The sequence below is a fragment of the Bubalus kerabau genome, chromosome 15 (assembly GCF_029407905.1).
Source record: "Bubalus kerabau isolate K-KA32 ecotype Philippines breed swamp buffalo chromosome 15, PCC_UOA_SB_1v2, whole genome shotgun sequence".
NCBI lineage: Eukaryota > Metazoa > Chordata > Mammalia > Artiodactyla > Bovidae > Bubalus > Bubalus kerabau.
This window is the reverse complement of record NC_073638.1, coordinates 80948761-81092939: the sequence shown is the minus strand read 5'-3', so window position 1 is coordinate 81092939 and position 144179 is coordinate 80948761. Positions and strand designations below refer to the sequence as shown.

At 37.2% G+C, this 144179-nt stretch overlaps 8 protein-coding genes and 6 pseudogenes across 8 annotated transcripts in view; 1 reads left to right on the top strand and 13 right to left on the bottom strand.

The window, feature by feature from the left end:
* LOC129627932 (olfactory receptor 8K1) overlaps positions 1 to 1991 on the bottom strand; it is a 2228-nt gene extending 237 nt beyond the window's left edge. Inside the window, exon 1 of the mRNA XM_055547370.1 lies at positions 1 to 1991. This exon is cut by the window's left edge and continues 237 nt beyond it. Within this exon, the coding sequence (XP_055403345.1) occupies positions 1 to 723 (723 nt within the window). The 5' untranslated portion in view covers positions 724 to 1991.
* A 3292-nt stretch (positions 1992 to 5283) lies between these two features.
* On the bottom strand, positions 5284 to 6225 carry LOC129628526 (olfactory receptor 8K5-like). Its single transcript, XM_055547967.1, has one exon. It carries the CDS (start codon positions 6223 to 6225, stop codon positions 5284 to 5286), a length of 942 nt encoding a protein of 313 aa, XP_055403942.1.
* A 21549-nt stretch (positions 6226 to 27774) lies between these two features.
* Positions 27775 to 28711, top strand: LOC129628828 (olfactory receptor 1052-like). The gene is given in 2 exon segments (XM_055548382.1): positions 27775 to 28296; positions 28299 to 28711. Coding segments are annotated over 2 exon segments (921 nt in total). The 5' UTR covers positions 27775 to 27788.
* A 9729-nt stretch (positions 28712 to 38440) lies between these two features.
* LOC129627931 (olfactory receptor 8K3-like) lies at positions 38441 to 42221 on the bottom strand (annotated as a pseudogene).
* Positions 42222 to 43539: 1318 nt separating this feature from the next.
* LOC129628520 (olfactory receptor 8K3-like) lies at positions 43540 to 44472 on the bottom strand (annotated as a pseudogene).
* Positions 44473 to 53601: 9129 nt separating this feature from the next.
* On the bottom strand, positions 53602 to 54579 carry LOC129628519 (olfactory receptor 8K3-like). Its single transcript, XM_055547957.1, has one exon. It carries the CDS (start codon positions 54541 to 54543, stop codon positions 53602 to 53604), a length of 942 nt encoding a protein of 313 aa, XP_055403932.1. The 5' UTR covers positions 54544 to 54579.
* Positions 54580 to 68283: 13704 nt separating this feature from the next.
* On the bottom strand, positions 68284 to 69225 carry LOC129628518 (olfactory receptor 8K3-like). The gene has a single exon (XM_055547956.1). It carries the CDS (start codon positions 69223 to 69225, stop codon positions 68284 to 68286), a length of 942 nt encoding a protein of 313 aa, XP_055403931.1.
* A 12540-nt stretch (positions 69226 to 81765) lies between these two features.
* LOC129627930 (olfactory receptor 8K3-like) lies at positions 81766 to 82728 on the bottom strand (annotated as a pseudogene).
* A 7991-nt stretch (positions 82729 to 90719) lies between these two features.
* LOC129628516 (olfactory receptor 8K3-like) lies at positions 90720 to 91671 on the bottom strand (annotated as a pseudogene).
* A 9043-nt stretch (positions 91672 to 100714) lies between these two features.
* LOC129627996 (olfactory receptor 8K3-like) lies at positions 100715 to 101556 on the bottom strand (annotated as a pseudogene).
* Positions 101557 to 105378: 3822 nt separating this feature from the next.
* LOC129628515 (olfactory receptor 8K3-like) lies at positions 105379 to 106326 on the bottom strand. Its single transcript, XM_055547955.1, has one exon. It carries the CDS (start codon positions 106318 to 106320, stop codon positions 105379 to 105381), a length of 942 nt encoding a protein of 313 aa, XP_055403930.1. The 5' UTR covers positions 106321 to 106326.
* Positions 106327 to 114485: 8159 nt separating this feature from the next.
* Positions 114486 to 119808, bottom strand: LOC129627929 (olfactory receptor 8K3-like; annotated as a pseudogene).
* A 3891-nt stretch (positions 119809 to 123699) lies between these two features.
* LOC129628514 (olfactory receptor 8K3-like) lies at positions 123700 to 124650 on the bottom strand. Its single transcript, XM_055547953.1, has one exon. The coding sequence runs from the start codon at positions 124648 to 124650 to the stop codon at positions 123700 to 123702; it is 951 nt and encodes a 316-aa protein (XP_055403928.1).
* A 13929-nt stretch (positions 124651 to 138579) lies between these two features.
* On the bottom strand, positions 138580 to 139527 carry LOC129628513 (olfactory receptor 8J2-like). The gene has a single exon (XM_055547952.1). The coding sequence runs from the start codon at positions 139525 to 139527 to the stop codon at positions 138580 to 138582; it is 948 nt and encodes a 315-aa protein (XP_055403927.1).
* Positions 139528 to 144179: the final 4652 nt, after the last annotated feature.

The window sequence follows — 144179 nt, the reverse complement described above, 5'->3', positions numbered from 1 at the left end:
GTACCTCCCCTTGCTTGAGTTCATTCTGAGAATGGCCACAAGAATGAACAAGTAGGATACAAGGACAATCAAGAGGGAACAGAGCAAATTGCAGCCTGAAAAGATTAAGATGATCAATTCTAACTCATGTGTGTCAGAACAGAGCAGAGATATCAGAGGGACAGAGTCACAGTAAAAATAACTGATGACATTAGAGCCACAGAAGGACAATTTAAATAACTTAATGGTGAAAAATAGTGACACGAAGGTGCTGTAGAGGTAGGGAGTAAGTACCAACCCCCAACACACTTTCTGTGCCATGATGACCACGTAGAGAAGAGGTTTGCAGATGGCTAGATAGCGGTCATAGGCCATTGCTGATAGAATGAAGAGTTCAGTGATAATGAAAGTCTCGAAGAATGCCAGTTGGGTGGCACACCAATTGTAGGAAATCGTATTTTTGTGCACCACAAAGTTGACCATCATTTTTGGGCCAATGACAGTGGAGTAACCAAGATCAGTAATTGACAAATGTCTAAGGAAAAAGTACATGGGAGTATGTAGCTTGGAGTCCAAATGGGTCAGGATAACCATACCCAGATTTCCTGTCACTGTGACCAAGTAGATGACCAGGAAGATTCCAAAGAGAGGCGCCTGCAGCTCAGGACTGTCTGTGATCCCCATAAGAACAAACTCAGTCACCTTGTGCATGGCAGTATGATTGTGTTTCTCCATGGGGTCCATCCTGGTTACCTGGGTATAAAATCAATACTTTGTATTTGCAATGCTATCATCTAGGAGAATTTAATACATGATATGTGAGTCATTTTCTTTGTCTAAAATTATAAATACAGATTCATCTTCCCATCAGGTCGAGACTACACCTACCTATATTCACATTGCAATGTAAGTGCATAATGATCAGCTTTTTAAATTGTTATGTAAGTTCTGATATTAACCTTTTCATTGCTGAGACAATAGATTCGAAAGATATATATCTCAAATAAACATATTTCTAGCTAAACCCTTAGATAAATAGCTGGGTTGTCCTATGAAATTTCCCTTTTAGAAAGCCCTGAATGATATAAGTAACTGCCAGCTTGATTGACCCTAGTTTTCCCTTTCTGAATTTTATAATTCCTGCTCTTATGCTTTAAATTAACCAATAAAAATTTAATGTAGGCACGCCATCCTTGATCACAACAAAGGCAGAACCACGCTGATCTCTCTTACTCTCATTCTTTCTCTCTTTCTCTCCTTAACCTCTCTGTGTGGCCTTGGTGTGCCACGTACCCCCCAGAATGTAACAAGGCTTGTTTTTCAAAGTTACCTGACACGTGTTGCTGGATGCATCTTGCAATCGTAAAAGAATCCCAAGTGCTCTTCCAGCCACAGCACTGGCTCTGGGCAGGGACATGTCTGTGCAGCTCACCACCAATAATAGGGCCCACTTGAGAGCCCACAGGCAGTGCTCACTGATAGAGTCACTATCAACAGGCTGAGACCAGCACAAAGCACATTCATGGAAACTCTGGGAAATTTTGCTTTAAAGGGACAAGACATTTTGAAATGATTGCTTTGATACAGCTTCTATGGCCTACTTGTTTTCACATGGTCTTTTAAATATATCAAAAGATCTGTCTATTACATTTGAACTTTTAAAAAATGTTCAGATAAATTTTAAAACAAACATCTACACTCAGACAATAAAGCTTATATTATTGACAATCATCTTATCTGTTCAAAGTTGCAAGGAATAATAAAAAGATTCTCTGTTGGTAGACTGATGAATGATGTAGTGAGTAGAAAACCTGATAATTAAACATAAATTTCAATGTTTGTCATTTACTATAAGCTCAGCTTGTTTATCCAATACAAAATCCAATGCTATAATGTCTTAATTTTCAAATTTTGCTATTAATATCTTAATCTTCATTTGCCATATTGATTGTATCTGACAACTGAATCACTTCTAATGGTCTTCCAATCACATATCCCTCTTCTGAAAAATAAAGGGTTGATCATTCTGATTATTTATGAATCTGGTTATTTATGGAGATCCATGTAAATAGATCCACTGGAAAGAAGAATGTAAGTGAATACCAAGCAGTGATATGGAGCTTATAATTTGCCAGGGACTTTGCATGTATTAATTCACATGACCCACACAATAACTCTAGAAAATAAATAGCACAGTTGTCCCTGGTACTTGTGGGGAATTGGTTCCAGCATCCACTGAAGATAACAAAATCTACAGATGCTAAAGTCTCAGAGTCCACCTTCCTTATCCACTGGGGATACTCTATCTGTATATTTGGCCAACCATCACTGGTAAACATAGTGGTGTAGTTGCTGAGGAAAAAAAAAAATCTGCATATAAGTGGACCCATATAGTCCAAAACGTGTTGTTCAAGGGTCAACTATATGAGCATAATCCATTTACATGTCAAGAATAAAATAGCTTAATCAAGATAGCCCAGACAATAACTGGCAGAGTTAGGATTCAAATAAAATTAACTTTCTTCAGAATATATTCTCACAAACATGGCAGTCTTCTGTTCTATCATGGTCATCCTGAGCACACAGGCAATGAAAAATGGAGAAAGGGAGGCACCCAGTAATCAAGGATAGAGAAAGATCCTTGTTAAAATAGATAGGAGAGCTTTAAGTTCATTTGGAAAGCTAAGAGTCTAAATGCATTGCATCAGAGTCCATACAAAAGGTCTGTCGCACACGTTAATCTTTTTGATCAGGAAAGTATACTGAAAGGAAGAAACAGTTTCACAGAGCATAATGCCTTCAAGATCTTTGGTGATGATTGAGTTTGAGCTGTATGCCCTGAGAAACTTGCAGACCAGTGTTTCCTACTTACCTTACTGGAGAAGATGCATCGACTTCCTACTGTTCAGTCCTCCTTGTCTATTGCAGAATGGTTTCAAGTGTTTTTCTATCCCTTTGAGACTCATTTTGTTAAAATTTTGATCTGATTCAAAGATTAAAAAAAAAAATTGAACATAATTACCTTAGGGAGAGTGCCTTGGATATGTTAGTTATTCTCCAAATGTCTCATTAGGAAAAGTTAAAAGTATTTCATTCCCTGGTGTAATTGAACAAACTATGCAATATCACTAAACATTGGAAAACATAAATATACTTTTGTCAGCATCTCAGTTACACAATTTAATGCACATATTAGATATGTTACACATGCACCCAGTGTATGAGTAAATTAAAAATGACTTTGTAGAAAAAGATTATGCAATATTTGATAACATAGCATTCGTTAACCAAGAATGTTTTTGAAGGATGTAAAATTGCAGGTTGACACAAAACAATGTCTTATGACATATTGTTTCTGCATAAAGATTAGTGATGACTCTTTTATTTATCTGTTCATCTATATCTTTCATTTCTATGTTATTAATGCTTTTATCTTCAGTTTTCAGAAACTTGACATGACATACTTTGGTGTAATTTCCTTTCTGTTTATCCTGCTTAGAATTATTTTAGCTCTTTATATCTTAGGATTATCTTTTTTAATGTTTGGAAAAAACTCTGGCCAACATTTCTCTCATCGATTTTTCAATCATATGTAATCTCTTCTTTCCACTTTCCTACCCTTAACTATACAGTATTTGGGTTGCTGTTGTTCTACAGATCACTGAAGCTCTTTTTGCGGTGTTTATTCAGTGTTTGGCTTTGCTCTTTGAGTGCCGTCACTGAGATGTGCTTAAGTGTAGCCATCATCTCTTTTTCAGAACACAATATGCTGTTACGCTCATTCAATAAATATTTTGTTCCTAAGTTTAGTGTTCTTATTAAATGATCTGGTATATGGAACATATTTATAATATGTTTTAAAGTCCTTGCCTGTTAATTATATCTTCACTGACATTTCAGGATCTGTTTTAATTATCTCCTGGGTGGGGGTCACATGTTCCTGCTTTCACATTTGTCTAGTATTTGTGACTAGATGCTAAATACTGTGAAGAAATACAGAATAATGAGTGCTGCAAGTTCCTGTTGTCTTCCTAAAAGAATGTTTTAAACAAGGATCAACTAGCTCCTTTCAAGACTTGTTTTCAAGCTATGTGAGTCTAAAGTAGCTTTTATTATACCTCTGAGATCTCTACTGGATGCTCAGGTGTGGAACGAGGATTCCGCTTTCTGGCTTTTTGGAACACTGATGTCTTCCTGTTCTGTGTGATCTCGGATTGTTTCGCTCACAATCCAGGAAATCTTGTAATGTAATTACCTTAAATGAAAATGGATTAAATTTCCCAAAGGTTGAGATGAGTAGAATGATTTTTTTTTTAATCATGATGCAAATGTCTGCTGTATGTAAGAGACTCAACTTGATCTACACACAGTTGTTTATGTTCAGAAAATACAATGCAAAATGATTGAAAGGACACCTTCCTAGAAAACAAACAAAAAGCTTTGCAGAAACAGCCACAGAGTTTACTAGGTAGAGTTTAATAAGAGCTTCCTTTGGGATAGATTCAGGGTTCTGTGAAATCATTAAAGGAAACATTGAATCAACAAGGAATGTGGGGAAGAGAGTGAGATTTCATTGAGATTTAAAGTATGAAAATTAACTGGAGTGAATACAAAGGAAACAATCTATTTCTCTGTGTATTTTAATGAGCTTTTGCTTTGGAGCCAAAAAGAATGATACATATTTTTTAGAAACATCAAGTGACATATGCCTTAATCATAGTTTATTAAAATACTATTTCTTTTATTTATTATTATTATTATTATTTTTTACTTTACAATATTGTATTGGTTTTGCCATACATCAACATGCATCTGCCACGGGTGTACACATATTCCCCATCCTGAACCCCCCTTCCACCTCTCTCCCCATACCATCCCTCTGGGTCATCCCAGTGCACCAGCCCCAAACTTCCGCATCCTGCCTCGAACCTGGACTGGCGATTCGTTTCTTATATGATATTGTACATGTTTTAATGCCATTCTCCCATATCATCCCACCCTCCCTCCCCCACAGAGTCCAAAAGACTGTTCTATACATCTGTGTCTCTTTTGCTGTCTCGCATACAGGGTTGTCGTTACCATCTTTCTAAATTCCATATATATGCGTTAGTATACTGTATTGGTGTTTTTCTTTTTGGCTTACTTCACTCTGTATAATAGGCTCCAGTTTATCCACCTCATTAGAACTGATTCAAATGTATTCTTTTTAATTGCTGAGTAATACCCCATTGTGTATATGTACCACAGCTTTCTTATCCATTCATCTGCTGATGGAAATACTATTTCTTATTTCATTATTGGATGTTAGATACAAAGTTTGCAGTTATTCTTTAAGACCATTTGGAAGGCACTTTTTACTTCTTTGTTCCTTAAGCTGTAGATGAAGGGGTTAAGCATGGGAATCACTAAAGTATAAAACACAGAGGCCATTTTATCTGTATCAAAGGAGTGAGTGGAGTTGGGCTGCATATACACAAATAGTAGAGACCCATAGAACACTACCACCACCATCAGATGAGAACCACATGTGGAGAAAGCTTTTTTCCTGCTCTCTGCAGAATGCATTTGAAATATTGCTGTCAGGATCAGTATGTAGGACATTAGGATGACCAGGAGGGAAGAGATCAAATTAAATGCTGAAAACAGTATGATCAACAATTCTATTCCTTGTGCGTTTGAGCAGAGCATAAGTAACAAGGGAACATCATCACAGTAGAAATGACTGATGACATTAGAGCCACAAAAAGTCAATGTAAAAATCTTAATAGTAAACATGAGTGCCTGAAAGGTACTGTAGAGGTATGGAATGCCTACCAGCATATGACAAAGTCTCTGGGACATGATAACATTGTACAGCAGAGGGTTGCAGATAGCCAAGTAGCGGTCATAGGCCATGGCTGACAAAATAAAAAATTCACTGATAATGAACATAAGGAAGAAAGCCAACTGTGTGGCACATGCATAATAGGAAATGGTATTTTGATCCACAACAAAATTCACCAGCATCTTGGGACAAATGACAGTAGAATTACCAAGATCAATGAAAGCCAGGTGTTTGATAAAAAAGTACATAGGTGTGTGCAGCCGGGAATCCACTTGAGTTAAGATGATCATGCCCAGATTTCCCACCACTGTGATTGTGTAGATGATGAGGAAGGCTCCGAAAAGGGGAGCCTGAAGCTCAGGCTGCTTTGTGACCCCCATCAGAATGAATTCAGTCAGTGATGATCGATTCTGTGGGTCCATTTAGTCCAGTCAGCTTTTCTGGAAAGAAATAGGTTAATTTTCCCATGATGTCATTTAATTAAGTATAATATTTTTAGAGAGAATAGATATTTTACGTCATGACAAGGGATAGAAAAGTAATTTCCATATCTTATTTTGAAACTAAAATAAAGGACAGAATCTTCTACTTTCCAAAAAGTGGAAATCCTGGGAAATTACATGCACGGTTACTACAGATTAAATAGAGTCAGTGATGTTTGGAAAATATCCATTGATTTAAATTACCATATAGGTATTAATGCAGAAATATAGACTTTATTTCATCTATACAAGGATATCACATTTTTCTTTAATACACTTCCACTTTCATCTGAGAATTCTTTTGGACTTCTCAAATTGCACAATATAGTATATTATTATACTATATATATATATATATATATATAAAACATTATCTAGTATAATGTTTCACGGTTAAGTGCTGCCTTCTGCATTTCATAAAATTTACATAGGCTTCCCTGGTGGCTCAATTGGTAAAGAATCTGCCAGCAATGCAGAAGACCCAGGTTCGATCCCTGGGTGGAGAAGATGCTCTGGAGGAGAAAATGACAACCTACTCCAGTATTCTAGCCTGGAAAATCCCATGGACAGAGGAGCCTGGTAGGCTACAGTCCATGGGGTCACAAAGAGTCAAATACTTAGCGAATAAATCACCAATCAGTAAAAACAATTAGAACTTCTCTTAGCTTAATCCATCTGGATTCCCTTTCTTTCAGTTTCTCCGTCAACAAAATCTGGAACTCTGTTAGCATGACTTTCAATTGGAGGAGTAATTCGAGTTCAAAAATCTCAATCAGAGAAAATATAGGATAGAATTATTAAAAGTAATAAAATGCTCAACTTTTGCCTGAGAAATCCAAATGGGCCAAGGCAGAAACTCATATCAGGTGAAACTTGTGGAATCTGTCAATGAAAAAATTTATCAGTTGATCTAAGAATTAAGTAGAAGATCTTATTTGAACCAAACTAAGGATTATAACCCAGAAACAGCCTCTCAGAAAGTTCTGGAATTGTTCTATCTTTTAAAGGTCAAAGCACAGTCAAGTAATTTTCTGAGACGAAGAGCTGTTCATTGAATGATGTATTTTTGACAGTGTAAACAAACCAGATCTACATGTACAGTTAGTGATGGGTCAGGGGTCATCATGGTGAGCCTCTTACAAGAAGGAAGGTTATTTCCTAAGGATTTATCTTGCTGATGCTAGGAGAATGTGTCTCTTTGTTTTTCAGTAGACATTTCTGCTGATGGGAAGTTTGGTTGAGGCATAATAGAGATACACAGTGCACAGTAGAGGGGAGAGAGGATGTCAAAGGAAGAGAAACAAAAATTTTGTACACATTTCTCTGACTTGCCTTAGAATGTGCATTTTTACCTCATCAGAGCTATCAGAGAGGAAAGGATTCTCTTCTACCACCTTCCTAAGTTCTTTTGGCTGTCATCAGACAGATTTGCAGGAAGAAATCAAATAAAAGTTGTAGGACATGTATACATGGAAGCAACTCAGGAAAACTGAGTAGCTCGTTAAAATGGCTAAAGTCTTTACCTTAAATACTGTCTTCAGCTAGAGACAAAGGAGGATGTTGAGGGTAGTTGTTTGGGACTTCAAAGGAGCAGGAGAGAATTCGCATGGAGATGGAAAAACAAATGCTTGATAAACTGATGTCTGCTGGATCTGGTAGAGAGAGTGGTACAGAGTGGACTTAGATCTCTAGACTTTGCCTGCATTTGCCTGACTACACCTAGCCGACTTTCTCTGCAGATATCAACAAGCCCTTTATCTAGTATTTTTTAGACAATCAGGGGGAAGATCAAAAATTCTTCTGGAGTCTTCTGGATCTTGATTGTTTTCAGCTGGAAATAATCCGCATGCCAAAGAGACATTTTGGGGGGCTGGGGGGTCAAATATTGCTCCCCTACAAAGCCAACCAGAAGGTTAGCTGGAGTCTGAGGCCACTTAGTTGGCACTTTGTAGTTTTAGTACTGATTTAGCCAGTTTGATTCAAAGACTAGGGATGCAATACTGGAGATTGCTGAGCCATTTCTACCCCTTTCTCCTAGATGATTTCGTCTGCAGAGTCCCCACTGAATCCCATTCTGCTTTCAGGCTCCTTCTCATTTTACAGATAAGAACCCAGTGTTTCAGCCTGTACTCTCAAGGTTTTCCTGCAGAATGGGAGACACACTGAGTTCAGTTCAGTTGCTCAGTCCTGTCCGACTCTGTGATCCCATGGACTGCAGCTCACCAGGCATCCCTGTCCATTCCAACTCCTGGAGTTTACTCAAACTCATGTCCATTGAGTTGGTGATGCCATCCAATCATCTAATCCTCTATCAACCCCTTCTCCTCCTGCCCTCAATCTTTCCCAGCATCAGGGTCTTTTCAAATGAGTTAGCTCTTCACATCAGGTGGCCAAAGTCTTGGAGTTTCAGCTTCAACATCAGTCCTTCCAATGAACACTTAAGACTGGTCTGCTTTAGGATGGACTGGTTGGATCTCCTTGCAGTCCAAGGGACTCTCAAGAGTCTTCTCCAACATCACATTTCAAAAGCATCAGTTCTTCGGTGCTCAGCTTTCTTTATAGTCCAACTCTCACATCCATACATGACTACTGGAAAAACGATAGCCTTGACTAAATGGACCTTTGTTGGCAAAGTAATATTTCTGATTTTTAATATGCTGTCTAGGTTGGTCATAACTGAGTTAAGACAATCCAAAATTTCAGTACCCTTTGAAGTCTTCAGTGTTTGCCAAGAATTATTTTAGTGTTTACTGAGTTGATCTCCATTTTCAGTGTTAGTGATTACCTCCTTCTGAAGATGTCTTGATTCTTTTACCCTGATCATTCTAGTATGAGAATTTACCCCATTAAAATACTTTGAAGTGTACAATGCAGTATTAACTGTGTACACAATAGTGTACAGCGTATTTTTATCCTATTTGTCTTGAAAAATTGTAATTTTATACCTGTTGATTAAAAGTTCCCCATATGATCCAACAATCTTACTTCTACTATTTATAGAAATAGCTGCTGCTAGAATCTTAAAGAGGTATTGATATCCTGCCCATTCTTCTATTTCCGGAAAGAATATCTCCAGTCATTTTGATGCAGAATTTTATGCACTTCCATTTAGGGAATTAAGGCATTAAAAATCCAAAAATTATGCAAAAGAATGACTGATTTTTCAATCTTCAGACATAATGATAGCAGTTAGGAGTTATCTGAGGGTCAGGGCTTTCTCGTTAACTCTTAAATCATTCTATTTATTTGCCAGTCTATTTTTTTCAGTTTGTAAAGCCTTTCCTGAAAACAAACAAGCAAACAAAAAATACAAATCAAGTAGTAAGCAACCAGTAGGGGAAAAAAGCAGACAACTAAAAAATGTAAAAGTTCAAATATAAGGACTTGATTAGTCACTTAGTTGTGTCCAACTTTTTGCGAGCCCAAGGACTATAGGCTGCCAGGCTCCTTTGTCTGTGGAATTCTCCAGGAAAGAATACTGGAGTGGGTAGCCATTCCCTTCTCTAGAGGATCTTCCCAACTCTGAGATCAAACCCTCCTGCATTGTAGGCAGATTCTTTAGCATATGAGCCACCAGGAAAGTGCCATAAAGACATATCATTATATTAAAATTGTTTTCACTTAAAATATTGCAAATTTTAAAAATATATATTATAATATATAATACATAATTTAATGTATTCTTTTTAAATATTGCATTGTATATGTTTATATGAATAATAATGATCAAGTAGTACAAAAGACATCTACTAAAAATTCTTTTATCTAAAATTCAGAGGTAACTGGGTATCCTATATCTTATCTAGATGAATCTTAATCTTAATAGATTCTAATAGATGAGATCAGTGATGATTTTTTCAGATATTTCTAACTTTTTCATCCCATGAAATATCCAAATGCACTTTCACATTTCAGAAATCAAGTGGATATATTACTTCTAGTCAATTCATAGGATCTAATACTCTAAAAATTTCATACTACTCCAGATAAAAGGAGAGATAATAATGTTTTTGTCATGTAAAGAATTAGTGCTCAGTGACCATTAAGAGTCATTAGAGTCCATGGTCAGAGGCCAGAAAACTTAGGAAATGACCAACACCCAGGTGATAATCAAAACCGACAACTTATATTCACTCACCTCTAATGAAGAATTGGATTTTCTTCTCCAAAATTACTTTTTGTTTGGGTAAGGAGAATATATACCTTTTCTCTTCCTCTGTGATGATCCCAGAGGAAGTATAATTTATTCAGATGATTACACCTAAATCATCTGAACATTTATTAAAAACTGCCTGTGATGACTGCTAATTATTCAGAATGTTCTGCATATTCCCAATAGAAAGAAAAAAAAAAGTGTAAGGGATGATTCAAGGAAAGAAACCAAACAGCATAAATGATCTGTGCAGTTCACGGAGAGCTCTGTAAAAATACGTATCCTCTCACACAGAGTCAATGATTGAAGTAGCAATGAAAAATTCTTCAATCAGCTTTATTCCAGTAAAACTGGAACAATTACAAAACCCATGATAAATTTTAAATGGCATTATCATCATCACATACTTTTTTTTTTCTTTAAATGTGTTACTCAAGTAAAAATATGTAGTGAACACTGGGTTAAAAATATATCATTTAATCTATGTGAGATAGGTATTATTTCCATATTCAGAGGACATCAAATTTAGAAGAACCAGATAATTTGACCAAAGCCATATAATTATAACTAGATGATTTGAAATTAAACTCTCATCTTTAAATGGATAATATATTCTTGTCTTGTCCTTCCATATGGCCAACCATAACAATCACTAAGATGCAGTATCTTACTGTGATGATCGTCTCAACCACAGTGTTGCCTGAGCTGAGATTCAACCATGCTTGGATAATGTTCAGTACAACCTCGTCAAGAATAAAATCTAACATAAAATATTATAGTCCCTCTCATAACATTCTACCTGTGCCATCTTCCTCTATGACTTCTGTACATACAATAATTGAGGGAAATTCATATACAGTTAAAGACGGATCTAAATTGTACAAATGGATAAGTTCTAAAAACTGTTTTATTTGTTTCTAATACCTAAATCAATACATAGAACACTTTCAGTGCCACAGAAATTTTTCTGATGCTTTATATCCTTTATCTAGACCATTTCCATTGTAGAAAGGTTCCTCTCCCCTTTACACCTCAAATAAAATCCTCCCACCTCCAGCAACCACTGCTCTGGTTTGTACCCATAATCTCATTTTCCCTGTTCCTGAGTTTCATGTAAGTAGAGTAATGCAATACATACTGTTTATATGGTATCTTTCACTTCATATAATGATTTTGAAATTTATCTATGCTGTGATTGTTATAGCTACATTATATTCCAATACATGCACGTGCCACCATTCTTTAGTCATTGATGAATATCAGTGTTTTGGGTTATTATAAAAAGCTTAGTATAAACATTTCCATTTAAATATGTTTGCAGAGGATGAGTTAATTTCTCATGGTTAGATCTAAGGGTGAAATTACTGGATCACAGGATAAATGAATGTTTAAACTTATAAGAAATTTGAAGCCTTCCAAGCTTATTGTAGCCTTTTACATTACCAACAAGTATCCATGAGAGTCCCATTTTCTGAGTATCTGTGCCAATATTTCATGTAGAAGTTTTAAAATTTTGAAATAGAAATTAGTGAAAATTATTTCATTGTTATTTTTTTTTTGCTTGAAGACTAATAATAATAAACACTTTTCTGTATAACATGTGAGTCTTTCATACACTTCCTTTTGAAGCATCTACCCTTTGGTTCATTTTAATTTGGTTGTTTTTCTTTCTGATCAATATATTTTTTTGAACTTGTATATCTGTGCTAGATAAAACTACTTATTCAGATTTCCTTTATACATTTCACTGTTTTATTAGTTATTTGGCCCAGGGTCCTGCAGTGATACAAAGAAGAATTGTGCTGCCACTAGGGAGGGCAGAAAACCCTCTCCCACCTTTGCTCCTGTGTGCTCACTGGCTTCAGCCCTATCGGACTCTCTGCGATCCCATGGACTGTAGTGGCCAGGCTCCTCTGTTCATGGGATTCTCCAGGCAAGAATACTGGAGGATATTGCCATAACCCCCTCCAGGGGATCTTCCCAAGCCCCTGAAATTCCTGTGTCTTCTGCCTTCCAGGTGAGATTCTTTACCACTGAGCTACCAGGGAAGCCACTCAAATATAAAAGAGATTTGGGAATGAAGTGGGAAGGGGAGACTGAAAAGTTAAAGCCACCTCTCAAACTATACAGAACTATCTAAAGACTGAAAAGGGAGAAAAAGAACAAAGAATCAATTTCTGCTGCCCTTTCAAGGCTTGTTCTAATTTTCTTGCACATTTGTGTGTCAAGAAATTTTTTATTGTATCTTGGATGTTGTAATATCCTGCTATGTCTGAATATTGTTGTCCTTATCTTAAGAGAGTTTATTTTATTTGTTCTTTTTTCTTTTAGCCGAAAACTGACATGTTTTGGTTCAAACTCTGTCTCATGGGTTGTAATACAAATATTACTTCATATTTTTAACTCTGTCTAGCATATGGAGCCTGCACCATACTTTCATGGTTCAGGATCAGTGAACTGGACAATGTTTTACACAGGGTATTAATCTCCCCTTCCCTGGCTTTCTCCTTCCTAGAATTCATCTCTCTCTCTCATTTGTTCCCTTTGACTATGTTTGTCCCAATTCTGTCTCTTTTGTTGTTCAGCTCAGAAAGACTGTGGGCTATTTACAGGGTATTCATTTGTTGCAAGATCAAGCCCTTCTGAAAAGAGAATTTGTAAAATGAGAACATCACTTGTTCCATTAATAAATTTCTAATGCCTTTCATAATTTGCTTAATTTTCTGTCTGCAGTACTTTCAAGGTTGGCTATTTCTTTTTTTCTCAAAGTTTTTAACTGTGATGTGATATTTTACCAAATTTTACCTGGTGATTGCCAGAAGCAGATAAGGAAAATGTGTATTTCTTTAAATTTCTACTTTATGTTTTTATCTGATATAAAATTATTGTTTGATATTTTTCCAGTGTTGTTAAATGTTTGTTCATTTTCTTTTAGTGTGCATTATTTTTCACAAAGTAGGTGTTTTATTATTCTTTTTTCTATATATAATGTGTTTTTCTTACGCCTGTCAAGTGTCTAACTTTTTAGTGATTTCTATTTATCTCTTGGTACTTAAATGCAGAGAGTTCTATTGTTTTGTGTCTTTTTCACTAAGTTATTTCTTCAATGTCTAATCTGCTTTTAACACATACACAGTAAAATGCTCATTCTTGATTACTGAATCCTAGTGACTCAATTTTGTTTTCTATTATAACTCTTAGTTCTAATTTTCATATTTATATTTGCCTTTGAATTCTTAAAATATTTGCTACTGCTTTTAAAGTCCTTGTTTACCTATTCTGGGGCTTCCCTGGTGGCTCGGATGGTAAAGAATCTCCCTGCAATGCAGGAGACACGTGATCCCTGGGTTGGGAAGGTCTCCTGAAGAAGGAAATGGCCACCCACTCCAGTATTCCTGCCTGGAAAATTCCATGGACAGAGGAGCCTGGCGGGCTACAGCCTATGGGGTTGCAAAGAGTTGGGCACGACTGAGGGACTAACTCTTTCACCACTTATTCTCTCATCTCTGTTATTCCTGGATCTAGAAATGATGACATTTTTCTCATGGTTGTGGATAAACTTTTCTCTTCAACTTGCAGATATTTCTTTGGATGCTGGACATTGAGAGCATTTTTCAGTTGAGTCCATAGTTTTATTTTTTTTATTTTTTTATTTTTTTAAATTCTGTCTTCAAAATGTTTGGATTTGTTTTGCCAGTCAGCTTATTTGCTTGCTCACCTGCTTAATCCTTTTGAGAGTTGATGTTGAGTTCTGTTAGATGGATTAAAGTGGATTATTTCCTTTGGGGCAAGTTCTCTCTTCAGCTGTCTTTATTGAAAGCCCTAGATGTTCAATGACATTCTTCAATAAGATTTGACAAATTTGAATGTATCCCAACCCCATGAGAACTGGTAGTTTTCAAGGTACAAATTCCTTGCAGTTCCTTTTTTTCCTAGTAGCTGTTCTAGACTTTCTCTTTAGCCACTAAATCGTGTCCAACTCTTGTGACCCCCATGGACTGTAGCCCAGCAGGCTCCTCTGCCCATCGGATTCTCCAGGCAAGAATACTGGAGTGGGTTGATATTTCCTTCTTCAGGGGATCTTCCCTACCTAGGAATTGAATCCGGGTCTCCTGCATTGTAGGCCAATTCTTTACCAACTGCGCTATGAGGGAAGCCCATTCTTGGCTTGGCTTTATACAATCTCAATAGCTGCAATTTAGAAACCATCAGAAATGTCACAGGCCAACTTCATGCTGATGTGAAATCATTTTGCTTAGGTGTCTCCACTCCAGTGCTCAGCCCTGCATATTCCAGGCACTGTAGCCCTTCCTGACCTGACTCAGTGTCTTCCTCTCTACATGACTATCATGTTCTTCATGTGCCCCACCATCATTCCATGTCAGGGGCCAGTAATCATGATCCTTCTGTCATGGGCCACCAGTTGTCCAATATCTGAAAACTTTTGTTACATGTCTGTCTCGAATTTTCCAGTTATTTTTACCAACAGTTATTAAAATCCAATATTCTTGTTACAAAGATTGATAAAAGCCCTCAGGAAATGCATGCTACCAATTTTCCTATTTGTCTAATTTGAGCATTCTCTCATTTCTCCCCATGGTGATTACCCATTTTTTGATTTAAATGATTGATTTTAAACTCAATGTTCTATTTTAATTATAGATTTATATATAATCTAACTGTCTTTGGGAGTATATTTATTCTCCGATCTTTCTAAAATTGAAGATTGAATCATTTTTGATAACCTCTTTATCTCTGTTTGTAAATGATGCATAGAATATGTTGTTCTTCAGTAAATATTAGTTTGATGAATGTAAGCCTTGAATTTTCACCAGAGTTCTAGAAGGATCCTTTTGAACTCAGTTTCCAAGTTAAACTGAAAATAGAGATCGGCAATCTAACCACCAGAAATTCACTTTTTTTAAAAATTTAAATTTATTTATTTTAATTGGAGGCTAATTACTTTATGATATTGTATTGGTTTAGCCATACATCAACATGAGTCTGCCATGGGTGGCTGGTGCACTGGGATGACCCAGAAGGATGGTACGGGGAGGGAGGTGTTAGCGGGGGTCAGGATAGGGAACACGTGTACACCCGTGGCAGAAATTCACTTTTTGATTCTCTCTCTGTGTATGATGCTTTTAAAGAATCTTTAAAATTAACTGTGTTTTCAGTTTCCTTATCTTGCATATCTGCATAACAAGCCTAGTGACACCTGACCATTTATCATTTAGTAAATCTCTGTTCTGTGGAGCAAATTATTTTCAATTATTTTTCTTTTAAAATTTTACTGAATTCAAGAATCCTCCAAGCTTGATGGGTTTAAAAATTCTTTATAGTGTTTTAGTTAATTACACACTTTAGGGACTTTTATGAATCAGGGTAAAATGTAAAGTCCCTTAAGAACTGTGTTTCCCAAGGTTTCATTTGTTAACTTTGTAATATTTAAGCTGTAGTAGAACTCATTAGAAGCTGATGTAAAAAGTGCCTGTATATATATATTTAGTTGTACCTTCTATTCAAATTTGTTCTTTTAGAGCAAAAATAAAAAATGTTAAAAATTTTTTACTTTATTACTCTATTTATTGTGTATTAATGATGACTTGCCTTCAGTTGTTTTACTTGGAGATATTATCTTCATCATATACTTTTAATTATTGTTTTTAATAAAGTTAAAAAAAAACATGGAAAACAACATGAAGTTTCTAAAGCTGAAATTTTAAAATATTTTCTTTTGGTAAGTTGAATTTATTTTACAATAAGTGACTTCTTTCTTTTGTTTTTAAAATTTTTCCCATATTTTAATAGATCACTTAAAAGACTATTTTAAATCTGATAGAATTATAAGTGTTAAGAATATTAGAGGAGGAGGAGCTAAGATGGTGGAGGAGTAGGACGGGGAGAACACTTTCTCCCTCACAAATTCATCAAAAGAACATTTAAATGCAGAGTAAATTCCACAAAACAACTGAATGCCAGCAGAGGACATCAGGCATCCAGAAAAGCAACCCAAGTCTTCGAAAGGAGGAAGGAAAAAATATAAAAGACAAAAAAAGAAACAAAAGAGGGAGGGACGGAGTTCCATCCCGGGAAGGGAGTCTTAAAAAGAGAGGTTTCCAAACACCAGGAAACCTTCTCACTGCCGAATCTGTGCCGAGCCTTGGAAGCACAGAGGGCAACATAACAGGGAGGAAAAATAAACAAACAATTAAAACCTGCAGATTGCAAGCCCTAAGGTAACTCCCCCAGCGGAGAAGCAGCGCAGACGCCTGCACATGCCATTAGCAAGCAGGGGTTGGGCAGGGAGGCGTGGCGTGTGCTGCATCTCTTAGAGTAAGGATCTGGCCTGAATACCCCGAGCGCTATCTGAGCGAAATAATTTGGGCTAGCAAACCAGACTGTGGGATATCTACCACGTGAAAAGCCAGCCCTAACCTAAGACACCACCAGGCCCGCGCATGGAACAAAGGACTGAACAGAGATAGCTGGCTGCAGACCATCCCCGTCCAGTGACAGGCAGCCAGAGCCAGAAGGGGGCAATCGCAGCCCCAGAGAGACATTATCTATAAAACTTTAAGTAGGCTTCTTTGCTAACTAAGACTTCTTGGGGCTCTGGAATGGTCAACATCTGCCTGGAAGGTGCTCCGGTTGTACACCCAGATAACCGAGTGGTGGGGAGGTGATAAGTCGCAGCAATCGCGCTCGCCAAACACCTCATCACCTGAGCTGCTCGGACCTGGGAAGGGCCCAAAATGCTGGCCCAACCGAGTCTGCACCTCTGGGGACTACCTGAGTGCCTTAACCTGAACAGCTTAGACCTGGGAGGTGCAAGCAGCCCAGGGCCGGCCACGGATGGTTCCCGGTGGAGCAACCTAGAGCCTGAGCAGTGTGTGCAGGGAGGCTACACGCTCCGTGAGTGGGTGCAGGCCCAGTGTGGCTGAGGCACTGCGAGCACATGCCAGTGTTTTTGTTTGCAGCATCCCTCCCTCCCTCCCCACAGCACGGCTGAACAAGTGAGCCTAAAAAAAAAAATAGTGTCCACCACCGTACCCTTTCTGTCAGGGTGGAAACCAGACACTGAAGAGACCAGCAAACAGAAGAAGCTATAACAGACGGAACCTCCTTGGAAGCTACAGGCAATAGATTAAAACCCTGTGGTTAATACCAACTACATAGGAAGGGGCCTATAGATCTTGAGAAATATAAGTCAGACCAAGGAACTAGCCGAAAATGAACTGACTCCACAATACTCACAACAAAACCAGAGAAAGTCCTAGATATATTTTTACTATTTTTGTGATCATTTTTTCTTTATTTTTTTTTAAATTTTTTAAAAACTTTTTAAGTCCTCTATTATTCCTTTAATTTTCACTTTTATAACCTATTACTTTGCAAAAAAAAAGACCCTATTTTTTTTAAAGCAAACTTCATATATATATTTTTTATAATTTTTGTGACCTTGTTTTCTTTTTTTTCTTTTCTTCTTCTTTTCTTTAACATTGTATTTTTGAAATTCCAATCTCTACTCTAGATTTTTAATTTTAGCTTTTTGGTATTTGTTATCAATTTTGTACCTATATTTTTCTTTATAATTTTTGTGACTTTTTTTCCTCTTTCTCTTTCTTTCTCTTCTTCTTTTATATAACATTGTATATCTAAAATTCCAAACTCTATGCTAGATATTTTAATTTATGCTTTATGGTATTTGGTAACAATTTTGTACCTATATTTTCTTTATAATTTCTGCGACTTTGTTTTTGTTTGTTTTTTCTTTCTTTTCCTTCTTCTCTTCTTTAACATTGTAATTTTGAAACTCCAAACTCTACTCTAGATTTTAAATTTTTGCTTTTATGTATTTGTTATCAATTTTGTACCTTTAAGAACCCAATCTTCAGTACCCATTTTTCACTAGGGAGTGAGATTACTGGCTTGACTGCTGTCTCTCCCTTTGGACTCTCCTTTTTCTCCACTGGGTCGCCTGTGTCTCCTCCCTAACCCCTCTCTACTCTACTCAACTCTGTGAATTTCTGTGTGTTCCAGACGGTGGAGAACACTTAGGGAACTGATTACTGGCTGGATATGTCTCCCTCCTTTTCATTCCCCCCTTTTATCCTCCTGGCCACCTCTGTCTCCTTCCTCCTTCTTCTCTTCTCTGTATAACTCTGTGAACATCTCTGAGTGGCCCAGTTGTGGAGTGCACATAAGGAAGTGAATACTGGCTAACCCACTCTCTCCTCTATTGATTCCACCTCATCCCATTCGGGTCACCTCCAATTCCCTCCTCCCTTTTCTCTTCTTCATGTAACGCTGTGAACCTCTCTGGGTGGCCCTCACGGTGGAGACACTTTTCATCTTTAACGTAGATGTTTTATCAGTGGTGCTGTATAGAAGGAGAAGTTTTGAAACTACTGTAAAAATAAGATCGATAACTGGAAGCAGGAGGCTTAAGTCCAAACCCTGACTCCAGGGAACTCCTGACTCCAGGGATCATTAATTGACAGGAGCTCATTAAATGCCTCCATACCTACACTGAAACCAAGCACTACACAAGGGCCAACAAATTCCAGGGCAAGACATACCAAGCAAATTCTCCAGCAACACAGGAACACAGCCCTGAGCTCCAAGCTACAGGCTGCCCAAAGCCACCTCAAAACCATAGACATCTCATAACTCATTACTGGACACTTCATTGCACTCCAGGGAGAAGAAATCCAGATCCACCCGCCAGAACACCGACACAAGCTTCCCTAACCAGGAAACCTTGACAAGCCACCTGTACAAACCCACACAGAGTGAGGAAACGCCACAATAAAGAGAACTCCACAAACTGCCAGAATACAGAAAGAATACCCCAAACTCAGCAATTTAAACAAGATGAAGAGACAGAGGAATACCCAGCAGATAAAGGAACAGGATAAATGCCCACCAAACCAAACCAAAGAGGAAGAGATAGGGAATCTACCTGATAAAGAATTCCGAATAATGATAGTGAAATTGATCCAAAATCTTGAAATCAAAATGGAATCACAGATTAATAGCCTGGAGACAAGAATTGAGAAGATCTAAGAACGGTTTAACAAGGACCTAAAAGAAATAAAAAAGAGTCAATATATAATGAATAATGCAATAAATGAAATAAAAAACACTCTGGAGGCAACAAATAGTAGAATAACAGAGGCAGAAGATAGGATTAGTGAATTAGAAGATAGAATGGTAGAAATAAATGAATCAGAGAGGAAAAAAGAAAAACGAATTAAAAGAAATAAGGACAATCTCAGAGACCTCCAGGACAATATTAAATGCTACAACATTCGAATCATAGGGGTCCCAGAAGAAGAAGACAAAAAGAAAGACCATGAGAAAATACTTGAGGAGATAATAGTTGAAAACTTCCCTAAAATGGGAAAGGAAATAATCACTCAAGTCCAAGAAACCCAGAGAGTCCTAAACAGGATAAACCCAAGGCGAAACACCCCAAGACACATATTAATCAAATTAACAAAGATCAAACACAAAGAACAAATATTAAAAGCAGCAAGGGAAACACAACAAATAACACACAAGGGAATTCCCGTAAGGATAACAGCTGATCTTTCAATAGAAACTCTTCAAGCTAGGAGGAAATGGCAAGACATACTTAATATGATGAAAGAAAATAACCTACAGCCCAGATTATTGTACCCAGCAAAGATCTCATTCAAGTACGAAGGAGAAACCAAAAGCTTTACAGACAAGCAAAAGCTGAGAGAATTCAGCACCATCAAACCAGCTCTCCAACAAATACTAAAGGATATTCTCTAGACAGGAAACACAAAAACGGTGTATAAATTCGAACCCAAAGCAATAAAGTAAATGGCAATGGGATCATACTTATCAATAATTACCTTAAACGTAAATGGGTTGAATACCCAACCAAAAGACAAAGACTGGCTGAATGGATACAAAAACAAGACCCCTACATATGCTGTCTACAAGAGATCCACCTCAAAACAGGGGACACATACAGACTGAAAGTGAAGGGCTAGAAAAAGTTTTTCCATGCAAATAGGGATCAAAAGAAAGCAGGAGTAGCAATACTCATATCAGATAAAATAGACTTTAAAACAAAGGCTGTGAAAAGAGACAAAGACGGTCACTACATAATGATCAAAGGATCAATCCAAGAAGAAGATATAACAATTATAAATTTATATTCACCCAACACGGGAGCACCACAATATGTAAGACAAATGCTAACAAGTATGAAAGGAGAAATGAACAATAACACAATAATAGTGGGAGACTTTAATACCCCACTCCCACCCAAGGATACATCAACGAAACAGAAAATTAACAAGGAAACACAAACTTTAATTGATACAATAGACCAGTTAGACCTAATTGATATCTATAGGACATTTCTTCCCAAAACAATGAATTTCACTTTTTTCTCAAGCACACATGGAACCTTCTCCAAGATAGATCACATCCTGGGCCATAAAGCTAGCCTTGGTAAATTCAAAAAAATAGAAATCATTCCAAGCAGCTTTTCTGACCACAATGCAGTAAGATTAGATTTCAATTACAGGAGAAAAACTATTAAAAATTCCAACATATGGAGGCTGAACAACACGCTGCTGAATAACCAACAAATCACAGAAGAAATCAAAAAAGAAATCAAAATTTGCATAGAAACAAATGAAAATGAAAACACAACAACCCAAAACCTGTGGGACACTGTAAAAGCAGACCTAAGGGGAAAGTTCATAGCAATACAGCCTTACCTCAAGAAACAAGAAAAAAGTCAAATAAATAACCTAACTCTACACCTAAAGCAACTAGAAAAGGAAGAAATGAAGAACACCAGGGTTAGTAGAAGGAAAGAAATCTTAAAACTTAGAGCAGAAATAAATGCAAAAGAAACAAAAGAGACCATAGCAAAAATCAACAAAACCAAAAGCTGGTTCTTTGAAAGGATAAATAAAATTGACAAACCATTAGCCAGACTCATCAAGAAACAAAGGGAGAAAAATCAAATCAATAAAATTAGAAATGAAAATGGAGAGATCACAACAGAAAACACAGAAATACAAAGGATCATAAGAGACTACTATCAACAATTATAAGCCAATAAAATGGACAATGTGGAAGAAATGGACAAATTCTTAGAAAAGTACAACTTTCCAAAGCTGGACCAGGACGAAATAGAAAATCTTAACAGACCCATCACAAGCATGGAAATTTAAACTGTAATCAAAAATCTTCCAGCAAACAAAAGCCCAGGTCCAGACGGCTTCACAGCTGAATTCTACCAAAAATTTAGAGAAGAGCTAACACCTATCCTGCTCAAACTCTTCCAAAAATTGCAGAGGAAGGTAAACTTCCAAACTCATTCTATGAGGCCACCATCACCCTAATACCAAAACCTGACAAAGATCCCACAACAAAGAAAACTACAGGCCAATATCACTGATGAACATAGATGCAAAAATCCTTAACAAAATTCTAGCAATCAAATCCAACTACACATTAAAAAAATCATACACCATGACCATGTTGGCTTTATCATGGGGATGTAAGGAGTCTTCAATATCCACAAATCAATCAATGTAATACACCACATTAACAAATTGAAAAATAAAAACCATGTGATTATCTCAATAGATGCAGAGAAAGCCTTTGAAAACATTCAACATCCATTTATGATAAAAACTCTCCAGAAAGCAGGAATAGAAGGAACATACCTCAACATAATAAAAGCTATATATGACAAACCCACAGCAAACATTATCCTCAATGGTGAAAAATTGAAAGCATTTCCTCTAAAGTCAGGAACAAGACAAGGGTGCCCACTTTCACCATTACTATTCAACATAGTTTTGGAAGTTTTGGCCACAGCAATCAGAGCAGAAAAAGAAATAAAAGGAATCCAAATTGGAAAAGAAGAAGTAAAACTCTCACTGCTTGCAGATGACATGATCCTCTACATAAAAAACCCTAAAGACTCCACCAGAAAATTACTAGAACTAATCAATGAATATAGTAAAGTTGCAGGATATAAAATCAACACACAGAAATCCCTTGCATTCCTATACATTAATAATGAGAAAATAGAAAGAGAAATTAAGGAAACAATTCCATTCACCATTGCAACGGAAAGAATAAAATACTTAGGAATATAGCTACCTAAAGAAACTAAAGACCTATATATAGAAAACTATAAAACACTGGTGAAAGAAATCAAAGAGGACACTAATAGATGGAGAAATATACCATGTTCATGGATTGGAAGAATCGATATAGTGAAAATGAGTATACTACCCAAAGCAATTTATAGATTAATTGCAATCCCTATCAAGCTACCAACGGTATTCTTCACAGAGCAAGAACAAATAATTTCACAATTTGTATGGAAATACAAAAAACCTCGAATAGTCAAAGCTATCTTGAGAAAGAAGAAGGGAACCAGAGGAATCAACCTACCTGACCTCAGGCTCTACTACAAAGCCAGTCATCAAGACAGTATGGTACTGGCACAAAGACAGAAATATAGATCAATGGAACAAAATAGAAAGCCTAGAGATAAATCCACGCACATATAGACACCTTATCTTTGACAAAGGAGGCAAGAATATACAATGGATTAAAGACAATCTCTTTAACAAATGGTGCTGGGAACTCTGGTCAACCACTTGTAAAAGAATGAAACTAGAGCACTTTAACACCATACACAAAAATAAACTCAAATTGGATTAAAGATCTTAACGTAAGACCAGAAACTATAAAACTCCTAGAGGAGAACACAGGCAAAACACTCTCCAACATACATCACAGCAGGATCCTCTATGATCCACCTCCCAGAATATTGGAAATAAAAGCAAAAATAAACAAATGGGACCTAATTAATCTTAAAAGCTTCTGCACAACAAAGGAAACTCTAAGCAAGGTGAAAAGACAACCTTCAGAATGGGAGAAAATAATAGCAAATGAAGCAACTGACAAACAACTAATCTCAAAAATATAGAAGCAATTCCTACAGCTCAATTTCAGAAAAATAAATGACCCAATCAAAAAATGGGCCAAAGAACTAAATAGACATTTCTCCAAAGAAGACATACAGATGGCCAACAAACACATGAAAAGATGCTCAACATCACTCATTATCAGAGAAATGCAAATCAAAACCACTATGAGGTACCATTTCACCCCGGTCAGAATGGCTGCGATCTGAAAGTTTACAAGCAATAAATGCTGGAGAGGGTGTGGAGAAAAGGGAACCCTCTTACACTGTTGGTGGTTATGCAAACTAGTACAACCACTATGGAGAACAGTGTGGAGATTCCTTAAAAAACTGGAAATAGAACTGCCTTATGATCCAGCAATCCCACTGCTGGGCATACACACTGAGGAAACCAGAATTGAAAGAGACACGTGTACCCCAATGTTCATCACAGCACTGTTTATAATAGCCAGGACATGGAAGCAACCTAGATGTCCATCAGCAGATGAATGGATAAGAAAGCTGTGGTATATATATATATATATATATATATATATATATATATATATATAATGGAGTATTACTCAGCCATTAAAAAGAATACATTTGAATCCGTTCTAATGAGGTGGATGAAACTGGAGCCCATTATACAGAGTGAAGTAAGCCAGAAAGAAAAACACCAATACAGTATACTAATGCATATATATGGAATTTGAAAGATGGTAACAATAACCCTGTATACGATACAGCAAAAGAGACACTGATGTATAGAACAGTCTTTTGGACTCTGGAAGAGGGAGAGGGTGGGATGATTTGGGAGAATGGCATTGAAATATGTATAATATCATATATGGAACGAGTCGCCAGTCCAGGTTCAATGCATGATACTGGATGCTTGGGGCTGGTGCACTGGGACGACCCAGAGGGATGGTATGGGGAGGGAGGAGGGAGGAGGGTTCAGGATGGGTAACACAAGTATACCTGTGGCAGATTCATTTCGATGTTTGGCAAAACCAATACAATATTGTAAAGTTTAAAAATAAAATAATATTAAAAAAAAGAAAAAAGAATATTAGAGGTCATTTAAATCAACTTCACTCTATCCACTACACCTGTATCATCTAGTTTTATTCACAATATTGTCTTACGTTTTACAGGGATAGGCATGCCTGATGAGTAATATAATTTAATTTCTAAAATCCATTTGGAAATCCTTTTTAATTATGCTTACAATGCAAACTATCTGTAAAGTATCTTTCCTTGAGACAATGCTATTTAATTGATACTTTAGAAAGATGAGTTAGAGAGTTAGATGAGAGCTCTAATCAATACAAGTCTTTTTGCAGTGATTGAAATGTTCTGTAATTAGCACTCTTCAATATAGTGGCTATATCGTTATATATGACTATAGAGCACTTGAGACTACATCGGACTGTAGAATTTTACCTATTTTTATTATGTTTAATTTCTATTTAAACATTCACATAAAGTTACTAACTACTGAATTAGATAGCTCAGATGTGATGAACTACTGTTACGTTTTGTTTTGAAATGTCTAGATTTAACATTACAGTTTGAAGAGCTCATGCATTTTGGCAAATGTTTTGATAGTTTCTGAGTAATGTATTAGCAATTGTGAAAACTTCTAGGCTACAAATTTATGAAAGAAAATATTAAAACATCCATTTCTATTTCATTGTATTTTTAAACAGAATGAACTAAAGATTTCAAATTTGGGAAGTGTTAATAGATTTACTGTTGCACCTTTTTTCATGATTTATACTCATCTGCATGCCCATTAAATTTGTTCACGTTGCAATTCTCTGTCAATATATTGCTTATCTACTTATCTCCCCACCTTCCTATTTATCTATCTTATAATTTGCGCATTTATTATTAACTCAAGGCAAAACCTAGCATTTTTCCCATAGTATCTCTTATTTTCAGTAATCATGTGATGTAGGTGTGATTATACTAGTATGGAAGAAGATAAATGACTTTCCCAAAGTCAATAAATCAATAAATGTTAGCAACATATTTTAATTGTAGGTTGGGCTGATGCCAACTATTTCGCTTTTGTGGCAGTTGAAATATTTATTAAAAGAAATTAATAAAATTGACATAGATAAACCAAATTTTATCATTGTGTTTATTTCTTTATATCTAAAAATATATGGAAAGCCCTATCCTCTTATGGATGTATTGATTCTTTTTTTTTTATTTTTTTGGATTTGATTTTATCTTTTTTTTAAAATTTTATTTTATTTTTAAACTTTACAAAATTGTATTGGTTTTGCCAAATATCGAAATGAATCCACCACAGGTATATATGTGTTCCCCATCCTGAACCCTCCTCCCTCCTCCCTCCTCATACCATCCCTCTGGGTAGTCCCAGTGCACTAGCCCCAAGCATCCAGTATTGTGCATCGAACCTGGACTGGCAACTCGTTTCATACATGATATTTTACATGTTTCAATGCCATTCTCCCAAATCTTCCCACCCTCTCCCTCTCCCACAGAGTCCATAAGACTGTTCTATACATCAGTGTCTCTTTTGCTGTCTCGTACACAGGGTTATTGTTACCATCTTTCTAAATTCCATATATTATATAAGCATAGTGGGGCTTCCCAGGTCGTATGGTGGTAAATAATCTGCCCATCAATGTAGAAGGCAAAAGAAACACAGGTTCCATCCCTGAATCCATAAGAGTCCTTGGAGGAGGAAATGACAACTCCCTCCAGTATTCTTGTCTGGAAAATGCCATGGACAGAGGAACCTGGTGGGCTACAGTCCATGGGGTTGAAAAGTGTCAGAAATGACAGAGCACTCACGTAGCATAGAAGCCTGGTAAAATAGACTAAAAAGCCTAAGTAACCAAACTACCTAAAGAATAGAAAATGGATTTAGAAAACCATAGTGGTCCCTGGTGGCTCAAACTGTGAAGAATCTGCCTGCAATGCAGGAGACCCGGATTCAATCCCTGGTCAAGAAGAAAATGGGGTACCCCCTCCAGTATTCCTGCTTGGAGAATTCCAAGGACAGGAGACTGGCAGAATACATTCCCTGGGCTTGCAAAGAGTCAGGCTTGACTGAATGACTTTCATTTCAAAGTGCTGTTTTACTAATATATATATTAGTGTTATATATATATATAATTAATCATATATATATATATATATATACATATATATATATATATATAGAGAGAGAGAGAGAGAAAGAGAGACCCAGATTCAATCCCTGGGTTGAGAAGAGAATGGCTACCCACTCCAATATTCTTGCTTGGAGAAAGCCAAAGACAGAGGAGACTGGTGGGCAACAGTCTCTGAGCTCGCAAAGAGTTGGCTACAACTGAAAGACTAAGCACAGCACAGCATACACATATACAAATATAAATATATACATCTGCCTACAATGTGGGAGACTCAGGTTCGATCCCTGAATTGGGAAGATCCTCTGGAGAAGAAAATGGCAACCCACTCCAGTACTTTTGCCTGGAAAAATCCCATGGACGGAAGAACATGGTAGGCTACAGTCCATGGGGTTGCAAAGAGTCAGACACAACTGAGCCACACTTAAATTTTATATATAGAATTATATAAAGGCTACAAACAACATTCCAGAACAACAAATGATTGTGTTATTCCACATTTTATCTTTTCTATGTGTGTGTGTGTGTGTGTGTGTGTGTGTATATATGTTTATATGTGAATGTTTATAATAAATAGTTAAATATTATGTACAGAAATTTATATAAAAACAGATGTAGCTAAAAAGCCCCATGTAATATATAGCATCTTTTAACTGCTCCATTTAGACAAGACCTTATTTTCTATGTTCTGAATCTCACCCTTGTGTGATTTCACTGAGGGTCTCTTTCTGTGATGCTTATAAGGAAGCGTCATAAGAGGCCAGAGATTTATGCACCTTAAAGAGCATCATGGCATCTTTGGAGGTCAGGACTCCATCTCACAGCTTTGCTTTTATCTGGCTATATCATAGTGCTTTTATAGATTAGCAAGAATTAAGTTTAATTTTGTGAATTCCTTATATTTTCCATCAGTATCCCTCAAGCCAGTACCACTTTCTCATAGAGGCAGGCACTTGGAGACAGAATTAGGTTTTTGAGAACCAAAATGAATTTTCACATATTTGCTTATGGAGTAGAATTATAACTAGCACTAAATGAAAAAAATAAATAAAAAAAAACATCTAATCAAGCTTGGTTTGGCAAAATAATTTATTTTTCCACAGACAGAAGCCTATACATATTTCTCTGAGTCTTTATTATTAAACACCAGATTCTCCTGTGTACATTCTAATCCCCACATCTGTTCTACTTACAGATTTCAAGATTAAGGAATTAAATGGCTACAAAGAATTTTACGGTTGTTACTGAATTTATTCTTTTGGGACTGACAGACAATGCTGAACTGAAAGGTGTTCTTTTTGTGTTGTTCCTGGTGATTTATGCTGTTACTTTGGTGGGGAATCTGGGCATGATCTTCCTAATCCAAACCACCCCCAAGCTCCACACGCCCATGTACTTTTTCCTCAGCTGCCTTTCATCTGTGGATGCCTGTTATTCATCTGTTATTGCACCAAAATTGCTGATCAGCTTCCTAGTTGTGAGGCAAACCATCTCCTTCTCTGCCTGCATAGTGCAGCATTTGTTTTTTGGGGTGTTCATCACCACAGAAGGCTTCTTGCTGTCCACGATGGCTTATGACCGTTATGTGGCCATTGTCAACCCTTTGCTTTACGCTGCAGCCATGTCTAAGAGGAAGTCTGTAGGACTGGTCACTGGATCACTCATTGGTGGAATGATTAACTCACTGACCCACACCATAAGCTTTGGAAGATTGTCTTTCTGCAGGTCCAAGTCATCAGTCACTTCTTCTGTGATGTCCCCCCACTGCTGAAGTTGTCATGTTCTGATACCTCCATGAATGAGCTGTTGCTCCTAACCTTCTCTGGAGTCATTGCCATGGCCACCTTGATTGTGATCATTTCCTACACTTACATTGCTGTTGCTATCCTGAGGATCCGCTCAGCAGCAGGCAGAGAGAAACCCTTCTCCACCTGTGCCTCTCACCTGACCGCTGTGACCATATTCTACAGCACCTTGAGTTTTAATTACATTCAGCCAAGTTCCCAGTATTCTGTAGAACAAGAGACGGTGGTTTCAGTGTTCTATACACTAGTGATTCCCATGTTAAACCCATTGATTTACAGTCTGAGAAACAAAGAGGTAAAGGGTGCTGTGAGAAGGGCCATAGGAATAAAATAAATTAATAAATAAAATAAAAAAATAAATAAATAAAAAATAAATAAAATAAAAATTCTTTTCTTACCAACATCCACATGAATTCAATGAATTCTAGAGCTTCTAAGTACAGGACAAATTGTTTCATTCTATGCAGTCCTTTTCACATGAGAAACTGAGACTAGAAATCAGAAGTGATTTTATGCATAAGTCAATTTTTAAAAAGCCAAACTAAAAACTCAGGTTATTAATATCTGTACTAATCACTTTTAAAAAAATGATTTTAATAAATTTATTTTATCAATTCATAGAATTACATACATCTTCTCTGAAATTTGGAAAACAAAGTTTGTGAATGTGTGTATACTATTGGAAATATAAAGAATTAAATATTTTTATAAAATACTTAAATGTATTGACTCAGAAAATTAAAATAATTTTATACATGGCATTTTCTTTTCCTCTTAAAGCTTGTATTAAAATTTTAAATATTGGTAAATGCCTATATTAGCAAAAAAGGACACTATGATTCCAAATGAGATTTTCTAACTAGTAGTGATTTTCTTACTTTTCTTTGGATTCTTGGACATCCATGACATCAACAAAAACGTTGGGTTGTTGGAAAATGACACTATTGTAATTTTCAGTTTGCAGTAATGTTCTCTTCCTAAAAAAAGACCTAGTATAAAGATAGATACATATTTGGAATTTGAGAGTAGATATAATTCAGCACACTTTCAGCACCCTTCCCATTCAATTCTGATTTTTAGAACCTATGTCATAGTCTTTAAAGATTAAAAAAAAAAAAAGAAGAAGAAGAAAAAAAGAAAAAACTCTAGCAGTCTTTAAATCACATGATGGGTGGTACTGCTGGATGAGAGTTTCTATTCTGCAATGATGGTTTACTTGATTATGTAACTTCAAAACTCCCCATCATTTTATTTTTTTTTTAAATTTTATTTTATTTTTAAACTTTACATAACTGTATTAGTTTTGCCAAATATCAAAATGAATCCGCCACAGGTATACATGTGTTCCCCATCATTTTAGAAATGATTATCTGTTACCAAAGTTCCTGTGAATAATATTTCAATAAATTTTGAAAATAAAAATTAGTTATATTATGGACAGTTTTCTGTATTTTTAGAGTCTTTATTAACTACTGATATCAGAAAGATACAGATTGGGATTTTTAAAACAAATGAGAAAGTGTCTAAAATAGTTAAACAAGCTTACATTCACTAGTTCATACTTGGCAATGAAGACATAGTCAATATGCTAGCAAGGATGATAGGATTTAAAGCAGGAAAAGCAAATTTTACCTTTCCTATGAAAAATAATTACAAAATAATGTAAAAGTGGTTGTCTTTGCCCATACATTTTGCAGGGGGCATGCCATCCTTCCAATATCAGGGTCTTTTAAAATGAGTCAGCTCTTCACATCTGGATTGATTTTCTTTAGGAATCATTGGTTTGATCTCCTTGCTATCCAAGGAACTCTCAACAGTCTTCTCCAGCACCACAATTCAAAAGGGTCAGTTATTCAGCACCCAGCCTTCTTTATGGTCCAACTCTCACATCTGTACATGATTACTGGAAAAGCTATAACTTTGACTATATGGACCTTTGTTGGCAAAGTTATGTCTCTGCTTTTTCATATGCTGCCTAGGTTTGTCATAGATTTTCTTTGAAGGGTCAAGTGTCTTTTAATTTGGTGGCTCCAGTCCCATACCACAGTGATTTTGGAGCCCAAGAAAAACAAATCTGCCACTGTTTCTACTTTTTTCCAAATCTGTTTGCCATGGAGTGATGTGATCGGACCCCAACTTCTTGTTAGTTGCATCTATCAGAAATATACTCTTCCATCAAGGTTTGTCTTGTCTTTATTTCCTCTTCTGACAACAAGTGAAAGTTGCACAATCACTCAGTCGTGCCCGACTCTTTGCGATCCCATGGACTATATAGTCCATGGAATTCTCCAGACTAGAATACTGGAGTGGGTAGCCTTTCCCTTCTCCAGGGGATCTTCCTGACCCAGGAATGGAACCAGGGTCTCTTGCACTGCAGGAGGATTTTTTACTAACTGAGCTATGAGGGAAGCCCACTTTGACAACAAAAACATGTAAAATTTCAGTGTAAGATAAATTTATATATATTTTTTTCTTTACAGTTAGTATTGTCTACCCTGAGTCTAATGAGATATATTATCATCTAAAAAGATTATGTTTTCCCTTGCTTTTATATACAAATACACAAATATTCAGCACTATTTATCAAAAAGAGCAGCTATTTTCTGTTTTGTATCAATTCTTCCTAATTTAGGGATTCATATATATGTGGAAAACAATTCTCATTCAGTGTTACTCCAGAATTCTATTGACCTATTCCTGTGCCAATATTACAGTTTATCAAACACTCTAGCCACTGTGTCTTAGTATCTGTGTGAACTGGAACATGTCCCTTGGTCTTCTTTTTCAGAAGGATTTAGCTACTCTCGACTGACTCTTTATACTTTTCATATAAGTTTGATAATCAATACATATTGATGGAATTCTATTTCTAATGCACAGATACAACTGAAATATAATTAACTTTGTCTTTCATAGGTTTAGTCTACGTCTCTAAACCATTTACAGTATCAAAAATGCTTCATGGAAATAACCTTACACAGTTTTGAATTTATTTTAATTTCATATTTTTCATATTAGTGTTGGTCAACACATTCTTTACAATTTTTCACTTTCCCATCAGAGATTCCCAATCTGGATAAATTGACCCAGTAATATATTTCGGATTAGGCAAATACTCCCTGGGGAGGGGGGCACGGGGGAATGACTGGAGTTTCTCACTTGTTTTGAAAAAAATCTCCAGTAGAAACTAGAGTTTATATAAAAATAAGTATTTTTACAGTCACTGAAGCCTTAAATTAGGATTCTAAAAATTATGTAACATTAAAGTTTGTTAGTTGGACCATTGCCCCATAGCAATTTAGCATTTTCTACCTTTCTACTGTAGAGATACTAACTTATCTTTACCCATACAGAAGCAGATATTTCATTTAAAGAGATGTTTATAGGTTCCAGCTTGTTTGAGGAGTTATTGCAAAGGATATGATTGTGTGTTGATGGTGAGCTGGACCCAGATAGTGGATGTTCCTCACCACCCCTCATCCTGGGAATATATGTTCTGCCCAGCATTCCTATAACAGGCATTGTTTAGGGACACTGCCCTGAGAGAGGAAGGTGCTGTTGAGATAATCTGGACTGAATATATGACTGAATCCAGTTAAGGGCTCTCCATAAATTTGAAGATTCTGGCAGGCAGGGGTGGCGATTTACAAAAAATTTGGTCTCCCAAGACAAGCTCATTTGTTAATTTCCCTTGTTTATTAAACCTGCCACCTTCAATCTGGAGTGGTCAGGCTCTTTCTGCTGCCTCCATTTGCCCTCCATGTATGGGGGCTAGTTTGCAACTCAAGACAATTATCTGTCGACATTTCCTATCTTGTCTTTACATTCCTTTAATATATAGCTCATATTTATGTTAATATTCACATATAAAATTTCAATGTATTTTTCTAGTTACTCTAGTATTTTTATTGGCAAATAGATGGGGAAACAGTGGCTGACTTTATTTGAGGGGGGGCTCGAAAATCACTGCAGATGGTGATTGCAGCCATGAAATTAAAAGATGCTTGCTCTTTGGAAGGAAAGTTATGACCAACCTAGACAGCATATTAAAAATCAGAGACATTATTTTGCCAACGAAGGTCCATCTAGTCAAAGCTATGGTTTTTCCAGTAGTCATGTATGGATATGAGAGTTGGACTATAAAGAAAGCTGAGCACGGAAGAATTGATGCTTTTGAACTATGGTGTTGGAGAAGACCCTTGAGAGTCCCTTGGACTGTAAGGAGATCCGTCCAGTCCATCCTAAAGGATATCAGTCCTGAATATTCACTGGAAGGACTGATGCTGAAGCTGAAACTCCACTACTTTGGCCACCTATGCGAAGAGCTGACTCATTTGAAAAGACCCTGATGCTGGGAAAGATTGAAGGCAGGAGGAGAAGCGGATGACAGAGGATGAGATGGTTGAATGGCATCGCTGACTCAATGGACATGAGTTTGGGTAAACTCCAGGAGTTGGTGATGGACAGGGAGGCCTGGTGTCCTTCGGTCCATGGGGTCACCAACAGTTGGACATGACTGAGTAACTGAACTGAACTGGAACTGAACTGATTGATATATTTTCAAATACTTGGTTATTATTGTGTTCAGGTCATGCCTATGGAACTTATAGCTGATATAGTTTGGTATAGATTATATTAAATTCTTTAGAAAGTATTGCTTTTGCAAGCAATGGGAGTTATTTGAATATTTCGGATGTTGTCATTTATTGGTTTCATGTTTCAATAAAATTCTCCCTGTTATCTATTTTCTTTCTGTATTTTGATGAACAGAAGTTCAAATTTATTACCTTCAATCAAGTCAACTTAATCAATGGTTTTCATCAATCAATTTTTATTGTTCTGATAAAGATGCTACATAACAAACTACCCAAAAGTTTAGTGTGTTGAAATAACAGCCCCTTTATTTTGCTCTCAGTTTGTGTCTCAGAAATTTGAAGATGTTCTTTCTCATTTTGATTTGCAATTGGATGGTGAATATACATTAAACAGGACTTCTCTGTGATATTCCTGGAAGACTACCTCTGTTAGGGATCCCTCAGTGCTACCAACTCAGTCTGCTGTATGTTAATTTCTAGCTTGAAGGAGCCTAACTTGTGCAGACAGCAAAATCCAAACTTTAACCCATGTGAGGAAAGGCTGTGACAGTTGATTCCACATGAGGATTTTTTCCTAACCAGATATCCAACCATGATAGATAAGGTTATTTATGATTTTTGTGGATAAGCAATTTTATTTAATTAACACTGATAATGAAAATGTCAGTTTTTAAAGGTAATGGATTTATATATAGATTTTAATGGGATCTTATGCTGCTCTTATTCTCAAAGGCTTTGCATTTTTTAATATAAATTTATTTTAATTGGAGGTTAATTACTTTACAATATTGTATTGGTTTTGCCTTACATCAACATGAATCTGCCACGGTATACACGTGTTCCCTATCCTGAACCTCCCTCACTCCTCCCTCCCCGTTCCATCCCTATGGGTTGTCCCAGTGCATTTTTAAACTTCGTCTCAATTATGAAGTTAAAAAGCTTTGTAAATGCCCATAGGAGAGCCATGATGTCAGCACCTATATTTACTTCTGATTTACTTCTTTTTCTTCCTTTTGAGCCTGATCATTTCATTCATTTTTTGTAACCTGCAAATGTTATAGAATATTTTACATCTATGTTTAGCATTTCAATGTGTTATCTTTTAAAATAATTTTGAGGAGCATGGAGTTATAACTTGTCTTCCGTTTGTTAGTAATGGATAGCCAACCATGTTTGCTTACCTGTTTGATTCTGATAATCCCTGGCTATTTGTCCCTAACACAATGTCCAGCTTGACTTTTTCATTCAAGAAATATTTGTGAAATAAATGAGATTATTGAAGCTAAAGATCACTCCAGATAGGAGTAACACATGTTCATTCTACCTGTGATAGCAAATGCAGAATTGGGTTCTAAACAGAATTGTATAGATATAGGTGGTAAGATGTCACTTCCTAAGAAGTTTCTAGACACAATAGCCTTGTGAAGCCAATTTTACTTATGCAATTTTTCCTTGCAAAGGGTAGGTTCAGTCCATATTATATCTTAATGAAATTCTTTCCATGTTATGCAAGTTATTTATAATCAATAATTCTACTATTTTTTAACCTTTGGCTTTGTCCCTTTCCACCCTTTGTAACATTTTTTTTTATATTGCACATCTTAAAAACAACAACAACAACAACAACAAAAATAAACAGTTCCACTGAGGTACCCTGAGAAGATCCCTTGAGAAACTAGGATGCAATTCAAAGTGTAATTGTGTTGTTCTTGTAGCTTTAGTATAATCAACATTTCCACTACAGGAAGCTGACCTCACTAAAACAAAAACCTCCATATGTATATATGTGTACCTGCCCTTTCTTTCCAATTTGTTCTCTTTGAGGAGAGAATTAAAGACATAAAACCGTTGTTTCTTTTTTCCAATATGTTTGCTTTGTATTGTTTTATTTGGGCATTTTTTAACCTGGAAAGATCTTCAGTTATTTATCATTAAAGAATTGATCAATCTGACTCTCAGAAAAAAACATTAACTGATTTCATGTCCAATAAGACAGTAAGAAACCATGAAAATATACATATGAGTATTCTACATAAACTGATATCCTAAACTTTTCTATCTTAGGTAAGTTAAATTAGTGTCTTTCTATTTATTCTTTTCAGATTTAGCCTACATTATACAGAACCATAGAACTCTTTCATGAAACATGAAACATGTTTCATGAAAGAGTTCTATTGTTATAGCCAAATACTCCAGGAAACAAACTCACTCAGAAGGACAGTGTGGATAGGGGAATGCAGTTTATTACACCGGCGGGTCTGAGGCAGAGTTTCCTTTTTAGCCCGGGACCCCAACCAACTTTTGTGAAAACCTTATATACCTTAATTGTACCACTCAAGCTCACATCACCAAATTCCTTAAACCTAGCCTGGGAAGTATTAAAGGGCGATGCAATCAGGTTACAGCCAGGATTCATAATCAGAAGGGTCAGCTGGTTTTACATTGAAGCCTACACCAATAGGTGCCATAAAGATGACAAAGGTGATTGACTACATAGGGGATTATTACATTCTTTTTGGCAATGGGAAATATTGGTATGGAATCTGGTGGTTATCAGTTCGGCCATAGGTATGTTATCCCCATAGCTACCGGGCACGTAGTCCAAAGCTTACTGAAAGTGGAAGATGGAGATTCTTTCTTTGTCAAGAAAAACCATAGCCTTGACTAGACGGACCTTTGCTGGCAAAGTAATGTCTCTGGTTTTCAATATGCTATCTAGGTTGGTCATAACTTTCCTTCCAAGGAGTAAGTGTCTTTTAATTTCATGGCTGCAGTCACCATCTGCAGTGATTTTGGAGCCCAAAAAAATAAAGTCTGACACTGTTTCCACTGTTTCCCCATCTATTTCCCGTGAAGTGATGGGACCGGATGCCATGATCTTCGTTTTCTGAATGTTGAGCTTTAAGCCAACTTTTTCACTCTCCTCTTTCACTTTCATCAAGAGGCTTTTAGTTCCTCTTCACTTTCTGCCATAAGGGTGGTGTCATCTGCATATCTGAGATTATTGATATTTCTCCCAGCAAACTTGATTCCAGTTTGTGCTTCTTCCAGCCCAGCGTTTCTCATAATGTACTCTGCATATAAGTTAAATAAGCAGGGTGACAATATACAGCCTTGATGTACTCCTTTTCCTATTTGGAACCAGTCTGTTGTTTCATGTCCAGTTCTAACTATTGCCTCCTGACCTGCATATAAGTTTCTAAAGAGGCAGGTCAGGTGGTCTGGCATTCCCATCTCTTGAAGAATATTCCACAGTTTATTGGGATCCACACAGTCAAAGGCTTTGGCATAGTCAATAAAGCAGAAATAGATGTTTTTCTGGAACTCTCTTGCTTTTTCCATGATCCAGCAGATGTTGGCAATTTGATCTCTGGTTCCTCTGCCTTTTCTAAAACCAGCTTGAACATCTAGAAGTTCATGGTTCATGTATTGCTGAAGCCTGGCTTGGAGAATTTTGAGCATTACTTTACTAGCCTGTGAGATGAGTGCAATTATGTGGTAGTTTGAGCATTCTTTGGCATTGCCCATCTTTGGGATTGGAATGAAAACTGACATTTTCCAGTCCTGTGGTCACTGCTGAGTTTCCCAAATTTGCTGGCATATTGAGTGCAGCACTTTCACAGCATCATCTTTCAGGATTTGAAATAATTCAACTGGAATTCCATCACCTCCACTAGCTTTGCTCATAGTGATGCTTTCTAAGGCCCACTTGACTTCACATTCCAAAATGTCTGGCTCTAGGTGAGTGATCACATCATCGTGAGTATCTTGGCCATGAAGATCTTATTTGTACAGTTCTTTTGTGTATTCTTGCCACCTCTTCTTAATATCTTCTGCTTCCATTAGGTCCATACCATTTCTGTCCTTTATCGAGCCCATCTTTGCATGAAATGTTCCCTTGGTATCTCTAATTTTCTTGAAGAGATCTCTAGTATTTCCCATTCTGTTGTTTTCCTCTATTTCTTTGCACTGATCACTGAGGAAGGCTTTCTTATCTCTTCTTGATATTCTTTGGAAGTCTGCATTCAGATGCTTATATCTTTCCTTTTCTCCTTTGCTTTTCGCTTCTCTTCTTTTCACAGCTATTTGTAAGGCCTCCCCAGACAGCCATTTTGCTTTTTTGCATTTCTTTTCCATGGGGATGGTCTTAATCCCTGTCTCCTGTACAATGTAAAGAACCTCTGTCCATAGTTCATCAGGTACTCTACCTATCAGATCTAGTCCCTTAAATCTATTTCTCACTTCCACTGTATAATCATAAGGGATTTGATTTACGTCATACCTGAATGGTCTAGTGGTTTTCCCTACTTTCAAGTATAGAATATTGTTAAAGACAATATAAAAATGTATCTGGTACAGAGAATACTTTGGCCACCTGATGCAAAGAACTGGTCCTTTGGAAAAGATCCTCCTGCTGTGAAAGATTGAAGGCAGGAGGAGAAGGGGACAGCAGAGCATGAGGTTGGTGGATGGCATCACTGGTGTGATGGACATGAGTCTGAGCAATCTCCCGGAGTTGGTGATGGACAGGGAGGCCTGATGTGCTGCAGCCCATGGGATACCAAAGTGTCAGACATGACTGAGTGTTTGAACTTGAATTTACAGAGAAACGGTGTGACTTAGATAAATAAGATGTTGTGAGTTACTAAATTGCTAATTGTGCTGAGTCTAAAGACTTTCTAGGGCTCATATATAAAAGCAACTTCACTGATGAGAACAGAGCAGGATCCTAAAATCTTCCACATTATAAAGGAGCATCTGTACCAATTTTAGATCACTGATGAATCCAAATCATTGTATTACAATGAGCCTCCTAGAAACCACCATAAGTTTAATTTTAATACATGCCTTATAAAAGTATAGTGAATAAAAAAGCAGAAGTATGCACTTACATAAACCACCTGTACATGTACAAACACATGTAGACACTAGGAAATTTATTCTAATAGTTGGGAATAACAATAATCCTTTGAATACTTTTATATATGCTATTCTTCCTCACTCGACTCTCTTTACTTGTCCTTACAGTGTCCTAACTCATTCTAAGGCATGGTGCTATTTACTTAATTATACTTGTAATTCATCGCTTCCCCTCAGGAAAGGCAGATATTTTTCCCCCTTTGGGTGCTAATGTATGTATAGCACATAGAAGTATGACTAGCACTGTGGCTCAGAGGTTAAAGTGTCTGCCCACAATGCGGGAGGCATGGGTTCGATCCCTGGGTGGGGAAGATCCCCTGGAGAAGGAAATGGCAACCGACTTCAGTATTCTTGCCTGGAGAATCCCATGGATGGAGGAGCCTGGTGGGCTATAATCCACAGAGTCGCAAAGAGTCAGACATGACTGAGTGACTTCACTTTCACTTTAGAAGCCATTTTTTAAATATGTGTTGACCATTTCCATACTTTTTATTCCTTTTAGAGACACACAGAGAACAGTTTGAAGACCATCACCTAAATTATAGGATTCATATTGTACAGAAGCCTTGAGAGAAAATTGCATAGTCTTTTCTACATATTTGGAGGGCATGTTTTACATCTTTTTTCCGCAAACTATAGATCAAGGGATTTAACATAGGGATAATGAGTGTGGTGATTGCAGCCATGAAATTAAAAGACGCTTACTCCTTGAAAGGAAAGTTATGACCAACCTAGATAGCATATTAAAAAGCAGAGACACTGTTTTTCCAACAAAGGTCTGTCTAGTCAAAGCTATGGTTTTTCCAGTCGTCATGTATGGAAGTGAGAGTTGGACTGTGAAGAAAGCTGAGCGCCTAAGAATTGATGCTTTTGAACTGTGGTGTTGGAGAAGACTCTTGAGACTCCCTTGGACTGCAAGGAGATCCAGCCAATCCATTCTAAAGGAGATCAGTCCTGTGTATTCTTTGGAAGGACTGATGCTAAAGCTGAAACTCCACTACTTTGGCCATCTCTTGCAAAAAGTTGACTCACTGGAAAAGATTCTGATGCTGAGAGGGATTGGGGCCAGGAGGAGAAGGTGACGACAGAGGTGAGATGACTGGATGGCATCACTGATTCAATGGACATGAGTCTGAGTGAACTCCAGGAGTTGGTGATGGACAGGGAGGACTGGCATGCTGCAATTCATGGGGTCACAAAGAGTCGGACATGACTAAGCAACTGAACTGAACTGAATGAGGGTGTAAAATATAGATGCCATTTTATCTGTGTTACATGAATGGTTAGACTCTGGCTGCACATACATGAATATTAAAGCCCCATAGAACACTGTGACCACCTCCAGGTGAGACCCACAGTTAGAAAAAGCCTTGTGCCTGCCTTTATCAGAGCTCATCCTGAGAGTGGATGCAAGAATAAGAAGGTAAGACACAAGAACTATCAGAAAGAATGAAATCAAATAAAAACCAGCTGTAATTAGAATAATTATTTCTACTTCATGTGTATTTGAGCAGAGCAAAGATAGCAAAGGGAAACTGTCACTGTAGAAATGTCTGATAACATTATAATCACAGAATGGTAAACTAAATGTCTTTACAGTGATTAGAAGATATACAAATGCACTATAGAGGTACGGAATTGTCCAACACCCGACATAGCCTTGGTGACATGATAGCTTGGTAGAGCGGGGGTTACATGTGGCCACATAACAGTCATAGTACATTGCTGACAGAATAAAATGTTCACTACTAATGAACACAAGAAAGAAAGCTAGCTGTATAGCACAGAATAATAAGAGATTGTATTTTGATCCAAAACAAAATTTTCTAGCATTTGAGGTCCTATAGTTGTAGAGCAACCAAGGTCAGTAAAAGCCAAATGTCCAGGGAAAAAAGTACATGGGGTTTGTAGCCTGAAGTCTGTCTTGGTAAGGATGATCATGCCCAAGAACTGGACATGAAAAAACAGACTGGTTCCAAATTGGGAAAGGAGTATATCACCGTGCTTGTTTAACTTATATGCAGAGTACAACATGCAAAATGCCTGGCTGGAAGAAGTACAAGCTGGAATCAAGATTGCCAGGACACATATTGATAACCTCAGATATGGAGATGACACCACCCTTATGGGAGAAAGTTTAGAGGAACTAAAGAGACTCATGATGAAAATGAAAGAGGAGAGTGAAAAAGCTTACGTAAAACTCAACATTCAGAAAACTAAAATCATGGCATCCAGTCCCATCACTCATGGCAAATAAATGGGGAAACAATGGAAACAGTGAGAGACTTTATTTTCTTGGGCTCCAAAATCACTGCAGATGATGACTGCAGCCAAGAAATTAAAAGATGTTTGCTTCTTGGAAGAAAAGCTATAACTAACCTAGACAGAATATTAAAAAACAAAGACATTACTTTGCCAACAATGTACATCTAGTTATAGCTATGGTTTTTCCAGTAGTCATGTATGGATGTGGGAGTTGGACTATAAAGAAACCTGAGCACTGAAGAATCGTGGTGTTGGAAAAGACTCTTGAAAGTCCCTTGGACTGCAAGGACATCAAACCAGCCAATCCTAAAGGAAATCAATCTTGAATATTCATTTGAAGGACTGATACTGAAGCTAAAATTTCAATATTTTGGCCACTTGATGTGAAGAACTGACTCATTGAAAAAGACTGTAATGCTGGAAAAGATTGAAGGCAGGAGGAGAAGGAGATGACAGAAAATGAAATGGTTGGATGGCATCATTGACTCGATGGACATGAGTTTGAGTAAGCTCCAGGAGTTGGTGATGGACAGGGAAGCCTGGCGTGCTGCAGTCCATGGGATCACAAGGAGTTGGACATGACTGAGTGACTAAACTGAACTGAACTGAACAATCCCTAGGTTCATTCATGTTCCTGCAAATGGCTTTGATCTTTTTAATGACTGAGTAATATTCCATTGTCTATATGTGCTATATCTTCTTTATTCATTCCTCTGTTGTTGGACATTTATGTTGCTTCCATGTCTTGACTACTGTAAACAGTGCTGCAATGACATTTGGTTGTGTATATATTTTGAATCATATTTTTATCTAGATATATGCCCAGGAGTGGGATTCCACGGTCATATGGTAGCTCTGTTTTTATCTTTTATGTAACCTCCATACTGTCCTCCATAGTTTCTGCACCAATTTATATTCCCACCAATATTTTAAGAGGGTTCCTTTCTCTTCACACCCTTCCAAAATTTACTGTTTGTGGATATTTTGAGGATAGCCATTCTGGCTAATGTGAGGTAATATTTCATTGAAGTTTTGATTTGCATTTTTCTAATAATCAGAAACACTGAACATATTTTCATGTGTCTCTTGACCATCTGTATGCCTTATTTTGAGAAATAACTATGTCTTCTGATCATTTTTTTATTGTATTATCTAGATTATGTTTTGATGTCATACAAACTTTTCACTAGCTCTTGGTCTTGGATATAGATTTTCCCTTATTGCTTTATCTGAATGTTTTATGGTTTAGCATTTTAAACTTAATTTTTTTTTCAGTTTGAGTGCATTTTTATATGGTTCGGGTCAGCATTATTTGATAATTTGTTTATTTTTGCCTCGGTACTCCCAATAACATCAGCACATGTTTTTAAAAGCTATCATCCATTTTCTGGATATACCATCTTTTTTTAATCCACATATGTTAAAGGAGATCTTGGCTGTTTTGTGTCATGTTGTTTAAAAATTGTGTTCCAGTGAAGATTTTTTATTAAAGCTTCATGGGATAAACAAATAATTTTACTGCAAGATACTGAACAAAGCATATACTGTAGACTAATAACCTCAGTAAAGTTGCAGAATTATTAATTACAGTAAAAGGTAGCACATGGGAAAATGTAGAAGTCAATTTACAAAGCAAGATAACTGCATCCCTGCCGTGTATCAGGCCTTAGAAATATGGTATAGTGCCAACAATGAGATTGTTCCCTTTGCTTCCCACAAGTAGAATAATGAATTGTGCAGTTAAATAGTGAAAGTCAATTAAAACTTACTGCATAAACAGTGTTGATAAAAATTGGAAGCATCAACCCAAGGAAAGAAAGCCAACACAATTAATTCATCAGTGCTTCTCTTACTCTAGAATGCAAAAAGTAGAACATTACTTTTAAACATGGATAAATATTTTTTTTCAAAAACACAGAATTATTTTAGTATCCCTTCAATCAAACTACCAGTTGTGAAGAAAGAATTACCACTTGAGAGAACAAGAAGTACCGATCTGGAAGCTACTGAGGGATCCCAAAGTTTATCTTGATTTAAACGTCCTCTGATTTCAACAAAATGCATGAATTGAGACAAAATAAGGCTTCAGTTGGACTTATGAACTGCTGAATTGCAACATCAGTTCAGTTCAGTTCAGTTCAGTCACTCAGTCATGTCCGACTCTTTGTGACCCCATGAACCGCAGCATGCCAGGCCTCCCTGTCCATCACCAACTCCCGGAATTCACCCAAATCCATGTTCATCGAGTCAGTGATGCCATCCAGCCATCTCATCCTCTGCCATCCCCTTCTCCTCCTGCCCTCAATCTTTCCCAGCATCCGGGTCTTTTCAAATGAGTCAGCTCTTCGCATCAGGTGACCAAAGTAGTGGAGTTTCAGCTTCAACATCAGTCATTCCAATGAACACCCAGGACTGATCTCCTTCAGAATGGACTGGTTGGATCTCCTTGCAGTCCAATGGACTCTCAAGAGTCTTCTCCAACACCACAGTTCAAAAGCGCTCAGCTTTCTTTATAGTCCAACTCTCACATCCATATATGACCATTGGAAACACCATAGCCTTGACTAGATGGACCTTTGTTAGCAAAGTAATGTCTCTGCTTTTGAATATGCTATCTAGGTTGGTCATAACTTTCCTTCCAAGGAGTAAGCATCTTTTAATTTAATGGCTTCAATCACCATTTGCAGTGATTTTGGAGCCCAGAAAAATAAAGTCTGCCACTGTTTCCACTGTTTCCCCATCTATTTGCCATGAAGTGATGGAACTGGATGCCATGATCTTAGTTTTCTGAATGTTGAGCTTTAAGCCAACTTTTTCACTCTCCTCTTTCACTTTTATCAAGAGGCTCTTTAGTTCTTCTTCACTTTCTGCCATATTTTCAGTTAATAGGTGAATAGATTCTTATAAGGAATTAGAGGAATTGATGATAAAAAATGTGGGATCTCAATGTAAAAAATAAGGGTATTTGAGAAAACAAATGTGATTGTTGACTTCAAATACACAGATGAAACATACTGCAGAAAAGTGTGAAGGCAAAAACAAAAGAAAATAAAGAACTCACTGACACACAACATGCTGTAATTTTATTCTAAAAGATGAAAAAACATTCGGAAACTTGGACAGTCATTTATTTGTCTATATCCACCTAACACATTCTCCTAACATTTACTTAATTTATGTCCAAAATTGATCTTTTGTGCTTAAGGCAATTTTTTTTTTTACTATTTTGTTCATTAATCTATTTGCAACAATAGGAATTGCCTGGTATATATAATATAATCTATAAATAATTATTGAACATATTTATACTCACTACTTAATTTGGAGGCACATAGAACAAAATTCAGAGTCCATAACCAGTTTATAGAAATTGTATTGCATGTTAATATAAAAAGTTGCATGATTTTTTCCACACCCTATGTAGTGCACATTTTACATCTTTATTCCTCAAGCTATACATTAATGGATTCAACATAGGGATAACGAGAGTATAAAATATGGAAGCCACTTTATCAGTGTCAAAGGAATGGCTGGACTCTGGTTGCACATAAATAATAAAGTCCCATAGAATACTATGACCACAGTCAAGTGGGATCCACAGGTAGAGAAAGCCTTGTGCCTGCCTTAAGCAGAGCTCATCCTGAGAATGGATGTGAGAAGGAGAAAGTAAGACACAAGAACTATCAGAAGAGAGAAAATCAAATCAAACCCAGCTAAAATCAGAATAATCATTTCTACTTCATGTGTATTTGAGCAGAGCAAAGGTAACAAAGGAAGACTATCACAGTAGAAATGACTGATGACTCTGTAGCCACAGAAAGATAAATAATTTTACGGTGACGAGAAGAGACACAAACGTGCTCTAGACATAGGGGTTCACTACTAGCACCCAGCACACTCTTTGTGACATGATGACTGGGTAGAGAAGAGGGTTACAGATGGCCACATAGTGGTCATGAGACATTGCTGACAGAATAAAAATTTCACTAACAATAAACACAAGAAAGAAAGCTAGCTGCATAGCACAAGAGTAATAGGAGATTATATTTTGATCCTCAACAAAATTTACTAACATTTTGGGTTCCACAGTTGTTAAATAACCAAGATCTGTAAAAGCAAGGTGTTTAAGAAAGAAGTACATGGGTGTCTGTAGCTTGGAGTCCATCTGGGTGAGTATGATCATGCCCAAGTTGCCCACCACTGAGATCACGTAGATGATGAGAAAGAGCCCAAACAATGGAGCCTGCAGCTCAGGGTGTTCAGTAATTCCCATAAGGATGAATTCATTTAGCACTGTTCCATTGTGTGTTTCCATTCAGGTTTATTAAAGAGCCTGTTCTGGGTAGAAACATCAACATAGTCAATAGCTTCTATGTATCATCATCTGGAAGAGTTTCACTATGCAAAGCTAGTATAAACAGATTAAACTTTCCAGTATAGGATATTTGAAAATAAACTAATTTCGTGGCTGAGATTAGTAAAGAATCTGCCTGCAGTTCAGGAGATCTGGGTTCAGTCCCTGAATCAGGAAAATCCCCTGGAGAAGGGAATAGCAACTCACTCCAGTATTCTGGCCCAGAGAATCCCAAGGACAGAGGAGCCTGGCAGGCTACAGTCCATGACCCCATGCAAAGAGTCAAACATGACTGAGCAACTAACACTTTCATTTTCCTACATATAATAAAATATATAAATAGTGATAGAGACAGAGATAGTTGCTGTTTCTCAACTGGAAATTATTTTACTAACCAAAGGACATTTGTCAAAATTGAGAAGACATGTTAATTGTTACAAATGAAATGTGGAAGCTATTGGCATATGATAGTTGGAGGTCAGTGATGTCTCTAAACATCCTATAAAGCACCATATCTGTCTAAAATCTCAATAATACTAAGGTTGAAAAACCAGGATGTTATAGATAGATAGATGATAGATAAATAGACAGATACATATATACATACATAAATATAGATACAGACAAGAAATACAATAGATACAGACATAGATATGACAAGAAAAAAGTTAAGACTTAAATTTGAGAGCTATATATATAAACTATTATTGTGCGGTTCTTGTAAACTTTCTGTATTTTCTATCTAGTTATTTATATAATTGCTATTACATAGTGACATGTATAAATTAAATTTAATAATATGACAATACATATGCAAATTATATAATAAATTATGATGCAATTAAATATGATCCATAATAAAATTTTAAAACCAGAATTCAGAAAATGTGTAGAACTTGCTACTCCAACAGAGAGTTCTATATAGTTCTATGCACAGTTGATACAGGCTGAAACAGTTAACACACTTGACACATATTAGACAGCTGTATAAGTAAGAAAACTGTAACAGATTGCAGTGAGACTTACCTGTATTTCTGTGAAGAAACATATAATAAGTAGATAGATAGATAGATAGATGATAGATAGAATTTCTGTTCTAAATTTCCTTATGGTATATAAAAAGGGCTAGTTTGGGCAAATAATTCAACTTATCTGGAAGTTTATTTTCTTATACAAAGCCAATATGGTTACAGGATTGTCGAGTAGGAAAATGAGGACTAAATAATTAAATGTCTTTATGTTACCTGGAAATCAAATACATATTGGTTTAAATATATAAATTTATATATTTAAATATACATTTAAATATATAAATGTATATAATATATATACATTAAATATATAATATATATTATATATAATATATATACATATATAATATATATTATATTATATTAATTATATATATAATATTAATATTCTATATATTTATTTTTTATATATATATAAATAGATAGATAGATCAGCCCTGGGATTTCTTTGGAAGGAATGATGCTGAAGCTGAAACTCCAGTACTTTGGCCACCTCATGCGAAGAGTTGACTCATTGGAAAAGACTCTGATGCTGGGAGGGATTGGGGCAGGAGGAGAAGGGGATGACAGAGGATGAGATGGCTGGATGGCATCACTGACTCAATGGACATGAATCTGAGTGAACTCCGGGAGTTTGTGATGAACAGGGAGACCTTGCGTGCTGTGATTCAAGGGGTCGCAAAGTCGGACACGACTGAGCGACTGAACTGAACTGACTGATATATAATGAAATCAATATCTTAGCTCAAAGAGATCTTCTTTATGTATGTAAGTTCATCTGCACTGTGACATACCTTCTTTGTCAAGGCAATATGATTAACAGGTGAGGATTATATAATGTACAATGGAATACATGCAATTTACTCCAAGCCTTGCCCCCTCTGCAGAAATAATACTGGGCCATCAGAGTGCTTGGATTTTTTTATCTTCTAAATTTCTTAGTTATTTTAGCAAAATGTGAATAAAACTTTATTTTGATCCATATTTCCTTAAAATATTAGTCTGACCCAAGGGGCGTTTTCACTATAATGGACTTCTACTAACTTGTAAGAATTCAAATGTACTTTATTATGCAAGAACCCAGGGTTATATGAGGAAATTTGAGCAAATTGGAAGAAAGAGAAGTAATTAGCATTGTTTTCATATCTTGAATATCATAATAACTTGCTTTGAATAAAGGGATGCTAAACTTTAAAAGGGGACTTCCCTTGTAACTCAGGATTACAGAATTTGCCTGCCAATGCAGGTGACATGAGTTCAATCCCTGGGTCAGAAAGATCCCATGGAAAGGAAATGGCAACACATTCCAGTATTTTTGCCATGGAAAAGCCCATGGACAGAGAAGCCTGGCAGGCTAAAGTCCATGGGGTAACAGTCACCTGGAACTTAGCAATTGAGCACAACGGGCCACAGTATGATAAAAAAATGTTCAAAGTTCCTGTGTTAAGTAATAATGTACTAGAGTGATGGGATGATATACACTATAGAATAGCTATACATGGATCCTTGCATATTATTTTAAATTTTACATCTTAAGCCAAAGAAATTCCTTCAAACTATAATACAAAACATAGTTATTTTTATATAATCAAATAAAAATATATCTGAAGGTCCCTAATAATACACACATCAAGAATACACCAGTGTAAGAAGTGGATGGCAGATTAACATAGATAATTATGAAATTTAAAATATTGTGAGCCTGATTGTTTCTTTAAAGAAATAGAAATGATACAGGTTACAATAAAAATTACAGTGACAGTAATCGCTAAAGGATCTCTATAAGAAAAGGAATAAAAGCACGATTTTATAACATTGCATGTGAAAATGATTACATGAAATCTGCATTTAATTCACTAAAAATACTGCTTACAATTTTATGACCGCCTAATCACCAGTCTTGCCTTGATGTATATACTTTTCTTATATCAGAAATATTGAAATGTGCATCACTAGATAATAAATTTAGAGAAATATCTTCAATATATTTAATAAGAAGTAGTATGAAACTTGTTTTTGTTTCTTTGCTATGTTTTGCAATTATGAAAGTGAGAACATACAAACTTAGCGAATTTCAATTTTCCTGTAAATATAAGAAAAGATAGTGTTTTCGTTTCTCTCTCATGCTTTAGCATTCTACAAAAACCAAATAGTTTTCTCAGAATTTAACATCTTTGTTGAATATCAGTTGTTATTTTTTTAAAGCTGTACCTCATGAGATAATTATATATTTTTGGTCAGATCTCACTTGACATCAAAGAACATGTTGATCATTGTACCATTACCATAAAACTGGCCACTTAGAAGTCTCTTAATATGCAAATAATGTTTTCTACATCTCAGTGTGAGGTGGGAATTCCATTTTGCCTCATCAAGGGATCTGGAAAGAATTATACTTTTACATTTATTTAAATAATCATTAAATATTAAATGATGTTCAGTGGAGGTCACAAAAAAACACGTGGAGCTCTAAATAACTAAGAATACTGAAGGAGTTAAAAAAGAAAGACAATACCCCCAGCTTCTGAATTTTCCCAGTTTCTAAAAATTCACATCTCTTTTGTTATGTGTCATTTGCTCTCTACTTTGCCCTCCATTAGAGATATCGTTGTTTATATAAAATAAATATCATGGTGATGTTTCAAAGATGCTTTTCGGCATTTTGTCTGTCATCCTATGGAGTAATATTCAGCAAATTAATATGAAGAGACAAGAAGAGAGGTCCTATTCCTGCTCAGGAATTATGGAGTAGTAGAAAACAAACAAAACAATATCAAAAGTGGTGTCATTTTGCTTGGGCTTTGTCATTGAGCTAAACTGGAACTTTGAATATGTCACTGAAACATTGTTGATATTGAAAATGAGGCAAAACATGCAATATCCTGTCATTTTACCTGTACTGAAGCATCTCTCATGACTCTCACCTGTATTTCTGACATGGCTAAGTGAGAAGAATTTATGGATTTCTTTCACTTTTTGAGATTTTCCCTGAGGAGATGCCAAGCAATTTGTTGATTATCCCTAGAGTATTGAAAGCAAAACAACATGTCTAGAGATTGTCTTTTAATTGCCTGTGGCATTTTTCTTTTCTTTCTTACTTCCTGACTTCCTTCCACGCACACCCCTTCTTTCTTTGCATATATATACATACATTTATATATATTTTTAACTCTTGGTTAACTTTCCTTTTGTAGCACACAAGACTCTTGATTAAATCTTGCATCGATAGGGCATGCCCACCAAGAGTCAGTATTTCTACAGGTTCTCCTCAAATGTGTGACTGTGGAGAAATTTTCAGCATTATTTTATTACAGTATTTAATATATTTAGGAAATTAAAATAATGTGTTATGCTGATATGAGGTTTCACCCCCTTGCTTTGTTGCCCATGTGATTGTTTTTACTTATCTCTCAGAGGCAGAAATTAGTTACTTACTGTTACTTCTTATTTCTGGAGAAGGAAGTGGCAACCCACTCCAATATTCTTGCCTGGAGAATCCCATGGACAGAGGAACCTGCTTGTCTACAGTCAATGGGGTTGCAAAGGGTTAGACATGACTGAGCGACTAAGCACAACACAGCACTTCTTATTTCATCGTGAGTTTCTATCACATGGCTGTTTACAACTTCTGCTCTTTTTTTCTTTTTCTTCACTGCATAAATTACCATTTTAGTTATTCCAGTCTGTTACCCCATTCCAATAAGCACCTGTGTCATCACATACTCCCTGTGCCTTTTTAACCACACCTCTTTCCTCCTCTGCTACCATTCCCAACCCTTGGTCATCACTAATCTTTTCTATTACTACACTTTTTCATATAGAAAATAGTGATTGGAATTTTCTCTCAACATAAATCTCTTGAGATTCTTTGACACTTTTGTGTGTATAGATCATCTGTTCCCTATGTTGTTGAGTAATATTCCGTGATATTGATGATAATTTGTTTAAATATTCACTTATTGAAAGACTTGTGGGTTCTTTCCACTTTTCTACTATGATAAATACAGCTACCATGAGCATTCACTTAAAAGTGATTGCATTTTTGGTGATGAAAGTTTTCCTCTACTCTTCTAGGCTTTTGACCTCAAATGGATGGACATTTCTGCTGTTTATGGGCTTTGATCACCACACAAAAATCAATCAATCAATCAATAGCTCAAGTGGAAGAAAAACATCTTCTTTACACAGTGGCTCTTGCCTGGATTAATAATTAGATTGACATAAGGTTAACAAGACCAAATCATATATATTTTATTTAGTAATTGTACATGTAGTTGGGAGTCATCACCAGACTAATTAAGATCCAAGAAATGGGTAGGCTTAATTGCTTATATGGGCTCTGCAGGTGGCCTAGTGGTAAAGAATCTGCCTGCCAATGCAGCAGACAGAAGAGAACAGGGTTCGATTCCTGGGTTGGAAAGATCCCATGGAGTAGCAAATGGCAACTCACTGCAGTATTCTTTCCTGGAGAATTCCATGGATAGAGGAGCCTGGTGGGCTAGTCTATGGGGTCACAAAGAGTCAGACACAACTGAGCAACTGATCATACAAATGTTTATATGCTAGGCTAAACCAAAAGCAGCAATTGTAGGCAAGTCACTAAGTATATCTGGGAAGACTAAAGACAAAGGAACTTACTTCTGAATATTCATTAAAAGGACTGATGTTGAAGTTGAAGCTCCAATATTTTGGCCACCTGATACAAAGAGCTGACTCACTGGAAAAGATCTAATGCTGGGAAAGATTAAGGACAGGAGGAGAAGAGGGTGACAGAGGATGCGATGGTTGGATGGCATCACTGACTCAATGGACATGAACTTGAACAAATTCCAAGAGATAGTGACGGACAGGGAAGCTTGACGAGCTGCAGTTCATGGGTCACAAAGAGTCAGACATGACTTAGTGACTGAAGAACAACATTTAAAATGGAAAAAAATATATATTAGCAAACTTTGTAAATCTCTACATATTTTGTTCTTTTTCTGGTTCATCTTTGGAGGGACTACACAATGTACAGCAAGATTTATTTTAGAAATAGGATATTGGGATTATATATAGCCACAGTTTATTTTTTTCAAATCCAGATATTAGATTCTTCTACTTTTTTCTGTTATAAAAATCACACATATCCACTGAATATAATTTAGAAAAGTACATATCCAAAAATATTAATTTAAACATTTTCATGTTCTCAGAAGCTATCAATATATAATCATCATTTTACTGTATCTTTGTCCAACATACGTTTTCCAAAAATCAAAATTTTTCTGCATTTATATTTGGAATGTTTATATTCAGTACATATTTTTCTTAGTAATTTTAAAAAATCAGCTATATAAATTCCTTACATTTTACCTCACTTGAAAGAGTACCTATAATTATTTTTTATTCCAATAAATTATTTTAATTTGAATTTGACTGTCTACATAAAGAATTTAATCTGTGATGGTAAAAAAAAAAAGTGTTTAAAGTATGATGCATATAAACTTTCACGAGCATTAAAAATACTAAATATAACCAAAGAAAGTGGAAATTTAGAAGGGTTAGGAGAGTTCACAAGACATAATATTTATATAGTGGTACTTATCTTACTACACTTTCACTAGAAACATACCATAGAACAAATCATGGAGTTACCTTCTCTTGCTTCTTATAAGAAGAATTATCAAATTGATCTTAATAAAAATATATCATAAGCCCTTATGAGCCAATATTGAGGAAAGTCACCCCGTGAAAGAGACAGCAAGCCTAATACAGTATAGAATAGATCACTTATGTAAAGATGCACAAATATTAAACAAGAAATATTCTTGATGTTCACAGAGGTCAGGAAATGTAACAACCTCATGAAACAAAGGTCCATATAGTCAAAGCTATAGATTTTCCAGTGGTCATACAGATGTAGGAGTTGTACCATAGGAAGGATGAGCGCTGAAGAATTGATGCTTTCATATTGTAGTGCTGGGGAAGACTCTTGAGAGTCCCTTGGACTGCAAGGAGACCAAATCAGTCAATCCTAAAGGAAATCAACCCTGAATATTCATTGGAAGGACTGATGCTGAAGCTGAAGCTCCATTACTTTGGCCCCCTAATGGGAAGAGTAATCTCATTGGAAAAGATCCTGATGCTGGGAAAGATTGAGGGCAAGAGGAGAAAGGGGTGGTGGAGAATGAGGTGGTTAGTTAACATCAATGACTCAAAGGATATGAGTCTGCTCAAACTCAGGGGGATGGCAAAGGACAGGGAAGCTTGAAATGCAGCAGTCCATTGGATCTCAAACTGAACAACAACATTAAACAAAAAGAAACAGGAATAAAAATCTCCAAAAATTATAAATACACAATTGAAAGTGTCCATGGGAGACCTCAAGAGATTTATTTTTTCTGCATCACTGAGATATAATTGACTTGCAGCATTGTGTAAGTTTGTGGTGTACAAGATGTTATTTGATACTCTTACGCACTGCAGCATGATTACAACTTAGCATGAGGTAATACCTCCATCAGTAGAAGGAGGAGGGAGTGGCAGAGGATAAGATGATTAGATAGCATCACTGACTCAATGGACATGAATTTGAACAAACTCTGGGACTCTCTGGTGGCTCAGTGGTAAAGAATCTGCCTGCCAATGCAGGAGATGCAGGTTTGATCCCTGGGTCAGGAATATCTCCTGGAGAAGGAAGTGGCAACCCACTTCAGTATTCTTGCCTGGGAAATCCCATGGAGTGGAGCCTGGCTGTAGTCCATGGGGTCACAAATAGTCAGACATGACTTACCAACTAAACAATAAAGATGGGATATAGTGGCAGACAGAGAAGCCTAGAGTGCTGTCATTTATGGGGTTGCAAAGACTTAAACATGACCTAGTGATTGAACACCACCACCAACAATACCTCCATCATATTACCTTTCCTTTTGTGATGAAAGCATTTAAATATTGCTCTCTTAGCCTTCAGATATACAGTAAAGATTGCTAACTACAATCAAGGAAATTGATCTTAATTGGAATGTCCAGTGGTACAGAAAATGAACTGATTGAAATAAAATATTGTGCTGATTTTGTAGGTTACTGAATTGCAAAGTGTGCTGAGTTAATAGGCTTTCTAGGGCTCATGTATGAAAGTAACTTCACTGATAACAGAGCAGGACACTAACCTCCTCCATGCGGTATGGAAACAGCTGGGAAAGTTCAGATAATTGCTGAGGTCAAATCATTATGCTACATTGAGCCTCCTTGAAACCACAACATGTTTAATTTTTGTGTTGTGTTCTCAGTCATGTCCAATACTTTGTGACCCCATGGAGTGTAGCCCACCAGGCTCCTCTGTCCATGGAATTTTCAAGCAAGAATACTGGAGTGGGTTGCCATGTCTTTTTCCAGGAAAGTTTAATTTTTCATATGCCTTAGAAGTGTATGGAGGCTCAAACAGATAGATGTTCTTACACAAAAACATATGCACATGCCCAAACACACACATAGCCATGGGGAAGTTTATTCTAGTAGTTGAGAAAAGCAATAAAGATTTAAACTCACTTTTTATATCTACTATTCTTCCTTTCTCATTGGAAAAGACCCTGATGCTGGGAAAGATTGAGGGCAGGAGGAGAAGGGGATGAAAGAGGATGAGATGGTTGGATGACATCACTGACTCAATAGACATGGGTTTGGGTGGACTCCAGAAGTTGGTGATGGACAGAGAGGCCTGGCGTGCTGTGGTTTATGGGGTTGCAGAGTTGGACGACTGAGCGGCTGAACTGATTCTTCCTTTCTCACACACAGCATACCCACTCTCCTTACCTGCGTGAGTACTCTGTAGTTTCCTAACCGGTCCTCCTGTGTAATGGCAGTTACTTATCACATTTTGACTGATCGCTCACGCAAGGAAGGCAGACGCTCTCCGGACTTTGTGCGCTAGTGTAGGTGCAGCGCATAAACGTGCTGCTGGCGCAGAAGAGCCAATCCCTAAAAGTGTATTGAACGCATTTGTGTTCACTAGTCCATTTGAAGACACACAGAGAAATGTTTGAAGCCCAGAATCTAAGTCATAGGTACGTAGGCTTTAAGAGGAAATGTTACAAAGCTTATTCCACACATTTTGTAGTGCATATTTTACATCTTTGTTCCTCAAACTGTAGATCAAGGGATTTAACATGGGGATAACAAGGGTGTAAAATATAGATGCTGTTTTATCAGTGTCAAAGGAGTGTCTGGACTCTGGTTGAGCATACATAAATATCAAAGCCCCAAAGAACACTGTGACCACCGTCAGGTGGGATCCACAGGTAGAAAAAGCCTTGTGCCTGCCTTCAGCAGAGTTCATCCTGAGAATGGCTACAAGGATGAGCAAATAAGACGTAAGAATTATCGGAAGGGAGAGGATCACATTAACACCTGCGAAGATCAGAATGATCAGCTCAATTTCTTGCGTATTTGAATGGACCAAAGATATCAAGGGGAGACAGTCACAGTAGAAATGTTTGATGACATTGTAGCCACAGAAGGATAAATTAAAAATCTTTACAGTGATTGTAAGAGACACGAATGTGCTATAGATGTAGGGGATTGCCACCAGTATCCAACACACCCTTTGTGACATGATGACTGTGTAAAGCAGGGGTTGACAGATGGCCACATAGCGGTCATAGGACATTGCCGCCAGAATTAAAAGTTCACTTATAATGAACATGATGAAGAAAGCCAGCTGTGTGGCACACATATAATAGGAGATTGAATTTTGGCTCACAATAAAATTTGCCAACATTTTGGGTCCTACAGCTGTTGAATAGCCAAGATCAGTAAGAGCCAGGTGTCTGAGAAGGAAGTACATGGGTGTCTGTAGCCTGGAGTCCACCTTAGTGAGGATGACCATGCCCAAGTTGCCCACCGCTGAGGTCACATAGATGATGAGGAAGAGCCCAAACAATGGAGCCTGCAGCTCAGGGCGGTCTGTGATTCCCATGAGGATGAATTCATTTGGCACAGTTAGATTTTGTGTTTTCATGCAGCTTTATCAGGATATGTATTCTGTGTGGAGACATCAAGCATAGTAAGCGGATTTCATGTATTATCACCTGGCATATTTTTCATATGTGAAGCTTGCATAAGTAAAATATATCCTAACTTCCCAAAACAGGATATATTTTAAAATCCCATATCCTATGTATAATAATATGCATAAATAAAGATAGAAACAGAGTCTGGGATATTCATTAGTTCTCAAATAGGAGTTATTTTACTAAGCAAATAACAGCTGTCAACATCTGAAAGACATATTTGTTATTGCAGCTGGAAGGTGAGTGGTACTTGCATATAATTGTCCATGGTCAGTTATGTTCCTAAACATCTCATAACACCCCTTATCAGTCCAAAATCTCAGTAGTGCTAAAGCTGAAAAACAAGAGTGGTATAGATGGTATATCTAGACATAAATACAGAGGTAGATAAATATCCTCTGTCCATGGGATTCTCCAGACAAGAATACGGAAGTGGATTGCCATGCCTTATCCAGGGATTCTTCCTGATCCAGGGATTGAACCTGTGTCTCTTATGTCTCCTGCCTTGGCAGGCAGATTCTTTACCACTAGGGCCACCTGAGAAGCCCCATATAAATATATGGATACACATATAGGTGTGGATACCTATCAGATCAGATCAGTCTCTCAGTCGTGTCCGACTCTTTGCAACCCCATGAATCGCAGCACGCCAGGCCTCCCTGTCCATCACCAACTCCCGGAGTTCACTGAGACTCACGTCCATCGAGTCAGTGATGCCATCCAACCTATAGATACATAGATAAAGATACAGAAATGTATGCATAGAAGTACATTAGAAATGAAATAAAAATTAAAAGTGTGTTTCATATATAAATTTATACATATATAAACTTATATGATACATATTTAAAGTTTTCTACTAGTCATTTATATAATTGCAATCACATTGCGATATTTATAAATTATATTTGATAATATCACTTAATCATATCACTTAATACATATTAAAATTATATTATTCAATTGTATGAGAATTATGATAAAAATGTGAAGCCATAAATTCCAAAAATGTACAGAACACACTGGAGACTACTAGGCTCCTCCATTCATGGGATTTTCCAGGCAAGTGTATTGGAGTGTGTTGCCATTTCCTTCTCCAGTATATAGATATAATCTCTGCTATATTTTCTTTTATGTTATATACAAATGATTACTTTGGGCAAATAATTTATCTGAAAATCTTTATTTTCTTATGCAAAACCAATATTTCTTTACAGGGTGGTTGGGAGAGAAAAATGATTAAAGGATTCAATGTGTTTAGGCTTACCTGGAATTCAGGTAAAAAAAAATATATATATATTACATGGTGACAATAACTTAGCTCAAAGAGAGTTTCTTTATGTATTTGTGCATCAGTTCTTCTGCACTGTGACATTATCTTATTTGTCAGGGCTATGATATAATGATCAATAGGTTAGGATTAGGTCGAGTAGAATGGAGCATATTTAAGTTAGTCCAAGCCCTTCACTATTCCCCTCTGCAGGACTAAAATTGGACCTCTAAAGTCCATAAAGTGGATTCTTTATGCTCTAGTTTTATTTACTATGTTAGCAAAAATAAAAGTTCATTATGATGCAAATTTTCCTAAAATATAATCTTTCCCTAGGAGCATTTTCACTACAGTTGGCATATATTAATTTGTATGTACCGATTCAAATATACTTTGTCATGCATGAGCCCAGGAGAATGCGAGGAGATCTAAACAAACTGAAAGAAAGAGTAGTCATTGGCATTTTTTTTCCACATAATGAAGATTCATTAAAAACTCCTTTTGGAAAAGAAGATGCTGTGCTTTAAAAAAAAAAAATGGGTAAGGTTACTGTGTCACACAATGCTATGCTGTTGTTTAGTCACTAATTCCTTTCTGACTCTTTGTGACCCCATGGACTGTATTCTGCCAGGATCCTCTGTCCATGGGAATTCCCAGACAAGATTAGTGGAGTGGGTTTGCCATTTCCTGACCCAGGGATAGGTCCTGCATTGACAGGTGGATTCTTTACCACTGAGCCACCAGGGAAGCCCCACACAATACTGTAGATGTGAATAAAAGAATATACATGAATTAGGGCTGTTATTTAACTTTTTTGTATTTTAAGGCCACAAAACTCCACCAAATGATAATGTAATACAAAACACAAATCAACATTTTATAAAATCAAATAAAAGTGTATCTGAATATAATAATAATATACGTAGTACGAATGTACCAGAATAAGAGGTGGGCTTCCCTGGTGGCTCAGACGATAAAGAATCTGTCTGCAATGCAGGAGACCTGAATTTGATCTCTGGGTTGGGAAGATACCTTGGAAAATGGAATGGCTACCCACTCCAGCCTTCTTTCCTGGAGAATTTCATGGACAGAAGAGCCAGCGGTCTCAAAGAGTCAGGTATATCTAAGCAACTAACTCACAAGAGTAAGAGGTAAATGGCAGATCAAGGTAAAAAGATTATTAGGTGCAAAATATTGTCAGCATAAACACCTCCTTTAAAAAATATCAATAACATTGGCTACAATAAATTTTCAATGACTGCAGTCTCTGAGTGCTCTGTAAGAAAATTAATTTTTTAATTTACATATTATTTCACTATTTTAAAATTTATAACATTAAATATAAAAGTATTTACATGAAATTAGCATTTTGCTCACTTAAAATATTGTTTACAATTTTAAGACCTCCTGATAGTCTACCTGGACTTGATGCAAACAATTTTCTAATATTAGAAACATGAAATGTATATCAATCAACAGTTATTGTGGATAAATATCTTCAGTAAATGTAATAAGAAGTAGTATAAATCTTGTTTTCTTGTCTTTGTTTTGCAATTATGAAAAGCCAAAAAAAAAAAAAAATCAGACTTTGTAAATTCCAAGTTTCCTGTAAAGGTCAGAAATGATAGAAACGTTTTTGGTTGTTTTGTCACAGCTTTATCATTCTATGGATAGACCCAAATAGCTATCTCAGAGTTTAAAATTTTTTAAAAATTCTGATTGTCAGTTTTTTAAAGCTGTGCCCTGTGAGATAATTTTACCTAATTTGTGGTCAGATTCCCTTGAAATTGAAGGACACGCTGAAAATTGCACTGTAAAACTAGGTACTTAAAAGCCTGCTAATAACCAAATAACACTTTCTACATCCCATTGTAAGGTGGAAATGCTCTTCTGTCTCATCAAGAGATCCAGAAATAATCATATTTATATACTGATGTACATAATCATTAAATATTAAATTATATTGAAACAGTTACAAAAAAAATACCCAGAGCACTAAATGACTAAGAATTTAGAAGAACATCACAATAAGAGACTGAATACACGAGGCTTCTAATTTTGCCAGTTTCTAAATATTCATGTGTTTTTGGCAGTGGTGGTGTTTCAGTTGCTAAAGCATGTCTGACTCTTGTAACCCCTGGACTGTAGCCCACCAGGCTTATCTGTCCAAGGGGTTTCTCTGGCAAAAATGCTGCCGTGGGTTGCCATTTCTTTCTCCAGGGGGTCTCCCTGACCCAGGGAAGGAACCAGGGCTATTGCAGGCAGATTCTTTACCAGGTGGGCCATCACAGAAGCCCTCATGCATCTTTGGTTTTGCTTTATTTACTCTTAGTTTTGCCTTTCACTAGAGATATCATTATTTATACAAATGGGTATCACAATGATGTTTCAGAAATGCTTTTCAGGGTTTAGTCTGTAAATATGTGAATATTTTCAAAAAATTAATATGAAAAGACAAGAGGAGTCCTATTCCTGAGAGAACTGAACCAGAAATGGTCTCATTTCGCTCAGGCGCTGCCAGTGAATTAATGTGAGACTTTGAACCTGTCACTGAAATGCTGTCAGCATATTGGAAACAAGACATCACATGAAATACTCCATCATTTTACCTGTAATGAAGTCTCTGTCATGACTCCCTCATGTGGCTCTTACATGGCTAAGTGGAACAATTTATGGATCTCTTTCACCTTTGGATACTCTCCCTGAGGAGATGTCAAAGAATGTGCTGATCATCCCTAAAGTCCTAAGACTACAACAAAATATCTGGAGATTGTCTTTCCAATTTTCTAGGGCAATTATTTCTTTCCTTTTTTTTTTTTTTTTATTCTTGGCTAACTTTCCTTTTGTAGTATGCAAGTCTTTTAATTAAACCTATCACTAGGGCAGGCCCATTAAGTCTGCAAGTCCACAGTGGTCTTCTCAAATGAATGATGGTATAGAAATGTTTAAACATTGTCCTATTTAATTATTGAAAAATAGGGAATTAAAGATGGGCTTCTTAGGTGGCTCAGTGGTAAAGAATCTGCTTACCTGGTAGGAGAAGCAAGTTCTATTCCTGGGTCAGAAAGAGCCCCCGGAGAAGAAAATGATAACCCAATCCAGAATTCTTGCCTGGAAAATCTCATGGACACAGGAACCTGGTGGGCTACAATCCATGGGGTCTCAAAAAGTTGGACACAGCTGAGGGACTGAGCACATATGCATGCTATGAAGTCTTCACCAGGCCTAGATCCTAGATACGGATTTTCCCCTATTGTTTTATCTGAATATTTTATTTGTGGCTGTTGTTTAGTTGCTAAGTCATGTCTGACTCTATTGTGAACCCATGGACTGTAACCTGCCAGTCTCCTTTGTCCATGGAATTCTCCGGGCAAGAATATTGAGTGGATTGCCATTTCCTTCTCCAGGGAATCTTCCCAACCTGGAGTCTCCTGCAGTACAGGCAGTTTCTTTACCACTGAGCCACCAGGGAAGCCCTAAATGTTTCATAGTTTAGCATTTTTACAGTTAAGTTGTTATTCATTTTGAGTTAATTATTGTATTAGGTCAACATTATTTATTTGCTTGCTTATTTTTTCCTCTATATCCCTAATTAGCTCAGCACGATGATTTTAAAAGGCTACACCCCTTATTTTGAATTACTTTTGCAACTTTATGAAAAATTGGTTGAACTATTTATAAAAATCTATTTCTGTGTTGTCAATTCTGTTCCATTAATTTATATGTTTGTGTTTCTACCAATATCAAAATCTTGATTTTATGGTTATATAATTAACCCTAACATTAAGGAGTGTTTTTTCCTAGTTATACTAAATTTTAAAATGTGTTTTCATCTATGTTCTGTCCTTAACCTTTCAATAAAATTCAGTATAAAATCACCTCTGCACTAAATCTTGCTGAGATTTTATTTAGGTTTGCATTAAATCTATGGATCAATTTTGGAAGAATTTTATCTTATGTATTCTGATCTGAGCTAAATATATCTACTAAATTATTGAAATCTCCTTTGATTTTTAAAATTTGGATTTGTACTTTTCAGCATACAGATCCTGTGCAGGCTTTGTTAGTTTTTATGTACATTTTCATTAGATATGAAGTGACTGTAAATGGTCTTGTTTTATTAATACCTATATATAGAGATAAATATATTTATATAATTTTTGTTAATCACATATCTTGTCTCCTTTGTGAACTCATGTTTTCCTGATTGTTTTATTTTCCTCAGTTTTGTGGAAATTTTTTTTATTAGCATATCTTTTGCAAATAGGGATGTTTTCATTTCTTTCTTCCAAATTTCTATGAATTTTATTAGTTTTTTTTTTCCTTACACTTGGACACTACTGAAGCAATTAACAGTTTCACCTTCACTTTTCTGTAAATATAAAATTTTTATATTTACTTTTATGTAAATATAAATTTTCTGGAATATAAAAGCAATAATTTCAATGAGCCCAGATGCTTGCACATTTCTATTCATAGAAAGATGTGAATTCATTAATTTGAGATGTCTTCTTTTCTTTAATTTAACAATAATCTGGTAATCTGATGATTTTCCAACTACTCATGTTTTGGTTTAAGTGTCTAGGATAGGATTTTTTAGAACATTGACTCTAAGTTTGAATGTCATCCAATGAGGTATGTGATTCGTTTTAACCTTCACTGCTTTACCTTAGCAATCAATTTTGTACTGAAAGCTCATTGCAGGTCAAATGCAATATTGAGGTAATACCTAAAGGCAAAGTTGGAGTATTCAAACTCATGTTTTAAAAATATATATCCAATTTAGCCCATAAGTGATTACACTCATTGAGTACTTAAGAATCATACTTTGCTTATTCATCCATTTGTTTGTTTAGTTACTAAGTGGTTTCCCACTCTTTGCAACCTCATGGACTGTAGTCTGCCAGGCTCCTCTCGCCATGAGATTTTTCAGGCAAGAATACTGGAGTGGGTTGCCATTTTCTTCTCCAGGGGATCTTCTGGACCCAGAGATCAAACTCAGGTCTCCTGCATTGGCAAGAGGCTTCTTTACCACTGAGGCCCCTGGGAAGGCCCAAGCCTTTTTATTAACTCAAAACTATTAATAATAGGCCTTTGTATGTCATTATCTATAGACTTCCCTGGTGACTCAGTGGTAAAGAACCTACCTGCTAATGCAAAAGACGCAGGTTCAAACCCTGGGTCAGGAAGATCTCCTGGAGAAAGAAATGGCAACCCACTCCAGTATTCTTGCCTGGGAAATCCCATTAACAGAAGGAGCCTGGCAGGCCTATAGTCCATGGGGTCAGGAAAGAGTTGGACACACTTAGTGGCTAAACAATGATGACATGACTTGTCTATGGAAGCAAGAGACATTATCAAAGAAGGGCAAAAATATGCAGCTTCCTTCCCCACGGTCCAGAGTTCCTTCCAAAGATAGCCTAAGAAAGTAAAGTCCTTTGTGTGCCTCCAGCCACAGAACTACAAAACTGTGACAAGTAGGCAATACTGTGACTGGATTTTTCCAGAACTGGATATTTTTCAGCAATGAAGATAAAAGTGACAAAGTTCCCTTATGGACTGGAACTCGTTCTTAAGACTAACTCCACTGAGAACTGGTATGGCTGGACAAGGGAATGCTGCCTGTCACTTCATGACTCTGGCCCCAGCCAGCTGGCCTGATGCAAGCCTGACAACCAGCATCTTCAGTCAGCAGAAACCGAAGGGAACATCCCCCTGGTTACAAGGTCTCAGGACATAAACAAGATGAAAGGAGAAGTTGAGAGGTCTATCCTTTCTCCTCAAAATGGCTTTTTTCTTTTCTTTTTTTTTTCTCTTTTGCTTGTGGAACATTTATTGTTCATATACACATGAGTCTATTTCTGATCTATCAATATCTTTTCATTGATATATATTACCAATTTTTATATCAGGAGCATAATTAAAAAATAATAATAATTGTAGCTTTGGAATAAGACTGGATATCATTATTCCATGTCTTAATGTTCATAATACAAGTTTATTCCTCTTTTTAAAGTTCAGCTATTCTAGATTTTTGCTTCATATAGTTTGATTTTAGCTCCTTTATGTATTTTGGTTTTAGCTTCTCAATTCCTAGCAAAAAAGAATTTCTGCTTAAATTTTAATTGTGTTTGATTTGAGAAATTGTGGTATTTACCTAATATTGAAGGCATAATTCCATATTCTAAGGCCAAATTTGCATCAGAGGGCATCAGAGGGCAGAAACACTGAAACCATACTCACAGAAAACTAGTCAATCTAATCACACTAGGGCCACAGCTTTGTCTAACTCAATGAAACTAAGCCATGCCCATGGGGCAACCCAAGATGGGTGGGTCATGGTGGAGAGGTCTGACAGAATGTGGTCCACTGGAGAAGGGAATGGCAAACCACTTCAGTATTCTTGCCTTGAGAACCCCATGAACAGTATGAAAAGGCAAAATGATAGGATACTGAAAGAGGAACTCCCCAGGTCAGTAGGTGCCCAATATGCTACTGGAGATCAGTGGAGAAATAACTCCAGAAAGAATGAAGGAATGGAGCCAAAGCAAAAAGAATACCCAGCTGTGGATGTGCCTGGTGATAGAAGCAAGGTCCGATGCTGTAAAGAGCAATATTGCATATGAACCTGGAATGTCAGGTCCATGAATCAAGGCAAATTGGAAGTGGTCAAACAAGAGATGGCAAGAGTGAACATCGACATTCTAGGAATCAGGGAATTGAAATGGACTGGAATGGGTGAATTGAACTCAGATGACCATTATATCTACTACTGTGGGCAGGAATCCCTCAGAAGAAATGGAGTAGTCATCATGGTCAACAAGAGTTTGAAATGCAGTACTTGGATGCAATCTCAAAAAATGAAAGAATGATCTCTGTTCGTTTCCAAGGCAAATCATTCAATATCACAGTAATCCAAGTCTATGACCCAACCAGTAATGCTGAAAAAGCTGAAGTTGAATGCTTCTATGAAGACCTACAAGACCTTTTAGAACTAACACCCAAAAAAGATGTCCTTTTCATTATAGGGGACTGGAATGCAAAAGTAAGAAGTCAAGAAACACCTGGAGTAACAGGCAAATTTGGCCTTGGAATACGGAATGAAGCAGGGCAAAGATGAAAAGAGTTTTGCCAAGAAAATGCACTGGTCATAGCAAACACCCTCTTCCAACAACACAAGAGAAGACTCTACACATGGATATCACCAGATGGTCAACACCGAAATCAGATTGATTATATTCTTTGCAGCCAAAGATGGAGAAGCTCTATACAGTCAAAAAAACAAGACCAGGATCTGACTGTGGTGCAGATCATGAACTCCTATTGCCAAATTCAGGCTGAAATTGAAGAAAGTAGGGAAAACCACTAGACCATTCAGGTATGACCTAAATCAAATCCCTTATGATTATACAGTGGAAGTGAGAAATAGATTTAAAGGCCTAGATCTGATAGATAGAGTGCCTGATGAACTATGGATTGAGGTTCGTGACATTGTACAGGAGACAGGGATCAAGACCATCCCCATGGAAAAGAAATGCAGAAAAGCAAAATGGCTGTCTGGGGAGGCCTTACAAATAGCTGTGAAAAGAAGAGAAGAGAAAAGAAAAGAAACGATATAAGCATGTGAATGCAGAGTTCCAAAGAATAGCAAGAAGAGATAAGAAAACGTTCCTCAGAGATCAATGCAAAGAAATAGAGGAAAACAGCAGAATGGGAAAGACTAGAGATCTCTTCAAGAAAATTAGAGATACCAAGGGAACATTTCATGCAAAGATGGGCTTGATAAAGGACAGAAATGGTATGGACCTAACAGAAGCAGAAGAGATGGCAAGAATACACAGAAGAACTGTACAAAAAAGATCTTCATGACGAAGATAATCACCATGGTGTGATCACTGACCTAGAGCCAGATATCCTGGAATGTGAAGTCAAGTGGGCCTTAGAAAGCATCACTACGAACAAAGCTAGTGGAGGTGATGGAATTCCAGTTGAGCTATTTCAAATCCTGAAAGATGATGCTGTGAAAGTGCTGCACTCAATATGCCAGCAAATCTGGAAAACTCAGCAGTGGCCACAGGACTGGAAAATGTCAGTTTTCATTCCAATCCCAAAGAAAGGCAATGCCAAAGAATGCTCAAACTACCGCACAATTGCACTCATCTCACATGCTAGTAAAATAATGCTCAAAATTCTCCAAGCCAGGCATCAGCAATACATGAACCATGAACTTCCAGATTTTCAAGCTGGTTTTAGAAAAGGCAGAGGAACCAGAGATCAAATTGCCAACATCCGTTGGATCATCAAAAAATTAAGAGAGTTCCAGAAAAACATCTATTTCTGCTTTATTGACTATACCAAAGCCTTTGACTGTGTGGATTACAATAAACTGTGGAAAATTCTGAAAGAGATGGGAACACTAGACCACCTGACCTGCCTCTTGAGAAATTTGTATGCAGGTCAGGAAGCCACAGTTAGAACTGGACATGGAACAACAGACTGGTTCCAAATAGGAAAATGAGTATGTCAAGGCTGCATATTGTCACCCTGCTTATTTAACTTCTATGCAGAGTACATCATGAGAAACGCTGGACTGGAAGAAGCACAAGCTGGAATCAAGATTGACAGGAGAAATATCAGTAACCTCAGATATGCAGATGAGAGCACCCTTATGGAAGAAAGTGAAGAGGAACTAAAAAGCCCCTGGATGAAAATGACAATGGAGAGTGAAAAAGTTGGCTTAAAGCTCAACATTCAGAAAACAAAGATCATGGCATATGGTCCCATCACTTCATGGGAAATAGATGGGGAAACAGTGGGAACAGTGTCAGACTTTTGGGGGGCAGCTCCAAAATCATTGCAGATGGTGCCTGCAGCCATGAAATTAAAAGACGTTTACTCTTGGATGAAAAGTTATGACCAACCTAGATAGCATATTCAAAATCAGAAACATTACTTTGCCAAACAAAGTCCATCTAGTCAAGGCTATGTTTTTTTCCTGTGGTCATTTATGGATGTGAGAGTTGGACTGTGAAGAAGGCTGAGTGCCGAAGAATTGATGCTTTTGAACTGTGGTGTTGGAGAAGACTCTTGAGAGTCCCCTGGACTGCAAGGAGATCCAACCAGTCCATTCTGAAGGAGATCGGCCCTGGGATTTCTTTGGAAGGAATGATGCTAAAGCTGAAACTCCAGTACTTTGGGCACCTCTTGTGAAGAGTTGACTCATTGGAAAAGACTCTGATGCTGGGCGGGATTGGGGCAGGAGGAGAAGGGGACAACAGAGGATGAGAAGGCTGGATGGCATCACTGACTCTGGACGTGAGTCTGAGTGAACTCCAGGAGTTGGTGATGGACAGGGAGGCCTGGTGCTGCAGTTCATGGGGTCACAAAGAGTCGGACACGACTGAGCAACTGAACTGCACTGATTGACCTAATATTGAATAAATCAGTAAATAAATATGGTAAGATCTCATTTGTTTATGTCGCCATTAATATTTTTCAGGAATATTTTCTACATTTTACCATACAGGCTTTCATATTTTGTATATATCTTTAAGGATTTCATAATTATGATGAATTTATAACAGGTGTTTAACAATTTAACAAAGCTATGATCTTTCCAGTAGTCATGTATGGATGTGAGAGTTGGACCATAAAGAAGGCAGAAAGCCTAAGAATTGATGCCTTTGCATTGTGGTGTTAGAAAAGACTCTTTAGAGTCCCTTGGACTGTAAGAAGATCAAATCAGGCAATCCTAAAGAAAATCAACCCTGAATATTCATTGGAAGGACTGATGCTGAATATGAAGCTCCAAAACTCTGGCCAGCTGATGTGAAGAGTCGACTCATTGGAAAAGACCCTGATGCTGGGAAAAATTGAAGGCAGAAGGAGAAGAGGGTGACAGAGAATAAGATGATTGGATGGAATCATCAATACAATGGGCATGAACTTGGCAAACTCCAGGAGTTGATGAGGGATAGAACGGCCTGGCATCCTGCAGTCCATAGGGTCGCAAAGAGTCAGACGTGATTTGTCGACTGAACAATAACAACAACATTTAAAAATTTCATTTCTAATATTTCATTTGTAGTATATACAAATAAAAATTATTGTGTGTACTGATCTTTCCTTGACCATCCTAAATTCACCTTTTAATGCAATGCTTTTTTTTTTTTTATAGCTTATACTTCTACCTGTACAATCTCATCATATACTAATAAATACAATTTAAATTCCTTCTTTCCAATCTGGACTGTTTATTTTTTTTTCTTTGCCATATTGAATGCCACCTCCATTAAAATGTCTATATCATGGGAAGGAAGAGTCCTACTTGCCTTTTTCTTGAATTAGTAAAAATGTTTTTGAGTTTTTAAGGATGGTGAACAAAGAACAGTGCAGTCTCTCTATGATGTAAATAAAATATCATAAATGTTAAAAATACAAAATTAAACAAAAAAGTGATAATTTTGAAGAGGATGAAAATGAAAATGAAGTCGTTCAGTTGTGTCCAACTCTTTGCGACCCCATGGACTGTAACCCACCAGACTCTTCAGTCCATGGAATTTTCCAGGCAAGGGTACTGGAGTGGGTTGCTATTTCCTTCTCCAGGAGATCTTCCCGACCCAGGGATTGAACCTGGGTCTCCCGTGTTGCAGGCAGACGCTTTACTGTCTGAACCACCAGTGAAGATATTTGTATGCATATCATATATAAACAAATTGCTACACATCTTATTACATTTTTCCTAGAAATATTGACCAAATCATGGAATTTTGTCTTTTGTTTGCTACAAAGAGATGATCAAACCATGGCAATCAAACAATAGAATAAAAATTATAGAATATAATAAAATATTTTACAATAAAATATGCAATATGGTACACATATATGCATGGATACGTAGTAAAAGATTTTTTACACACTCTTATGAACCAATACTAAAGAAGGTTATCCCATAACAAAGGCACAAAGCTAGTTCAGCATAGAGTAGACCTCTTATGCAAAAGTACAAAAATAATCAAAACACAAATTTTAAATAAGAAATATTTTTGTTTTTCAGACAGATAAGGAAATGTAACTATTTTGTTTGATCAAAAAGCAGTTAGGAATCAAGATCCCAATAAAATATAAAAATATAACTCAAAGCTTCCATGGGAGAATCTCAAGAAATTTAAATTTTTTCCCTCTGGCTTTATTGTGACATAATTGACAATTAATATGGTGTAAATTTAAAGTTGACAACATGTTGATTTTATGCATTTATATAGCTCAATATGGCTACAATTTAGCACTAGCTAACAAGGAGGCCTGGCGTGCTGCAATTCATGGGGTTGCAAAGAGTCCGACACGACTGAGCGACTGAAATGAACTGAACATTTTCACGTTACATGATTATCATTTCTTTTTCTGAGGTGAGAATATTTAAGGCCCACTCTCTTAGCAACTTTCAAGTACAGAATATTATTAAAGACAATTAAGAAAACGTATCTGGTTCAGAGAATACTTTGGCCACCTGATGTGAAGAACGGACTCATTGGAAAAGAAAGACCCTCCTGTTTAGAAAGATTGAACGCAGGAGAAGCAGACATCAGAGCATGAGGTTGGTGTATGGCATCACTGGTGTGATGGACATGAGTTTGAGCAATCTCCTGAAGTTGGTAAGGGATAGGGAAGCCTGGTGTGCTGCAGCCTATGGGGTAGCAAAGAGTCGGACATGACTGAGTGACTGAACTTGAATTTACAGAGAAACAGTCTGATTTAGATAAATAAGATGCTGTGAGTTACTGAATTGCTAAGTGTGCTGAGTCTAAAGACTTTCTAGGGCTCAAATATAAAAGTAACTTAACTGATGAGAACAGAGCAGGATCCTAAACCCTTCCACGTGATAAGGGAGCCTCTGAATTAATTCAGATGAATGATGAATTCCAATCATTTTACAACACTGAGCCTCCTATAAAACCACCATAAGTTTAATTTTAATACATGCCTTAGAGAAGTATAGTGAATAAAAGCAGAAGTATGTGCTTACATAAAACCACATGTATATGCACAAACACATGTAGACATTAGGAAATTTATTCTAATAGTTGGGAATAATGATAATCATTCGAATCTTTTTATATATGCTGTTCTTTCTCACTTGACTCTCTTTACTTGTCCTTAGAGTGTCCTAACTCATTCTAAGATATGGTGCTATTTACTTAATTATATTTGTAATTCATCTCTTCCCCTCAAGAAAGGCAGATATTTTCCCCCTTTGGGTGCTAAAGTATATATAGCACATAGAAGTATGACCAGCCCTTAGAAGGCAATTTCTAAATATGTGCTGAACATTTCCATACTTTTTATTCTTTTTAGAGACACACAGAGAACAGTTTGAAGCCCATCACCTAAATTATATGATTCATATTGTACACAAGACTTAAGAGAAAGAATTGCATATTCTTTTCCATGTACTTTGTAGGGCATGTTTTACATCTTTGTTCCTCAAACTGTAGATCAAGGGATTTAGCATAGGGATAATGAGAGTGTAAAATATAGATGCCATTTTATCTGTGTCAAATGAATGGTTGGACTCTGGTTGCACATACATGAATATTAAAGCCCCATAGAACACTGTGACCACCGTCAGGTGAGACCCACAGGTAGAAAAAGCCTTTTGTCTGCCTTCAGCAGAGCTCATCCTGAGAATGGATGCAAGAATAAGAAGGTAAGACACAAGAACTATCAGAAGAGAGAAAACCAAATTAAAACCTGCTGAGATAAGAATAATCAGTCCAATTTCACTTGCATTTGAGCAGAGCAAAGATAACAAGGGAAGACTGTCACAGTAGAAATGTCTGATGACATTATAGCCACAGAATGATGAGTCAAATATCTTTACAGTGATAAGAAGAGACTCAAATATGCTATAGAAATAGGGCATTGCCACCAGCACCTGACATACCCTTTGCGACATGACCACTGGGTAGAGCAGAGGGTTACAGATGGCCACATAGCGGTCATAGGACATTGCTGCCAGAATAAAAAGCTCACTAATAATGAACACGAGAAAGAAAGTGAGCTGTGTGGCACAAAAGTAATAGGAGATTTTATTTTGATCTGCCACAAAATTTACTAACATTTTGGGGCCCACGGTTGTTGAATAACCAAGATCGGTGAAAGCCAGGTGCCTGAGAAAGAAGTACATGGGTGTCTGCAGCCTGGAGTCCACCTTAGTGAGGATGACCATGCCAAAGTTGCCCACCACAGAGATCACGTAGATGATGAGGAAGAGCCCAAACAGTGGAGCCTGCAGCTCAGGGCGGTCTGTGATTCCCAAGAGGATGAATTCACTCAGCACTGTTCCATTGTGTGGTTCCATCCAGGTTTATGAGGAAACTTATTCTGAGTAGACACAGCAGCAGAGTCAATAGATTTTGTGTAAAATATCTTCTTAGATGTGTTAGTATGCAGAACTGGTAAGTAAGATAAATTTAAATGTCCAGTTTAAAATATTTAAATGTAAGTCCATCTGTCGCACATTAAAATATACATAAATAGAGACAGAAGGAGATATGAAGGTAGAACAGCTATTCTCAATTAGAGTGATTTTACTCCCCCAAAGAATATTTTTCCACTGTCTGGAGACATTTTGGCTGTCATAACTGACAGTTGAAATGCTATTGGCTTGTAATGTTTATAGGCCAATTAAAGCGTTCAATATCTTAACATATCATATACACAACCTGTAACAATATTGAGCCAGTAGTCACAATAATATCTGAGTTGACAAGCACTATAGTATAGGTATAGAAACATAGGCAATTAGAGATACATAAATATAGATAGCAAAGCAAAACCGAGAAGCTAAACAATCATAAAATTAGGTATTATAATAATTATTATACTATTCCTTAAAGGTCTATCTTTATTCTTTATAAGATATAATCACAGAATGACATTTTAAAAATGCATCTATCCTAGGATATAGTTCAGTTCAGTTCAGTTCAGTTGCTCAGTTGTGTCCTACTCTTTGAGACCCCATGCACTGCAGCATACCAGGCTTTCCTGTCCATCACCAAGTCCTGGAGTTTACTCAAATTCATGCCCATTGAGTTGGTGATGCCATCCAGCCATCTCATCCTCTGTTGTCCCCTTCTCCTTCCACTTTCAGTCTTTCCCAGCATCAGGGTCTTTTCTTTTTCTTTTTTTTTTTTAAATTTTATTTTATTTTTAAACTTTACATAATTGTATTAGTTTTGCCAAATATCAAAATGAATCCACCACAGGTATACACGTGTTCCCCATCCTGAACCCTCCTCCCCCCTCCCTCCCCATACCATCCCTCTGGGTCGTCCCAGTGCACCAGCCCCAAGCATCCAGTATCGTGCATCAAACCTGGACTGGCAACTCGTTTCATACATGATATTTTACATGTTTCAATGCCATTCTCCCAAATCTTCCCACCCTCTCCCTCTCTCACAGAGTCCATAAGACTGTTCTATACATCAGTGTCTCTTTTGCTGTCTCGTACACAGGGTTATTGTTACCATCTTTCTAAATTCCATATATATGCGTTAGTATACTGTATTGGTGTTTTTCTTTCTGGCTTACTTCACTCTGTATAATAGGGTCTTTTCAAATGAGGCAGTTCTTTGCATCGGCTGGCCAAAGTATTGGAGTTTCAACTTAAGATCAGTCCTTTCAATGAATATTTGGGAGTGATTTCCTTTAGGATTGACTGGTTGGATCTCCTTGCAGTCCAAGGGACTCTCAAGGGTCTTCCCCAACACCACAGCTCAAAAGCATCAATTCTTTGGCACTCAGCTTTCTTTATGGTCCAACTCTCACATCCATACATGACTACTAGAAAAACCGTAGCCTTGACTAGATGGACTTTTGTTGGCAAAGTAATGTCTCATCTTTTTAATATGCTGTCTAGGATATAATGCATATGCTAATTATACAATAAATTTCCAAACCAAAAGTTCCCAAAATTCGTATAACCCACTACTCAAACATAGTCTGTGAAAGATACTTTTCCTTCATGTGGTACTGACTTGAATTTAGCACACCTGACAGGTATGAATAAGTGTATGAATAAGAAATGCATAATGGACCACAGTGGGAATTAAATTTGTTCACATGGTGAGTCATACCAGAACATGCCTGACTATGTATAGGACATGTATGTCCATGTATGGAACATATATGTCTATACAGTTTCTGCAGTGCCTTCATTTATGGTGAGAAGAGGGCAGCAGAGGATGATGTGGCTAGATAGCATCACCAACTCAGTGAATATGAATTTGAGCAAACTCCAAGAGATAGTGAAGGAAAGGGAAGCATAGCATGCTGCAGTCCATGGGGTCACAAAGAGTCAGACAGGATTTAGTGACTGAACAACAACAAAGGGTTAATCTGGGTCAATAGTGTAAATTATCTAAAACTCTTTGTTACCACATATAATGGAAAAGAGTGTGCACAGTTTTGAGGAAAGATACATGAAGAGTCAATAATTCAATGAGTCTCTCTTACCTGGAAATAGTTCTCAAATGTCAAATATCTAGGTTTTTTTTTTTTTTTAATGTTTATTTGTTTCTAATAGTGATAGCAACTTACCTGAAAGAGATTTTCTTCACCATATAAACATATTCTCTGGACTGTTGTTTTATGTCTCTGTCACGACTATAGTGATGGGTAAGTGAGGAATTGCTCAAGTAGGATGTAACACATATAATTTATTTCAGTCCCCACCCCACCCCCTATCCCATAACTAAATGTAGAATCTATGTCATAGAATTAAAGTGGAACTTGGCAAATGTCACTGAAATATTGTGGATATTGGTAGCATATTGTACCACATGCAATATTATTTTTACCTGTAATGAAGTTTCTGTGTTGACTTCTTGTATTTCTTACATGGCTTTGAGAACAATATATGGATTCCCTTACCTTTGAGACTCTCCCTGAGGAGATGTCAAGCACTTTGTTGATTAGCCCTAATGCCTAGGAGAACGCAAGAAAATGTCTAGAGGTCTTTCAATAATTGTCAAGGACAATTTATATTCACCTGTGAGTAAGTTTAATACTTATTTAACTCTTATTTTTCACTCTTAGTTAACTTCGCACTTTTAGCACGTGGGGCTTTTGATTCAAATGATGTATTAATACATTTAGGAAAGGCCATTTCTACAATGGTCTGCTCAAAGGGGTGAATTGTCAAATTCAAGGGTAGAGAAATGTCAAAATTCATTTTTAATATATCATTTTTTAATTAAAAAGATTTAAAATTACACATTAGGTAAATGTGACATGTTATTTCCTTGATTTAGTTGGTTTTGCTGTTTTTCTTCACTTCTGAGGCAGACATTAGTTGCTCATTTTTCTCATTTCATAGTTAGTTGCCATCTTCATTTATTTCATTCTGTCCAACTCTAATTCCTACTCCAATTTTCTTTCCCATCTATGAATATTTTATACTATGAGCTCAGTATGTCTTATAATGTGTTCAGATCTTTGATTTCTTTAACTAGCATACTTTTCAACATATATATCCTGCACATTTTCTGAGTTTATTATTTCATTACCCTTTGTATTGTAAATGGCACATGTATATGTATATATATATATATATATATATATACATGTGTGTTTACATAATCAGTTGTATCTGACAATTTTTGACCATATGGATGGTGGCCTACCTCTGTCCATGGGGTTTTCCTGGTGAGAATACTGGAGTGGGTTGCCATTTCCTCCTCCAGGGGATCTTCCCAACCCAGTGATCAAACCCACGTTTCCTGTGTCTCCTGCATTGCAGGCAGATTCTTTACCACTGTGCCACCTGGAAAGTCAAAAATATGCATATTTTGGTTCCTGCATGTTATGTATTATATCAGTATATTCATATATATATATATATATATATATATGCATTGACAAGATATTTGCTTGTTGAGTTTGTATCCTTTTATCTTGCTGAACTCACAATTGTGAGGGGATTCCTGAACTCACATTTATGACAGAGTTCCTTGAGGTTTTCTGTTAGAAAACAGGTCCTTTGCAGTTATAAGAGAATCTAATTTCTTTCTTTTTCCACACTGTATGCCTTGTATGACATGTTTTATTAATTTCTGACATTTCTTGTTTGATCTGCTTTGTGCAACCATAAATGAATCTTCATTTTAGAATGTTTTTGCAACTAAATTTTAGATTATCTTATCTTTTAAGTCTGGTGTCCTTTACTCTGCTTAATAACTTTGAGAGTTGTCATATTTTTGTGTATACCAACAATTTATTACTCTTTACAGCAGCAGCGTGAAATTCACTTGTCACGATTTACTTATTAATCCTCAGTGGAGGAACATTTAGATTGTTCCCAAGGTCTGGCTAATATAAATAAAGCTTCTATTAACATTTGAATAGAAAAAAATCTGCTGCTCTTTCTCTTGGGTAAGTACAAGGCAGTGAAATGGATAAATATTATGTTAGAGTTTAGATATGTTAAAATTTTAAGACTTTTTTTGTATTTTTATTGAAGCATAATTTACTTACAATGCTGTGTTAGTTTTGGGTGTATAGCAAAGTGATTCAATCATAGGTAAACATTTTTTTTTCTCATCTTTTTTTCCCTTAAAGGCTATTACAAAACATTGAATATAGTTTTCTGTACTATAAAATAGGTACTTATGGCCATTTATTTTATATATAGTGTGTGTTTATGTCAATCCCAGACTCCTAAACTGCTCCCTTTTTCCCCACTCAGGTAACCATTAGTTTCACTTCTATGTCTGAGGGTCTATCTTCATTCTATATAGAGTTTCAATTGCAACACTTTCTTTCATGTTCCTCATATAAGTGATATCAAACAACATTTGTCTTTCTCAGCCTGGCTTATTTCACTGAATATGATTGTCTCTAGATCCATCTATGTTGCTGCAAATGCCATTATTTCATCCACTGTTACTCATTTTTATGGCTGAGCATTATTACATTCTATAAATATACCACATTTTTTATCTGTTAGAGGACAAATAGGTTGCCTTCATGTTTTCACTATTGTAGATAGAGCTGCAATGAACACTGGGGTGTATCTTTTTGAATTATTGTTTTCTGTGGTTATATGACCAGGAGTGGGATAACAGGATCATGTGAAAATTTTCACAGAACTAGAACAAGAAAATTTTAACTTTGTATAATAAAAAAGACTCTGAGGCGGTCCTAAGATGGTGGAGGAATAGGATGGGGAGACTATTTTCTCCCCCACAAATTCATCAAAATAACATTTGAGCGCTGGCAAATTCCACAAAACAACTTCTGGATGCTGGCAGAAGACATCAGGCACCCAGAAAAGCAACCCATTGTCTTCAAAAGGAGGTAGGACAAAATATAAAAGATAAAAAGAAAGACAAAAGAGGTAGGGATGGAGATCCATCCCGGGAGGGGAGTCTTAAAAAAGAGGGAAGTCATCCCAGTGCACCAGCCCCAAGCATCCTGTATCATGCATCGAACCTAGACTGCTGATTCATTTCACATATGATATTATACATGTTTCAATGGTATGGAGAGGGAGGTGGAAGGGGGGTTCAGGAGGGGGAGCACATGTACACCGATGGCAGATTCATGTTGATGTATGGCAAAAGCAATACAATATTGTAAAGTAATTAGCCTCCAACTAAAATAAATAAATTCATATTTAAAAAAAAGAGAGAGAAGTTTCCAAACACCAGGAAACACTCTCTCCAGTGGGTCTGTGGTGGGCATTGGGATCTCAGAGGGCAAAATAACTGGGAGGAAAAATAAATAAATAATTAAAACCCACAGATTACATGCCCAACAGCAATTCCCAGCGGTGCAACATCCCTGATGCTTGCGTCCCCCATTAGCAAGCGGGGGAGGGACAGGGAGGAGCCAGGGGCAGTGCTTAGGATAAGGACCAAGCCTGAATGTCCTGAGGACAATCTGAGGGAACCAGCTTGAGATAGCAAACCAGACTGTGGGATAGCTATTCCACGATCCTGCAAAAAGCCCTAACCACCACCAGTCAGGCTCACAGAACAAAGGACTGAGCAGAGCTAGCCAGCTGCAGACTGGTCCATCCCCCACTGGAGACAGGCAGGCGAGGGCAGCCAATACTCATATCAGATAAAATAGACTTTAAAACAAAGGCTGTGAAAAGAGACAAAGATGGACACTACATAATGATCAAAGGATCAATCCAATAAGAAGATATAACAATTATAAATATTTATGCACCAACATAGTGAGTGGGTAAAGTTGCTCAGTCATGTTCGACATTTGTGACCCCATGGACTGTAGCCCACCAGGCTCCTCCGCCCATGGGATTCCCCAGAAAAGAATACTGGAGTGGGTTGCCATTTCCTTCTCCAGGGGATCTTCCTGACTCAGGGATCGAACCCAGGTCTCCCACATTGCAGGCAGATGCTTTAACCTCTGAGCCACCAGGGAAGCACTGCAATATGTAAGACAAATGCTAGGGAGTATGAAAGGGGAAATTAACAATAACACAATAATAGTGGGAGACTTTAATACCCCACTCACACCTATGGATAGATCAACTAAGCAGAAAATTAACAAGGAAACACAAACTTTCAATGATACAATAGACCAGTTAGACCTAATTGATATCTATAGGACATTTCACCCCAAAACACTGAATTTCACCTTTTTCTCAAACACACATGGAACCTTCTCCAGGATAGATCACATCCTGGGCCATAAAGCTAGCTTTGGTAAATTAAAAAAAAAAAAAAAAAAATGAAATCATTCCAAGCATCTTTTCTGACCACAATGCAGTAAGATTAGATCTCAATTACAGGAGAAAAACTATTAAAAATCCCAACATATGGAGGCTGAACAACACGCTGCTGAATAACCAACAAATCACAGAAGAAATAAAAAAAGAAATTAAAATATGCATAGAAACAAATGAAAATGAAAACACAACAACCAAAAACCTATGGGACACGGTAAAAGCAGTACTAAGGGGAAGGTTCGTAGCAATACAGCCTTACCTCAAGAAACAAGAAAAATGTCAAATAAATAGCTGAACTCTACACCTAAAGCAACTTGAAAAGGAAGAAATGAAGAACCCCAGGGTTAGTAGAAGGAAAGAAATCTTAAAAATTAGGGCAGAAATAAATGCAAAAGAAACAAAAGAGACCATAGCAAAAATCAACAAAGCCAAAAGTTGGTTCTATGAGAAGATAAATAAAATTGATAAACCATTAGCCAGACTTATCAAGAAACAAAGGGAGAAAAAACAAATCAACAATATTAGAAATTAAAATGGAGAGATCACAACAGACAACACAGAAATACAAAGGATCATAAGAGACTACTATCAGCAATTATATGCCAATCAAATGAACAACTTGGAAGAAATGGACAAATTCTTAGAAAAGTACAACTTTCCAAAACTGGACCAGGAAGAAATAGAAAATCTTAACAGACCCATCACAAGCATGGAAATTTAAACTGTAATAAAAAATCTTCCAGCAAACAAAAGCCCAGGTCCAGACGGCTTCACAGCTGAATTCTACCAAAAATTTAGAGAAGAGCTAACACCTATCCTACTCAAACTCTTCCAGAAAATTGCAGAGGAAGGTAAACTTCCAAACTCATTCTATGAGGCCACCATCACCCTAATACCAAAACCTGACAAAGATCCCACAACAAAGAAAACTACAGGCCAATATCACTGATGAACATAGATGCAAAAATCCTTAACAAAATTCTAGCAATCAGAATCCAACAACGCATTATAAAGATCATACACCATGACCAAGTGGGCTTTATCCCAGGGATGCAAGGATTCTTCAATATCAGCAAATCAATCAAAGTAATACACCACATTAACAAATTGAAAAATAAAAGCCATATGATTATCTCAATAGATGCAGAGAAAGCCTTTGACAAAATTCAACATCCATTTATGATAAAAAACTCTTCAGAAAGCAACATAATAAAAGCTATATATGACAAACCTACAGCAAACATTATCCTCAATGGTGAAAAATTGAAAACATTTCCCCTAAAGTCAGAAACAAGACAAGGGTGCCCACTTTCACCACTACTATTCAACATAATTTTGGAAGTTTTGGCCACAGCAATCAGAGCAGAAAAAGAAATAAAAGGAATCCAAATTGGAAAAGAAGAAGTAAAACTCTCACTGTTTGCAGATGACATGATCCTCTGCATAGAAAACCCTAAAGACTCCACCAGAAAATTACTAGAACTAATCAATGAATATAGTAAAGTTTCAGGATATAAAATCAACACACAGAAATCCCTTGCATTCCTATACACTAACAATGAGAAAACAGAAAGAGAAATTAAGGAAACAATTTCATTCACCATTGCAACAAAAAGAATAAAATATTTAGGACTATATCTACCTAAAGAAACTAAAGACCTATATATAGAAAACTATAAAACACTGGTGAAAGAAATCAAAGAGGACACTAATAGATGGAGAAATATACCGTGTTCATGGATGGGAAGAATCAATATAGGAAAATGAGTATACTACTGAAAGCAAACTATAGATTCAATGCAATCCCTATCAAACTACCAACGGTATTTTTCACAGAACTAGAACAAATAATTTCACAATTTTTATGAAAATACAAAAACCCTCAAATAGCCAAAGTAATCTTGTGAAAGAAGAATGGAACTGGAGGAATCAACCTGCCTGACTTCAGGCTCTACTACAAAGCCACAGTCATCAAGACAGTATGGTACTGGCACAAAGACAGAAATATAGATCAATGGAACAAAATAGAAACCCCAGAGATAAACCCATGCACCTATGGACACCTTATCTTTGACAAAGGAGGCAAGAATATACAATGGAGAAAAGACAATCTTTTTAACAAGTGGTGCTGGGAAAACTGGTCAACCACTTGGAAAAGAATGAAACTAGAACAGTTTCTAACACCATACACGAAAATAAACTCAAAATGGATTAAAGATCTCAATGTAAGACCAGAAACTATTAAACTCCTAGAGGAAAACATAGGCAAACACTCTGACATAAACCACGGCAGGATCCTCTATGACCCACCTCCCAGAATATTGGAAATAAAAGCAAAACTAAGCAAATGGCACCTAATTAAAATTAAAAGCTTCTGCACAATAAAGGAAACTATAAGCATGGTGAAAAGACAGCCTTCAGAATGGGAGAAAATAATAGCAAAAGAAGCAATGGATAAAGAATTCATCTCAAAAATATACAAGAAACTCCTGCAGCTCAATTTCAGAAAAATAAAAGACCAATCAAAAAGTGGGCCAAAGAACTAAAGAGACATTTCTCCAAAGAAGACATACAGATGGATAACAAACACATGAAAAGATGCTCAACATCACTCATTATCAGAGATATGCAAATCAAAACCACTACGAGGTACCATTTCACACCAGTCAGAATGGCTGCGATCCAAAAGTCTACAAGCAATAAATGCTGGAGAGGGTGTGCAGAAAAGGGAGCCATCTTACACTGTTGGTGGGAATGCAAACTAGTACAGCCACTATGGAGAACAGTGTGGAGATTCCTTTAACAATTGGAAATAGAACTGCCATATGACCCAGCAATCCCATTGCTGGGCATACATACTGAGGAAACCAGAATCGAAAGAGACATGTGTACCCCAATGTTCACCTCAGCACTGTTTATAATAGCCAGGACATGGAAGCAACCTAGATTTCCATCAGCACAGGAATGGATAAGAAACATGTGGTACATATACACAATGGAATATTACTTAGCCATTAAAAATAATACATTTGAATCAGTTCTAATGAGGTGGATGAAAGTGGAGCCTATTATACAGAGCCCGAAAGAAAAACACCAATGCAGTATACTAATGCATATATATGGAATTTAGAAAGAAGGTAATGATAACCCTGTATGCGAGACAGCAAAAGAGACACAAATGTATTGAACAGTCTTTTAGACTCTGTGGGAGAGGGCGAGGGTGGGATGATTTGGGGGAATGGCATTGAAACATGTAAAATATGTGTGAAACGAATCACCAGTGCAGGTTTATTGCATGATACAGGGTGCTCGGGGCTGGTGCACTGGGATGACCCAGAGGGATTGGATGGGGATGGAGGTGGGAGGTGTGTTCAGGATGGGGAGCACATGTACACTCATGGCAGATTCAAGTCAATGCATGGCAAAGCCAATACAATATTGTAAAGTCAAATAAATAAATTAATTAATTTAAGAAAAGAAATTAAGGGGGAAAAAAAGACCCTGGATAAACAAAGTAACCCTGAGAAAGAAAAAAGGGAACTGAAGGAATCATAGTATCAGTCTTCAGAACATATTACAAAAACTACAGTAATAAAACAGTATGGTACAGACACAAAACCAGAAATATAGATCAAAGGAAAAGGATAGAAGACACAGAAGTAAACCTACATAGAATGGGGAGAAAACAGTTTCTTCATTAAATGCTGCTGTGAAAATTCGACAGGTGCATGTTAAAAAATTAAAATAAAATTAGAGCATTCTTTAACACAATGCACAAAAATAAACTCAAATAGGATTAAACACCTAAATGTAAGGCTGGATACTATACAACCATTAATGGAAAACATAGGCAGAACACTCATTGACAAATAAGTACAGCGATATCTTTTTGGATTCATCTAGATAACAGAAATAAAAATAACAAAAATAAAATGAACGTTAACAAATGGGACCTAAAACTTTTAAAAACTTTTGCCCAAAAAATGAAACCATAGCCAAACAGAAAGACAACATACACAATGAGGAGAAAATATTTGCAAACAACACAACCAACAAAGGATTAATCTCCAAACCCCACAAACAGCTTATAAGTTTGTGTGTGTGTGTGTGTGAAGTTGCTTTAGCTGTGTCCAACTCTCTGCAACGCTATGGACTATAGTCCACCAGGTTCCTCTCTCCATAAGATCTCCAGGTAAGAATCCTGGAGTCAGTTCTGTCACTCAGTCATGTCCGACTGTTTGTGACCCATGGACTGCAGCATGCCAGGCTTCCCTGTCCATCACCAACTCCCAGAGCTCGCTCAAGCTCATGTTCATCGAGTCCGTGATGCCATCCAACCATCTCATCCTCTGTCGTCCCCTTCTCCTCCCGTGTTCAATCTTTCCCAGCATCAGGGTCTTTTCCAAAGAGTCAGTTCTTTGCATCAGATGGCCAAAGTATTGGAGGTTCAGTTTCAGCGTCAGTCCTTCCAATGAATATTCAAGACTGATTTTCTAGGGCTTCCCAAGGAAACCAGCTTGGGCTTCTCTGTGGCTCACCTGATAAAGAATCTGCCTGCATTTCAAGAGACCTGTGTTTGATCCCTGTGTTGAGAAGATCCCCTGGAGAAGAGAAAGGCTACCCAGTCCAGTATTCTGCCCCAGAGAATTCCATGGACTCTCTCTCTATATATATATCCCAATATAAATGGGCAGAAGATCTAAATAGGCATTTCTCAAAAAAGATATACACATGGCCAGTGGGCACATAAAATCATGCTCAACTTTGCTAATTATTAGAAAAAAGCAAATCAAAACTAGAATAAGATACCATCTCACACACAGTAATCATTAAAATATCTACAAACAATAAATGCTGAAGAGGGTGTGGAGAAAAGAGAACCCTTCCACATTGTTGATAGAAATGAAATTGGTATGGTCAATACAAATAATAGTATGGCAGTTCCTCAAAAAACTGAAAATAGAGCTACTATATGCTGCTGCAGAAAAAAAATGAATCTTAAATGTATTTAAAATATTTATACCATTGTATTTTCTACTAACAATGTATAAGTTTAGGTTCCTCCAAATACTCACAAACTACTAGATATTCTAGCTGATATATGGTGTTATCTACTTAAAATCTAAATTGAAAGTATTCGATATGTAATGACACTGAGCTACTTTTTATGGTATGTAGCATTTCTGGATTTTTACATTTTTATGTTCTATGGAAAATAGAATATTTTCTGATATATTATGTATCAACTTAATAATGTGATTAAGTTTTAAAAGAATGTAAAATATCCAAATCTGTAACTCAGTATTTTTTTTTGTTTTGTTTTATAATCTGAGGGATAATCAAATGTATTCTAACATGTATTCTAGGAGTGGGATATTAGGTTATATTTACTCAGTTTACCTTCTCAAATCCATGTGCTGTTAGCATTCCTGTGTATTTCTGCTCATTATACATAATCTCAGATGCACACATTTTTATGTTTATATATGAATAGATGAGACATATAAATGCACATTTATTAATAATTTTAAATGACATATGAAATATAAGTAATAATTATCCTCACTTGACTATTCTTATAAATTATTTTTATGCAAATTAGATTTGTTCATTGATTATTTTATTTCCTGATGATGTACATAGAAGACAATCCAGCATCTCTATGATGCAAATAAATCTATTGAATGTTAAAAAGTAATTGAAGTAAGCAAAAAAGAAATTAGGAAAGTTAAAGAGAGTTATGTAAGAAGTATATTCAAAGGACATGACAGACTTATAGATTACAGAATATTGCACTACACTTTCACCATTCAAATCATAGAATCATCTCATGCTGCTTTTTCCAAGTAAGATCATCAAATGCATATAGTCATACAAGGTCTCTTAATCAAAACATGATACACATTTTAACCAATTTGTGGAAAGTGAGCCAAATGAAAGAGAGGCAAGACCCTTATTTGCCATAGAGTAGACTTAATATGTAAGGAGACAAAAACAACTAGAATATGTTCATTTATTAATGTGTTCAGAGCACTCAGTTTAACTGGTGCACAGAAGTCAATCTCTAAACATATGTTGAAATCATTTATCCTTGCATTTCCCTCTGAGAAAACTTATAACAAATTTCAATGTTCATAGCCTCATTCAAGGAACCACATAGTAAAATGAGCTTAAGATATTATATAGTTTTTTCCATAGTCTATGAACAGTATATTTTACATCTTTGTTCCTCAAGCTGTAGATCAAGGGATTTAACATGGGGGTAATTAGTGTGTAAAATATAGATGCCACTTTATCAGCATCAAAGGAATGGCTGGACTCTGGTTGAACATACATAAATATCAAAGTCCCATAGAACACTGTAACCACGGTCAAGTGGGATCCACATGTAGAGAAAGTCCTGTGCCTTCCTTCATCAGAGTTCATCCTGAGAATAGCTGTAAGAATAAGCAGGTAAGACACAAGAACTATTAGCAGAGATGAAATTAAATTAAAACCTGCAAAGATCAGAATAATCAGTTCAATTTCACGTGTATTTGAACAAACCAAAGATATCAAAGGGAGACAGTCACAGTAGAAATGTCTGATGACATTGTAGCCACAGAAGGATAAATTAAACATTTTTATAGTGATTAGAAGAGACACAAATGTGCTGTAGACATAGGAGATTGTCCCCAGAATCCAGCATGCCCTTTTTGACATGATGACTGTGTAGAGATGAGGGTTACAGATGGCCACATAGCAGTCATAGGACATTGCTGCCAGAATAAAAAGCTCACTAATAATGAACATAATGTAGAAAGCTCCCTGAATGGCACAAAAATTGTAGAAGATTTTATTTTGATCCACAAGAAAATTTACCAACATTTTGGGTCCCACAGTTGTTGAATAACCAAGATCAGTAAGAGCCAGGTGCCTGAGAAAGAAGTACATGGGTGTCTGTAGCCTGGAGTCCACCTTAGTGAGGATGACCATGCCCAAGTTGCCCACCACTGAGGTCATGTAGATGATGAGGAAGAGTCCAAACAATGGAGCCTGCAGCTCAGGGCAGTCTGTGATTCCCATGAGGATGAATTCACTCAGCACTGTTCAATTGAGCTTTTCCATCAAGGTTTATCAGAAAACCTATTCCAGATAAAGATATCAGCATAGTCAGTAGTTGTCATACAGTACCATCTGGTAGGGTTTAGTACCCAAAGCTAGTACAAATATGACAAATTTGAATTTCTAATTCATGGTATTTTAAAATAATCCTAACTGTCACACTAAATACACATAACAATGATAGATAGATTATAGATAATCAGTGATGATAGAGATAGGGGTGGCAATAGAAATAAATCAGTGGTTTTTCAACTGGTGAAAAGCTGTCCTCCAAATAACCCTGATAATCTTTTGAGAGATTTGGATGCAGGAATTGCAGATATTGGAGGGAGGCTACTGCTGGCATGTAATGGTTAGAGTCTAGTGATGCTGCTGGAATGAACCACTCCCCCATCAGCATAAAAAACAAAAATTTACCAAACCCAAAATATCAATAGGGCCAAGATTCACAAAGACTTTTAAAGATAGATATAAATAGATACAAAGATATAGGAGGTAAAAATGAAAAAAAAAGTTAATACTTTATATATTAATTTTGCAGATGATTATTAAACTTTTAGTATGTCATTTATATAATGATAACATAATTGGGGCATTCCAGGTGGCTCAGTTGTAAAGAATCTGCTAATGCAAGAGACATAATTCGATCCTTGGGTTGAGAAGAACCCCTGGAGAAGAAAATGGCAACCCCCTCTAGTATTTTTGCCTGGTAAATTCTGAGGACAGAGGAGCCTTGTTGGGCTACAGTCCATGGGGTTGCAAAAGATTCAGACATGACAGTGACTAAAAATCAATAATAACATAATTACATTATCACATAACTGTCCCTGATGGTGCAGATGGTAAAGAATCTGCCTGCAATGTGGAAGACCTGGGTTAAATCCCTGGGTCAGGAAGATTCCATGGAGAAGGGAATGCTTACTCACTCTAGTGTTCTTGCCTGGAGAATTCCATGGACAGACCCTACAGTCTATGTGGCCACAGAGTCAGACACAACTGAACGACTAACACTAACTAATATATGTTAGTTACATAATAAAAACTGAACCCAAATTTTAATACTCTATGGAAACATTAAATCAGTTTATAGTAAAAGTCATGCGAGACCCTTTGTGAATGCAGATGGTGCAGGATGAAGCAATTAATACTGTTGATACAGGACATAAGCTTTCAAAAGGAAACTCTAACAGATTGTAGTAGAAACTACTTGTATATATCCTGGGAAATACTCCAGGAAATAGACATGGGTAGATAGAGTCAGCTATACATACATGTGGTATATGTGGTATATTACATGTGGTATATGTAAAGGAATACTTTGAAAAAAATGATATAACTAATCTTACTCTATTTTTCCATACTAGAAAAATCAACTCTTCCTTTTGTGCAGAGTTTCTGGGAAGAGAGATGAGAATTAAATGTTTCAGTGTGTCAGTAGTATTTAGAAATATGCCTCAAATATCATGTATTTAGTGTGTTCTTAGTGTGTTTAGGGGTTGATTATCTGATTATTATTTTTAAGACTATCCATTTTGAGAAAAATATACGTATTTGTTTCAGATTCTCCTGGAAACTTAACATGTTATATATCATAATACCACCATAAACCTGAATACTTAAGAGATTCCTAACTACCAAAAAATGTTTTTTCTTGTCAGTGTAAAGTAGAAATGCCCATCTTTGCTTATTAAAATACCAGAAAAAAAATAAAATTTATAGATTTTTAAAAATTTGTATTAATTCCCTGGTAGCTCAGCTGGTAAATAATCTGCCTTCAATGTAGGAGGCCCTGGTTTGAATCCTGGGTCAGGAAGATCTGCTGGAGAAGGAGTTGGCTACCCACTCCTGTATTCTTGGGCTTCCCTTGTGGCTCAGCTGGTAAAGAATCCACCTGCAATGCAGGAGACTTGGGTTCAATCCCTGGGTTGCGAAAATCCCCTGGAGAAGGGAAAGGCTACCCACTCCAGTACTCTGGTCTGGAGAATTCCATGGACTGTATAGTCCATGGCGTCCCAAAGAGTCAGACATGACTGAGCGACTTTCACTATTAATATTTCTGAGAAGAAAATAAGAAGAGCACAGAGACAATGACTGAATAAAATTTAGCTAGAAACTAACCACTTGCAGCTTCATGATTCTGCCATGATTTTCATTTTTATTCTTAACCCTTTAGTTAGGCTTCTTGTGTTATACTTTTCCTTCTTATTTGTATAATTAGGCATTTATAAAAATATAAATATTACATAACATGGCACTGATGTTTCAAAGATGCTCATTAGTGTTTGTGAAAATACTTGTATAATTAGTCTGAAGAAAAAGTATTGACATCCTATTCTGCTTATATATTAACAATAGCAAGGTATACACAGAATTAAAACAGAAATCCTCTTATTTTGCTGTGGTTTATCATAAAATAAAAATATTACCTTGTTAGTGTCTTCAGAACTATCTGGATATTGATAAAATATGACACTACATGAGCTATACTGCTTACCTGTTATGAAACCTCTGTCTTGGCTTCCTCATGTGCTTCATGACATGCATAGTAAGAACAACTTATGGATTCTTTTCCATCCTTTGGGATTCTCCCTGAGGAGATGACAAGCAATTTCTTGCTTGGCCCTGAAGCATTTGAAAGCTCAACAGAAACAAGGGAGGGGGTATTTTTGTTAGTGGTCCAGGATTATTTATACACACCAATGAGTTAGAATATTTACAGGTATTTTTGTGTGCCATTTTACCTTTTACTCTTGAATAATTTTCTTTTTCACATGACGCTAAAGTTTATTTTCTGTGTTTGTGTGGCTAGACTATGCTACCCAGATGTTTAATAAAAAAACAGTCAAGGTGTCTCTGCAGAGATACTTTTTTAGATGTGATAAACTTTCAAAGCAGTAGATTTTGAGTACAGCTTATTTCCCTCCAGAATATGATAAGATTCTTTCAATTAAGAGTGTGGAACCCCAAAGAAAAAGGAATCATTTTTCCAGATTGCCACAAAAAAAGTCTGCCTTGGTTTCCTGCATTTGTGCTCAGCATCATCTAGTGCTGTCTGCCAGCCTGGCCCACAAATTTCTGCCTTACCAGCCCCCATTATAACATTGTACACTTTCTTAAATAAATCTATTTATCTATCTGTCTATCATATATCTATATTATATTCCCTGGAATACCCTAATACCACCATATAGGAATCTGGATTAATATATCTCATCCGTAAGACAAGCCTGTCAGTATTCCTCCAGCTCTCCAAAAGTCTCTCTAGTGGATTTCAAAATGCTCTGCTAAATTACTGTTCTATGGCATTATTTAAAATGTTTAAATGAAATACAAATAATAAATTTTGTATATATATATACATATGAAGAATTTTGTATATATATTCTTTGCTTTTTTTAACTCTATGGAGCAGTCATGTCCGAATCTTTGTGACCCTATGGACCTTAGCCAGCTCTCCTCTGTCCATGGGATTCTCCAGGCAAGGATACTGGAGTGGATTTGGCTTTAACACATTTCAATATTTCTTGCTTTTCCATCATGTCCAATATCCTCTCCAGTTCTGCTTGTCTACCTTGACATATGTTTTCATGTGTCTCATGTAATCCACATATTCTACAACAATATAACTTGTTATTGAGCTGTAAATGTTCATTGTTGAACATAATTCAGTAGCTATTTGTGGTTTATCTATGCTGTAACTTTTCACTATTCATTAAACTAAAAATTCATGGATTTTTTCTTTATTGATTCTTTTTAATGGCCAATTAATCTACGACCAAGTAGAAAATAACACTGCAATGAAGAAAAGATGGTTTCTTCAACAAATGGTGGTGGGGAAAATGGACAACTATGTGTAAAAGAATGAAATTAAAACATTCTCTATCACTATACACAGTAGATTAAAGATCAAAATGTAAGACCGGATACTATAAAACCGTTAGAAGAAAATATAGGCAGAGCACTCTTTGATATAAACCATCTCCCAGACTTATGGAAATACAGACTACTCTTTCTTATCCCATATTGTTCCAAGCAGCCTTAAACTTGATTTTTTTTTTTAAATTATGTTGAAGTAATTATAGGATCACAAGAAGGTTTCAAAAAGAGAACACAGAGACTTCTGTCCATTTTAGTTTTCTTAGTGGTAACAACTTGCATGAAACAGTACAATATAACCATGAAATTATCTTTGGTAAAATTGACTAAATTTGTTCCGACTTCACCAGACTTGCATGCACTGATTTGTGCATCTTCATTTATATAATCACATACCCTCCTCAATGTTATTATATGTGCACAGTTGTATAACCACACTATTGCCAGCACACAGACTTACTTCATCACCATGAATATCGCTAATGTCGTTCCTTCATCATCACGCCCATTCTCTCCTCTAATTCTTATCTTTAACCTAAATACTAAGCAGCTTTCATCACTATAATTTTAACAATTGAATATTTTATAAAGAAAATACCACGTGTAATCTTTCCCGATAGGTTGTGTTCATTCAGCATAATTTTCTTGAAGTGCATTCAGACTTTTTGTATATCAATCCCTGTTCTTTATCGGGGCTGAATATTATTACATGGTGATACACCTTATTCACTCATTGAAAGACATGTGGATTGTTTTCAGTATTAAACTATGTGAAGTGAGTAAGTTTACCAACTCATTCAATTTGTCTTTGGTTTTGTTACTCAGCACTTTGTACTTTTCAGTATACTGATCTTGTTTATGTATTTATTTATTTGTTTGTTTCACCAAAACATTTCATTTTGCTCAGGTAATTTACATGCCTTCTTAGTTTCTACTCAATTATTTTATTATATTAATATTGGCGAGATTTAAATGGTATGTGTGCAAATTACTTTTTTAATGTGAAATATATTAGTTTCTCATTATGCATTATTGTTTCCATATTTTGCTACATTAAATTTGATACAATTTTGTTTAGAATTTTTTAATATATATATTGACTGATACTGTTATTTTTTTCTTAAAATAACTTCTCTTGCACTTTTATAACAGGAAAGTTTTCCAAGTAGTGTTAGGAAATGTACCTTCTCTTTAGTTTTCTGAAGGAATTAGAAGTTATTCGTTTACCTCTTTAGCCCTAAACATTATGTAGAGTTTTGCAATCAAAGCACCTGAATCAGATTTTGGAGTGGAGTTATTTTAACACAAATTTATGCTTGAGATCATCTTAATTCTTGATTTTTTAATAGTGTGTCTTAGTGTCCAAACACATCAATATATATATATATTTAAATTATATCCTTTCATATGATTTTGGCCTTAAGCACAAATTGCTATTTCAAAGAAATATTGGGGTTGGTAAATTTTCCTTGTACTTTCCTTTTTATCTAATTTTATTTATTTAAAAAAATATTATTATATTATGCATTAAATTATATTTACATCAAAAATGTCCATTCAAATTATTCATTTGTGTATAAACTGGTATTTTTCAATGTTTGCATTCTATGAAAAATTAGCCAACTTCCTTAAATAACTGATATATGGGATATTATATATACTTAGTCACAGTTAATTTTTAAAATTCAGATATTAGAGACTATATCTTTCTTCATTATGAAAGTTATAGTGTTAGTAGCTCAGTCCTGTCTGATTCTTTGTGACCTCATGAACCAAACCCATCAGGCTCCTCTATCCATGGGATTCTCCAGGCAAGAATACTGGAGTGGATTGCCATTCCCTTCTCCAGAGGATATTCCTGACCCAGGGATTTAACCCAGGTCTCCTGTACTGCAGGCAGCTTCTTTACCATCTGAGCTAGGGGAAAGATCATGAGAGTTATAACCATTCATTTAAGATGTTTGGGGAAGAATATATAAACAAAAATATAAAATTAAGCATTTTAATAATCTCAATAGCCACTATTATCTAATGTTATTTTACTGTATTTCTGTCAACATAATTTCCTAGAAACAAATGTTTTTATTTTACTTATATGTGTATTATTCATACTTTTTTCCTAATTAAAAATCAACTGTAAAAACTTTTAGTAATATTTATTTTATATGTGTGTGTGTGTTAGTTGCTTAGTCATGTCCAACTCTTTGCAACCCCATAGACTATAGGCCACCAGACCCCTCCATCCATGGGATTCTCCAGGAAAGAACACTGGAGTGGGTTGCCATTTCCTTCTCCAAAAGGAACTATAGAAAGAAAGAAAGTGTAGTCACTCAGTCATGTCTGACTCTTTGTGACTCCATGAACTGTAGCCTACCAGGCTCCTCCATCTGTAAAATTTTCCAGGCAAGAGTACTGGAGTGGGTTGCCACTTCCTTCCCCATATTTTTATATGACATTATACATATCTGGCATCTGGTCCCATCACTTCATGGCAAATAGATGGGAAACAGTGGAAACAGTGGCAGACTTTATTTTTGGGGGCTCCAAAATCACTGCAGATGGTGACTGCAGCCATGAAATTAAAAGATGCTTACTACTTGGACAGAAAGTTATGATCAACCTAGATAGCATATTCTAAAGCAGAGACATTACTTTGCCAGCAAATGTCCGTCTAGTCAAGGCTATGGTTTTTCCTGTGGTCATGTATGGATGTGAGAGTTGGACTGTGAAGAAGGCTGAGCGCTGAAGAATTGATGCCTTTGAGCTGTGGTGTTGGAGAAGACTCTTGAGAGTCCCTCGGACTGCAAGGAGATCCATCCAGTCCATTCTGAAGGAGATCAGCCCTGGGATTTCTTTGGAAGGAATGATGCTAAAGCTGAAACTCCAGTACTTTGGCCACCTCATGCAAAGAGTTGACTCCTTGGAAAAGACTCTGATGCTGGGAGGGATTGGGAGCAGGAGGAGAAGGGGACGACAGAGAATGAGATGGTTGGATGGCATCACTGACTCGATGGACATGAGTCTCAGTGAACTCCGGGATTTGGTGATGGACAGGGAGGCCTGGCATGCTGCAATTCATGGGGTCGCCAAGAGTCAGATACGACTGAACGACTGAACTGAACTGATACATATTTCCTTGATGCTGGGTACGATTGAAGGAAAAAGGAAAAGAGGATGAAAAAGTAGTAGATGAGAGGACTAGGTAGCATCTCTGACTCAATAGACATGAATTCGAGCAAAATCTGGGAGATAGCAGAAGACATAGGAGCCGGGTATGCTGCAGGGCATGGGGTTGCAAAGAGTTGGACATGACTTAGCAACTGAACAGCAAAAACAACACACACATAATTATTTTATTTCAATGAATGTTATTTATTGAAATTTAATTGACTACATAGAAAATTCTACTTCTTTGTTGGCAGACAAAGAAGTGAGTCTAGTCCCTCGATGTAAAGAAAATGTCTGGAATGTTAAAAATACTAAAAGTAAGCAAAAAATGGGGGACTTTAGTGAGGGTTTGGAGGAAGTTGGTCCAGATATCATATGATATATATCAATTGCTACATTTCACATTACACATTCACTTTAAATACAGCATAGACAAAATCATGAGACTGCCTCCTTTTTACTTCTTAAAAGAGAAATTGTGTTTGATTTTAACACACCTTATGGAAGAACATGAAGACTAAAATGGAGTGAATGTGCTAACACAAAACACACACATGTACACAAACACAAATAGATACTTTAAAGTTTATTCCAAAGACTGACTATCCTAAAAGTCATTTCATTCTCCTTCTGTACCTACTGTTTTTCATCATTCCTACATAGCTTACTCTCCTTGACTGCTCTTATGGTCTATTGTGTCCTAATTCATCCCACTGTACTCCAAAATCGATTTCATATTTCACTTATATTTCGTCTCTTATGAAAGATGGCAAATATTTTTCCTATTTTTTCTTACACTAATAAATTTATATCACATAGAAGTGTGAATGGCATGTAGAAGTTATTCTCTAAATATCTAAACTGTTGTGTCCATTTTCCCCTCTGAAAACACAAAAAGTGAGATATGAAGTCCTTAACCTAATTTGTAGAAATCACATTGACACTGATCATTAGGAAAAGATGCTACATAGTTTTCTCCACATCTTCTGTAGTGCATATTTTACATCTTTGTTTCTTAAGCTATAAATCAAAGGATTCAACATGGGAATAACAAGAGTGTAAAATATAGATGCCACTTTATCAGTGTCAAAGGAATGACTGGACTTGGGTTTCACATACATAAATGTCAAAGTGCCATAGAACACTGTGACCACTGTGGGATCCACAGGTAGAAAAAGCCTTCCGCCTACCTTCAGCAGATTTCATCCTGAGAATAGCTGCAAGGATGAGCAGATAAGACACAAGAACTATCGCAAGGGTGAAAGTCAAATTAAAGGCTGAGAAAATCATTATCATAAGTTCAATTTCATGTGTGTTTGAGCAAAGCAAAGATAACAAAGGGAAATTGTCACAGTAGAAATGATTGATGACATTATAGCCACAGAAGAATGAATTAAAAAGCTTTATGGTGATCAACAGAGACACAAATGTGCTATAGACATAGGGGATTGCCACCAGCACTTTACGCACCCTTTGTGACATGATGACTGTGTAGAGTAGAGGGTTACAAATGGCCACATAACGATCATAAGACATTGTCGCCAGAATAAAAAGTTCATTAATAATGAACATGATGAAAAAACCCATCTGTGTAGCACACAAATAATAAGAGATTTTATTCTGATTCACAACAAAATTTACCAACATTTTGGGGCCCACAGCTGTTGAATAACCCAGATCAGTAAGAGCCAGGTGCCTGAGAAAGAAGTACATGGGTGTCTGTAGCCTGGAGTCCACCTTAGTGAGGATGACCATGCCCAAGTTGCCCACCACTGAGATCACGTAGATGATGAGGAAGAGCCCAAACAATGGAGCCTGCAGTTCAGGGTGGTCCGTGATTCCCATGAGGATGAATTCACTCAGCACTGTTCTGTTGTGTTCTTCCATTGTATCAGAAAACATAGGCTGGTTAGAGACCTCAGAGTAGTAAATAGTGTTATGATTTAAATCCTGGTGATTTTTTAGCATTCAAAGTTAATATAAATATAATAAATTGAATTTTAAAGTTTAGATTCTATTGAAATGACTGCCTCCTGGAAGTAAAGCATACATTTATAGACATAGAAACGGTTACAGAGATAGCAATACAGTTGGAGAGAGAGCTAGGTTTTTCATTTTCCAATGGGAAAAAATAGTTCCCAAAAGAGCATTCAATAATATCTTGAGGCAGTTTGATTGTCACCAATGGAGGAAGCGTGCTGCTGGCTTCAAATGGTTATAGCCCAGTGACACTTCTAAATATGATACTGTATCATGGTATCCCCCAACCAGAGAGAATTATTATGCTTCTCTTGTGGCTCAGATGGTAAAGAATCTGCCAGCAATGCAGCAGACCTGGGTTAGATCCCTGGGTCAGGAAGATCTCCTGGAGAAAGGAATGGCTACCCACTCCAGTATTCTTGCCTGGAGAAGTCCATAAATGGAGGTGCCTGGTGGTTAGAGTCCATGGGGACACAAAGAGCCCACCAACAAATACTTTCACTTTTACAGGCTTCCCTGGTAGCTCAGATGATAAACACTCTGCCTGCAATGCAGGAGACCTTTGTTCAATTGCTGGATGGGAAAGATCCCTGGAGAAGGTAGAGGTGAATCACCCCACTTTTCTTGGGCTTCCCTTGTGGTTCAAATGGTAAAGAATCCGCTTGCAATTCAGGAGACCTGGGTTTGATCCCTGGGTTGGGAAGATTCCTTGGAGAAGGGAACAGCTACCCATTTCAGTATTTTGGCCTAGAGAATTCCATGAACAGAGGAACCCGGCAAGCTACAGTCCATGGGGTTGCAAAGAGTTGGACACAACTTAGCAACTTTCCCTTTACTCAAATGCCAAATGGCTATTTTTGGCAAACACTGACACATGTGTAGATATATAGATTGATATAAAAATAGATAAAGGAAACAGAAAGTAAAAGTATTGACATAACCTTTATTACTTGACAACTTTTTAATTATATTATATGCTATCAATTCTGTAACTACAAATCTTTAATTTGTAAACTCTCTAAGATGCAAGCGTGTTTTAATATGTACAATCATGTAAGTTAGTTCAGGTGTCTGCCATACATTATAATGCACCTGCATCCATGTAGCTGTGATTTTTTGCACTTACTGTACAGTAGTTTGTACTGTAATACACCATCTTTATTTCTATCCCAGGATATCTGGAAGCAAGTGTACAAACAATGGTGATGGGTGCTATAAACCTATTAAAGTTCAATACTATATAGTCAATTGCATTAGTTGGGGACCTAGGGTAACTTTGCTGATGAAAAAAGAAAGTGTTAGCTCCTCAGTCTTGTCTTTTTGTGACACCATGGACTGTGGCCCACCGTCTCCTCTGTTCATGGGATTATCCAGGCAATAATACTGAAATGAATTGCCATTCCCTTCTCCAGGGGATCTTCCATACCCAGGGATCGAACCGCCATCTCCTGAATTACCGGCAGGTTCTTTACCATCTGAGACGCAAGGAATCCTACAGACAAATCAAACTTGCAAACATGCTCTCGGAAGGAAACCCATTATTATGTAGAGGACTTAGTGTAATTATAATTATACTTACATAATTACAATCATATAGTATAACATAGTCATGTTCTAATTGCATAAATTTTTAAAATCCTATTTGCAATTGTGTGTAGACAGATTTAGTAGCCCCTGTATTCAAACATATTTATGTGAAAGACCTTCTGTCTACTGATAGTAAAAGAGGAACTAATTAATACTCTTGACTAATACTGGACAGAGGTGTAAAAGTGAGGAAATTCTATCAGAACACATTAGACATTTGTCTTCATACAAGGAAATTTTAAGAAATATACATAGGTTGATATAATCTGTTATTCCTATATTTTGGCATATACAAAGGAATAATTTGGCAAGTGTAAATTTTGTGAATATCTTTATATATATCAGCAACTCCCGGAGTTCACTGAGACTCATGTCTATCGAGTCAGTGATGCCATCCAGCCATCTCATCCTCTGTCGTCCCCTTCTCCTCCTGCCCCCAATCCCTCCCAGCATCAGAGTCTTTTCCAAGGAGTCAACTCTTCGCATGAGGTGGCCAAAGTACTGGAGCTTCAGCTTTAGCATCAGAGTCTTTTCCAGTAAGTCAACTCTTTGTATGAGGTGGCCAAAGTACTGGAGTTTCAGCTTTAGCATCATTCCTTCAAAAAAACAAACAAACAAACAAAAAAAAACACAGGGCTGATCTCCTTTAGAATGGACTGGTTGGATCTCCTTGCACAAGAGACTCTCAAGAGTCTTCTTCAACACCACAGTTCAAAAGCATTAATACTTTGGCGCTCAGCTTTCTTCACAGTCCAACTTTCACTTCCATACATGACCACTGGAAAAACCATAGCTTTGACTAGACGGACCTTTGTTGGCAAAGTAATATCTCTGCTTTTGAATATGCTATCTAGGTTGGTCATAACGTTCCTTCCAAGGAGTAAGCGTCTTTTAATTTCATGGTTGTAATCACCATCTGCAGTGATGATGCATCTTACTCTTTAGGCTGTCTTATCTTTCAGTTTTGTCCTTTCTTATATGAATTGTCATGCTGAAAAGACTCTTAAGAGTCCCTTGGACTGCATGGAAATCAAACTAATCAATCCTAAAGGAAACCAACTCTTAATATTCAATGGAAGGACTAATGCTAAATCTGAAACTTCAACCCCTTGGACACATGATGAGAAGAGCTGACTCATTGTAAAGGATGTTAATGCTGGGAAAGCTTGAAGGCAAAAAAAAAGAAGAGGGTGGCAGAGTATGAGATAGTTGAATAGCTTCACTATCTCAATGGACATGAATTTGAGCAAACTCCAGGAGAGAGTTAAGGACAGGGAAGCCTGGCAGGCTGTAGTCCATGGGATAGCAAAGAGTTGGATACAACTTAGCAACTGAACAACAAATTCACATATTAAAGTCTTGATATAGAACATAAATAGTACATAAGCATTGTGGCACTGATGTTTCAAAGGTGGTCATCAGCAGCAGTGAAAATATTTGTATATTAATCTAAAGAAAAAGGGGAGCCATCCTATTCTGATTGTGCATCAGATAACAACCTGTTATCAATAACAGGATGCACACAGAAGTCAATCAGAAATCTTGATATTTTGATATGCTTGGTTATAGAATAAGTGCTCTATTGCAAATTACCAAACTACTTGTATATTGGTAAAATATGATACCACATGAAATATACTACCTGCTTACCTGTCACAAAAGGTGTGTCTTGACCTGTCCATGTGTTTCAGAATATGAATAGTGAGAGCAATTTATGGAAACTTTTTCAGTCTCTGTGTCTCTCCCTGAGATGATAAGCAATTTTGTGATTGTCCCTGAGGCATTGGAAACCTTAATGGAATCTAGGGAGCAGATGTGTTTATTACTAGTCCACAGTGATTTGTATTCCCCCAAAGTGAGTAACGGAGAAGGCAATGGCACCCCACTCCAGTAGTCTTGCCTGGAAACTCCCATGGAGGAGCCTGGTGGGCTGCAGTCCATGGGGTCACTAAGAGTCGGACATGACTGAGCAACTTCACTTTCACTTTTCACTGTCATGCATTGGAGAAGGAAATGGCAACCCACTCCAGTGTTCTTGCCTGGAGAATCCCAGGGACAGGAGAGCCTGGTGGGCTGCCATCTTTGGGGTCGCACAGAGTCGGACATGACTGAAGTGACTTAGCAGCAGCAGCAGCAAAGTGAATAAGATTTATTTGTGTGTTTTCCCTCTTAGTTATCTTTCTGTTGATTCTGTTTCTCTGGTGTACTCTGATCCCACCAGATAGGGATCTGGAATAATGTAATTTACCTGTACAACAAGCCTGCCAGTATTCCTATCATTCTGTAATGATCTCCTCAAGTGGGTGATGCAAAGGGGATCTGTTGAATCACTGTCTTATTGTGTTACATAAAACATGTAAACGAACTAAAAATAATAGTACATTGTGCATATACAAACTGTTTTCTTTCATATTTCTTTCTTCTTTTTTTTTTTAATATAGGGGATTACTCTTTTAATTGCTGTGCTGTGCTCAGTCACTTCAGTTGTGTCTGACTCTATCTGAATTTTCATAAAGTTGGTTGCCCAAGAATAAGTTTTCATTTCCTCAGCTGAGTGCTCAAGAGCGATTGGTATTAAATATACCCTTTGAACTCTGATGCAGCTCAGTTTATAAAGTTTACTATGATAGCTACTAATTTTGATATCATGATCTATAAACTCTTCACTAGTTCTATAACAGAGAACAAACCTGCCTCCATATCACGTATTCTTTTAGCTCTGAATTATATGCTCTGTTGCCTGTGCTTAGTCATGTTGGACCTGCCCCTTTTTGAAAATTAATTTGCATATAGTCTGAAATATACCTAATAGCTCCTTTTTAAAATTCTGATATTTAAAGGTGCAAAGAGTGTAACAATTGTCTTGCTGGAGGTTGGCATGAACATTGTGACCAGATCTGTGTGGACTTCTGCAAGAACACAGCATTCCTGCACTGAAAAGTTTTCAACAACCAGCCACAACCCTTTCCCTTTTATTATTAAAGAAGCCTGAAGTTTACCTCTGTTAAGATGATTCTTTGGAACATTAGTCTATCATCTTCTCTGTTTGCTGGCTTTCCTAATAAACTCACTATTCCTTGTACCAGCAACTCCTCTCTCGATGTATTGTCCTATTCTGCAGTACAAGCTTAGGCTGGGTAACAATTCTGGGTCCCAGACAGAGATTTTGCCCTATATTATTCTCTAAAGATTTTCTGTCTTACATTTTGCATTTTTCTACTTTTAATTTGATTTTTAAACGGTTTAGATAAACATTATTTGTAGTTTGTTTCCCTTCAGTTCAGTTCAGTTGCTCAGTCGTGTCTGACTGTTTGCAACCCCATGGACTGCAGCATGCCAGGCCTCCCTGTCCATCACAAACTTCCGGAGGCCACCCAAACCCATGTCCATCAAGTCGATGATGCCATCCAACCATCTCGTCCTCTGTTGTCCCCTTCTCTTCCTGCCCTCAGTCTTTCCCAGCATCAGGGTCTTTTCAACTGAGTCAGCCCTTCACATCAGGTTGTTTCCCTTTTGAATGTCTGATTCATCTAGCCCCATTTTAAAGTAGACTGTCTTTCTTTTATTGAATTACCTTTGCACATTCATAAAGAATTAATCAGATTTCAAGGGCTACTTATGAGTTTTTATTCTGTTCTGTTGATTTATATGGCCATCTCCACCAGTACCAGCAGTTTTTATACTGTAGCTACATAGTAAGATAGTAAGTCTTAGCACAATGAGGAGTGATCATTCTTTATTATTCTACATTTTATTTTTTATTTATTTATTTTTTTTTTTTTATTATTCTACATTTTAACATGTGTTGGGCTTCCCTGGCAGCTCAAATGGTAAAGACTCTGCCTGCAATGCAGGAGACCAGGGTTCAATCCCTAGGTCAGGAAGATCCCCTGGAGAAGGGAATGACAACCCACTCCCATATTCTTGCCTGGAAAATTCCATGGACAGAGGAGCCCGGTGGGCTACAGTCCATGAAGTCACAAGGTCACTCTTCAGATTTAGTTATTCTAGGTCCTTGGCCTGTCATACATATTGTAGTATAAACTCATCTGTGTCTATAGAATATCTGCTGAAACTTCATGGACTTTGAATTAAATCTATAGATCACTTTAGAGAGAACTAGGATCTTTACCACATTTAGTCTTTCAACTGTAAACTGAGTATGTTTAACATCTCATTCTGAACATCTTTGATTTTGTTAATTAGTATTTTGTACTTTTCAGTATACAGATCTTCTTAATTTTTTTCTTCATTCCACAAAAGTATTTCACTACACTTGCTGATGTCCAAGTTTGCTTAGTTTTTGCCTAAGTATTTCATTTTACTTGAGGTGAATTAAATGGTATGTATGTAAATTTATTTTTTAATATTAAATTTATGATACCTTTCAAAATTAGCTAATCATTAATGCATTATTATTTATACATATTGCTAGATTAAATCTGTTCAATTTTTGTTTAGAATTTTTGAATATCTATTAAAACTTGTATTTTTTTCTTAATATATTTTCTTGTTTTTTATACTACCGTAAAGCATTGATTTAAAAGTTGGAAAATGCAATAGATTTTTTTGTTGTTTGGCTCCAAAATCTCTGCAAATGGTGATTGCAGCCATTAAATTAAAAGACACTCCTTGAAAGGAAACTTAGGACCAACCTAGACAGCATATTAAAAAGCAGAGACATTACTTTGCCAACAAAAGTCCATCTAGTCAAGGCTATGGTTTTTCCAGTAGTCATGTATGGATGTGAGAGTTGGACTGTGAAGAAAGCTGAGCACCAAAGAATTGATGCTTTTGAACTGTGGTGTTGGAGAAGACTCTTGAGTGTCTTGGACTGCAAGGAGATCCAACCAGTCCATCCTAAAGGAGATCAGTCCTGGGTGTTCATTGAAAGGACTGATGTTGAAGCTGAAATTCCAATACTTTGGCCACCTCATGTGAAGAGTTGACTCATTGGAAAAGACCCTGATGCTGGGAGGGATTGGGGGCAGGAGGAGAAGGGGACGACAGAGGATGAGATGGCTGGATGGCATCACTGACTCGATGGACGTGAGTCTGAGTGAACTCCGGGAGTTGGTGATGGACAGGGAGGCCTGGCGTGCTGCGATTTATGGGGTCACAAAGAGTCAGACACAACTGATCGACTGAACTGAACTGAACTGATGAAAGAGAGAGAGAACAGTAAAAAAGTTGGCTTAAAACTCAACATTCAGAAAACTAAGATCATGGTATCTGGTCCCATCACTTCATGGCAAATAGACGGGGAAACAGTATTTTGGGGGGGGGGCACCAAAATCACTGCAGATGGTGATTGCAGCCATGAAATTAAAAGATGCTTGTTCCTTGGAGGAAAAGCTATGACCTATCTAGACAGCATATTAAAAAGCAGAGACATTACTTTTCCAACAAAGATCCATTTAGTCAAAGCTATGTTTTTCCCAGTAGTCATGTATGGATGGGAGAGTTGGACTGTGAAGAAGCTGAGCACCAAAGAATTGATGCTTTTGAACTGTGTTGTTGGAGAAGACTCTTCAGAATCTCCTGGACTGCAAGGAGATCCAACCAGTCCATCCTAAAGGAAATCAGTCCTGAATATTCAATGGAAGGACTGATGCTGAGGCTAAAACTCCAATACTTTGGCCACCTGATGCGAAGTGCCGACTCATTTGTATAGAACAGTCTTATGGACTCTGTGAGAGAGGGAGAGGGTGGGAAGATTTGGGAGAATGGCATTGAAACATGTAAAATATCATGTATGAAACGAGTTGCCAGTCCAGGTTCGATGCACGATACTGGATGCTTGGGGCTGGTGCACTAGGACGACCCAGAGGGATAGAATGGGGAGGGAGGAGGGAGGAGGGTTCAGGATGGGGAACACATGTATACCTGTGGCAGATTCATTTTGATATTTGGCAAAACTAATACAATTATGTAAAGTTTAAAAATAAAATAAAATTAAAAAAAAAAAAATGAAAAGACCCTGATGCTGGGAAAGATTGAAGGCAGGAGAAGGGGATGACAGAGGATGAGGTGGTTGGATGGCATCACTATCTCCATGGACATGAGTTTGAGTAAACTCCTGGAGTTGGTGATGGACAGGGAAGCCTGGCGTGGTACAGTTCATGGGGTCACAAAGAGTTGGACACGACTGAGCAACTGAACTGAACCTGAATGGCAGTTTGGAGTAAGTTAGTACAGATATCATAACATGTACATCAATTGTTACATGTCACGCTATACTTTCACTCAAAATACAGCATAGACCAAGTCATGGAACTGACGCATTATATTAGAAGAGGAACTATGAAATCAATGCAGTGAGATAATGTATCCTTATCAACATATAATGCACACTCAATCAGTCAAATTTGAGGGAAAACAGCAACATGAAAAAGAAGTAACAAATATAATTTATCATATAGTGGACCTCTTATGTAAATATAGTTTGCATATGACCCTTATAGTTTGCAAATGACCTTCATTTGTCATTGCAAAATGACACTTAGACAAGAATTATTTAAAATAATTTTTGTCTCTAAGAAATTTGTCATAATTGATTTATTCACAAGTGTAGACAAAAAGACTGAATAAAACAAAAACAGATGCTGTGCTGACCTGAGTTCCTGAAACGCTATGATGTTGAGTGAACAGGTTCTGTAGAATTCATATGTGATAATAATAAAACTGAGGAGAAAAAACAGGACCCTAAGTTCCCCATGTGGAAGGAGGGTGTTTGAGCAAATTCATATGACTATTGAGTTTAAGTCATCCCATTCCAAGGAGTTTGCTTGAAACCACAAATAAGTTTGCTCTTAACATGGACCATGAAAGAGTATGAATGATAAATCAAAATAAATGTTAATAAACAAAAACCCACGCCTGTACACAAGCACACAAAGATAACTTCAATGTTTATTCTAAAAATTTGAGAATAAAATGAATCATTTAAATTCCCCTTTTGTACCTACCATTCTCTCTCTCTCTGTCCCCGATAGCATGCCCAATCTCCTTGACTATTCTGTGGTCTACAGCTCCTAATTCATTCTAATACACTCTAAAAATTGATTTAACTACTTTGCTTATGTTTCATTTCTTTTTCTCAGAAGTGGCAAAGTTTTTTTTCTTCTGTTTTTCTTACATGAATGGATTTATAGCCCTTGGAAGTGTGAGTGACACACAAAAGCCATTCTCTAAAATATGTGAAGAACTTATTTATATTTGCTTTTTCTTCTGAAAGCACAGATAGAAAAGTATAAAGTCCTGAAACTAATTTACAGGAATCAGATTGATAGTGATCTTTAAGGAAAAAAAATATTTCATAATTTCATCCAAATCCTTTATAGGGCATATTTTACATCTTTGTTCCTCAAACTGTAGATCAGGGATTTAACATGGGGATAACAAGGGTGTAAAATATAGATGCCACTTTATCAGTGTCAAAGGAGTGTCTGGACTCTGGTTGCACATACATAAGTAGTAAAGTTCCATAAAACATGATGACTGCTGTCAGGTGGGACCCACAGGTAGCAAAAGCCTTGTGCCTGCCTTCAGCAGAGTTTATCCTGAGAATGGATTCAAGAATAAGAAGGTAAGACACAAGAAACTATCAAAAGGGAGACTATCAAATTAAAACTTGCTAAGAATAATCTATTGAATTTCATGTGTAGTTGAACAGAGCAAAGATATCAAGGGGAGACAGTAACAATAGAAATATTTGATGACATGGTAGCTACATAGGATAAATTAAAAATCTTTACAGTGACTAGAAGAGACACAAATGTGCAATAGAAATAAGGAGTTGCTACCAACACCCAGCACACCCTTTGTGATATGGTGACTGGGTGGACCAGAGGGTGACAGTCATAGGGCATTGCTTCCAGAATAACAAGTTCATGAATAATCAACAGAAGAAAGAAAGCTAGTTGTACTGTACAAAAATAATATGAGATTTTATTTTGATCCGCCACAAAATTTGCTAACATTTTGGGTACCGTGGTTGTTGAATAACCAAGATCAGTAAGAGCCGGGTATCTGAGAAAGAAGTACATGGGTGTCTGTAGCCTGGAGTCCCTCTTGGTGAGGATGACCATGCCCAAGTTGCCCACCACTGAGATCACATAGATGATGAGGAAGAGCCCAAACAGTGGAGCCGAGCTCAGGGCCGTCTGTGATTCCCATGAGGATGAATTCAGTCAGCACTGTTCTGTTGTGTTTTCCCATCTGGGCTTATTGGAAAATCTATTCTTGACAGAGTTATCAGCACAGTCATGTAGTACATTTAGGTAAATTTTTGGTATTTTATATATCTACATTTACATTTTAAGCTTTATTAATACTCTATGCCCTCTGCCTGGAAATAAAGCCTAGATGTATAGAAATATTAACAGAAATGAAGATAGAAATACATGTGGAGATAGGGAGAGATGTGTAGCTTCCCAAAGGGGAAAATTTGCCCTCCAAAGAATATTTGATAATGCTTTGAACAATCTTGGTTTTCACCACCGCAGGACAGATACTACTGGCTTCTAATAGTTAAGATTTAGTGAGGCTTCTGAACATCCTACTAGATTAGAGCAGACCCAATAAATAAGGATTGCTGCTGCTGTTGCTAAATCGCTTCAGTCGTGTCCGACTCTGTGCAACCCCATAGACGGCAGCCCACCAGGCTCCGCCGTCTCTGGGATTCTCCAGGCAAGAACACTGGAGTGGGTTGCCATTTTTTTTCTTTGATGCATGACAGTGAAAAGTGAAAGTGAAGTCGCTCAGTCGTGTCCAACTCTTAGCGACCCCATGGACTGCAGCCTACCAGGCTCTTCCATCCATGGGATTTTCCAGGCAAGAGTACTGGAGTGGGGTGCCATTGCCTTCTCCAAATAAGGATTATACAGCCCAGAATGTCAGAGACCTAAGATTGGAGAACCCTGATCATGTGTGTGCATATAGCTACAGTCCATAGGGTAGCCAAGAGTCAGACACAACTGAAGTAACTTAGCACACACACCCATAGATCCATACAAAGGTAAATAAAAAACAGAAAGAAAAAGAAACGATATACACTTTAGCTTCTTTATGGGGGGGGATGTTTAGAAGCCCTCACTTTAAAACATATTTATGTGAAAGACTTTATGTCTACTGAATGCACAGGATGAAATGATGAACACACTTGCCTAATATTGGAAAGAGATCTGAAGTTAAAGAAATTCTATCAGATCATGTTAAACATAATCGGCTTTCATATCAGGAAACATTTTGAGAAGTGTGCATAGATGGTATAATCCATTATATGTACATTTTTGGTACATACAAAGTAGTACTTTGGCAAATACAAGCTATCTTAATCTGTTTATGAATGCATGCCTGCTCAGTCACTTGAGTTGTGTCTGACTCTTCCCAACCCCATGCACCTTAGCCCACCTGCCTTCTCTATCCACAGGGTTATCCAAGTAAGAATCCTGGAGTGGGTTTCTGTGCCTTCCTCCAGGGGACTGAACCCTTGTCTCCTGCAGTGCGGGTGGATTTTTTTCCACTGAGCCATAGGGGAAGCCCCTAATGTCTTTATATCCATCAGCAAAATCAACTATTTCTTGCAAGGTTGTTGGGAAGATAACTAAGAATGAAATCTTTCAGTATATTCATGGAACCTGGAAATATCTTCGTATGTCAGCTAAATAGGATTTTCCTGATATTTATTTTTCATTTCTTAATAGAGACAGCAAGTTACCTAAAACAGATTTTTTTTTTACACATGTACATACAAATTCTGTTTGTGTGACTAAAATTTTTTTCAGGGGTATGATGATGAATAGACATTGTGTTTCCAGGTAAGAGTCCTCAGTGCCCCCACCATGACCAACTTGATGCCTACAAGGGGCGTAGAATCAGTGCTATATTGCAAATCATCAGACAATCTAGATATTGATAAAATATGGCACCACACAAAATATACTATCTGTTTACTTGTAATGAAAACTCTGCCATGGCTTTCTTGTGTGCTTCATAAAATACATATTGTGAACAATTTATGGATTCTTTTCTGCCCTTTGAGACTCTCCGTAAGGAGATGCCAAGCAATTTCGTGATCATCCCTGAAGCATTTGAAATCTTAACAGAAACAAGGGAGGAGATGTGGCTATTAGTAGTCTTGAGCAATTTGTGTTTTCCAATAGCCTAGTCAGACTTATTTCTGTGCATTTCATTTTCCTTTTCCTCATACTTGCTGCTGCTGCTAAGTCACTTCAGTCAAGTTCAGCTCTGTGCGACCCCATAGGCAACAGCCCATACTTTGGTTCATATTAATTCTGTTCCTATGGTTCACCCTAATACAACCTCATAAGGATTTGGATTAAGATAAATTTTATCCATAGTACAAGCCCTTCAGCATTCCTGTAGCTCCTCAGTGATGTCCTTAAGTGGATAGCATAATGGAGATGTATTAAGTCATTGTCTTATTTAAAATGTTTAACTGCACTAACTATAATAATATGATGTGTCTAGATAAGATCATGTTTCCCTTTTTTTTTTTCTTTTTAAAACTCTAAGGAGAGGAATTAGCTACTTCTATTTTACATTCTCATTCCATACAGCATCAGCATCATTTTATTAAAGAATTCTCTTTCATTTGCTTTGTTTTCATTACATTTCAATGTACTGAAACGTTGAATTCAACATTTTCACTACCACATGCAATACCCATTCTTATTTTTCTGTCTCAATTCACAGATTTTACTGTGCTTCATGTAAGCCTTGCATGATCAATATATTTTTCAGTATTGTCATATTTTGTGCACATATGTTTTACTATGTCTACATATTATTATTGAGCAGCAAATTGCATTGTTTAATGTAATTTGCTGATTATTTGTCATATACCATGATGTGATTTTTTTCTTCTTTATTCATTACAGTAAAAAATACATAAAGTTGTGGATCTTTTCTTTATTAATGTATATGTTGTTGTTTTTTCATCCTCAGCTATCATGAACACTCCTACAACATATAAGCCAATAAAAAGCCTTGAGTTTGACATGTTAATATGTTGTGAACAAATTCTATGTGATACACACATCATATATCTGCCTCTGTGAGTGTTCCTGTGTAGACAGAGATAGAGACAGGACTTTTGAGTTTTTATGCCAGTCTGATTTGAGAGTCCATACCACAGATCATGGGAGAAGTGCTTGCTTTTTTCAAATGCCAAATTTTTAACAAAATATCACAGGGCATCACAAAGAAACACACAGAAATATCACAAGGAAACAAGGAAAATAGATCAATTCAAATAAACATAACTCTCCCATATATAAACAAACTGAGGACACAAACAGAGGTAGAAAGTAATTTAAAGAGAAGCAAATCAAAAACTCAAAAGCCAAAAACATAACAATTGAATTAAAATTTTACTACCTGGTTTCACCAACAGATTAGAACAATCAGAAGTTAATAATCAGGGAATTAAACTCAAGTCATTTTAAAGTATTGAGTTTGAGGAGTGAATAATAATACTAATAGTAATAATAATAATAAAGTGAAGAGATACTAAGGGACTTAGATGACACCACTAAAAGAGTTTATTTAAGGAAATAATGGGCAAGAATTCCCCACATTTGAAGAAAGACAGATACCAAAGTACAAATGCAAGAAACTAACACATATAAGTGGGGGAAAAACTTCCATAACTCACACAGAAACATATTATGGTCAAGTTGTGGCAATTAAATCATTTAAATTTCCCTTCTGTACCTACTGTTCTTCCTTACCCTCACATAGCATACACACAGTCCTTGATTGCTCTGATGGTCTATTCTACTGTCCTATAAAATATACTTGATTGTTATGCTTATATTTCATCACTTCTCAAAGATGGCAAAGGTTTTGCCTTTTTATTTTTGCCAATGTGTTTATATCACCTAGGAGTGTGACTATGAAATAGAATACTCCAAATTCACAATTATCTTATATGCATTTGCTTTTCCCTCTGAAAGCACCCACCACAAGGTGGAAAGTAGCTAACCTAGTTTGTAGGAATGACATTGACAGTGACTTTTAAGGAAAGATATTGCAAATTTTTTTCCATGTCCTTTGTAGTGCGTATTTTACATCTTTGTTTCTTAAGCTATAGATCAAGGGATTCAACATGGGAATAAAAAGGGTGTAAAATATAGATGCCACTTTATCAGTGTCAAAGGAGTGACTGGACTCTGGTTGCACATACATAAATATCAAAGTCCCATAGAATACAGTGACCACTGTCAGGTGGGATCCACAGGTAGAAAAAGCCTTCCGCCTACCTTCAGTAGAGTTCATCCTGACAATAACTGTGAGGATGAGCAGGTAAGACACAAGGACTATTAGAAGGGAGAAAATCAAATTAAATCCTGATAAGACCAGGATAATTAACTCAATTTCATGTGTATTTGAACAGAGCAGTGATAATATGGGGAGACTGTCACAGTAGAAATGACTGATGACATTATAGCCGCAGAAGGATGAATTAAAAATGTTTACAGTGACTAGAAGAGAAACCAATGTGCTATAGAGGTAGGGGATTGCCACCAGTGCCCAACACACCCTTTGTGACATGATGACTGTGTAAAGCAGGGGGTGACAGATGGCTGCGTAGCGGTCATAGGACATTGCAGCCAGAATAAAAAGCTCACTAATAATGAACACGATGAAGAAAGCCAGCTGTGTGGCACACAAATGATAGGAAATTTTATTCTGATCCACAGCAAACTGTACCAACATTTTGGGTCCTACAGATGTTGAATAACCCAGATCAGTAAGAGCCAGGTGCCTGAGGAAGAAGTACATGGGTGTCTGTAGCCTGGCATCCACCTTAGTGAGGATGACCATGCCCAAGTTGCCCACCGCTGAGATCATGTAGATGATGAGGAAGAGCCCAAACAATGGAGCCTGCAGCTCAGGGCGGTCTGTGATTCCCATGAGGATGAATTCGCTCAGCACTGTTCCATTGTGTGTTTCCATTTAATCAGAAAACCTATTTTAATAGAGACATCGTATAGTTAATGATATCATTAATGAACTTTAGTGATTTCTTTTAGTTTACATACATGACATAAATAAAATAAATTTAAATTATATTTTAAACACAAAGAAAAAATTCTGCATCCTATAAATAAAACATACAAATAGAAATAGAAATAAAAAAGAGAGGTAAATATACATCTGGAGAAAGAGAGAGACCTGTAGTTTTTCACTGGTGAAGATTAACCCCCCAAAGAACATGTAACAGTATTTTGATGCATTTTGGTTGTCAGCACTGGAGGTAGTTAGAAACCAGTGAGACTGGTATTTATCCTAGTATATTAGGGCTGCTCCCAAAACAACAAGGGGGCTTCTCCAATGGCTTAGTGAGTAAAGAATCTGCTTGCAATGCAGGAGACTCAGAAGACATGCGTTCAATCCCTGGGTTGGAAGATACCCTGGAGGAGGAAATGGCAACCCACTCCAGTATTCTTGTCAAGAAAATTCAGTGGATACAATCTGTGGGATCACAAAGTGTTTGACGTAGCAACAAGAAATTATACAGCCCAAAATGCCAAAGGGCCAAGACTGACCAGAGTTAGTAGATGTGTGGATATAGATATGGACTGATATAAATATAGATGAGGAAAACATGTCTAAAACATTTTATAAATTTTAGGTGCTGTTTTATAGGTGAAGGCAAACTTTTCTGTCATCTTTTTGTATAATGACCATCACACCATTATATTTACAAAATTAAAGTCACATAATATTACATACTACACATGCTAAACTTTACCTCATAAAAAATGAAACCCAAATTGCAATTATGTGTGGAAAGATTTAGAAGCCTTTATGTTAAAATAAATTTATCTGAAAGCCTTTATGTCTATAGGGGGTGCAAGATGATAAAATTAATACATTTGACCAATATTGAACAGAGGTTTAAAAATAAGGGAGTTCTAACATATCATACCACACTGTTTTTTGTTTGTTTGTTTGTTTTTACAGGGAAACATTCCATATAACATAAATGGGTTGATATGATCTCTGTTACAGCTATACGTTTTGTATATGCAAACAAGTACCCTGGCAAATATGGTAGGTTATTTCAATCTCTTTCCTGCCAGGTTGTTGGGAAGATATATGAGATTTAAACATTTAATTCCATTTGTGTTATCTGAAAATACCCTTCAATGTCTAATACATAGACTTTTTGTGTGCATTTGCTTTTAATTTCTTAGTGGAGAAAGCACGCTACCTGAATTGGATTCTCCTTACACATGCATATATAAATTATTTTTGTGTGACTTCCTTCTTGGGTGTATGATGGTAAATAGACTGAGGGCTGTGTTACCCAGGAAACAGCCTTCAGTGCCCCCACTCCCCCCATGACCCCTCCCCATGACTGCAACTGGGACCATCGGTGAGCTCTTGCTCTAGGTATTTTAATCTTCTTTATAGCTTAAAATATGTGATATATATTTACTTAAAATGTAACATTTTTCTTCCTCCCCAACTGCATTTTCATTAAAACTGACATATACTGAATTATTTGTAACACGGACAGTATATTTAGCCAAGGAGAAACCGAGGTCACAATGAGGAAACTGAGTAACTCGAGAGACTGTGATGTAACTAAAATTGGTTTTAGATAATGAAGTTTCATAAATACTTTCTTTGGATAAAAGGGTTCTCTATAGAAAAAGAAAAGTTTTTAGATTATTATATATTACACAGTCAGTCAGTCAGTTCAGTCACTCAGTCATATCTGACTCTTTGCGACCCCAAGAACTGCAACACGCCAGGCCTCCCTGTCCATCACCAACTCCCGGAGTTCACTCAGACTCACGTCCATGTTGCATGCTAAAAAAAGTTAAAAAAGGATATACAAGCATACATCTGTATCTATCTATCTATATTTATATGTATTATATATTTCCAGAATGTTATTTTGTCTGCTTTCACATTAAGGCTGCAAATAGCATCCATACAACATTAAATGCAGAGGTGTAAGTACAGTGAATTAAAGATACATATGAATATTCCTCAGAAAACATCATTCTTATCATGAATATTACTCAGAAAACAGAATGATACCAGAGTAGAATGTAGATTTTTTAACGGAAAAGAATTGACCGAGGTTTGCAGCACTGTACAGTATGTGGTGATCAAAACCTTCTCCAAGAAAAAGACACGCAAAAAGGCAAAATTGTTGTCTGAAGAGGCCTTACAAATAGCTGAGAATAGACGAGAAGCTAAAGACAGAGGAGAAAAGGAAAGATATAGCATCTGAATGCAGAGTTCCAGAGAATAGTAAGGACAGATAAGAGAGCCTTCCTAAGTGATCAATGCAAAGAAATAGAGGAAAACAATAGAATGGGAAAGAGTAGAGATCTCTTCAAGAAAATTACAGATACCAAGGGAATATTTCATGCAAATATGGGCACAATAAAGGACATAAATGTTATGGACCAAACAGAAGCAGAAAATATTAAGAAGAGCTAGCAAGAATACACAGAAGAACCAAAAAAAAATTAAAAATTAAAAAAAAAAACAAAAAACTTAATAACCCAGATAACCAAAATGGTGTGATCACTCAATATGGCAGCAAATTTGCAAAACTCAGCAGTGGCCGCAGGACTGGAAAAGGTGTTTTGATTCTAATACCAAAGAAAGGCAGTGCCTAAGAATGTTCAAACTACCACACAATTGCACTCATCTCACATGCAAACAAAGAAATGCTCAAAATTCTCCAAGCTAGGATTCAACATTACATGAATCGAGAACTTCCAGATGTTCAAACTGAATTTAGAAAAGGCAGAGGAACCAGAGATCAAATTGCCAACATCCATTGGATCATAGAAAAAGCAAGAGAATTACAGAAGAACATCTACTTCTGCTTCATTGACTGTGCCAAAGCCTTTGACTGTGGATCACAACAAACTGGGGAAAATTCTTAAAGAGATGGTAATACTAGACCACCTAACCTGCCTCCTGAGAAAACCATATGCAAGAAGCAACAGATGAAACCAGACATGGACCAAGGTGTCCTTTGCCAACAAAGGACTGTATAGTCAAAGCTATGGTTTTCCAGTAGTGATGCATATATGTGAGAGTTGGACCATAAAAAAGGTTGAGCACTGAAGAATTGACGCTTTTGAACTGTGGTGTTGGAGAAGACTCTTGAGCGTCCCTTGGACTGCAAGGAGATCCAGCCAGTCAGTCTTAAAGGAAATAAATCCTGAATATTCATTGGAAGGACTGATGCTGAAGCTGAAGCTCCAATAATTTGGCCACCTCATGTGAAGAGCTGACTCATTAGAAAAGACCCTGATGCTGGGAAAGATTGAAGGCAGGAGGAGAAGGGGACGACAGAGGATGAGATGGTTGGATGGCATCACCGACTCAATGGACATAAGTTTGAGCAGGATCCAGTAGATGGTGAAGAACAGGGAGACCTAGCATGCTGCAGTCCATGGGGTTACAATGAGTCAGACACGATGGAGTGTCAACAACTAAAAGAAAAGCAATCAGTTCAGTTCAGTCGCTAACAGTCGTGTCCGACTCTTTGTGACCCTATGAATCACAGCACGCCAGGCCTCCCTGTCCATCACCAACTCCTGGAGTTCACTCAGATTCATATCCATCGAGTCAGTGATGCCATCCAGCCATCTCATCCTCCGTCGTCCCCTTCTCCTCCTGCCCCCAATCCCTCCCAGCATCAGTCTTTTCCAATGAGTCAATTCTTTGCATGAGGTGGCCAAAGTACTGGAGTTTCAGCTTTAGCATCATTCCTTCCAAAGAAATCCCAGGGCTGATCTCCTCCAGAATGGACTGGTTGGATCTCCTTGCAGTCGAAGGAACTCTCAAGAGTCTTCTCCAATACCACAGTTCAAAAGCATCAGTTCTTTGGCACTCAGCCTTCTTCACAGTCCAACTTTCACATCCATATATGACCACAGGAAAAACCATAGCCTTGACTAGACAGACCTTTGTTGGCAAAGTAATGTCTTTGCTTTTGAATATGCTGTCTAGGTTGGTCATAACTTTCCTTCCAAGGAGTAAGCGTCTTTTAATTTCATGGGTGCAGTCACCATCTGCAGTGATTTTGGAGCACCCCCCACAAAAAAAAATAAAAAAGAAAAGCAATAGCAAGGAAAAAAAAAAGTCATTTTTAAAAGTGTACTAATGCTTTACTAAAAAAAAAAAAAAGAATAAGAAATAGAATTGATACTATTACAAGAAAAACAAGTATCAGGATTCTCTGTGAACTCTAGAAAAGTAAATAAAAATATAATATTCATAAAATTAGATTATGTATGTGTTGATTGGAAATCCACATTTATCTCATCAAATACATTGCTTATAAGGTTTTGAACCTCTGATGTCCTAACCTATCCCCATATACATGATTTCTTATATCAGAAATATGGCACTACAAATAGGAAACCATGAAGTGACATAAATCTTTGTTTATGTTATGAAAGACTACAGCAAAAACAAACAAACAAACAAACAAAAAACAACTACACTGGTAAATGCAGGTTTTCCTGTAAGATAAGGCGGGGGTGGCGGAGGGGGGTGGGGAGGGGGCATTGAAGAGAATTTTTTTGTTTGTTTCACCACCTTTAGAATTGTATGAAATGTATGAACCTACTTTTCCGTAGTTTACTGCTACTGCTGCTAAGTCACTTCCTAGTTTACTACCTGTGCTGACCTTCTGATTATTATTTTTAGAACTATATTCTAAAAAATTATGTGTTTTTTGCCCAATTCCACTAGAAACTGAACTTGCTGGATTGCAGATTCACCATAACACTGGGTACTCGAAATCCCTAGCCTCCAAAAATTTCTTTTCACATCACAATGCAAGATGGAAAACCCTGCTTTTGCTCATCAAAACATCAGAAACACTCCCATGAATATATTGATTTAATTATTCATTAAAAACACAATATTTTGAGAAGGCAATAAGATCCCAGAGTCACTAACTGACTAAGGACTTGTAAGAACACCAAACTAGAAATTGACCACTGGCAGATTTGTAATTCTGACTTAATTTTTTTTTTTAATTACTGAATCTTCAGGTTTTCTTGTCCCACAGTTGTGTCCTTTCTTATTCATACAATTAATTTATAGAAAACATTTGTTGCTATTGTTCAGTCCCTAAGTCATGTCAGTCTCTGTGACCCAATGGACTGCAGCACACCAGGCCTCCAAATATTAAATAATATGACACTGACATTTCAAAGATGCTCCTTAGTATTTGTGAAAATATTTGAACAGTTATAGGCAGGAAAAGGAATGCAGTTCTATTCTGCTCATACATTATCAGTAGAAAGTTGTACATGGAAAAGAGCCAAATATCCTCATGTTTTGCTGTGATTTGTCATAGAATAAAACTGCTATCTTGCAAATGCCACCAAAGCTATCCATCTATTGTTAAAATAAGGCACCACATGAAATATGTTATTTACCTGTAATGAAACCTCTGTTTGACTTTCTCATGTGCTTTGCAACACAAATAGTGAGAACAACTTATTCATTTTTCTCTCCCTCTCTGATTCTCCCTGAGGAGTTGCCAAGCAATTTCTTGACTGTCCCTGAAGCATTAAAATATCACAGAATGCAAGTAATGAAGTGTATTTATTAATAATCCAGAGCAGTTTGTATGTACCTGTAAATAAGTTACATACATTGGTTTCCTATTTTTTACCCCTTATTAATATTCCCTTTTTTCCTGCTTTGATGGTTAATTTCTGTACCCATCTGGCTAGGCTGTGGTGCCCATTTGTTTAGTTAAATATCAGTCTAGTGTCACTGTGAAAATTATTCTTTTTTAAATTTTTATTAACTTTTAAATGAATAGACTTTCAGTACAGCCAAATGCTCCTCAAAATATAAGTGGGCTTCATCTAATCATTTGAAGGTCTTCAAAAGCAAATACTGAAGTCCTTTAAAGGAAAAAGTGTCTGTCTCTAGACACTATGTAAGTAATTAAATAAACTGAAAGTAACAATGCATCAGGTAGATTATATATATATATATATATATATATATATATATATATTGCTGCTAAGTCGCTTCAGTCGTGTCCAACTCTGTGCGACCCCATAGATGGCAGCTCACCAGGCTCCCCCGTCCCTGGGATTCTCCAGGCAAGAACACTGGAGTGAATTGCCATTTCCTTCTCCAACGCATGAAAGTGAAAAGTGAAAGTGAAGTCACTCAGTCGTGTCTGACTCTTAGCGACCCCGTGGACTGCAGCCTGCCAGGCTCCTCCGTCCATGGGATTTTCCAGGAAAGAGTACTGGAGTGGGGTGCCATTGCCTTCTCCGATATATATATAGGACAGGGAGCTATATTTAATATCCTGTAATAAACCATAATGGATATATATATATATATGTGTGTATATATATATATGTGTGTATATATATATATGTGTGTATATATATATATATATATATACTGCTAAGTCGCTTCAGTTGTGTCCGACTCTGTGCAACTCCATAGACAGCAGCCCACCAGGCTCCCTGTCCCTGGGATTCTCCAGGCAAGAACACTGGAGTGGGTTGCCATTTCCTTCTCCAATTCGTGAAAGTGAAGTTGCTCAGTCGTGTCTGACTCCCAGCGACCCCATGGACTGCAGCCCACCAGGCTCCTCCATCCATGGGATTCTCCAGGCAAGAGTGCTGGAGTGGGGTGCCATTGCCTTATAGTCTTTATCTATTTCCAAGTTCCACATTGATCCCTCCCCCCACTTTCCACTTTGGTAACCATAAGCTTCTTTTCCCTGCCTCTAGGAGTTTATTTCTGTTCTGTTGCTAAGCTAGTTTGTAGCATTGCTTTTAGATTCCACATGTAAGTGATATCATGCGGTATTTGTCTTCCTCTTCCTGACTTCACTTAGTATGATACGCTCTAAATTTATCAATATTGATATGTGGCATTATTTCACTCTATTTTTATGAAAACAGTATTTCATCATGTACATACACCACATCTTTATCTGTCCATCCCTCAGCGGGCAGGTGTCTTCCATGTCTTGGCTATTGTTAATAGTGCTTCTATTGTTAATAGCGCTTCTATGAACCTTGAGGTTCATGTATTTTTTTGAATTGCTCTTCTCCATATGTGTGCTCAGAAGTGGGATTGCTGGATCATATGGAAACTTTAGTTTGTACAGGAACCTCCATACTGTTTTACGTAGTGGTGATGGCGATTCAGTCACTAAGTCGTGCCCAACTCTTGCGACCCTATAGTGGCAGCACCAAATTATATTTCCACCAACAGTGTAGGAGTATTCCCTCTTCTTCATACCCTCTCTGGCATTTACTATTTGTAGACTTTTAAAATGATAGTCATTCTGAAGAGTGGGAAGTGATATCTTACTGTAGTTTTGATTTGCATTTCTCTAATAATTATCAAAGTTGTGCATCTTTTTATATGCTTATTGGCCATTTGTATGTCTTTTTGAAGAAATGTCTATTTAGATCTTCTGCTCATTTTTTGACTGGGAGTAGACTTCCCCTAAATATACACATATTCCATTCACTCAACTTCTCAAGTGTTTATTTAAGCATCATTCTTACACAAGGCCACCTGACAACTTTAATCAAAATTTAGGCTCCATCCTGGCTATGTCCTCTTTTTCATTTTAATATTGCTCAACAACATCAATCATACTATACAGCTCACTTTTCATTCTGCAAATTTTCTTTATTTTCTCTAAGCCTCATGAAGAATGAGTCTTGGTTGTTAAAAAGCCAGTGCATGTTTAATTTCTTGAATGAATCATTTATGTAATATTTATCAGCCATTCTTTTTTGTAACTTTTACTCTGCTAGCACTACAGAAAAACTGTTAATGTACTATACATTATCTGGTTTATAAAAATAAGTGTTTTAAGGAAGAGACACATAATAGGCCACACATAAGAACACGTGGGAATGGCAGATGAGGGCCTGAAACTAGGCATGGGTGAATATATGAGCAAGGATTAGTCATCTGTTAATGATATATTTTGTTTCAGAGTAATGAATAGTTTTCTTTATTTCTATGCTTCTCATACATCAATTCTTTTCCATCCAATAGATGCAAATTTACAAAGCTTAAACAACACCAATAATGGTATACATCCACTACTACATTGCCCATTGTTAGCATATCCTAGAGTGAATTTTAAATAGTATATTTGCACATATTTTCCAGTTTCTAGACAGGGCATTTTTACCTCTTTGTTCCTCAAACTGTAGATCATTGGATTCAGCATGGGTATTGCTGCTAACCACTTCAGTATTCTTGCCTTGAGAACCCCATGAACAGTATGAAAAAGCAAAATGATAGGATACTGAAAGAGAAACTCCCCAGGTCAGTAGGTGCCCAATATGCTACTGGAGATCAGTGGAGAAATAATTCCAGAAAGAATGAAGGGATGGAGCCAAAGCAAAAAGAGTACCCAGCTGCGGATATGACTGGTGATAGAAGGAAAGGCCGATGCTGTAAAGAGCAATATTGCATACGAACCTGGAATGTTAGGTCCATGAATCAAGGCAAATTGGAAGTGGTCAAACAAGAGATGGCAAGAGTGAATGTTGACATTCTAGGAATCAGCGAACTGAAATGGGCTGGAATGGGTGAATTTAACTCAGATGACCATTATATCTATTACTGTGGGCAGGAATCCCTCAGAAGAAATGGAGTAGCCATCATGGTCAACAAAAGAGTCTGAAATACAGTACTTGGATGCAATCTCAAAAACAACAGAATAATCTCTGTTCGTTTCAAAGGCAAACCATTCAATATCACAGTAATCCAATTCTATGCCAAAACCAGTAACGCTGAAGAAGCTGATGTTGAATGGTTCTATGAAGACCTATAAGACCTTTTAGAACTAACACCCAAAAAAGATGTCCTTTTCATTATAGGGGACTGGAATGCAAAAGTAGGAAGTCAAGAAACACCTAGAGTAACAGGCAAATTTGGCCTTGGAATACGGAATGAAGCAGGGCAAAGACTAATAGAGTTTTGCCAAGAAAATGCACTGGTCATAGCAAACACCCTCTTCCAACAACACAAGAGAAGACTCTATACATGGACATGACCAGATGGTCAACACCGAAATAAAAGTGATTATATTCTTTGCAGCCAAAGATGGACAAGCTCTACACAGTCAGCAAAAATAACCAGGAGCTGACTGTGGCTCAGACCATGAACTCCTTATTGTCAAATTCAGACTTAAATTGAAGAAAGTATGGAAAACCACTAGACCATTCAGGTATGACCTAAATCAAATCCCTTATGATTATACAGTGGAAGTGACAAATAGATTTAAGGGCCTAGATCTGATAGATAGAGTGCCTCATGAACTATGGAATAAGGTTCGTGACATTGTACAGGAGACAGGGATCAAGACCATCACCATGGAAAAGAAATGCAAAAAAGCAAAATGGCTGTCTGGGGAGGCCTTACAAATAGCTGTGAAAAGAAGAGAAGCGAAAAGCAAAGGAGAAAAGGAAAGATATAAGCATCTGAATGCAGACTTCCAAAGAATAGCAAGAAGAGATAAGAAAGCCTTCTTCAGTGATCAATGCAAAGAAATAGAGGAAAACAACAGAATGGGAAAGACTAGAGATCTCTTCAAGAAAATCAGAGATACCAAAGGAACATTTCATGCAAAGATGAGCTTGATAAAGGACAGAAATGGTATGGACCTAACAGAAGCAGGAGATATTAAGAAGAAATGGAAAGAATACACAGAAGAACTGTACAAAAAAGATCTTCATGACCCAGATAATCACGATGTTGTGATCACTCACCTAGAGTCAGACATCCTGGAATGTGAAGTCAAGTGGGCCCTAGAAAGCATCACTACGAACAAAGCTAGTGGAGGTGCTGGAATTCCAATTGAGCTATTCCAAATCCTGAAAGATGATGCTGTGAAAGTGCTGCACTCAATATACCAGCAAGTTTGGAAAACTCAGCAGTAGCCACAGGACCGGAAAAAGGTCAGTTTTCATTCCAATCCAAAAGAAAGGCAATGCCAAAGAATGCTCAAACTACCGCACAATTGCACTCATCTCACATGCTAGTAAAGTAATGCTCAAAATTCTCCAACCAGGCTTCAGCAATATGTGAACTGTGAAATTCCTGATGTTCAAGCTGGTTTTAGAAAAGGCAGAGGAACCAGAGATCAATTTCTAACATCCGCTGGATCATGGAAAAAGCAAGAGAGTTCCAGAGAAACATCTATTTCTGCTTTATTGACTATTCCAAAGCCTTTGACTGTGTGGATCACAATAAACTGTGGAAAATTCTGAAAGAGATGGGAATACCAGACCACCTGATCTGCCTCTTGAGAAATTTGTATGCAGTCCAGGAAGCAACAGTTAGAACTGGACATGGAACAACAGACTGGTTCCAAATAGGAAAAGGAGTACGTCAAGGCTGTATATTGTCACCCTGCTTATTTAACTTCTATGCAGAGTACATCATGAGAAGCGCTGGACTGGAAGAAACACAAGCTGGAATCAAGATTGCCAGGAGAAATCTCAATAACTTCTGATATGCAGATGACACCACCCTTATGGCAGAAAGTGAAGAGGAACTCAAAAGCCTCTTGATGAAGTGAAAGTGGAGAGTGAAAACGTTGGCTTAAAGCTCAACATTCAGAAAACGAATTTCATTGCATACAGTCTCATCACTTCATGGGAAATAGATGGGGAAACAGTGGAAACAGTGCCAGACTTTATTTTTCTGTGCTCCAAAATCACTACAGATGGTGACTGCAGCCATGAAATTAAAAGATGCTTACTCCTTGGAAGGAAAGTTATGACCAATCTAGATACATATTGAAAAGCAAAGATATTACTTTGCCAACAAAGGTCCGTCTAGTCAAGGCTATGGTTTTTCCTGTGATCATGTATGGATGTGAGAGTTGGACTGTGAAGAAGGCTGAGCGCCGAAGAATTGATGCTTTTGAACTGTGGTGTTGGAGAAGACTCTTGAGAATCCCTTGGACTGCAAGGAAATCCAACCAGTCCATTGTGAAGGAGATCAGCCCTGGGTGTTCTTTGGAAGGAATGATGCTAAAGCTGAAACTCCAGTACTTTGGCCACCTCATGCGAAGTGTTGACTCATTGGAAAAGACTCTGATGCTGGGAGGGATTGGGGGCAAGAGGAGATGGGGACGACAGAGGATGAGATGGCTGGATGGCATCACTGACTCGATGGACGTGAGTCTGAGTGAACTCCGGGAGTTGGTAATGTACAGGGAGGCCTGGCGTGCTGCGATTCATGAGGTCGTCAAGAGCTGGACACGACTGAGCAACTGATGTGATCTGATCTGATTGCTGCTAATTCACTTCAGTCATGTCCGACTCTCTGTGACCCCATAGACGGCAGTCTACCAGGCTCCCCCGTCCCTGGGATTTTCCAGGGAAGAACACTGGAGTGGGTTGCCTTTTCCTTCTCCAATTCATGAAAGTGAAAAGTGAAAGTGAAATCACTCAGTTGTGTCCGACCCTCAGGGACCCCTTGGATTGCAGCCTACCAGGCTCCTCCGTCCATAGGATTTTCCAGGCAACAATAGTGGAGTGGGGGTGCCTTTGCCTTCTCTCAGCATAGGTATTAATAAAGTATAAAATAAAGATGTCATTTTATAAGTATCAAAGGAATCACTGGATTGGGGCTGCATGTTCATTAAGAAGAGAATACCATAGAATATGACTGTCACTGTCAAATGAGATCCACAGGTGGAGAAAGCCTTGTGTCTGCTTTCCGCCGAGTTCATCCTTAAGATGGCAACAAGGATCAAGATATAGGACACGAGAACTATCAGAAGAGATGAAACCAAATTAAAAATCGAAAAGATCAGAATTATCCATTTAATTTCACATGTGTCTGAACAGAGCAGAGATATCAAGGGCAGACTATCACAATAGAAATGCTTAATGACATCATGACCACAAAATGACAAAATAAAAACTTTTATGATGGTTAGCAGAGACAAAAAGAGGCTGTATATATAGGGAATGGCCACTAGTGTGTGACATAACCTTTGTGACATGATGCTTGTATAGAGCAGAGGGTTACAGATGGCCACATAGGAGACTTAAGCCATAGCAGACAGAATGAAAATTTCACTGATGATAAACCTACTGAAGAAAGAGAGTTTGGTATCTAACCAATGATAAGAGATTGTACGCTGATCTATGGCAAAATTTACTAGCATTTTGGGTCCTACAGCTGTTGAGTAACCAAGATCAATAAAAGCCAGATGCCTCTTGAGAAATTTGTATGCAGGTCAGGAAGCAACAGTTAGAACTGGACATGGAACAACAGACTGGTTCCAAATAGGAAAAGGAGTATGTCAAGGCTGTATATTGTCACCCTGTTTACTTAACTTATATGCAGAGTACATCATGAGAAACGCTGGACTGGAAGAAACACAAGCTGGAATCAAGATTGCCAGGAGAAATCTCAATAACCTCTGATATGCAGATGACACCACCCTTATGGCAGAAAGTGAAGAGGAACTCAAAAGCCTCTTGATGAAAGTGAAAGTGGAGAGTGAAAAAGTTGGCTTAAAGCTCAACATTCAGACAATGAAGATCATGACATCCAGTCCCACCACTTCATGGGAAATAGATGGGGAAACAGTGGAAACAGTTTCAGACTGTTTTTCTGGGCTCCAAAATGACTACAGATGGTGACTGCAGCCATGAAATTAAAAGATGCTTACTCCTTGGAAGGAAGGTTATGACCAACCTAGATAGCATATTCAAAAACAGAGACATTACTTTGCCAACAAAGGTTTGTCTAGTCAAGGCTATGGTTTTTCCTATGGTCATGTATGGATGTGAGAGTTGGACTGTGAAGAAGGCTGAGCGCCGAAGAATTGATGCTTTTGAACTGTGGTGTTGGAGAAGACTCTTGAGAGTCCCTTCGACTGCAAGGAGATCCAACCAGTCCATTCTGAAGGAGATCAGTCCTGTGTGCTCTTTGGAAGGAATGATGCTAAAGCTGAAACTCCAGTACTTTGGCCACCTCATGCAAAGAATTGACTCATTGGAAAAGACTCTGATGCTGGGAGGGATTGGGGGCAGGAGGAGAAGGGGATGACAGAGGATGAGATGGCTGGATGGCATCACTGACTCAATGGACGTGAGTCTGGGTGAACTCCGGGAGTTGGTGATGGACAGGGAGGCCTGGTGTGCTGCGATTCATGGGGTCGCCAAGAGTCCGACATGACTGAGCGACTGATCTGATCTGATCTGATCTGATGAGGAAAAAGTACAGGGGTGTGTATAGCCTGGAGTCTATCATGGTAAGAATGATCAAGCCTAGGTTACCCCCCACTGAGACCATGTAAACAATGAGGAAGAGTCCAAACAAAGGCGCCTGTAGCTCAGGGAGATCGGTGATTCCTACAAGGATGAATTCATTCAGAATCGTCAGATTGTGTTTGTCCAGCCAGGCCATTCGGGAAGCATAACCTGGGAATAAATATAAAAATAATGATTAACCTTCATGAGCTATGATGGGATTATCATTGTAATAAGTGGTTACAATCTTAAATCTTATGTTCATGGTTTGTTAATTTAATTGGCAGCTCAGTTTTCTCTCTCCCAAGTCACTTAACTCCTGACAGGTGTCTTAGACATGACACATAAACAGTACAAAAAACCAAAAATAAATAATTTGACTTTATATAAATAAAAATTAAAACAAAGTTTTGTCTGTCAAAGGACATTCTCAAAGTATTAAAAAACATGATCCTCACAATGGAAAAAGTTGGGAATCATATGTCTGATGTGTCTAATACATTGAATATACAAAACACTTTTATAATTCAACAATAGAAAAAACACCCAAATTAAAAGCAGACAAAGGATGTGAACAGAAATTTCTCTCAGGAGATATACAAATGGCCAATAATCACCTGAAAGATGTACAAAACACCATGGACAAGGGTGAACATGGACCTTCACTATGCACACCAAGGACAGAGGTTAGAGAAGCTGAATCATTTCTAGTCCTTCTCCCCCACCCCCTCCGCTGGTGCCACCAACTATACCTTTCAACAGTAAATGCATGACAGTAAATGTAATCTACAAAGAGAGATCAACAATATACATTTAAATGCATATAGTTAAACATCAAAGTAATTTTTTGAGAGAGAATAAAGTGAGTTTTGGAAAGAGGTACTAAATAAAGAATGAAAAATAACCTTAATTTTAAGAAAAATATACATTCCCGCTTCATAATTTTGAAAGGACTGTCCTGTGTGTAAATCTGTATCTGTACAGATTTTCTTTTTCATTCCAATCTCCATTAGATGTGCAGTTAGTCATTGAAGGGATGCTTTGACAGCCTCAAAGATTTGTAGGTGGGAGGGAGTGAGAGTCCTCTAACCAGAATTAGATATTATGGTGTGATAAGTCACAATGTAGTGAAATGGATGCTTTAATATTTTATTTTGACCTCACCTCTAGCAAAAAATAAAAAATGATGACTTTCAAATGGCATTGATCCTTGCAATATATGGATAAATCTGGGGAACTCATATGTTAGAAGCAGATAAATTACAAGGACTATAAACACATTGATATAATGCTTTTAATTCAGATATAGTTGGAAAACACTGTGAGAATCTGTCATTATTTGGTGTTAAATTTTTGAAATAAATTCCATTTATATCAAATCTATATCATATTTATATACCATTTTATATCATATGATATCAAATATCATATTTCATATCTTCATTAAGAGTCCAAGTACAATCATGAAAATCTTAAAAGGTAAAGTTTCTTAATAACATTAACTCCCTTTCCAAGGGTTACATTTTTGTTTTCACTATTCAAAGAGGACTAGCCTATAGTATCAAACTAAATGTGTAGCTTTCATCAAAAAATATAATAAAGATGTTTGCTGTTGTTCAGTCGCCCATTGTGACAGACTCTTTGCAAGCCCATGGACTGCAGCATGCCAGGCCTCCTTGTCCTTCACCATCTCCCAAAGTTTACTCAAGATTATGTCCATTGCATCAGTGATGCCATGCAGCCATCTCTCATCTTCCAATGCCCTCTTCTTCTGCCCTCAATCTTTTCCAGCATCAGGGACTTTTCCATTGAGTCATCTGTATGCATCAGATGACTGAAATACTGGAGCTTCAGCTTCAGATTCAGTCCTTACAATGAGTATTTAGTTGATTTCCCTTAAGATTGAGTGGCTTGATCTCCTTGCTGTCCAAGGGACTCTCAGGAGTCTTCTCTAGCACCACAGTTCTAAGGCCTCAATTCTTTGGTGTTTTGTCTTCTTTATGATTCAGCTCTTACAACCATACATGAACACTGGGAAGACCATAGCCTTGACTATATGGACCTTTGCTGGCAGAGTTATGTCTCTGCTTTTCAACACACTATCTCAGTTTCTCTTAGCTTTCCTGCCAAGAAGCAATCATCTTCTGATTTCATGGCTGCAATCACCATCCACAGTGATCTTAGAGCCCAAGAAGAGGAAATCTTTCACTACATCCACCTTTTCCCCTTCTATTTGCCATGTACAATATTATGGACCTCCGCCCATAGTTCTTCAGGAACATTGTTTACTAGATCTAATGCCTTGAATCTATTAGTTATCTCCCCTGTGTATTTACAGAGGATTTGATTAAAGTCATACCTTAAAAATGAACATTCAGAAAACTAAGATCATGGCATCTGGTCCCATCACTTTATGGCAAATAGATAGGGAAACAATGGAAACAGTGAGAGACTTAATTTGCGGGGAGGGGGGGCTCCAAAATCACTGCAGATGGTGACCGTGGCCATGAAATTAAAAGACTCTTGCTCCTTGGAAGAAAAGTTATGACCAACCTAGACAGCATGTTAAAAAGCAGAGACATCACTTTGCCAACAAAGGTCCATCTAGTCAAAGCTATGGTTTTTCCAGTAGTCATGTATGGATATGAGAGTTGGACTATAAAGAAAGCTGAGCACAGAAGAATTGATGCTTTTGAACTGTGGTGTTGGAGAAGACACTTGAGAGTCTCTTGGACTGCAAGGAGATCCAACCAGTCCATCCTAAAGGAAATCAGTCCTGAATATTCATTGAAAGGATTGATGCTGAAGCTGAAACTCCAATACTTTGGCCACCTGATGCAAAGAACTGACTGATTGGAGAAGACCCTGCTTCTGGGAAAGATTGAAGGCAGGAGGAGAAGGGGATGACAAAGGATGAGATGGATGGCATCACCAACTTGATGAACATGAGCTTGAGCAAGCTCCAGGAGTTGGTAATGGACCCATGGGGTTGCAGAGAGTCAGACATGACTTAGGGACTGAACTGAACTGATACCTGGCTGGCCTAGTGGTTTCCCCCACTTTCTTTAGTTTAAGCCTGAATTTTGCTATGAGAGCTGATGATCTGAGTCACAGTTGGTTCCAGGTCTTGTTTTTGCTAACTGTAAACAGCTTCTCCATCTTTGGCTCCAAAGAATGTAATCGATTCTAACACCAAAAAGAAAAAAAAAAAAAAAAAGAGGTTCTACTCATCATTGGGAGTTAAATGCAAAAACAGTAAGTCAAAAGAACCTGGAGTAACAGGCAAATTTGGCTTCAAAGAATAAAATGAAGAAGGCTACTCTACAAAAATAGTCTACAAAATAATAACTATTTTTGTATGCTGACATTATAGCCATCAACATGGTAAAATTCACTTCTTATTTCTAATATTTTAGCTTGAAATTTATTTTTTGGATTTTTAATTAACACATATCCATTTGAGAATAACTGCCATTTTATTTCTGTTTCTCCAAGCTTAAAAATGTTTGTTTCATAATTTGACAGAAATTTGAGATGGCAGCAACCATAAAAGGGATATGGCTAATGTTTCATTAAAGCAAATATTTTTGATGTATCGATCATTTCTGTACTCGCCAGCAAAAGAACACTAACTGCCATCTTCTACTTAGCCAGTATGATGGGCACTAGTATTTAAATGTTATGTAATACACACACACACACACACACACACAATTTTATTAAAAGACACAAGAATGTCTTTAAAAAATATTTAATGATGGATATAGTAAAAAAAAAAAAAAAAAAAAAAAAGGCTTCCCTTCAATTAAAACATAAACACTTGGCAAAGTGAGAACAGTGATCTGGACTTGAGTTTCTTGCAATGAAACTTGAGGTTAAACCAAAGTTGACACAGAAGAATGATCACAACTTGAACATCTACAGTTGACACAAGAAAAACCATTTCTAGTTTGCATGATTTTCACACATTACTGCTTTTGAGTAATTTGTCACAGAAAATAAACAGTTGTCCATAATCTAATTTATCATGCATGCCTTCTATTTACTTTTATATAGGAATTTTGCAGAGATTTTTCCACATCCTATGCAGAGCACCTTTTACTTCCTTGTTCCTCAAGCTGTAGATCACAGGGTTCAGCATGGGTATGACCAAAGTGAAAAATACAGAGGCCATTTTGTCAGTATCAAAAGAGTGGCTGGCCTTGGGCTGCATATACATGAAGGCTAGAGTGGCATATAGTACAGCCACCACTGTCAGATGAGAGCCACAGGTGGAGAAAGCCTTCTGCCTGCCCTGTGCAATGTTCATTTTTAGGATGGCCTTAAGGATCAGTATGTAAGACACAAGCACTATCAGAAAAGATGAAACCAAATTAAACATGGAACAGATCAGTATGAACAGCTCGATTTCCCATGTGCTTGAGCACAGCAAAGTTAGCAAGGGGAGACTGTCACAGTAGAAATGACTGATGATGTTATAGCCACAGAAGGATGAAATAAATATCTTGATGGTAGTTATCAGAGAAATGGAGGCACTGTAAACATAGGGGACTGTGACCAGCACCCAGCATACTCTCGGTGACATAACTACTGTGTAGAGCAGAGGGTTGCATATGGCCACATAATGGTCATAGGCCATTGCCGACAGGATGAAAAGTTCACTGATGATGAACAAGATGAAGAAAGTCAGCTGCGTAGCACACCGATGATAGGAGATTGTGTTTTGATCAGCTACAAAATTTACCAGCATTTTGGGTCCCACAGATGTGGAATAGCCAAGATCGATGAAAGCCAGGTTTCTGAGAAAGAAGTACATGGGTGTCTGTAGCTTGGAGTCCACCTTGGTGAGAACGATCATGCCCAAGTTTCCCACCGCTGACACTGCATAGATGGTGAGGAACAGCACAAAGAAGGGAGCCTGCAGCTCAGGCCGGTCTGTGATTCCTGTGAGGATGAATTCACCAGGCACTGTTTGATTTTGTTTGTCCATCCAGGCCATCAAGGGAAATAACTGTGGGGAGAGCCGTAAGAATAGACGTTGGGGTTCAGAAGATACCATCTGATAAAAGTTTAGTATGCAAAGCCATTATGTGTAAGATGAATCTAATTATTTTCAATGGAGTGATTTAAAACAAGACTCACCTCTATCACTGAACCTGGAACCAAATTTATAAACTATTGTAAGGTAAGATGGACTTTGCTGGTGGATCAGCGATACAGAATCTGCCTGCAATGCAGGAGAGGTGGTTTGATCCTGGAAGATCCCCTGGAGAAGGAAATGGCAACCCACTCCACTCTCCTTGCCTGGGAAATCCCATGGACAGAGGAGCCTGGCAGACTACAGTCTATGTAGTTGCAAAGAGTCAGACACAACTAAACCACCACCACCACCATCATAACGTAACATATATAATAGTCATTTTACTTTTTGTGTCATTTACTGATTCACATTACAAAATATACACAGTCCCTTTATGGCTCTGTTAACAAACTATCATTTTAAACATTTGGCCAGAGTGGAAAACCTGATTTTCTTTAATATAAATTTATTTATTTTAATTGGAGATTAATTACTTTACAATATTGTATTGGTTTTGCCATACATCAACATGAATCTGCCACGGGTGTACACGTGTTCCCCATCCTGAACCCCCCTCCCTCCTCCCTCCCCATACCATCCCTCTGGGTCGTTATTTTTCAGTTGAAATACATATAATTGGTTTTAAAAAAGTATCAAATTTTAGAAACAGTCATAATACAAAGTAACAGTACTTACTTTCTTACCCTTGGAACTTCAGTCCCAGTCTCTGAAGAAAACTATTAATAACTTATTTAATAGACTTGATTTACTTCTCTTTAGTGTAACTCCACATAGTCAAACATTATTTTCATTCCAATATCCGTTTTGTAAAAAATTGTACTAAATTGATTATCTCCAAAGAAAATGGTGAAATTGAATCTTTAGCTCATCTGTATAAAAATTATTCACAGACTGCTCAAGAACTTGGTATTAAAAGAAAAATTTTAAACTCATGGTGCTGAAACTGAAGCTCCAATATTTTGGCCACCTGATGCAAAAAGCCAACTCATCAGGAAAGACCCTGATGCTGGGAAGAATTGAAGGCCAAAAGAGAAGGGGGAGCAAAAGATAAGGTGGTTAGATGGCATCACCTACTCAATGTAGGTGAATCTGAGCAAACTATGGGAGACAGTGAAGGACAGAGGAGCCTTGCTACCGTCCTTGGGGCTGCAAAGACTAGAACATGACTTAGGGACTGAGCAACACCAAGTTAAAAGCTAGAACTTCTGGATGTCACTAAGCAAATAGAAATTTCAAGAAAATCAGAGTATAAATTTGCTTAATTTGGAAAATTAAATCTGCCTCATACAATTCATACTTTCTAAAAATCTATTCACAATATTAACAAATTATTTACAAAAAAGGTAAAAAACAAACATTCATTAGCAGCAACCAAACAAGAAAGAGGGAAAAATCTATGGCCTTTAGCTACAAGAGTTATACTCAAGGAAAAGAATTTTTCCCCAGAAGTTTGTGTATTCTGGCAAACCTTTTCATCCAAATTATGTTGTACTTTACAAATCCTTGGAGTTCTGAAAGCCAACTGAGTTGATTCTTTTTTTATTTTATTTTTTTAACTTTACAATATTGTATTGGTTTTGCCATATATCAACATGAATCCACCACAGGTATACACGTGCTCCCCATCCTGAACCCTCCCCCCTCCTCCCTCCCCGTACCATCAAATTACCTTTATTAAGGCAGTTTGAGATAAAGTCCTATGGTATTGAGAACAAGACAATCTTTTAATTCATGGGCATGTTTATGGCTTGGAGGAGTTTGGCTTCCTAACTGTGAAACTGACACTCAGCCTTATGTGTCTGGGTCTTCATGTGATGGATTAAAGAGCAGGATGGTTTATTTGTGGTTAGAGGGCTCCTTGGATATAATCAGAGGAATATTCACTTCTGTACATAACAACAAGCTCTCATCTTACTATTATCATTATATACTTTCATCTGATTCTCCCCACATCAGCCCTACCCAAGCATCAAAGCACCAACTGGGAAAAAAAAAAAAAAAGAAAAACAGGAAAATTGAGCAATAAGACTTATTCTTCTCTGATAGAAGCACAAACTTCAGAGTTTCTCCAGGACTTGGGGAATGAATGTACGTAAAACCCATTAATTATTATCTTATGCAAACTCAAACACCCAGTCTTAGCTATGTATTCTAAAACTTTGCAAACAGTCTCAACTAAGATACATGGGTTGGTGAGATTGAGAATATTCTCTTTCAAAGGGCAGACAAAAAAACTAAGGAGGATAAAAAAGAAGAAGAATCTTGAATGGGTCTTAAAGTAGGTCAGGGTCAGCAGTCTTTAGGTGAGTTAACATTGGCAGAAATATTTACACACATTAATTTAAAAGTATAAAAGAACAACAATACTTTCTCATTTAATACAGCTAATAAGGCCAAAAGTCCTTATCTTCCCTTACCTTATTTTGTAAAATGCACCATATTTTCTTAATCAGGGAGCACTAACTCTGCCATTATGTAGCATTAGTGAAGGGCATAAAATCAGTCTAAATCTTTTCCAATTACATCTTTGGAATTTGACAAATAGTGCACTTGGCAAATCCTCCTTAGCAAACGCCAAAATTTTCTAACTTAAGATGCCCAGTATTATACTTACCAAATGTGGGATTCAGTCCCGATCACTAGAGCACTATTATGTGGCTTTTTATAATCCATAAAGATTATTTAAAACTGTATCACTTCATTATAATGATATCCCATGACGCTAGATTCTTAAACATGCAGAAATTCTTTGAGCTGAGTAACACAGTTTTTTAACTTGTGCTATATACCTGGGAGCTGTGGAGAGGTGTAGGGAGGCCTTCTGCCCTCTTTTTCTCATCCTTCAAAAAATAATTCCTCCTATTCAATTCCAATGTGTGCAGTTTGTAACACAAAACACAAGAGATCAAGAAGAAAGCTTCTCTTAAGGCATTTAGATTAATGAGAGTGAAAAGGCAATACCCTAGCCTAGATTATGAAGTGTTTAAGGTGTGGCAAATTCACAAATGCTAAAACTATAATGCATGCACTAGATTAAGAAATCTTCCAAAGATTGATATTTCTTGTCTCTTATTGGTATTGATTTTAGACCCAGTTTTGCTCCACTATATGTATAATGCTTCCAAGCCTTCAGCCTCATTATCTATATAAAATTAGATTTGATACAAAGGTGATAGGGTCAAAGACATCCTATCATGGTGGTGTGGAGGACATTGTACCCAGAGTCAAAAAGTCTGTTTGGAAACCAGGGAAGAGCAAAAGGCTCCTTCCTGTTGCATGGGTTTGAAAGGGCCAAGTCAGTGTAGCCCACACACTCATGTTAGCAGAATTTACTGACATCTGTGTAAGGAGAAAATACCTGCAAACAGGAAAGAATAAATTGACAGCTTCATCTCTGTATAGGAGCTGGTTTTTCCTGAATGCCTCTAGAGACAAAGGGCAGAAGAGGTTGGCCTTTTTGGGATCCCAAGGCCCTTCTGCCTGTGGGTGTGTTGGGGGCCGGTGAAGGAACTGTGACTTTGGAGGCAAATTCTAAAGATGTAGATGTGATTCCTCAGCATAATATTGATGAAGAATGACCCAGAGAAGGAGTGAAAGAGGAACCAATGGCAGCTTCTCAGAAAATGTTTTTAAAAGTTTATTCTGTATTATTTTGCCTTTTCCATCAACTTACTACTGCAAATATCACTGTAGCAGACACAGCTGTCTTCCACGCTTTGTGTTTGAGGTCACCTCTGAATTGACCTGGGCTTCTCTGTTGGCTCAGACCGTAAAGAATCTGCTTGCAATTCGGGAGACCCTGGGTCGATCCTGGATGGGGAGATGCCCTGGAGAAGGGAATGGCAGTGCACTCCAGTATTCATACCTGGAGAATTCCATGGAGAGAGGAGTCTGGTGAGTTATAATCCATGGGGTTGCAAAGAGTCAGACATGATTGCTTGACTGACACTGTATTTTTCTTTCTGACTTGACCTGCTGCTACTGCTGCTGCTTCTGCTAAGTTGCTTCAGTTGTGTCTGACTCTGTGCAACCCCATAGACAGCAGCCCACTAGGCTCCTCTGTCCCCGGGATTCTCCAGGCAAGAATACTGGAGTGGGTTGCCATTTCCTTCTCCAAGGCATGAAAGTGAAAAGTGAAAGTGAAGTCGTTCAGTCGTGCCCGACTCCCAGTGACCCCATGGACTGCAGCCCTTCAAGCCAAGATAGATTGTTTTCTGACATGCTGGTTGCTTTCCATCTCTAGTGTTTGACTTCATTTCTTAAGGGCAAAGGGATCTTGCTTGGACCCCACCCACAGCAGTTTGTAAGGGCCTGAGATCTAATGTGTTAAGAGACATATTAAACTAATAAGTGACAGGACTCAATGGATAAAAACTCAAGCTTTTCTAGCCCTCTTTAATGCAGGAAGCTAAACTATCTTAAGTAATTGAAATTTAGTTGCATGCAGCAGTAATTTTTTTTTATTGCATATTTTGTTAGCTGTCTCCCTAATCAGGGGAGTCTCACATTCCTTATCTGTCAGGGAACGTTTAATTTTAAGGAATCCTATATGTTGTCTTCCGTTTCTCAAGGGCCTTCTGTTCCTTATCAGTGCCTGGAAAACAGGAATGAGCAGGCCTGCACGCATCTCTCAGGACTGAGGTCATGAGATGGAATGCATACGTGAATTCCTTTCAGTAACATTTTACTTTTCTGTAAAACTACTTAGTCATGTTCCTATTTCCAACACATGGGTTGTCTTCTGGCCCTGAGATGATTGTTATTCCCCTAGTTACTGTGGTTATGCATTTGGTTTTGGTGTTTTTGATCAACTTTATTTTTCTGCCTAAAGCTTCCTTGTATAACAATATATAAGCTCACGCTGCCATGATTAAAGCAACCTTGTTCCACTAGAGACTTGGGTCCCCCGCGTCCTTCTTTTCTTCGCCTTCTTTTCGTCGACTCCTGTCCCTAGGTTCCGGTCTGTCAAGAAGACCATAACACTTATCCCTTATTTTTGCTTCCTAAAATCCTCTACCAAGTAAACATTAAAAGTCCAGCTCCTTACCTCAGAGCCTTCTTTTGAAATTTATACTCTGACCAACACTGTCTCTTATATGATATTAACAGACAGAGGCAACAAATATATATATAGCACAAATAAAACTCTATGGAGCCATGATAATGATAACAATGTGTTATTGTATAACTGAAAGTTCTGTCAGAAACTGTTACCATCTGAGGCATAGACGGTCCTTTAGTATCAAAAACTCTGGCCTGCAATCAGTATCTTTGCATTAACAGCATTTTATGTGGAGGTTTCAAGAAATACCTACACTCCCTTCAGAATGTTTATGGTTTTAGAATCCCAGTATAGAGTTAATAACAAATAGAAAAAAAAAGATTGTTTACTATTTGCCAAGAATACAATAATGGAGTAGTAAAATATATCATTTCTCCATAAATCAGTTATGACAAGAGAGTATTAATATTCACGACTAATGTATTGGGTCTGGCATCAGTGCCTAAATTCATCCATAATTTTAAACTGAAGACAGAAATCAAGAATTGTCACTGGAGCTAATCTAGTAATCAGCCATCCACTCACCAAAAACAAGGAATGCCTTCTTGTTCTGCCATGTGGTTAGTAGTCTGACTGAGTCAGAAGAATTTATGAATGTTCCTCCCCTTTGAGACAGTCTCTTAGGAATCTGAGTGCAATTTCTTGATTATTCCCAAAGCATCTAAGAACATGAAATGAAGCCACTATAGTCTTGGTTAATTATTTTTGATTTCCCTATTGAGAAAACACTCTTTTAAATGCAATTCACATGCTTTTTTATTATTAATTTTATTGCACTCACTCAAATATCTGGATTTCCATTTATCATTTGTTGGATAAATCCTTTAATCACCCATAAATTACTTCAATATTCAGTATTTTCCACCGTGGCTTCTGCCCAAGTTTTATGTCTGAGGATAAAGACAAAACTCTTTAAACATGTCCTCAGTCCAGTTTAGTTCAGTCACTCAGTCCTGTCCGACTCTTTGTGACCCCATGAATCACAGCACACCAGGCCTCCCTGTCCATCACCATCTCCCAGAGTTCACTCAAACTCACATCCATTGAGTCAGTGATGCCATCCAGCCACCTCATCCTCTGCCGTCCCCTTTTCTTCCTGCCCCCAATCCATCCCAGCATCAGAGTCTTTTCCAATGAGTCAACTCTTCGCATGAGGTGGCCAAAGTACTGCAGTTTCAGCTTTAGCATCATTCCTTCCAAAGAACACCCAGGACTGATCTCCTTCAGAATGGACTGGTTGGATCTCCTTGTAGTCCAAGGGACTCTCAAGAGTCTTCTCCAACACCACAGTTCAAAAGCATCAATTCTTCGGTGCTCAGCTTTCTTCACAGTCCAACTCTCACATCCATACATGACCACAGGAAAAACCATAGCCTTGACTAGACAGACCTTTGCTGGCAAAGTAATGTCTCTGCTTTTGAATATGCTATCTAGGCTGGTCATAACTTTTCTTCCAAGGAGTAAGCATCTTTTAATTTCATGGCTGCAGTCACTATCTGCAGTGATTTTGAAGACCAAAAAAAAAAAATAAATAAATAAATAAAGTCTGACACTGTTTGAACTGTTTCCCCATCTATTTCCCATGAAGTGATGGGACCATATGCCATGATCTTTGTTTTCTGAATGTTGAGCTTTAAGCCGACTTTTTCACTCCTCTTTCACTCTCATCAAGAGGATTTTTAGTTCCTCTTCACTTTCTGCCATAAGGGTTGTGTCATCTGCATATCTGAGGTTATTGATATTTCTCCCGGCAATCTTGATCCCAGCTTGTGTTTCTTCCAGTCCAGCGTTTCTCATGATGTACTCTGCATATAAGTTAAATAAGCAGGGTGACAAAATACAGCCTTGATGTACTCCATTTCCTATTTGGAACCAGTCTGTTGTTCCATGTCCAGTTCTAACTATTGCTTCCTCACCTGCATATAGGTTTCTCAAGAGGTAGGTCTTTCAGAATTTTCCAGTTTATTGTGATCCACACAGTCAAAGGCTTTGGCATTGTCAATAAAGCAGAAATAGATATTTTTTCCGGTACTCTCTTGCTTTTTTGATGATCCAGCAGATGTTGGCAATTTGATCTCTGGTTGCTCTGCCTTTTCTAAAACCAGCTTGAACATCTGGAAGTTCATGGTTCACGTATTGCTAAAGCCTGGCTTGGAGAATTTTGAGCATTACTTCACTAGCATGTGAGATGAGTGCAACTGTGCAGTAGTTTGAGCATTCTTTGGCATTGCCTTTCTTTGGGATTGGAATGAAAACTGATCTTTTCCAGTCCTGTGGCCACTGCTGAATTTTCAAAATTGGCTGGCATATTGAGTGTAGCACTTTCACAGCATCATCTTTCAGGATTTGAAAGAGCTCAACTGTAATTCCATCACCTCCACTAGCTTTGTTTGTAGTGATGCTTTCTAAGGCCCACTTAACGTCACATTCCAGGATGTCTGGCTCTAGGTCAGTGATCACACCATTGTGATTATCTTGGTCGTGAAGATTTTTTTTGTACCATTCTTCTGTGTATTCTTGCCAACTCTTCTTTGGTTCTAAAGACTCGGAAGGAATACAAATTGTGAATGTATATGTAACTCATTTTTCATTTTTAAGGGACTAAATTGAGTTAATCACACCCTAATTCTGTATCCTATAATCCTCTTCAATCCTCATTTCCCATCCCCACCCCAGTTCTCCTTCCTCATACATGCACCTTCTTTATGAGAGCTGCTATATGCTCTTCAAAAGAAATACAGCCGTATAATGTAAATATAGTATACATTTTAATGTGCACTCATGTTATCATTCAGAGAAGGCGATGGCACCCACTCCAGTACTCTTGCCTGGAAAATCCCACGTACAGAGGAGCCTGGTAGGCTGCAGTTCATGGGGTCGTGAAGAGTTGGACATGACTGAGCGACTTCACTTTCACTTTTCACTTTCATGCATTGGAGAAGGAAATGGCAGCCCACACCAGTGTTCTTGCCTGGAGAATCCCAGGGACGGGGGAGCCTGGTGGGCTGCAGTCTATGGGGTCGCACAGAGTTGGACACGACTGAAGCGAATTAGTAGCAGCAGCACCATCAGCGGCATGTTGTCATTTAACTTGCTTTGATGCCTAAAGAGTCTCATTCAACTCTGCATTTTTGAAGCACATTCATTTTACTGTGTGTGTGGTGGAGAGGGTGGGGTGTTAATTGCTCAGTCGTGTCCAATTCTTTGCAACTCTAGTAATCTTGCCTAGAAAATTCCACAGACAGAGGAGCCTGGTGGGCTTCCGTTTTAGTGAGTGAGTAAGTGAGTGAAGTCACTCAGTCATGTCCAGCTCTTTGCGACCACATGGACTGTAGTCTACCAGGCTCCTCCATCCATGGGATTTTCCAGGCAATAGTACTGGAGTGGGTTGCCTTTTCCTTCTTCAGGGACCATTTTAGTACAAACACACTATTATTTCTCTCTATTCTGTTTTGTAAAATTACTATAACCTGGGTCTCCTTTAGTTTGAAATGTTTGCTTCCATAGTATTGGGATTCAGCTAGTTACCAACTCTGGAATTTTATCTGTGTCACTACAGTTAATGACTTTATGTGTGTGGTCCCCACAGATCCATGAATGAACTTTCTATGATATATTGGGTTAGTCAAAAAGTTTGTTTGCTTTTTTCCCATAAAATGACTCTAATAGCATTTATTTATCTTTAATTTCATTTGAAACAATTTAGATAGATTGTATCAAAACAGCTGTCATATCAACATGCATTATGATCCAGCAATCCCACTGCTGGGCATACACACTGAGGAAACCAGAAGGGAAAGAGACACGTGTACCCCAATGTTCATCGCAGCACTGTTTATAATAGCCAGGACATGGAAGCAACCTAGATGTCCATCAGCAGATGAATGGATAAGAAAGCTGTGGTACATATACACAATGGAGTATTATTCAGCCATTAAAAAGAATACATTTGAATCAGTTCTAATGAGGTGGATGAAACTGGAGCCTATTATACAGAGTGAAGTAAGCCAGAAAGAAAAACACCAATACAGTATACTAACGCATATATATGGAATTTAGAAAGATGGTAACAATAACCCTGTGTACGAGACAGCAAAAGAGACACTGATGTATAGAACAGTCTTATGGACTCTGAGAGAGAGGGAGAGGGTGGGAAGATTTGGGAGAATGGCATTGAAACATGTAAAATATCATGTATGAAACGAGTTGCCAGTCCAGGTTCGATGCACGATACTGGATGCTTGGGGCTGGTGCACTGGGACAACCCAGAGGGATGGTGTGGGGAGGGAGGAGGGAGGAGGGTTCAGGATGGGGAACACATGTATACCTGTGGCGGATTCATTTTGATATTTGGCAAAACTAATACAATTATGTAAAGTTTAAAAAATAAAATAAAATTAAAAAAAAAACTAAAAAAAAAAAAATTATCAAAACTGGTGAATGTTTGTATAGCCATTTTAATATCAAAGATGGAAACAAAAAGCAACATTTTGGCATATTATGCTTTATTATTTCAAGAAAGATAAAAGCACAACTGAAACCCTCAAAAAAGATTTTTGCAGTTTATGGAGAAGGTGCTGTGACTGATCAAATGTGTCAAAAATGATTTGCCAAGTTTTGTGCTAGAGATTTCTTGCTGGACAATGCTCCACCATTGGGTGGACCAGTTGAAGTTGATAGTTATCAACTCGAGACATTGAGAACAATCAACATTATACCACGTGGGAGATAGCTGACATACTCAAAATATCCAAATCAAGCACTGAACATCTTTTGCACCAGCCTGATTATATTAATCACTTTGATGTTTGGTTTCCACATAAGTTAAATGAAAAAAAACCTTCATGATCATATTTCCACAAGCTATTCTCTCCTTAAACATAATAAAAAACATTTTGTTTTAAAAAAAAATGTGGTGGGTGATGAAAAATGGATACTGTACACTATTGAGGAATGGAAGAAATCACAGTGCAAGTGAAATGAACCACCATCAACCACACCAAAGGCTGTTCTTCATTCAAAGATGATGTTGTGTATATGGTGGGATTATCAGGGAGTCCTCTATTATGAGTTCTTTCTGGAAAACCAGATAATTAATTCCAACACATACTGCTCTCAATTATATCATCTAAAAGCAACACGTGATGAGAACCATCCAGAATAGTTACAGAAAACATTTAATCTTCCATCAGGATAACGTAAAGCCACATATTTCTTTGATGACCAGGCAAAAACTGTTACAGCTTGGCTGGGAAATTCTGATTCAACCACTGTATTCACCAGATATTGTACCTTCAGGTTTCCATTTATTCTGCTCTTTATAAGATTCTCATAATGGGAAACATTTTCAATTCCCTGGAAGACTATAAAAGGCACCTGGAACAGGTCTTTGCTCAAAAAAAAAAAAAAAAAAGACAAAAGTTGTTGGGAAGATGGAAATATGAAGCTACCTAAAAAGTGGCAGAAGGAAGTAGAATGAAATGGTGAATACATTGTTCAATGATGTTCTTGGACAAAATTAAAAATATTTCTTGTACTTGCACTTAAAAACTGAGGAAACTTTTTGACCAACTCAATATCTCCTGGAGTGAGTCCCTGATAAGAGAAATACAAGCAAAATTAATTTATTTAAATTAATATGAATCTATGCCAAGATTTATCAATATACATTATATCATCACTACACAATATTTTATACTTTGGACATCGAACATATGAATATGTACAATTTGTTCACATGATAAGGGACTGTAAAAAATAATTAAACCAGATTCAAATTTTTAGAGCCAAAATTGCTTTCTTAATACATTATTTTTTTAAAATAATCATCCAAATGATTCGGAATAGAATGATATACTAAGCACTATCCATGCCAACTAATACAGATAACACATATTTTAAAATAGTTTCAATATTCAAATGTCTATGATAGTGATAAGACTGCCAATTTTGAATAATGCTGAAGAAATAATCATTGAAGTGACACAAAATCTGCCACATATATCCTGTAGCAGAAATTGATCATCAAATCGTTTTTGTTTTCATTTTGACCACTTCTACCTATATATCCAATTTTTAGTTCAGCCTACTTATATTTTGAATGATATCTTTGAATGGACTTTTTCATTTCCATAGAAGTGGCTTATGGAAACAGCCCTTTGGAAAGTAGAGATGCAGGTATGACAATGTAGACAAATGGAGTCAATTGTTGTGGACTTCCAGGGTGGGAGCAGTAGCTGCTCAAACTAAACTTACCCATAATAGCTCATAAAGTATTCTTTTTTCAATCATTAGTAACCTCTTCTGACCAAGAGACAAGCAAATCTTCACTGAAAACCTTAAAACTCAAGTTTGCTTTTAAATGAAAAAGAAAAGAAAAGAAAAAAAAAAAACATAAGTGGGACCAGTTTCTATTATCTTTTTGGTTATTGAACTAGAAACATCTTTTAAACCTGAGTATTTTGATAACATATGTAAAATAATGGAGATACCTGATCACAGTCCTTCAAAACAAAAGGCATTACGAGAAAATGGCAGGGCCTTTTAGTAGGTTTTTGGTTTTAAATTTGTAAAATGGCATTTGCTATTCTGAATTTGGGAAATTTGAATGGCTTTTCTTATTTTCATGATCTTGAAAGGATTTATTTATGACCTCCACCTCCAAGATTAACACACTTGCAGTGCTTTCTGCCTAGGGCATCCTTATATTACAGAGCTGGGCTCATACTTACTGTCTCTATTGCAGCTACAGAATGAGAGGTCCTTCTGGTTGCTGTTTCAAGTCTTTCCTAACTTCCAACGGTATTCCCAAACCTTGGGAGATGGAAGGGAGGTTCAGGAGTGAGGGGCTATATGTTCACCTGTGGTCGATTCTGTGACATATGGCAGGAACCAACACAATATTGTAAAGCAATTATCCTCCAATGGAAATGTTAAAGCAAAAAAGAGATTTGCCAATGTGATTAAGTAAAGGGCCTTATGTGAGTGAGTCAAAAGTAGTCACAGGGAGAGAAAGATGCAAAAGTAGGAAGCAGAGGAGATGTGTCAGTGAAATCAGAGGTTAGAATGATGGCTTTGTTGGATGGAAGGTGAACGCCAGGCAAGGTATGTGGAACCTGCAGGAGCTGGGAGAGGCAAGGAGACAGATTGAACCCTATTTGGGTTCTGAAAGGAATACAATCTTCTGATACCTTGATTTTAGGTCTGGATGACTCATTGTGAAGTTCTGACCTCCAAAATTATGGGACAAGAAGCTCACATTGTTTCAAGCTTCTAAATTGGTGATGATTTATTATAGCACTGTTCAGAAGCTAATACAAGTGACAACATAATTATTTTAGAAAATACATATATGTCAACCAAATTAAGAAGTAAGAAACACTACAGTTTTCATTCTTAACTTCATTTCAGTTCAGTTTCTCAGTCATGTCCAACACCCTGTGACCCCATGCACTGTAGCACGCCAGGCCTGTCTGTCACCAGCTCCTGGACCTTGCTCAAACTCATGTCCATTGAATCAGTGATGTCATCCAACCATCTCATCCTCTGCTGTCCCCTTCTCTTCCTGCCTTCAATCTTTCCCAACATCCCTTTTCAATGAGTCAACTTTGCATTAGGTGGCCAAAGTATTGGAGCTTCAGCTTCAGCATCAGTTCTTCCAATGAATACTCAGGACAGATTTCCTTAACTTAAATTCCTAACTTAAGTTAATTAAATAGGTTGCAGATAATTGGTAGAAATACAAGTGTGAGATTAGTCCTGTTGATCTATTTCTGTTGACCTAACCAGACTCAGAGAGAATTGTTTTCTGCTATAAAGTAAACTTCTCTGATTGCAAGTACCTAGGTTGATGAAGCTAAATAAAACCGTAATAAAAGAAAACAAACATTCCCTATGGACTTTTATATAATTATAAATAATAAAATATAAAATTCTAAAGGCTAATGGTACCAAGTTATTACTGGCTTTGTCCCTGAGAACCAGATATATACATTATATACTACAACTTTTCTGTCTTCAAATAATCTACTTATTTGTGAGTAAAGTTGAAAATTAACTCATGAACTTGACTCTCACTAAAAGAAGTATTTGCTGTTATGATTTTATAACCAAAACTTTTTAATATGAGTCTATGTTAGGAAAAACAATTATATACTTTATATTTGAATGAACATTGATATTTTGCTTTACGTATGAAACATAAAGGATGAAAAAATAGAATAAAGTTTCATATGTATTTTTAGTCAGTTTTGCCAAATGTCCTATTTTCATGTATATCTAAGCATTCTGTATTCAACATTAATTTTCCTGTACAAACTTATTTTTTTCAAATTTATTTAAAATGCAAATTAACAATTGGTTGAAAAGCTGATGGGTAAATACTACAAAAAATTATGAAACTTTTAGTAGTTGAAGAAAAGATATTTGTGACAAAGAAGATAATCTAACTCATAGTAAACATCCAAAAAAAAATTCCTACAGTCATTCATTTTTATCTTCCATATTTAGAAATTCTGAAAACCTTGTATATACTTATATTTTATTTTTTAAAGTATTTATTTTCAAATAATTTTGTATTATTTATATAAATATATTTTTGCAGTCACTTAATGCATTTTGTATGGAAAATTTAGTATTTAAAGATGAGATTAAAAGGATTAAGATTTTTCCTTAAAATTAGCGGAATTTTATTTACTGCTTCGTCACTTAGCAAAATTTTCAGGAACAAATAAAACCTTTAACTGGAGATAGTTGCAGTTTTAAATTTACACTGATTTGAATGACTGACATGAGTTATCCAGGAATCTCTTCAATGCATCCTTCACGTCCTTGTTCCTCAGGCTGTAAATAAGGGGGTTCAGCATTGGGATCACCAGGGTATAGAAGACCGATGCCATCTTATCAGTATGTAATGAGTGGTTGGTCCTTGGCTGCAAATACATGAAGAGAAGCGTCCCATAGAACACAGTGACAGCCATCATGTGAGAAGCACAGGTGGAAAACGCTTTTTGTCGCCCTTCTGAAGAACGTATCCTCAAAATGGCAAGGATGATGTTGAAGTATGATGTTAGAACAATAATCATAGAGAAAAACAAATTGGTCCCTGAAAAGGTAAACACTGCTGTTTCTGGAATGTAGGTATCAGAACAGGACAATGCTAACAAAGGGACATTATCACAGTAAAAATGGTTGATCACATTGGACGAACAGTATGACACGGAAAACACACAGGAAGAGACCGTCAGTGCTGTGGTCAGACTGTAGATGTAAATAAGGGCCGCCAGGAGAAGGCACATCCGTGGAGAAACCACCACCCGGTAGAGCAGGGGGCTGCAAATAGCCACATAGCGGTCATAGGCCATGGCAGCCAGCACGAAAATCTCAGCCACAATAAAAACTAAGAATCCACCTAGTTGAACTGCACATCCATAATAAGATATGGTTTTCTTTGTAACCAAGAAGTTAACCAACATTCTGGGGGCAATGACAGAAGAATTGCCCAAATTGATGATAGCCAAGTGCTTGAGGAAAAAGTACATGGGGGTCTGAAGCTGAGAGTCCACGCTGGTGAGGATGACGATTCCCAGGTTCCCTGCCAGGGTCAGTCCATAGACGATCAGGAACACACAAAAAAAGGGAATCTGGAGTTCTGGACGGTCTGAGACTCCCATTAGAATGAATTCAGTCACATGAGTGTGATTCCCTGGAGCCATATATTTTGCTGATTTCCTCTTTTAATGGGGAAAATGGAAAGAGAATAACAGAGGATAAAATCATGTTTTTTTCTGTCAGATTGTTAAAGGTTTCATTTAAAATCAGTTTACTTCTGTTCAAAAACAGTCAAAAGTCTCAGATCTTCCTTGTTTTCCTATCTTTTCACAAAATTCAGGTATACTAACTCTGCAGAGACCCGTTTCAGGATCTTATAACTATTTGACCAAAATATGAATGTATTATTCACTGCAGATATGGTTTATATTGAATAAATGCATGTTATTGTATTATGCTATTACATGTATTCATATTAATATTATTAATCATATTACACATATTTAATGAATATTTAATTAATACATACTTAATACACATGCACTTGCCTCTGTGTAGGTATTTCCAGTGATTAACAAAAGGTACCTATAAGATGTTGATGAGCTAGAGAAATATCCAATTATTTTACCTTAGCGGCTACAGGTCATCACCTCAGACCAGGCTTTTTCATCATTTCTGGGAATTTCCATTTTTCTATGGGGAACACTTTCAGAAACGCAATTTTATCTTTGATAATCATTACCATTTCTGCTTCAGCTGCCCACAGGCAGTCTTATATTTCAATATTGTTCCTTAGTATCAGAGAAAATTCCTCTGAATCTTTTTTCCTTTATGTCATTTCCTTTCTTCTGCTAAATAAAACAAACCAGTCCTTTCTTATGATTCTGACTTCTAATTGCTCACTCTTCCTTATTGTTTTATTCTGACAGCCTTTTTTTTTTTCCTTTCCAACATATACCCCTTTTCCTAAAATGGTTTAAAGTCCATTTTTATTTTTTAAAAAATTCGATTTGTTTATTTATATAGATAAATGAGTAGAAAGCTTAACATTACTTAGTATGTAGTATACACTTCCCTGGTCTCTCAGACGGTAAAGAGTCTGGCTGCACTGCAGGAGACCCATGTTCATTTCCCTCTGGAGAGGGAAATGGCAATCCACTCCAGTATCCTTGCCTGGAAAATCCCATGGATAGAGAAGCCTGGCAGAATATGGCCCATGGGATCTCAAAGAGTTGGATATGACTGAGTGACTTCACTCTGTTTTCTTTCTTTCTTTCTATATGCTGTGCCCAGAAATATGTGAAGTATTTTGAAATAATCATTTAATTATTTTGCAGGAGCATCCTGGAAGATGGGTAAAAAACTTTTTTTTTTATCTGATGAGACAATTTAGGCTCAGTGAAATTAAGTTACTCACTGTCTGTATAGGATATCAGTTAATAACATGGTTTTATAATTTTTTTATGTATTTTTGTTTGCTTATTTGGTCTATTAATCTTTTGGTTATTTGTTAGTCCACCAATTATTAGTTGTGTGATTTTTACCAGGTAATTGTGTCTTCGTGTTTTATAAATTAAATGAAGTATTGTACACATAAACTTATTTCTCACAAAGTGGAAATAATGAACCTAACATAACTAGTCATGCGGTCTCAGTACTTGCAGCATGCGGGCTCAGTGGTTGGAGCTTGCAGGCTCTATCGCACAGGCTAAGTAGTTGTGGTTCAAGGGCTTAGTTGCAGCACAGCATCTGGGATCTTCCCAGACCAGGAACTGAACCCATGTTCCCAGTATTGACAAGCAGATTTTTAACCACTGAAACCACCAGGAAAGTCCCTTGAATAACTTTTTAAAATGTGATTAATTATTTTAGTCCCAGTAACTCATTTTCCCTTACTGGAAATTTTATAGTTGAGATGAAAATATTAAATGAATTATAATTTTGTGTATTCAAAACACAGGGACAGATGGTATCTAGCTGTACAGTTAAACAAATCCAGATATGCTCTCCAACAACCTGACTCTCTTACATCTGCCTTTTTTGTTTCTATTAAGTAAAGATTCTCTGCTCCATACATCAAATATGGGTCTAATGAGTTGATCTGATGTTGTTGCACCATCTATGCCTTATTTCTTGCCTTCTACTACTGCATTTAAAATAAATGCGTAAGTAAGCTTTTGATGAGAAACATAGTGGCAACACTCAAAGCAAAATATTCGTTTGCTTCACATAAAGCAAGTCAGTGCAAGCTTCACTATGAGATAATATATTCAATAAACTCATTCTTAATTTAAGAAGGATAAAAAGAGTGTCAATAACAGAAAATATTGTCTAATCTCAATTTGTGCAGTTAGCTTTTAAAATGGAGGCCATGATATGCATCATGGTCTATTACTGGTTACCACTTATCATAAGATATAAAGGATGCGAAGCTTTTTCATTAGGTAAGTATTCGCCACTGAAATAAAGTTTCTATAAAAGAGCTCCAGTTTTCACCTATGTATTTATAATCTTGTTTGACTTAGAATTTGCTACTGATGGTAACTATTTTAATTCTTGGAAAATAGTTTTCTCAAATTTATTTTCAAAATAAACTATTTTGTAGATTTTCTAAAAACAGATTCTCAGTGAACAAAATTAAAAAAAATACAAATGTTAATCATTTATCTCAAAATGTGAATGAAAAATAATATTGCAAGTTATTTTTTAAATAGATGCTGATGTGATTTCAAGAGTATGTTCCATTGGTCTCTGACTATGGAATTTATCCTAAATAGGTTGTGTTAGAGATAAACACTGCATCTCAACATGAGATCTCAGTGTCCACCAGCAATAGAGAATGACTGCTGACACCAGAAGTCTTTCCATCTGAAGGTTTATCACACTAGGCAACACAAAAAACAGGAAGGGAAGAAAAACTTGTTTTTATTGGCATTAAGTAAGAATAGATCTTACTTGGAGACATAGAATCTTGAATAGACACAGAGTTTCCTATGTGGTGTAGTGTGTCATCTAAAACATCCATCAATTCTGCAGAAAACATTTATTTATAAATTAAGGTAAAATAGAATTCTTTAGTCACACTTTGTTATTCTGTGCAAAAGGTCAGTCTATCGGTGGAAATGCTAGAAAATACTGTTGATGCTGTATCACCAGAACTTCCACTTTGCAATCAGCAGGTAGAAAAGTGAATGACTTGAAAAGAGAACAAAGTGGATATAACTTCAATTATGATTACAGTTCACTACTTTTTGCCCCCCCCCCCACCCCGGCCATGCTCTGAAAAGCATGCAGGATAGATATTACTCCCCCAGTCAGTAATTGAACCCATGCCTTCAGCATTAGGGTGCAGAATCTTAACCACTGGACAAGTGCCAGTTCTGATTTGAATTGATTAAGTTTTCAATATCTTTGCTTGTCTCTTTCAGAATTTGTAATAAACATGATTTTTAAATTTACCTACCTGAAAAGAGAGATCTGCTGAGACCTGCTCCTGAGGCCTTGGTATGAAGTGTACTAACTGGTTTATGTGCTGTGCTCAGTAGCTTCAGTCATGTCTCATTCTTTGTGACTCTTTGGAGACTGTACCTGCCAGGCTGCTCTGTTGGTGGAATTTTCCAGGCAAGAAAAATGGAGTGGGTTGCAATGCCTTCCTCTGGGGGATCTTCCCAACCCAGGGAACCTGCATCTTCTGTGTCTTCTCCCTGGCAGGAGAATTTTTTTACTGTTGAGCCACAGGTGACTGAATTATACAAGATTCTGAAGTCCTTGAAGACCTTCACAATGAAATCTCTGTTCACAGCCTAGTTCCTGAACAGGAGAACCAGAATCCCCTGGCTCAGGCCAGATTCCACAGGGAAAGAATGACAAACTGAATATTCATTAGTCAAGTCTCTATGCAAAACTGCCCCCCAGAGTGAAAATGTGGAGACAGCTTGGGGGCATGCTTGGATAATCACATTCAGTAACTATTGCATACAGTGATTTCATCTTGTACCTCTACATCTTCTGACATTTTCTGAGAGTGTTGCCTCTGGCCCTGGGTTGGAGAAAATCCAGTGGCTAGAAAGCACAGAATTCTGATCCCAATGTTCAACTTAATGTGAATGTTGGAAGTAGAACCAACGGCAAAGCCTCCAATTTTGTGTCAAGAATAAACCCTGCTGTATTTGCTGCATATTAAAATAAAATCACAGGGGCGGTCCTAAGATGGCAGAGGAATAGGACAGGGAGACCACTCTATCCCCCACAAATTCATCAAAAGAACATTTGAACGCTGAGTAAATTCCACAAAACAACTTCTGAATGCCGGCAGAGGACATCAGGCACCCAGAAAAGCAGCCCATTGTCTTTTAAAGGAGGTAGGAAAAAATATAAAAGTAAAAAGAGAGGCAAAAAAGGTAGGGATGGAGCTCCATCTGGGGGAGGGAGTCTTAAAAAAGAGAGAAGTTTCCAAACACCAGGAAACACTCTCACTGCCAAGTCTGTGGCGAGCCTTGGAACCACAGAGGGCAACATAACTGGAAGGAAAAATAAATAAATAATTAAAACTCACAGATTACCCACAGATTGGGCACAGAGTGCCCAACGGTAACTCCCCCAGCGGAGAAGCAGTGCAGACGCCTGCATCCACCCCTAGCAAGCGGGGGCTGGGCAGGGAGGTGCGGGCTGCATTGCTTAGAGTAAGGCCCGGGCCAGAATGCCCCAAGGGCAACCTGAGGGAACTAACTTGGGCTAGCAAACCAGACTGTGGGACAGCTACCACGCGAAAATCCCTAACCTAAGACACCACCAGGCCCACGCACAGAACAAAGGT

What these genes read in the sequence shown, in the direction of transcription:
- LOC129628514 (XM_055547953.1), bottom strand. Translation starts at nt 124,650, where the DNA reads ATGGCCTGGATGGACAAACAAAATCAAACAGTGCCTGGTGAATTCATC.
- LOC129628513 (XM_055547952.1), bottom strand. Translation starts at nt 139,527, where the DNA reads ATGGCTCCAGGGAATCACACTCATGTGACTGAATTCATTCTAATGGGA.
- LOC129628519 (XM_055547957.1), bottom strand. Translation starts at nt 54,543, where the DNA reads ATGAAAACACAAAATCTAACTGTGCCAAATGAATTCATCCTCATGGGA.
- LOC129628515 (XM_055547955.1), bottom strand. Translation starts at nt 106,320, where the DNA reads ATGGAAACACACAATGGAACAGTGCTGAGCGAATTCATCCTCATGGGA.
- LOC129628518 (XM_055547956.1), bottom strand. Translation starts at nt 69,225, where the DNA reads ATGGAACCACACAATGGAACAGTGCTGAGTGAATTCATCCTCTTGGGA.
- LOC129628526 (XM_055547967.1), bottom strand. Translation starts at nt 6,225, where the DNA reads ATGGACCCACAGAATCGATCATCACTGACTGAATTCATTCTGATGGGG.